The sequence below is a fragment of the Platichthys flesus genome, chromosome 5 (assembly GCF_949316205.1).
Source record: "Platichthys flesus chromosome 5, fPlaFle2.1, whole genome shotgun sequence".
In the NCBI taxonomy this organism is placed as follows: domain Eukaryota; kingdom Metazoa; phylum Chordata; class Actinopteri; order Pleuronectiformes; family Pleuronectidae; genus Platichthys; species Platichthys flesus.
In genome coordinates this window covers 24480757-24622932 of record NC_084949.1, presented here as the reverse complement: position 1 = coordinate 24622932, position 142176 = coordinate 24480757, and the positions used below count along the sequence as shown (strand labels likewise).

The 142176-nt window shown below is 42.8% G+C and overlaps 7 protein-coding genes, 2 non-coding genes and 1 pseudogene across 14 annotated transcripts; 6 read left to right on the top strand and 4 right to left on the bottom strand.

The window, feature by feature from the left end:
• The first annotated feature begins 2710 nt into the window (after positions 1-2710).
• Positions 2711-25294, top strand: slc5a10 (solute carrier family 5 member 10). The gene is made up of 15 exons (XM_062387708.1): positions 2711-3036; positions 3110-3181; positions 4309-4413; positions 4942-5001; positions 5302-5406; positions 5492-5597; positions 6169-6249; positions 6339-6544; positions 9558-9693; positions 18990-19097; positions 19200-19350; positions 19708-19876; positions 22538-22753; positions 23691-23784; positions 24059-25294. The coding sequence occupies exons 1-15, from the start codon at positions 2929-2931 to the stop codon at positions 24253-24255; spliced, it is 1914 nt and encodes a 637-aa protein (XP_062243692.1). The 5' UTR covers positions 2711-2928; the 3' UTR covers positions 24256-25294.
• fam83gb (family with sequence similarity 83 member Gb) lies at positions 4071-19088 on the bottom strand. Of its 5 annotated transcripts, XR_009920709.1 has the most exons (7): positions 16820-18504; positions 13738-13905; positions 12716-12840; positions 10126-11497; positions 7623-8742; positions 6452-6550; positions 4071-4400 (listed from the first exon to the last, which is right to left on the bottom strand). XR_009920709.1 is itself a non-coding variant. In XM_062387706.1 (5 exons), the coding sequence occupies exons 1-5, from the start codon at positions 17309-17311 to the stop codon at positions 8359-8361; spliced, it is 2541 nt and encodes an 846-aa protein (XP_062243690.1). In that variant the 5' UTR covers positions 17312-18504; the 3' UTR covers positions 7221-8358. The 5 variants fall into 5 exon arrangements, 2 of the variants coding, with proteins under 2 accessions (XP_062243690.1, XP_062243691.1); XR_009920710.1 differs by lacking the exon at positions 6452-6550 and having other exon boundaries at positions 4073-4400; XR_009920711.1 differs by lacking the exon at positions 4071-4400 and having other exon boundaries at positions 6412-6550.
• A 110-nt stretch (positions 25295-25404) lies between the features above and the next one.
• LOC133953378 (GRB2-related adapter protein-like) lies at positions 25405-30997 on the bottom strand. The gene is made up of 5 exons (XM_062387284.1): positions 30602-30997; positions 30399-30496; positions 29448-29567; positions 27247-27526; positions 25405-27147 (listed from the first exon to the last, which is right to left on the bottom strand). The coding sequence occupies exons 1-5, from the start codon at positions 30677-30679 to the stop codon at positions 26968-26970; spliced, it is 756 nt and encodes a 251-aa protein (XP_062243268.1). The 5' UTR covers positions 30680-30997; the 3' UTR covers positions 25405-26967.
• Positions 30998-32165: 1168 nt separating this feature from the next.
• brat1 (BRCA1-associated ATM activator 1) lies at positions 32166-38130 on the bottom strand. Of its 2 annotated transcripts, none has more exons than XM_062387283.1 (12): positions 37766-38130; positions 37291-37439; positions 37054-37198; positions 36544-36970; positions 36170-36298; positions 35988-36079; positions 35805-35908; positions 35513-35699; positions 35262-35335; positions 34693-34777; positions 34327-34592; positions 32166-33377 (listed from the first exon to the last, which is right to left on the bottom strand). In XM_062387283.1, the coding sequence occupies exons 1-12, from the start codon at positions 37890-37892 to the stop codon at positions 32490-32492; spliced, it is 2673 nt and encodes an 890-aa protein (XP_062243267.1). In that variant the 5' UTR covers positions 37893-38130; the 3' UTR covers positions 32166-32489. The 2 variants fall into 2 exon arrangements, with proteins under 2 accessions (XP_062243267.1, XP_062243266.1); XM_062387282.1 differs by having other exon boundaries at positions 36170-36301; positions 37766-38129.
• A 125-nt stretch (positions 38131-38255) lies between these two features.
• On the top strand, positions 38256-45160 carry eif3ba (eukaryotic translation initiation factor 3, subunit Ba). Its single transcript, XM_062387281.1, has 19 exons — positions 38256-38470; positions 39925-40117; positions 40229-40348; positions 40441-40498; positions 40619-40747; positions 40849-41006; positions 41524-41655; positions 41762-41828; positions 41933-41979; positions 42071-42281; positions 42368-42440; positions 42536-42658; positions 42770-42848; positions 43045-43183; positions 43415-43540; positions 43758-43835; positions 44152-44260; positions 44366-44478; positions 44607-45160. Exons 1-18 carry the CDS (start codon positions 38371-38373, stop codon positions 44464-44466), a joined length of 2043 nt encoding a protein of 680 aa, XP_062243265.1. The 5' UTR covers positions 38256-38370; the 3' UTR covers positions 44467-44478; positions 44607-45160.
• On the top strand, positions 42880-42958 carry LOC133954536 (small nucleolar RNA SNORD60). Its single transcript, XR_009920797.1, has one exon. It is a non-coding gene; the product is annotated as a small nucleolar RNA SNORD60 (small nucleolar RNA).
• Positions 43591-43675, top strand: LOC133954531 (small nucleolar RNA SNORD60). Its single transcript, XR_009920792.1, has one exon. It is a non-coding gene; the product is annotated as a small nucleolar RNA SNORD60 (small nucleolar RNA).
• A 52619-nt stretch (positions 45161-97779) lies between the features above and the next one.
• LOC133953469 (carbohydrate sulfotransferase 12-like) lies at positions 97780-99748 on the top strand (annotated as a pseudogene).
• Positions 99749-100936: 1188 nt separating this feature from the next.
• ern2 (endoplasmic reticulum to nucleus signaling 2) lies at positions 100937-113391 on the top strand. The gene is made up of 24 exons (XM_062388020.1): positions 100937-101267; positions 102744-102861; positions 102960-102993; positions 103678-103750; positions 103853-103925; positions 104126-104248; positions 104358-104459; positions 105049-105108; positions 105213-105426; positions 106377-106455; positions 106592-106742; positions 106948-107081; positions 107350-107556; positions 108079-108232; positions 108445-108549; positions 108646-108745; positions 109279-109468; positions 109547-109643; positions 109757-109956; positions 110471-110618; positions 110730-110857; positions 110952-111075; positions 111159-111226; positions 111591-113391. Exons 1-24 carry the CDS (start codon positions 101202-101204, stop codon positions 111783-111785), a joined length of 2943 nt encoding a protein of 980 aa, XP_062244004.1. The 5' UTR covers positions 100937-101201; the 3' UTR covers positions 111786-113391.
• A 3302-nt stretch (positions 113392-116693) lies between these two features.
• On the bottom strand, positions 116694-138492 carry gna12a (guanine nucleotide binding protein (G protein) alpha 12a). The gene is made up of 6 exons (XM_062387496.1): positions 137735-138492; positions 130700-130918; positions 121388-121438; positions 121023-121223; positions 120489-120695; positions 116694-119346 (listed from the first exon to the last, which is right to left on the bottom strand). Exons 1-6 carry the CDS (start codon positions 138050-138052, stop codon positions 119185-119187), a joined length of 1158 nt encoding a protein of 385 aa, XP_062243480.1. The 5' UTR covers positions 138053-138492; the 3' UTR covers positions 116694-119184.
• Between the last annotated feature and the right edge of the window lie 3684 nt (positions 138493-142176).

Sequence of the window (142176 nt, the reverse complement as noted above, 5' to 3'; positions counted from 1 at the left end):
CAAGCAAGTTAAACAAACAAGAAGCAGAACGAGAGGATGAGAGTCAGAGCAGGTTTGGAGCTCGTGACTGAAGAAATGAAAAGATTGGAAAAATAAATTTTAGTGAGAATCTCTGAACAGATTTTCAGCTCTGTCTCGGGTTCAAGTTCTGCTCATCAGAAGAGACAGAGATCAAATTCAGTGAAAACAATGAAAAACTAAAGAACCTGATTCATTTTACAAAGTAGCTTCTTTCAAATGTACCAGGTTTGTTTAATAGATAATAAAACTCCAAATATCAGCCAACCTTATGAAATTAGTTTCTGGACATTGTGTGATTTGGGTGTGATGCTGATATTAAATCATAAATACCCACAGTTTGCTGTATAGTCATTTAAATACTCTGTTCATGTCCAAGACTTTATTTTAAAGTTTTTATCTCACCTCTCAAGAATGTAATCATAACTTTTTACACCAGTAGGTGGCAGCGTTGATCAGGTCATTGACTTTCTGCCCTGGATCTTCGAAGTTATTGCTGATCTTCCACTTTACTTCCTCACACAAGACACTTTATTTAATATTTAAATGTGATCTTTCTTCTTATTCACAGCTCTGACTGTTGACACTTTCTCCTTGGTGAGGTTTGAATGTGTTTTCTTTGGAGCTCGGGGGGAAATCACCTGGGCACACTTCAGTGGTACTGGGGGGGGGGGGGTTCTCTTGCAACACAACACGTGTTAGAATAAATGTGGGGCTGTGCAGAATAAATAAAACTATTAATAACTTATTAACTGGTCGTTTATGTATTAACTTGTCTTGTGGCCCGGGACAAAATGAATCAGGGTCTAAAGTTCCCCTCTTGTAAAATAGAAAATTTGGCCCAAATATCCTTGGTGCTGGTACTGCTGTGGTTTGATCGTGGCCCAGATCTGGCAAACATGAGCGGTGCCATCATTCTGCCGGATGTGAATCTGGGCTGAAACACTTTAGCTATGTGGTTGTAGAGATTTTCCTCTGCTGTAAGGATTACTACCACATTTCTGTTTAATTTAAAGTTAAATCACAAAATCATAAACTTTTTCTGGGACCTGAACATGTAAGAGGAAGACGAGTCTGAGAGGGAGAGGAGATGGTGGAAGAGGAGGAGGAGGAGGAGGAGGAGGAGGAAGAGGAGGAGAAGCCTGAAAGTCGAGTACATTTGCTTTTCGTGCTCCCTGATGTGAAATCACACTAACTGCTGCTGGTCAGTGTTTGTCAGTGTTTGAGGAGCAGATGGTGGCGATGGAGACGCCCTGACGTCACACACATCATCATAAATCACTCTCTCTCTCACACACACACACACACACACACACACACACACACGTCCATGGACAGAGAACATAGTGTAAAAGCTGAAGATGAACCAAGGTTCTGGTGCAACAAACACTTTTACAGAACAAAGACAATGAATGAGAAATATTTTTAAAGCTTGAATTTGCTCGGCAACATCTCATATTTTCTGTGTTTTAAATCAAAATCGAAAATAACTTTCCTCATTCTGTGCAAAGGAAAAGCAAATGAGTTTTCAGCTGCTGAAGTCAGAGACAAATCAAGTGCAGACAAGAATAATAATAGTAATAATACGTTTTACTTATACAGAGGTTTTATTAAGGCTCAACGAGGCATCATTGGATTAAAAATACATAGAAAGCAGATAAAATATAAATATAAAATACACATCATAATCAAACATTACAAATAACGCTGCTGTGTTTCCCTGTTGAGCTGCATTGGAAGGATTTTAACACAAAAGGGATTTTTACACCCAAAATGTTTTAACTTTGGACAAAAATAAACTGACACTCTTCTAACTTGTACAGCTGAAGTATCTTGTATCATGAATTAAGATATGTCTTCATATTCATATGGACTTTTGATAATTTTTTGATTTTAGTTTAGTTTAGTTTTTAGCAAGATACAGCTAAATACATTTTTTGAAAAAAAAAACAAAATCACAAAATATGTATAAACAACAACAGTGATGGAAATAAACTAAAAACACAAGATTATAGATTAAAAGCATATTTCATTTCCCATCCATTTTAAAATAGACTTCAAAGTATTGTCTGTTAAATCTGCCCTTATCCCAGGCCCCTGCTTGAACGTGCCCCAAATGAATGGAGTATTTCTCTGCACCTACTGGGTCTATGTGAATGATCTTTGTATCATGTTGCTGTAACACAACCCTCCAGCTCCAGTTGTGTTATTTGATTCATTTATTTTGTGCAAACTTGGTAATTGCTTTCTAAAAGTTAGTGACTGAATCTGTTTATCCGTCACACTCTCACTGACCCTCCTCAGCACTTACCGGCAGATGTGTTGAGACACTAATGATTATAAACTTGTCATCGCCAATGATTGACCATCTGTGTGTGTGTGTGTGTCTGTCTGTGTGTGTGTTTGTGTGTGTGTGTCTTTGTGTTTGTGTGTTTGTGACTCTGGTCCACGCAAGCATCTGCTGGACTCCACTCACCTCCACCCGCAGCACACACTCCATTATCCCCCGGCACAGTGTGTGTGTCAGCGCTGCAGGTGTCACATTAAGGTGATGGGTTTAATCATCAGTTGAAGCCAAGGCCTGCCCTCCTCACACACTCACATGTGACTGTGTGTGTGTGTGTGTGTGTGTGTGTCAGGCTGCCGGTAACAGCCAGGTCAGTTTGTAGTTGAGCTTGGACTGGAGCTGGAGTGTGTGTGTGTGTCTGGTGTGTGTCAGTGCGACTCAAAGACTGTGTGGTGTAACTGCTTGGATTTCAAAGTGTTTCTACACAGTCGGATTGTGAGTCGGTCTGATGAGACTCTCATTGCTCAGGTGTTAGACTCAGCAGCTCTGTGTGTGTATGTGCGTGTCTGTGGTTGTGTTTCTAAGTGTGTGTGAGGTTGTGTGTATTTGTGTGAACACTGAGGATGTCTAACTCCACCATCAACTTCTACGCCCTGTCTCAGTCCTTCAGCTCCTCTGATATTATTGTGATAGCAACTTACTTTCTTCTCAACATCGCAGTCGGCATCTGGGTAAGAGTCAGAGCAGTGTGTGTGTGTGTGTTTGTGTGTGTGTGTGTGTGAGTGTAACACTGTTCTCTGTCAGTCGTCATGCAGGGTGAGCAGGAACACCCTGAGTGGATACTTTCTGGCTGGACGGGACATGGCCTGGTGGCCGGTGAGTGAGAGTTTGTCTCTGATGATCTCGTCTGTTGTTGTGTTTTGTGAATGAAGCAGAAACTGTTTGGACCCAAAAAAACTTTAATGCTAAAAAATATGAATCAACTTGTGTTGCTGCCAGTTTGTAGAAAGTCCTCGAATTACATTGACAAATGTAAGTCAACAACAATATCACACTGCTCATTCGCACAATGAGTTGAACCAGGTGTTGAGAAATGAAGCGAGAACAAGAGTGAACTTGTTTTAATGTTAATGGGATTCAAACCAAACCTTCATGAAAAGGATTCAAACAAATACTAAAATTCGTTTTTTATTCAATTCACTGCAATGGAAGTTAGTTGTTAAATTATTTTCTGTGAGAAAAACACCTATGAAGGCCACAAAATGCTGAGGAGGATATTTTTTTGAGAAACTGACAAAATACCAGCACCTGACTGCAAAAATCGTTAAGGAGATTAATGTACATTAATGATTCTGATATAAATATTTGGCAAAAGTTGAGCATAACAATAGACAGGCTACTGGAGTCCGACTCAGAGCAATACAAATATGTCCAATGAATCGTTCATACTGTTTACGTGTAGTTTTTGCGTTCTGCTACTTGGAAATATTGTAGTTTTTATACTCAGGTGTATTCACCTGAAGTACATTTGAGATCGAGATACAATAAAAACATATGATGAGTTGAAATATGAAATATGATATATCCTTTAAGATTAGATGAAAGGTTTTCCAGAACAAAACATTTATAAAATTATCTGTTTTAGATGTCTATGAGTTGTTCCACTAGAAATTAATTTCCCTTTAAAATTCTCGGACAATTTCACTTGAATTTCTGTTCCAAAGAGATTTAAACAAAAATCCAATAATTCACAAATGAAAACACAAAAAAAAACTCTGAATCTTTGGAGGGAAACAAACTACAGGTTGAGAACTACTGGACGAAACTATCTGTGGATGAAGTCATTGAAAGTAACTTTATTCAAAATAAGGCCTAAGATACTAATATTATTCTTCCCGAGGGTGTACTTTAATGTTTGCTTCTGATACTTAGACTTGTAGCAGAGTATCTATTTGAAGTCATGTTGGTTCTCGAGGTAAAGCTCATGTTTCCTGTTCCATCAGATCGGAGCGTCTCTGTTCGCCAGCTCCGAGGGATCAGGGCTCTTCATCGGTCTGGCCGGGACTGGAGCGGCTGGAGGCATCGCTGTCACTGGCTTTGAATGGAACGTGAGTTCAAACACACACACACACACACACACACACACACACACACACACACACACACACACACACGACGAGACGTTATGAAATCTATCTATTAATAGTAACTGAAGACATTTGAGTCAAATGGAATGACGCAGATCTGGTCTGATGATCCATCTAATCCCCCTTTTGTGCTGAGAAAACAACAACACGCAGCTTCAATGACTAATTTACTTTGATTTATACAAAGAATATAAATGATGAAAGCATTGCAGCAGATACTTTACCAAACTAGCAAAGAGAAAGAACTACTTAGAGTTTCTGCAGCTGTAACAGAGAACCAGCAGCAGGGGGCAGTAGCAGAACTCTAAAGAAGACATCCAGATGTTTGAGGTGATGAAGTGAAGAATGAGTCAGAACCAGTGTGAAGGTTCATTTCATTTCTTATAAAGAGTTCAATGTATTTTTACCTCATGTTGAACAGAGAGATTTATAATTGATTGATTGATTGATTGATTGATTGACGGGTCATTCTCCTTTTTTTTCTTTCAGGCGACCTATGTGCTGTTGGCGCTGGCCTGGGTGTTTGTGCCTGTCTACATCTCCTCAGGGGTTAGATTGCACACACACACACACACACACACACACACACACACAGACACACACATTGGTGCATGTCTGCTTGTTAAGGCTGGTTCAGCAGACAAGAATTCCCCGCCTTGAAAATTCCCCAACAGGGTGTTACTTACACACACACACACACAGTCCAGTCTTTTAATAATAAGGCCATATATCAAAGTTTGCTCTTTGTTGTATTAAGTGTGAACACATCAAACATCTCCACTGTCACCTTCCTTTGACTGCTGGATCATGTGATCAAGTCCCTGAGCTCTGGTTCTCATGCGTGTTCAGATCGTGACGATGCCCGAGTACCTGGGTCGTCGATTCGGGGGAGAGAGGATCCGAACCTACCTGGCTGTCCTCTCGCTGCTGCTGTCCGTCTTCACAAAGATATCAGTACGACAATCACACACACACACACACACACACAATGGAACAGCACAGCCCTGTCTGCCACTGACTGTTGTGTTTCCTCCACCAGACGGACCTGTACTCTGGAGCCTTGTTTGTTCAGGTGTGTCTGGGATGGAACCTCTATCTGTCCACTGTCCTCATGCTGGTGGTCACTGCACTCTACACTATAGCAGGTACACAAACCAACACGACATAGTGTTTGTGCGTCGGTTTTGATCACATCACAGAACCCTTTTTTGCATGTGCACAACTTATATTTTGTAGATAAATCACTACCAAGCAAATAAAAATACTACAAAAACAAATAAGAATCTGTTCTGTCCAGAATACACTGTACTATTAGTATTGGTTCTATCCCGCCATGCACTCAGTAACATCACTCACTCAGTTTGACTCTGTCGTTCTTTGTCGAATTCCCAGTTTTATGAATTTAAAACAATGGACACTTTGTTTCTTGTTCTTTTTTTTAAATATCTTTCCACACGCTTGCTCAACCTTTTCTCTCCAATCCTGTGATTAGCAGGATCAGTGTTCTCAGGGGAAACAATTAGTTTTTACTTTCTTATATAAATCTTATGTAATAATAATTTCTGCACAGATTCTCATTTGTGCGTTTTTCCTTTATCTATCCCGTCGCACACACAGTTTCACCAACACTAGCACGTGCTTTTGTGAAGCAGCCACATTGATTGTGCTTGCTCGTGTGTAAGTTTAGATGCATGATCAGTAAATGCTTCCTTTCAGGGGGTCTTGCTGCCGTCATCTACACAGACACCCTGCAGACGGTCATCATGATCATAGGAGCGATAATCCTGACAATCACTGGTAGGCAAACTTCAAACCTTCAAACATCTGCAGTTCTAGGTATCATACGGATATGTGTAGTTGGAAGTTGTGCTCTGATTGATCCGCAGCCTTCAACAAGATCGGGGGGTACAGCAACCTGGAGCGTGTGTACAGCATGGCGATACCCAGCAAGATCATTCCCAACAGCACGTGCCACCTGCCACGCGAGGACGCCATGCACCTGTTCAGGAACGCCGTCACCGGGGACCTGCCCTGGCCTGGCATGACGCTGGGCCTCACCATACTGGCCACCTGGTACTGGTGCACCGACCAGGTACATCTACGAAACACACATCAGAGACAATACAAGACTCTCTCTCTTAGAGCACATGAAACTAGAAGTACAGGCCCGAGGTTGTTTGTCTCCACCAATCAGAGTAATTTCAGTCTTCCATTTTCCTCCAGACTCACATGTGTTCACTGTGACCTTTGACCTTTATCCATTTCCATCTGTAGTCTTTTAGTTGTTTATTAGTTTTTGACTAAACTTCTAAAATCTAGGATTGCAGTAACACGTTTTACCCAATACGATTTACTTAAGTACTGCGTCTATGTACAGTAAATAGTCAAAATACCACAAGAATACTATAAAAATAACACGGAAGCTCTATTTAATTAGTATATTTGTAAAAAATTAGGCCATCAGGGTTTGCTGTCAACTGACTGTGGCCTCAGAAAAACTCTGAGTCTGCCCGACGACAATAAATATGAAAGTTGAACCAGATGTTCCAACCCATTGTTTATGAATTATCTTAGTTTGTGTCTTTGTTTGTCCTCAAAATAATTTCTGTCAAATCTGTGTCGAGATCATTTAAACTAAATTTTCCAATTTCAAGTAAAATCTTTCAATGTCAGAAATTAGGACTTTCCCAATGTGTCGAGACTGGTTCTGCTGCTGACTCATCTTTTACTGGTATTTAATCTGATCTGCTTGAGGCAACACCGGAGAAAACAGTCTGACTTTTTATTTACAACATTCACTTTTCGTCCCACATCAGTGTTAAACATCGAATACACCTGGTCTCTACAGCAACAGCTGGCTCACACGTAAAGCAAGCAACCCCACAGTAACCACAGTGGAACCAACACCCAGAGCCTGAAGCTCATATCAGCAGGAAAACATCAGCTGATTGTCACATCCATGTGTGTGTGTGTGTTCGACATGGAAAAATATTGCAGCGTGAAATTCTGAAAAGGGAAATAACCAGATTTAAACTAGAAGCGCTCGGTCAAAGGATTCCCTACAAGGCTGAAGTGCCGTGTTTGATAGAGAAGAAGCTGACCAGATCTAGAATGGTGCTGTTTATCATCTACAAAATATGCTTCTATTAAATCTTAGACTCTGTTCAGACCTGGTTGTTAACATCTGGCCTGAAAGATGGGATCTCCGTTCCAGCCTGGACTCCTCAGATCATATTGGGAGCTGCTCTGCGACGCATTACTTCCACAGCTTGAACGGAAATGTGTCACTTGTGAAGAAACACAGAATCAGCTGATGTCACAATATCAACTCTGATCCCCACATCACAATCTGGACTGTGTCGACACACAAACACACTGACATATGACACATCTTTAAACTCTGACTGGGCAAAAACAAGATCATTTGGTCTAAACAAATACAAATGACTGGTTATTTGCACATAGGGCAGGGCAGTGAGACCTGAACTCCGGGTCTGAACAGGGCCTTGGAAACAAGATAACTAAATTAATTGACTACAAAAGTGTTATGCATTTGTTTGGAAAGTTAATTTCATCTCAGATCGGCAACATCCTCTAAAACTTTATCAGCCGGACGCCACTGGTAGCATCCAGTCTGAAAACCTTTAACCAGGAAGAACATAGTTTGGAAGGACAAGTAATTAATTTACAGACAAAACCTCTTAACAACACATCATCGTATCAGATTCATAAATCTTAACAGTCAATATTCACTATTAAATAGTTGAGGCAAGCTGAGCCTCAGGGTTTAAGACAGGAAGGGACATGCAGGCCTGAGATAGGAAGGATTCCACAGTGAAGAGTCACCAGTTTCTTAGCAGGACGTCTTTGTACAACAAACGTCCGTGTGTCCACAGGTCCTCTGCTCTAAGAAGCAGCCTTGTTATTTTGAGTCGCCTTCTTCTGCGACCCTCCTCCTCCTCCTCCTCGTGCCCTCAAGTGTCTGAAGTTGGTCAGTTTTGAGAGAGAAACTCCTAGAAGCCCTGATGGGTTGAGCGGCGGCGGCTGAGCCGAGGATTGGTCCGTGTTCCTGTAACCCGGGCTGTGGCGTTGGGGCGACCGGCTGGACCGCGTCTGTGCGTGCTGCTGGGTGGAATTGGATTGCATCGCTTCACCGTCCCAGTAACGGTGTCCTCCGATCACCGGGCCAGTTGCTCGGGTCGGGCGGTTGTAACTCCCCGGTTTGGCGATGACGACTTTGTTTCCTTGCAGTCGTGCATCTCTCCCTGGAGATCTAGATGTCCTGAACAACTAGAAGATCAGAAAGGATACGGTCATGTTAATCACAGACTGTCTCTAAAGATGGACGACGGGACAGCTCTCAAAAGTGAAGCCAAAGCATCTGGATAGCCTCCTGTTGGCTGTAGATTATGGTACATGGACCAGACTAAGGTCTTCTACACGTTAATTTGGGTATCTGGCAAGTCTACCGTCCCAAAATCTCTGGAAAAAAACCACTCCCGCAATTTGTTGTGGTTCCTCTATGTCAGAAACGATAGGCTAGATGGCGTTGAATGGGATTACGACCGAAAAATATGTAATGTTCCGACCATGCACATGTAGGGAGTCTCGCTACATGGCCTTTGACCACCCCCCACCATTATCTCACCGGCTCCGGGGAGAGACGACTTGGCTCCCCGGCTAGTGTTAGCTTGCCGGGGCGGGGCACTCAAAACAGGTCAATCTGAGGAGGGCTGTTTTAAATGATCCTTGTGGTATTTTGACCAAATTTTTCTACAGACATTTCATTAAGACCCCAAGGAGCCATATCAACTGTGGTAAAATGGGCATATGATGGGTCCTTTAATTCATTATTTGATGCTATAAAAACAGAGTGAAAACACATGATTGACAGGTGAGACTGACTTTGATACCGCCACTCAACAATCACTTCTGCACACTGTGGCAGGATATGACATCACCAGCTCCAGACGGCCATCACCTGTATCCAGATTATTTTTGGCTTCATTTTTTGCACAACGGAACATTTGGTTCTGTAATTCTTTTGAAAGGTGCTACGTGGGTAAAGTTCATAGCTATGACTGTTTCTGTTTGTCTGTGTTCAGGTTATTGTCCAACGCTCCCTGTCTGCAAAGAGCATGAGTCACGTGAAGGGAGCATCGATCCTGGCCGCCTATCTGAAGATGCTGCCCTTCATCTTCATCATCCTCCCTGGCATGATCAGCCGAGCGCTCTATCCAGGTGCGTGCACCCACACACCTCAGTGGATAATCACTTCATTTTAATAATTTAGGAGAAAACACAGGACATGTTGAACATGTTGTGAGCAGGTGGTGGCTTAACGCACCCTTTTTCAGACGAGTTTGAATAAATGTGTGTGACCCATTTTCCCGTACAGGGAGTGTCACTGAACATGTTGTAACTGCAACTGACGATTAACTGTTAATCTGGTGATTATTAAGTCTCTTTCAGTTTATCCATTTATCATTTAGTTTATAAATGTGGGGAAAACAGTGGAAAATACACCTTTAACGCCTCATACTTTACAGTTCACTTGTTTTCTAGCTCATTTAACCAACTAAACATTTTGGCTCAACAATAAAAAAGTATTGATTTGGGAAAGAAGATCGAAAGAAGCAAATATAAACTTTCTGATTGTCGGCCATTGCTCACTTCTCCTATGTGCCTGTGTGGTGAGGGGTGACCTTGTCTGCGAAGCTGCTGTGATTGGCGGATGAGGGCGGTGCTGTCCTCCGGTTGGCTGGGCTCTCGCAGGTCCAGCATACTCTGGGAGAGGCGGGCCATCATGTTGACCCCGTCTCCGTGCCGGCCTCCGTGACCCGAACCCGTCGAGACTCCGTTCAGCGGCGGGTCGATCGGCTCCTGCGGGGAATCGTAGAACTCCTCCTCCGACACGGTGGAAGCACTTGAAGGATCATCGTTGGTCGCCCGGTCACAGATGACCTTGGTGCTGTCCTGGCTGCCGGACTCGTTGCTGCCGGAGTCCCCCTCCAAGTTCTTTGAGGTCATGCGTCCACGGCGTACCGTCAGCTCCGCCTGGCTTCTCCTTTTGCTCAAAGAGTCCTGTTGACCTTCCAGTTGGTCCATTTTAATGAGAGTCACCTGCGGTTGTCCCGGCTGCTCGGTAGGGGACGGGTCCAGGACCAGCTGCAGGGTGCGGCGTTTAGGAACAGGAGGAGCTGGGGCTTGTGTCTCTGCAGTTTGTTTAACGCCATCTGTTGGCTGTGAATCAGCAGGGGCGACTGATTTAGGAGTGTGTTCATTTGTTTTGTGTGTTTCCTGTGTGAGGGGCTGCTGAGGGGCCACACTGGAATCTGTTGTATCACTTTGGTCTTTGTTGGGGGGAGCGTTTGTTTTCTCTTGGACTTGCGTACTGGTTGTTGTCACAGGAGTAGAGGCTTCTGGACTTGTATTCCCAGAGGGCTTTTTGGTTATTTCTGCTGCGTCTGCCTCCTGAGCTGGAGCAGGCTCCTCAGGCTGGGGTTTCACAGTCAGCGGTGAGCTGAAGCGTATAGCCCTGCTTACATCAAACCTCTCCGACCTCTGTAGATGAACCTGATTGGCCCGTTTTTCATCCCTGATGTTGATGAAGCCTATCACGTCGCTCGGTGGGTCAGGATCTGGCCAGGTGGGCAGGTATGGGATCATGTATGCTTTCTCCAGATGGGCTAATCCTGGGTGTAATGGCGGTTCTTCGATAACCTGCTTGAGACGCCCTTTCTTTATTTTTAGCCCCGTTGGATTTGCAGAGTTCTTGTCCGAGGGGGCTGGACTGTTGGCTCCTGTGGTAACCAGGGAGTATTTGGGATTGATGAGTTTCCTTGCAATAGCAGCTGACACAGGAGCAGGAGCCACCTGGTACAGCGGGTCCGGGACGGGTTCATCCACCATGGGAACCTTGCTGAGAGACACGCCTCTGGACACGAGGTAAAGGTCCTGAAACTGTAGGTCCAACGTCTCCACCGCCTGTCCCGTGATCACAGTGATGAGGTTACGGTCCAAACGAGAGGACGACCAGGTGAAGCTGCAATAACACAGAGATGGAAACATAAGTTCACAGCAGTGATTCAACCATTAAGATGTCACAGTTCCTCAAAATAGGATTTAATCATTACACCACTGTGCACTGAAGTCATGCAGCATGTCGTGCCCTTTGGACACATCACAAGATTGTTTTCCTTTCATTTCCTGATAGAATAAGGCGTAAAGTCAATGAGAACAAGCAGAAATCTTGGTAAAGAGATGACAAAGTTTCACCTTTTAAGTAAACAATCATGCTCCTAGCTTGGTAAAGATCTAGTGGTGTCAATTTTCTTTGAAGCATTGTCCAAAACTAGTTAAATCAGATAAACTCACAAGTTATAATCAGTGTTTCTGGGCTTGTTGTGGTGCGGGGGAGGGGGGGCTATTGATGTGCATTTCTGTGAGATTTCATTCATTACTTTGGCCACTCAGGGCTATGGGGTTCCAAAAAGCTAGATCATCTTGTTAACATATCTCCTTGAAGCTCAGTGTTGGTCTCCACCAACTCCTGAGGGAAGTATCTGGGCCATAATCTGCTGGAATGCTCCACATTGATCCACAACCATTTGCTTTCTGATGTGTTGTGCTTGCTCAAGTTAAGTTAAAAGTTAAAGTTAAAAGTTAAAGTAGCTTTATTGTCAATTTCTTAACATGTTCAGAACATACAAGGAATCCATACGACGTTTCCCACTCTCCCACAGTGAGACATATAAAGTGCAAAGGCACAACAGCTAATACAAGACATTTCCTAATACTAAGTAAACATACAGAATTTTTTAAGTACAGCAGAATAAGGTTCTCTAACATTTAAACGTAGTGATTAAGTGATTGAGTGCAAACAGTACAAGAGACAGTTTGTTGCAGAGTCCTGAGTGTTTTTAGTTTTTTGGGGGGGGGGGATTTAAGCCTCCAGTCAGACGAGAGGATATGGCTGGGGGGAGTGAGTTTGCAATGCTGCAAAGTGAGTTTATCTGAGATTTCTCTCAGCTGCCTGCTGGTAGAAAAACTTGTTGATGAGACTGGACCTGAACTGTAACTCCGTGGGCCAGAGAAACAAAACAATGCAACTCGAGGCTTATCTCTCAAAGTGACCTCCCCACAGGCTACAAACACTCACCTTCATGCGTTGCCAATGATAAAATAGCGATAGTTGCAGCTTTAGATGCTCAAATAAACAATATGGAGACATTCAGCACATTCTGTTCAGCAGACTTCTCACCTGTATGAACCAGAGATGGCTCGGTCTACATCGACCAGGAGAAACTTCTGGCTCAGCGACCCACGCACCTTCTGTGCCGACCGGGTGAAGAACTCCACGCCTCCGCAGCAGCGCACACGCAGATTCTACACACACACACACACACACACACACACATTCATGTCGAGTTAATGCTGTGCACACAAAGGCCTACTTGGGGATTGGGTACCGACAAGAGGAGGTGTTGTACTGGACAAAAGGGAACTAAAGGCAGCAAGAAAATGGGGAGGCAGAAAAGAATTTGTTTTGTTGTTGCCCAAGAGCAGCTCATCTCTAACAACACCACTAGAACCTCAAATTGACTAACTCTACAGGTTAGAGCATGGCCTGTATCTGTGTATGTGCATGCTTGCATGACACACCCTGCAGTGTTTGTCTTCAGGCCTGTGATAAGGGTGTGGTGCCAGGCCGAGCGTCACCTCGCAAGTAAATGTTCTGTGCAAAATCTCCCAGGAGACACAACCTATTAAAGTCGTGAAATTCTCATAAAAAGGGAGATGCCAGATAAGAAAGGAGCTGAACGAGTGGGGGATCTCTGTGGGTAAAGAGGAAGGAGAAATGAAAGAGAAACAGAAGAAGTGAGCGGCTACATGGTTTGTTTGATCGGCTGCAGCACTGCCAGGGAACTTTTCAGTGTCTTACTGCCTCCAGTCCAATTCTTTTGGTTATTATTTTTAATTTTCTGTTACTGCCTCAACCAGTTCAGCTCAGTCGCTCAGCCAGTGGAAAGTAATTTATTGGTGTTCGCACCTTACCGAGGCCTGCAGGCGAAAACCTGTTACACCCCCGTCAACCGTGTGCCCGACTTCCAAATGTTTCCGTGTTATTCAAATACATTTATCAGGAAGGAAGACATTTTGGAGCTGGTGATTTATTTAAATAACAAGAGAAGCAGTAAAACCAGCTCCCCCCCCCCCGGCTTATGAAAACACCATCTGGGAGGGTGGGTGTGCGTGTGGGGGTGTGTGTGCATGTATATATACCTTTAGATGTCCACGGTGCATATCAGCTCTGCCACACATGGAAAGAAAGCAGGGGACTGCAGCCGTGTCAATGATGATGTATACAGGAACTTTGCGTTTATATGCAGCATCAAGCAGGTCGCGAAAGATATCCACGTCTGTAAACACATCCATTACCACGGCTATTACCTACACATACACACACACACACACAGACACACACACACAAAGGAAAGCACAAATGGTGTTACACTTTTCCTGCTCTGTGAGGGTGGGCTAGATTAATCAACAATATTATATCACTTTATATCCCCGACAGGAAGCTGGCCACTTGTGAGAACTGCATTTGAACAATAAGTCAAATCCTCGGGGACAGACGGTCCTGAAACTAAATGCCCCGTAAAGAGACTTCTGGAAACAAACCGTTGTTTCTCACAGGGCGGTGATAAATTGTTAGGCGTCTGGACGTTGCTTGTGCGACAGAATGGGATTCACACAGCGCTGCCTGTTCACTCCTCACATGACCCAGTTTGAAGATTAAAACTGCAGAAACTCAACTGAAGTTGAGGCCAAAGATAATAAAAAAATTGATAATTGGTTGAGCCTTGATGTTATTGTCCTCTACCGAGACTTTCCTCTGAACCCAACTATCAATAAACTCGTTCACATGGGCACCAATATCAGGATATTAACTAGATTATGAAAGCTTTTGCTAAATTAAAAAGGAGAACACTCAAAATTGAGCACGGCAGCATCAAGATTTTAACCATTTCAGTTTCGGATTTTAAAATCCTGCAGGGAACTTCAAACATATGACAAAGTGGAAGTAATGTTGACATGAAGACTTTGATCCTTAACTCATGTAAACGTCATAATCATGTCATGTTATCCTAATCCAAATAAGGTCAACAGTTGAAATATTGTTGTCATTGATCAGTGGCTTTGTAAATCACTATAAAGTTATGGAAGAAAACTAAAAGGTTACACAAGATAAGATGCAAACAATAAATAGTACATAATCTTTAAAGGGTGAGAGTCATGAACAGGCGGCTGGCAGGTAACGTGTTCGGTGACGCCGGAGAATTCCTACCCACTGGCGTGACAAGATCAGACTTGTGAGAACTTGGCACACGTAGGAGGAGTCGAGAAAGGGAAGTAGGTTGGTGAGACAGAGGCAGCGGCAAAGAGTGATATGCAAATGGTTCAGTGAAATGTAAATCTGACAGAGACACGGGATTAAATTCAGTCCAGGGAGGTTCATGTCAGGTTTTCTTGCTGTGATCCAAACAACCAATCTTGATTAGTCAGTGATTTGAAATAAGGGCATGTAAACAAAGAGAAGGAAATTAAATGTGTGTGTTGCAACTTGCCACTTAGGTCTGCAAGTAACGATTATCTTCATGCCAAAACTCTCACTAAAATCTTTTCATTTAGTAAAAGCTTCTAAAAACTGCTGATTCAAACTGATTATCTATTTGTAGCCTCTTATTTATTTGATCCCTCTACTTTCCTCCACTCCTGCTCCTTTGTCTTATTCTCACTTTATCTCTTCTTTATTCTCTGTTATTTATTTCTTTATTTATTCTTTATTCTTGTTACATTGTCAAGATAAAGTTATGCGGCTCATTGTTTACAGTTTTTACTATTATTTCATTATTTATGAGTTCCAGCAGTGAAATGTGCTCAGAGACGAATGTCACATTTTCACATCCCTTGTTTATGTATAACAGAGACATTGGCAAACCGGAGATCACGAAGTTGAGTTAAGTTCAGTTTTTACGACCATTTAAAATGACCATAAAACCACGAACTCATGATAAAATAGCTAATCCCTGTGTATATGTGTATTGCGCCACAAAAGCACAGCTCAGCATTTTTATGTTGTTAAGGTGTTGAACTGCAATATGAACTGAGCGCCCAGTGAAATAACAGAACCACGATGTAATGTTGTGCATTGAGCAGCAGCGCAATAACCTCACTTCCTTAATTCAGAGGAGATTTTTTACTGTGGTTTCTTTTGTGCTGACTCAGTGCAGTCGTAAAGTTTGGGTGAACACGATGGCGTGTTTCTGTATCGAACTATATCACGTTATAATGTGAAGTGTCCAACACTATTATATCAATAGAGAAGCCAAATAGAAAGATAATAATTTACAATGCAAAAGCCCAACACCTGAAACAATACAGAGAGGGTGAGCTCTGCAAAAATGTTGAACTGAATGACTCAACAGAGGATTACTGTTTCTGTGAGTGTGTGTGTGTAGGGGGGGGGGACTCACATGTAAAATACTCAATTTAAAGTAAAATTCCTGCATTCAGAATCATATTCAGGTAAAAGTACAGATGTATCATCAACTGAATCTATAAAAAAAAGTATCATTCGGAGTATTATGCGAGTAATATAACATTATTAGATGGGTAATGATATTTTATAGGATTATTGTATCTTTTTTTAACTAAAATCTAAATCTTTACCTCTTTAAATAAGCTTCTTTATCCAATAACTTAGTCATTAGATAAATAACTATAGATTTATTTGTTATAGTTATAGTTGCTAGATAAATGTAGTGGAGTAAACGCTATAATATCCAGTCTGGATTGTAATGCAATAATAAAAATGGTGTACAATTCAAGTACAAGGTACTCAAAGTTGTGATTTAAATGTCCAGTGTGTAAGACTTAGTTGAAAATGGTCTAATGGCAGAAATGCAATATAAACTGACCCTAGTGATGTTTTCACTAGTGTGTTACATGTACATTGTACAAATTGTTGTTTTCTTTACCCTTGAATGGGCCGTTTATATTTAAATTCTTTATATTTAAATACCTTATATTTACATCTGGAGTGGGGCCTCTCTACGGAGGATGCCATGTTTTTTTACAGTGGCCAAGACTGGACAAACTAAACACCTTTTGAGTTCTTATGCTAACGGAAGGTGACCACATGTTCCCTTGCTGCAACACGACACCGCACCACTAGATGTCTCTAAATCCTACACCCTGAACCTTTAAGTGCAGAACTTGAGGAACTTTAACTGGTTAACTTTCTATCAGGGACTTCAGTTTTCTCCACATCGCACCACCATCTTCCTCCGGTTCTCACCTTCTGAGCTCCCGCGATGCACTTCCTCACCACCTCCTTGATGTGCGTGTGTCCGTCGGTTGGAGGCTGTGTGTACACGGTGACCCGTGTCACCCCACGGTAGGAGATGGCCTCGGGCCAGCCCAGGTCCAGCTCCACCACGGAGCCCTCGGACCGGTCCGGCCAGTACTGGAGCGACACCTCCCCGTCCCCGGTTTCCTCCCCCGAGCCCGGGGTGATGTTCCCCAGGCCGGGGGTGTCTGGTTTCTGATGGTGCTCGTGCCCGGGCCGGTAAGCTTCCGTCGTGCGCTGGATCCGCTCCAGCTCCGGCTCCGAGAGGAAGTCCCGCACTCCCCTCGGGTGGAGGACCTCGATGTAGGCGTCCCGGCCCTTGGTGACCAGCGCCTCCACGGCCAGCCGCTGGTCCTCGCTGTAGAAGAACTCCGGCTTGCTCTCACTCACCCGCCAGTTGACGTGGTGGTCGTCCAGACACTGAACCTGAGAATGAGCCATGGCCCCCGGTTGTCCCCCCGCTGTCCGCCCTAGATCCTCTCTGACCCGGTCTCCACTTGTCCGTCCTCTCGGTCAAACCTCGAAAAGGCGCCGTGGGTCATTACCGTGTCCCCGGTGACCTGGGAACCGCTGTCCTCTGCTCCACGCCTGATCGCTCCCTCAGCCCGGGATCCCGCTCAGTGCTCCTCCGCTCGCACACTCCCTCGCCCAGGTGCTGCCGGAGCTGCTCCCGCCCAGAGCCACGCCTCTCACCTGACAGCCCGGGGTGCCTGAGGCCGCGGCCCGCTTCAGCTCAGCTTCTGCAGCCGCGGGGCCCGGCGGCCGTGGAGCGAGGCAGGGAGGGAGTCTGTCTGCCGGTGAGTCAGCACAACCGGGAACACGAGGTTAAAACGGGACATTAATCCCCGTTTTGAAGTGTTGGAGCTCCGCGTGAGCGACTCAAACGTCAGCGGCAGACGAGTCACGTTCCCGGTTCCTGTGTCGGTTGTCTCATCGGCTCCGACGTGGCCGAGTTTCCCCCCGGAAATAACGGAGTAAAAACAAAAAGAAGTAAAACTCCTCCAGCGGGGCGGACACGAGTCTCCGCTTCCTCCCGGTCCGGGTTCACAGCGGTTTAACTTCACTTTATCACCCGTTGAAAACGTCCCATCCCGCGGTCACCGTGCGATGGGAGCTACCGGTGTGTGTGTGTGCCCCTGGAATGCAGCAACGGAAGCTGATTCCCGGGAACAGACAGGCGGAGTGTCCGGTGGCCGGTCTGGAGAAAGGGAGGACTCAAACTCCACCCTCATGCCTGGACGCGTTATTCAGTCCAAACCATTAAAACCACACAGACGAGCTCCACTGGTTCCACGTGGGACTTTTTAATTCCATGTCCTGGGGCCGTGTACTCACTGTGGTTTTATATATAATAATAATGTAAAGTAGAGGAAATGTTTGCTAGTTGTGGAAACTCTGGAGAATGAATGTTTGGATCACTTTATTATGGCATGAGGATAAAATGAGGTCAGAGAAAAGTGATTCTTGTTTTAAGATTTCAATTTAAATGTCTAACTTTCTATATGGAATCAACTTTTCCATGTTATGAGTCTCGTGTCCCATGATGACATCACGTACTTTACACTGTTATATGAGCACTTATTACCTCAGAATAATAAAATTACAGCCTTATTATTTCATATTTACATTCACATAAGTAAAAAAACTAAAAGTATTGCACCAAAATATATACATAAAAAGTGATGGACTTACATAAAAACAACAAATGATACAATGAAAAGTGAAATAAAAAGGATTATTAGATAATATTTGTCTAATTACGAGTTCAATTCACTTGGTATGAAATCATGTAATGTCCTATATCGGAATTAATGTACAGGTAAACTGCCAAAGGAAGCAATTCTTTGTGGAATAGAATAATATACCAGAATCAAATATCTAGTTAAGATGCTTCTACTGCAAAATAACTCATTTGTTTATGAATTATCATTTTCTCCCGTTATATTTAAAACACTGAGAAAAATTTCACTGATAAAAATGTTCAAAAAAAGGTGGAATTCCACCCCAGTTCCTTCTGAAGCAGAAATAAGAGACGACATGAGTTCTGCATGAGTAAAATATTCAGTTTCTCCCTCCGCTCCTGTGTGTGAATGATATTTGATTCGTCTTCATGTTTCAGACACTGTGGGATGTGTCGACCCGGAGGAGTGTGTTCGAGTGTGTGGGGCGGAGGTGGGATGCTCCAACATCGCCTTTCCCAAACTGGTCATTGAACTCATGCCGAGTGGTGAGAACACAGCCTCCTGTTTTATTTCCGAGATGTGTCAGTGCTGTGGTGGTTTATTTTGCTTCCTGTGTGTGTATCTGTGCATCGTCGTGTGTATCACAGGCCTGCGGGGGCTCATGATAGCGGTGATGATGGCAGCTCTGATGAGTTCACTGACCTCCATCTTCAACAGCAGCTCCACCCTCTTCACCATGGACATCTGGAAGAAACACCGGCCCCGGGCCCCAGAGAAGGAGCTGCTACTGGTCGGCAGGTATATGACACGTGTGTGTGTGTGTGTGTGTGTGTGTGTGTGTGTGTGTGTGTGTGTGTGTGTGTGTGTGTGTGTGTGTGTGTGTGTGTGTGTGTGTGTGTGTGTGTGTGTGTGTGTGTGTGTGTGTGTGTGTGTGTGTGTGTGTGTGTGTGTGTGTGTGTGTGTGTGTGTGTGTGTGTGTGTGTGTGTGTGTGTGCATGGGCCCACTGATCTGAGAACATCTGTTGGGCTTTAGTGACCTTGAACTTTAAAACCTTCTCCGTGCTGTGGAGGGTGAACTGTGACCACTAGGCCAAATAAAGCAGATCCAGTGTGTTGAGACAGTGGACCAGAAGTTGTGTGTGTGTGTTGTTGCAGGATCGTGACGGTGATCCTGGTGGTGGTGAGTGTGGTGTGGATCCCCATCCTGCAGTCGGCCAACAGCGGCCAGCTGTATGTCTACATCCAGTCTGTGACCAGCTACCTGGCTCCGCCCGTCACCGCGGTGTTCACTCTGGCCATCTTCTGGAAAAGGACCAATGAGCAGGTCCGCAGCAGACACAAAAGCACATTGGGTTACTGCTTCTGATCTATTAATCTGATTTTTTACATAACTAATTCCTTGTTTGGGCTAAAAATGTTTTTTGTCAATAACAGTCTCACACTCAGATATATCAATCCTCTAAAAATAACTGATTTCTTTCATCAAAATCTATGAATTATTCCTGGTAAATAGGTGAAATGTAAAAGATAAATAAAAAGGCCTTACAACATCAAATAAAGATTCCCATATCCCATCTTTGAACCTAGTGTTTTCATAATCCTGCTGACAAACAAACAAACAAACAAACAGAACCTCCTTTGTGGTAAATGTCATCCATTTACACCAATAAGAGAGAAGGAAGCAGCAGAACCTCACATTTTTGAAGCTGCAGTAACTATGAATTATGCATTTTGATTTAATAAATAACTCAAAAAATGTCTGCACAGTTTGACAATCAATCATCACATTCTGTTGATTCACAAATCCATTAATCAGCTTATTTTCAATGCATTGATTACAGTCAGAAACAGACATGAGCACAAGTTTGTATTAAAGAAAACACACAGAACAAAATTGTTTTCAGAAGACAGGAAGTTTTACTTTTCAACACACAAAAGGTTTTGTCTCTAATGCATCTAAACTTGATTCAAAGTTTACTTGACAACTACTCAGCAGAAGATTCTAGGGTTTTGAGTTTCTCCTCTGCTCAGCGTTTTGTCTTTTCTCCCACACTGTACTGGTTTCCAGTTTTATTGGCCTCACATGGGATCCAGCTACGTGCAAACATCCCTCGCCGCTGGGTGTGAAGTCCAGATGCGGGTGGATGTGTGTCTGCACTTTTTAAGTCTGTGTGTTATGAAGTGCATTGTTTGGATTTCCTCGGCATGAATCTGCTGCACTTTCACTGCGAATGATGAAAGCGATTGTTTCTGTCTGGCAGCCGAGTGCAAGTGAGGGAAAGTGTGATCGGAGGGTAAAGATAACACACAACGGTTGAATAGATAACAATGTTGTCGTTCGAGAGTGTCGGAGCAAGTAAAGACCAGTCGGCTGCATTGTCAAGATTCATTCCCTGGTTTATTAGAAGGGTGTGCCTGCTGTGTGCTGGCCCGCTGCCCAACCTACTGAACTGAACAGCCTGAAATCAAGAGGCTTCTCGCAGGGTTTTCACAATGAAAGTCTTTCCTCTAATGTAAATATTACGTCTGGATGAGGCTACAGTGTCTGCTTACTTTGACTTTTACCTTTTATTCTTACTACAGTGGGTTTACAATGGACTTGGCTGAGAACGCACTGGGATTTTGCAATAGCCCAGAAAATACTGAATTGCTGTTAATGCTGGTCACATAAGAACGTCCCTGGAAATCTTTTCTAGCAAGTGGAAAGAACTGTTGGCCTTTCCACCACTTTGGTCTACAGGGAAATATTTCAACAACTTAGGAATGGATTGAGATAGAATTTGATGCGGAAATTCGTGGTCCCCAGAGGATAAATCCCCTGACTTTCCCTCTTGCACCAAAGCAGATTCACATTTTTAGTTTTTAGTTAACGTCTCAATTTCTGTTGAAAATAACATGAAACTTGCATTTTGTCCTCGTCAGGATTAATTTTGGTGACACCTTAACTTTATATTGGCGCGGCAGCCATCTTGGATTTAGGGTCGGTTCGGTTCCTCCGACCTTTCGAGTCCTAATTCTGACTTGCGCAGCATTAGCACAATGACGTTGAACCAAATCAGGCTTTTTCCTTTTCTCCTGCAAATACTGAACCTCTATTCACTGGAGAAGTTGTAAAAATGTTAGCGCTATCTGTTTCTCTTTAATGTTATCATTTCACTTTAACCCATAAAAATGTAATCGCGCAGTGTCAACTTTTACACAAAAGGCATGAGTGCTATCTTTGTGCAGATAAACAGGCTTTAAAGCAAAGAAGAATCTATCTGGTGTTGACTCGTGGGGTCAAAGGTCTCACGTTACTGCTCAGCATGTGTCACATGCAGAGAGCAAACAGCTCAGACGTATTTACACGGGAATACAGTCGCTCGCTTTGAACCAGAGCAGCAGGTGTAACTCGTAAGATCCTTTGTAAAACCAGCAATTAGAGTAATTATGAGTTTAGAGCACTTATCTAACATGTGTCTTATGATGATCTATTAATCCTAGAAACTACATTTGTGGGATTTAGTTCCAAACGCCATAAAAAATATTAAAATCTACATAGATTTGTGTTTATATTAAAAAAAAATCTTCAATAATTTACTTCATTTAAACAGTTTGTTCAGAGACATATGTCAAAGAGAGAAATGCTTTAGAGGAAAGTGTATAAAGGAAGTGGAACAGAGGAGGGAAAGTGAGAGGAGCAGGGAAGCAGGGCTGTTTGCTTTGAGCGCTCGACAGGCTGATTGTTTTCTTGCGTAAAACCGCACAGATCACATTCTTTGATAAAAGCTGGAAACAGAACCAGACAGAGAGTTAATTGTGACACGACACGTGTGCGCAAATATGCGACGTGACGAAGACGACAGGTTATCACGGTGGGAAAGTGAGAGTTTTACGACTTGAACACGCCCAACGCTCCTCAGACTGAAGCCAAAAATATCAGTATGCATGTAATGTAGTCTGTGTGCGTTAATGTTAATGTGTGAGTGTGTCTGTGTGTTTTCAGGGTGCATTCTGGGGCCTGATGGTGGGCCTGGTGGTGGGTGTGTGCAGGATGGTGCTGGAGTTTGGGTTCCCTCCTCCCAGATGTGGCGTCGTGGATTCAGCTCCTAACGTGCTGCGCAGCGTCCACTACCTCCACTTCGCCATCCTGCTCTGTGGCCTCACCGCCATCGTGGTGACCATAGTGTCGCTGCTCACGCCGCCGCCAACCCCGGAACAGGTGTGTACACACGGAGACGGCAAATAACAAGAACTGTGACGCAGGTGAGCTCAGCAGGTTTTTCTGTTGATACACCTCCAATGTTATCTACTAAAACATAAACCAGGAGCAGAACATGAGGTAAGGAAACAGGCAGCTGAACGTCTCAGCAGATCAACTGAAGGTCGGTGACTACGTTAGAAACCAGTGGCAGGCCGAGCCCCTGATAATCCAAAAGATCAACAGTGAACTACACAAACCAGACTCAGAGGATAGTAGATGTATTGTTGCGCACGATCGAATCACACGTGAAATGTTCCCGGCTCATTCCTTCAGGTGTTAATCCGTCACATCTGACATGAGTCTGGCCTGCGTTTGAACTCGGAACACAAACATCAAATACACATCTGATGGAAAACTGTGTTATATGAGATTTAAGCAAATCTAAAAAACACATACGACTCAGTTTTCATCAAATTAATCCTTAGACAACAAACAACAATGTCCGTCTGAAGGAAGTAAATCCACACTTTTCTATTTGCGGGTTTTCTCTGGTGAATTTCTGGTATTGATTATGAAATATGCACAAAACATCAAATATAAAATGGAATCACATGACCTCAACATTAAAATGCAATATACATACATGATGAATGATATGACACATCTAACTTGTAGAACCAGTGTAGCATTCATGGAACAGTTCAGCATTTTGGGAAACATTCGTATTTCGCTTTCTTGTGGAGAAGCAGGGGGTTAAAGCCCACGCCCCAGCCAGCCACCAGGGGGCAATCAAGGGGTTTTGGCTTTACTTTCGGGAGACGTCATGTCATCCATCTTTAAACACAACAGGACACATGATCAGCCTCTTTATATTTGACACAAGCTCTATTTAATGGCAAAATATAATAACTGTCAAATTAAATTGTGTTGCATTTTGCTCCCATTTCTGTCTCAGTTGTGTAACCTGACCTGGTGGACGATAACCGAGCCGCCACAGAGAGAAATTCCTCTTCAGAAAGTGTCCTCTGTCAGCCACCGTAGATCCCAGGGTAAGGATATGACCACCACTCAGGATAAAACCAGACATCATGTGATGAAGAGTCAGCTCTGAGTAACTTCCTGGATCTGCTCTGTGTGTGTGTGTGTGTGTGTGTGTGTGTGTGTGTGTGTGTGTGTGTGTGTGTGTGTGTGTGTGTGTGTGTGTGTGTGTGTGTGTGTGTGTGTGTGTGTGTGTGTGTGTGTGTGTGTGTGTGTGTGTGTGTGTGTGCGTGTTCGTGTGCGTGTGTGCGTGTTCGTGTGCGTGTGTGTGTGTTGCTGCTGCAGGCTCCGATCCAGCTCTGCCGGGGACGTGCGGGCAGCGGGTGCAGGGATTGTGCCTCTCAGCAGTGCGGCGGCCGGAGCCAGCTCCAGCTCCCAGAGTTCCCACTCTTAGAGAGAGTGTGTTCTGGTCGAGGTTCTGCTGTGCTAACGCGCTGCTGCTGATCTGCATCAACATCTTCCTCTATGCATACTTTGCCTGAGCGGAGAATTTAACATCTGACTTCCTGCTCGTCGGCCAAACAGCAACATGACATCTCCAGATCCGAGAAGGTGGAGAAACAAACAGATTTAATTGAAGAAGATTTAGTCTCAGGTACTGTAAAAACTTCCATATTTTAAAATAGTAAATATCCAGAGAGCTAAATCCTCACAAACCTCTTCACGTATTAGTTTCCTGATGTATGTTCAGACATTCTTTCATCTACATGTGGATCCACATCTGTGTCACATTACACATAGGGATTGGTAATAATGGAAGACACATGTTCTTTTAAGTTAGTGGAACAAGTCATGAGAAAAAGGTCAAAAATGCACCGTCCGTTCACAATGTTATAAATCGTGAGCAGCTCGAAAAACACCTTATAATATCTACTGTAGTTTTACATGTCATGTTTAATATTGACTTCTGTCCCACTATTAGTTATTTGTCCATACGACTTCACTCATGTTGTGAACTATAAATACTGTGAAGCTCTTGCCAAACTAACATCAATACACGTCGTATTAGAAAATATACAAATATTACATTTATGTGTTTTGGCTTGAAGGTGACTCTCATATTTCAATTTCCTTATATTTATATGAATATTGGTAGTTATACATTTATGTCGATGGCCTTATGTCTATCGTGTAAAGTTTTGTGAACGTTTAGCTATCGCACTAGTGATCTATCACAATATTTAACTTTTATATTAATATAAATCTGAAAGTGTCTCCCTTTTCTTTACCCTGTACCCAAATTGTCAACTGTCAATAATTTAAATGTCTGTTTTCAAAAGTGAAGCTTGAACTCCAGATGCATTCCAATTATATTAAATAATATTTTACATTTATTTGTTGGTATTTTAATAGTTTATCGATCCTGAAAAGTGCCTCCTGTCCTACTAAGCTCACGACTGAGAGACTCTACTATAGTGTTAATGTTAATTGGTTAAATCCTTGAAGAAGTGTTAATAAGTACAAACTGCTGGATTTTGAAAAACTTGTGTCAATTAAAAAGACAAGAACCTGTTCATCAAATGTTTCTTTCTCGTTATATCTGTATTAAATCTATAGATTTAATTTAATAGATTAATAGAGATATTAAATCTATAGCTGCACGTGTTTGTCCACAAATGCAAATGACAGTATTTGATAATATCACTTTTTATTTGAATTCTGTACAGTTTACTAACATTTACTGAAGAGGAGGTTAGCGGTTTGAGCAATAAGGTAAAGCAAACACCACGTTAAAGTCAAGAGGCTAAGATTCACTTCACGACTGCAACAGTCATTTTAAAGATAATTCACTTTAGTGATTAAAACTATAAATACTCTAAATACCTGGTTTTAGATCTAAAGCACTGATCCATAACGTGACACATAACAGAGTTTGAAACATGGAGAATTCACTGTGATCACCTGCTGCTGGTCGACAGGGTGAAGATGCAACAGCAGCAAAGTAACTTCCCCCTGTTGACCAGCAGCAGCCTGATCACAGCTGAGGAGGCTGTTGTTGCACCGGTGACTTTCAGTAAACTTCTCCTGTCTGAGGATAAACTGCTGTGCAAAGGAGGCAAAGTTAGCCAAGTTCAAAACCCACCATCTTAAACTGATTGTTGAACTTCAGATGACTCTTTAAATTAAGGAATAGTGTTTGATCCTGATAGCAATGTGTCAGGCGCAGTAAACAGTATCTTGCTAGCTGCTGCCATTTACTGCCCTGTGAATAGTGTCTAGTGACAGGACCTCGCTACAATGGCTCTATTCACCAGTCACAGCTGCTCCGACTCTGGCCTTCTGAAATCTGAGATAGGTTATCTTGAGTTCTGGATTGTGGGAGGAAGTGGAGACGTGTTGTTCATCTTCATAAACAGTCTGAGCTGCGGCGTGACAAAGCCTCTAGTGAGGTAACACTTTAAAATCCCTATATTGAGCATTTATAAGCACTTAAGAAGCATTTAATGCAGAGGTCTTCAACAGGGGGTCCGCGTCCCCTAGGTGGTCCGCGGAGGTACTGCAGGGGGGTCGCGACATTTTTGGTTGATTAGACAATTTTTTTTTGTTTTCAACCAATTCTTTCACCACAAATTTAAATGTCTCTAAATAGACATTAACATGAATTCAACATATTGTAGCGAATGGATAAATGGAGGCAAAAGACGTCAGCGTTCAGTCAGCAATGCACACACTGTAGCTCCTATACCATGCATGTTTAAAATAAAAACATGAATATATGAACCTGTGTATTATTTGAATAGCTTAGTATTGAATGCACAATAACAGGGTAGCTATGTTTATACATGGCACAAGGCCCAGTTTAATATAAAACATAATTTTATGCAATATATATAGTAGGGGGTCCCTGCTCCATCTCTCCACCAGTTTGGGGGTCCTTGGCCTGAAAAACGTTGAAGACCTCTGATTTAATAAATGATTTATACCACTATAATGTAGTTGTATATGCAGCCAGTCAGTAATCGTAGCTCCTGGGTGTCAATGGAACGAGTCATAGCTGCTGGCAAATACACAAACAAACAATTACAAAAACATTATAGTGTGTGATAAACCATTTACCACATGTTTGCACACTGCTTATAAAAGCTAATTGATTATTTGACTAATTGTGTCAGCTCTAGTTCAAATTCATTCTTGCATGAGTTAGATATGTGTCAGCGATGGCCGCCACTGGGCCGAGGGCGTCCGGCTCGGGGTCACTGGTACAGCAACTGGACGTATTGCGGTGGGAAGACGCCGACTCGGCCTCGGCAGCGTCCCGTCCAGGTCGCCGAGCCGGAGCACTCCAGCAGGTCGATGACGTCGCCACGCAGGAAGTTGAGGTGCCCGGTTTGACGGGGGGTGTAGTCGGAGAGGGCGTGAGCCACACAAGGTTTCTAGACAAAGACGGAGCAGAGCGATGACATCAGACAAACAGGTTTGTGTGCGACAGCAGTGGAAAGTGTTTATGGGGATAACTTAAAGATTTGTCATACCACCGGAGCCGCTTCTCTCTCGGGCTGCGAGTAGAGACGGGCCGAGGGGAGGGATTCCTGAGAGCTGCTTTTATAAGGGTTGGGGTAGGGGTTGTATCCGGGGTTGGACAAATGGCGAGGGGACGAGGGACGGTCTATGAGGCAGATGAGTTTCTCCACGGCGATGCTGTGAGTTCTGTAGAAATCCACCAAACGGTTCAGGGAGCTGAACGTCTCGTCCCAGATGCAGTACTGCCCGCCCCCCTCCAGGACGCGGAAATGCTCCACCCTGTCGCCGTAGCTGAGGCGGACGAAGAGAAGGAAGGAGGTTAGGCGGGTGTGCATGCTCCTTTAAGCTGCTTCATTCCTCGGCCTGTTTCTTTTATTGAGGAAATCTCCCAGCGTCCTTTGATAATCCCGGCGGTGATTAATCGCAGTTCCCTTGTCCACCGCGTCACATTATCGAGACATTTCAGTTTGGAACAACGTGAACTGACGGAACAACCTTTGGACCGTTTGTAGACTTAATAATTAACCGATTCATTAGAAGTAAGATCATTAAATGATGGCGGACTAATGATAAACTCGATTAAACAACTGTACCCATACAACGTGTCCACCAGGATCTGTCTCCTGACCGGTGTGATGAGTAATGGATTATTGACCGTGTCTCCTCCCTCACGCATTAATCCCCTTATTACCCTTAAGGGAGTTGAACAGCATAATACATCCTCTGCTGCTCCGACAAAGAGAAATGAATCAGCCTGAAGTGTTTTTGGTGAATTACTAGTGTAGTTCATATGTTGGGGGTGGAACAGCGGTTTCCTCACAGCAAGAACGTCCTGAGTTTGAACCCATCCATCTCTTTACAGTACTGTGTCTGTACTTTCTCCTCATGTCTGCATGTGTTTAAACCAGTTTCCTCCCACAGCCCCGAGACATGTGATTAGATTTACTGGGGAAGATAATAATTGTAGTTTGTAATCACATGTTTTTCTTTTCTAAATATACTGTTTATGTCATGAGTTTACAAGAAATCAATATACTTTACTGTTTTATCCTTAAAAAGTAAATACCAGTAGTTGCACAGAAAAGCACTAACGGTATCATTAAACAGAATCAATAGCTCTTTTCTATTCAAATATCATGAATATACCTGGGCCCTGAAACTGAAGCAGTGTTATATTCAGCTGTCTTCAATTCTATTTTCAAACATCTGAGTTTTTTCCTGCTGTGACATGTTCAAAATGTCTCCCATTAAAAAAACGAAATTGCCCAATTGCCGGAGAGTGGAGCAAATCCACAGCACGACTGTTGTGTGTGGTGGAAAATTACACTCTCACTGAGGGCATGCTGCAGGTGCATGTGGGCAAACTGCATGAATAGGTAACAACATCTAAATTGCTGCAACAACAACAAAACAACTCTTGAGCAGTGTCGCCCCCTATTGATCACTTTGAGGTAGTACATCTTGTGGTTGTACTGTACTGTGTGATGTCTGCTGATGTGTAGGTGAACATATATAAACTACACGTCTTACGTCCCAGCGCTCGCAGGCAGACAGATGTTTGTGTGTATGTGTTAATGTGTGCACATGAAGTGCATGCGTTTGTTGCATAATGTACCTGAGTGTAATTAAAGACTGTAGTATTACATAATGCCCCAGTTTCTATCGAACACATTTTAATCTCCCCTCAATCATTAAATGTGTCCCACGTCACTTCAATGAACCAAATTACACTTCCTCCTCTCTCTCACTCTCTCACACACACACAGACACACACACACACACACACACTGTGTTGGCACAGCTGTGATATTTTTAGTGTTTTTTTGTGGAACGTATTTAAATAGTCTGCCGCTCCCCTCCGCTGACCCTGACACATTCACAGACACGTGGTTGCTGTGACTTGCTAATGTGCTCAGCGTGATGGAAAACAAGCTGCTGCCTGCATGTTTCCTACAACACGCCTGGTTCCACAGTTTATTCCATCAGCGAGGTGGTAAACAGTGTTTTTGTTGTGAAGTGGAAGCCGGGGGGCAGATGTTAACCTCTGGGGTGAGAGAGACACACTTGGGTGAAGCTGAGGAACTTATTAGACCACAGTGCGATAGGGGGGGGTTTGCATCAGGCTGCAGAATGAAATTTGACTTTGACCCTTTGAGACTTCAAGACCTCACTCATCCTGGATGTGGACGATGCCCGCGGTGCGTTCACTGACCTGACAGAGACAGAGAACTCCCCCGGAGCTGATTCACTCTCCCTCACCAGGAACACTCCGACGTCCTGCCAGCGCAGACGCTGCTCAGCCTCAAGTCTCGACACCCGTCCCACGAACCACCTATTGGAACACACACACAAGAATTTAAATTGCACCCTCCTGGTGACCTCATTTTGAGAATGGCAGTAGCATTCATGTTACTATTTAAATCTGACACAGCAGTGAGTAATTTGTGATTCACAAATCAAGTCAGAAAGGAGCCTGAGTGGTTCTCAAGGATCAGGACCCCAAAAAGATGTGTCAGAATAACAGAGGGTCACAGAATTATTACTTTTTTTAAAAACTATTATGTTTAAATACAATTTTATTTATAAACCATATTCATTCACAGACTTGGATTCAAGGTGCTCTGACAATAAAAACAACACAGAGACAGAAACTAAAATAAATCAAATAAAAATTGTCTAAAACAATTTTCACGCAAAATAAAGAGTAGAATAAAAGAGGGGAAGTGACTAAAAGAGGTAAAATAAATAAAAAGTATAAATATTTGCAATTTAGAGTTGAAGGAGTAAAATAATACAAATAAAAACTGAATAAAATGTAATGTGCGACCCTGAGATTTTGTAAAATGGTTTATTTAAAGGCATTTGTTTATAAAACGGTTCACAAATGGTTAACAACCAACCAAATAACAACAACCACGATTATCTTTTCACATTGTTCATTGCGAAATATATATTATTTTAATAATTTAAGGCTTTAATTTATTTCAAAACTCTGAGGGAAAATATAAAATGTGGGGGTTTAACACTGAGACATAACCTTTGGTGCAGGGTCACCAGCCAATAGTGTTTTGGTCCAGTAGTTAAAAGGAACAACAATCAATAGTTTTGATGGGATGAGCACAGAAACTATAAGGAGTGGAACATATGATGAAACATTTTTTACCGATGAGGAAGGAGAGAAATGTAGTTTTCAGGGATGTAGCCACGTTTCCCCTGAATCTCGGCTGTGCACCAGCACGAATCATCCTCCATCTCTGTCACCTAGAGAAACACACACTTATATTTGAACTCATGCAGCCTTTGGTAAATATCCCCTTTTAAAACCACAACACAAACACACACAGACAGACAGACACACACACATACCTTGATGATGTCCCCTTTCTGGAAACTGATCTCGTCTTCTTCTGATGCTGTGAAAGAGAAAAGAGCCAGCGCCTCCATGATGCACAGAGCGAGCAGTCGGCCACAAGAATACTTTCACTTCATGAATGGAGAGAGGGAGAGAGAGAGAGAGGAGAGCTCAGTGGAATGATGACACCGTTACAGGATGAGATAATCAGAGTGAGTGTGTGTGTGTGTCCGGCTCATTAGTTAATGAGGAGAGTTTTCAGTGCCCGTGTGTCCCTCTGTTCTTCCATGTGACATGAGAGTGTGAACACGGGGAGGAGGTGTCTGTCCTCTATCCACCAACACTTTCCTCTCTGAGGGTCCGACAGAGCGTCTCCTCCGGGGAAATAAGTGACAGTGGACGGACGTAAAGAGGAAAGAAGAGAAGAGGGGGGGGGGGGGGGGACAAAAATAACCTGAGAATAAAGTGTGATGACCTGAGGTGTTTAAAACCTCTGATTAAGGTTATTATCACAAGTCTCTGCAAAAGGTTGAGCTGCAGCGGATTCAACCAGAGATTCAAAGAGTGAAGTGAAATAAAACAGCTGATTGTTAAATCAAAGAGAATAGATATTCACTGAAGGATATTAAATGTACTTTGTGTTTAATTGGCCTCACATCAGCCGTCTTTGAACCAACCAACAATCGTCTCATTCAAACTAGGGTGATACAGTAATTTAAGACAATGTTTAAATACAGTTGTCTGCCTGTGTGTTGTATTACACTCAAAACTACTGGTCGGATTATCACAGCACGTGGTGGACGGATGTGCTGTGGGTCAAGAGAGAACTCTTCACTTTCTTTGACACTGTGAGATGTAACGTTTGTGCTTGTTTCTCAGAGAATAGTTTATTAATTTGAATGGGAAAGAAACCAGGAAGGTTGAGGGCATTGATAGGTGTGGACCCAAGTGGATTTAAATGGGTCTCTTCACGTACCATTCTAATTCAAATATAATCATTCATTTCTCTTAATTCTAACTTTGATTTTATTTCAGATTTAATTATTTTCTTTGTGCACAGAACGTTCGGCGGACAGAGGAGCGGATCATAGCAGAGCAGAGTCATGTTTGGATTTGATTGTCAATTAATGTGTAAGAGTCATTATTGGTTCGAAAGAAATTATAATAAGTTTGGGGGGGGAAATCTAAACTGAAAGTATGAATGTGATATTTCTCTCTTTATCCTGATGGACGTGTCTTCACAGGACATGTTTCAGCTTAATGAGCCGTGTCATCTGCTCAACTTCAGCAGCACAGGAGCTGCTCGTGTGATGCCTCTGCTGCGTGGTCACCGCAGACAAGGTGCGACTGTGCCAAGCTGTCGCCCCCCCCCCCCCCCGCTGTGTGGATGTCCAGAGGGCGAGTGAGCGGAGGAGACGAAGGGTTGATTCCGCCTGGAGAGCCGACGGCGAGCAAGGGATGAAACGAAGCAAAGGAAATATCTATTTTTGGCTTCGGGTCAAGTAAAAGTGTTGGCCGGTGGAGTAAAGACAAATGTAACAGCAGTATATTAATGTTATATAGAGAAAAATACACATCTTACATTAGAAATCATCTTTATTTTCTTAATTAGAAGTCTACACATTTGGTCATCTTTGTGTTTTTCATTATTTATGTAAAAAGGTTTCTGATTAAACTGTAAATTACTAAACTTCAATTACATTTTTTTTTTCTCGATGGCGATAGTGGAAATATTTTATACCCCAAACATCTAGATAAGCATCTGTCCCCCCCAAAAAATCGATATCTGTCAGGTTCGATCTTAGCAGCATGAAGGCACATGTAGAGTTAAGAGTGTTGTTCCTCACTGATAACAAACCAACACTGTGTGTGTGTGTGTGTGTGTGTACGTGTGTATGTGTGTCAGTAACAGTCCACTATAACTTCCTGTCCTGGTTGTGCGTCTTGCTGGGTGTGTGCGGCGCTCGCGGTCAGAATGTCCTGCAGCAGAGACAGAGCAGAGTTGTGGACGTGGTCACTGCTTTGACTCAGTTCGTCCAGTTTCTCGTCCAAACCCAGAGAGCTCAACAGGTCACACACACCGACACACACACTGTCGCCTTCCATCCCAACCTCACCACAGAGAGTCCCAGGAGCGACGTCTGCCTGTTTGACCCGATCCAACCTCTTCATCCCCGGGATCTTTCTGATCTCCCGGCCCCAGCCGCATCCCGGCAGTTCACAGGACACCGTGGTGACAGCTGCCGTGGCAGGAGACGCATCCGGTGGCGGCCGAGGGCAGACAGTGTCCCTGAGTGCAATGAGGAGCTGACAGGCCTTCAGACCCACGGGCCTATCGCAGTCCACCAGACCACTCAGCAAAGCCCAGACGACTCCCTGCTCCACCAGATTCCTCAACACGCCGGCCACATCTGACTCCGCCCCCTCTCCAAGAGGCCGAGCAGAAATCACAGCGTATGGGTGACGCAGAGCAGGAGGCGTCTCGGAGCCCTTCCTGTAACCCCTGTGACCCGAACAGGCCTCGTCCATCAGCAGCTCGGCCAGTTCCAGAGTGTGAACTTTGACCTCCCAGTCCAGATCGGCGCTGCCTAGAGAGAGGACGGAGCTCACAGAGTTCGTCTGCAGAGAGGAGGAGGAGGAGGAGGAGGAGGAGGAGGAGGAGGACGACAGAGGAGATGTGTGGGAGGAACGAGAAGAAAACCAGGCGATGAAATATTGCACAACTGCTCTCCTGGCGAACGCCTCCGTGTCCTGCGAGAGAATTTCCAGCAGCCGGGTCACGACGTCAGTCTGCAGAGAAATAAACAGAAAGAGTCGAGAAGGGACGGGAATCGGCAAGAACCTCCCGATACGATCACGATACTGAGGTGCCGATACGATATTAAGATTTCTTGTGATTTTCTTTTGGTTATCAATTTTATTCTAAATGTTGTACCATGGAAAACAGTTGAAACATACCTTCAAATACAACACACTTTACAACCTTTATTTCAAGTTTTAATTCCTAAATATTAACATTAACTTAATAACTGCCGGGCAGCCAATAGAGAAAATAAATACAAATGGGCCCTATTATTGTATAGCCCCTGTCAACTGCACACAAACTGACAGATTAAGAAAGGTAAGTTAAATAGTATGAATAAAAGTTTACTTAAAATAGAAACTTTGAAATAAACAAAAAGTAGGCTATGCTTCACATGTTGTTTGCATGTAGGCCATGCAAAGGGTATGTTTAGATAACTGTGCAAAAATCAAGAGCTGGTCCACATGCTCTGGGGTGAGGTTGCTCCTCCCTCCCATTGGTTAAAAAAAAAATCGATTTGGGCGGCAGCTTGGCGATTTTAAAATCGTCATCCACAAGATTCGCGATTCCTAACTGAATCGATTCCCCCCCCCCCATCCCTTGAGTCGAGTGCATCTTAAATGAACTGGAGGAGACGGGCGTGGTGCAGTTGGCTATTTGAGATGATACAAGTTCATGAACGAGTGATGGCATTGAGGTGTTTCCCTCAAGTAAGAGGGGAACCAAGAATTTAAACTATGGCTGGGAATCAAACCACCGAGCCTGCTGAATAGTGGACGACCCGCTCAAGGCCTGAGCTGCAGCCTGAGACGCATCACAGTCGTTGCACGAGCTCATGATGTAAGACTTTATAATAAAAACCGATTAAAGCCACAATCAGCCTCATTCAGCGTAACACAGCTGCTCATCATTGTGTCCTGTTTGTGTTTGGCCTACCTGCCCCTGTGTGACCGCTGCCCCCTGGTGCCAGCTGGGCTCCAGTGTCTGCGCCAGTGCAGCGATGGCACTGGCCCGCACGTAGCTCTCTGGATCCTGCAGCGCCTCCCTGAGGAGAGGAGTGCTCCAGCAGCCGCCCAGCAGAGCGTCACTCGTCTCCTCGCCTTGTTTCAGGACACCTGCCAGTTTCCCCAGAAACTCCACCGTGGAGTCTCTCACCTCCCAGCGCATGTCGCACACACGTTTCTTCACCACGTCGATGAGACCTAACACGGATACACACAGAAGAATGTAACTAACACAACACACAGCCACAACAAGAGCAGTTTGAAGAGTACATGTGAGAAAGCTGCAGGGAAACTTTACCTTGTTTGAGTTTCTCTGTTAACGAGGAGACGTCTTCACACACACTCAATAACTTCAATAAGGCCTGGTACGACTTATGCATTACCTTAGACACACACACACAGCAATGTGGAATAACTTAATAAAGATTTTTAAATTTTCTAGGCTAGTTAACGGACAGAACTTAATCCCTGAGGCCCTAAAACGGAGGTAAATATAGGTAGTATAATACAATCAGTGAGTCATGGTGTCACCCGTGGGTCTGAATTAGTAAAAGTACAGAAAGTTCTCAGCCCTGGAGTGAACTTCTGCTCTGGAACTGTTTTTCTTGGTTTTAGACGAGACTCCTAACTTCTTATTAATGCAGAATATCAATGACAAAATAAAGTTTGAAAAAAAAAAAATAAAGTTTGAAAAAAAAAAAAAAATAGCAGACACACACACACACACACACACACACACACACACACACACACACACACACACACACACACACACACACACACACACACACACACACACACACACACACACACACACACACACACACACACACACACACACACACACACACACACACACACACTTACAGTAGGGTCAGAGTCAGGGTTGTTCAGATATTGTATCAGAACTGAAACGACCTCAGTCCGTTTGTCTTTCATTCCTGGAACAGACACAAGGAAAATTTCAATTATAATCTAATTTTTATTTAGACTAATTGTTAATTATTATATGTACTATTATTAATATGTTTAATCTTATTTTTAATTTACTTTAATGTCCACCTACACACGCTGTCCATTACAGTATCTATGAAGGTGAGTGAAGCAGGAGTTTCTACCTGGGCTGCTGCTGAGACCCGTCAGAACCTCTAGAGCACATTTCTGAACTTTTCCAGATCCAACCAGGTTCCTGAAAACCTCCGAGCAGCCCGAGGACAGGGAGGAAGAGTCTCCACTGACGATCCTCAACAAGGACAGAACCGCCGTGAGGATTGAAACCGGAGGACAGGGGAGGAAGTCATGAGGCTGAAGGGGACAGAACAGAACAGAGAGACGGTGATGTTAGGCTGCTACACATTATAAATTCTGTGTTTCCTCCTCCTGTGGAACCAGACGTCTTTGTGTTCTCACCATGAGCGTGATCGGTGGTGTGTGGGTCAGACACACACAGATCATTGAGACGCAGGAGTTTTTAATCTTCAGCTGCTCGGCAATTGAAAAGCGATGCTCCTCTACTGCGAGAACAGAAAATAAATCAGTCACATGGACTTTGAACCTGTTCACTTCTCCAATGTGTTCCTCCCAGTGTGTTACCTGTGGTGTCTGCGCCCAGCAGAGACTGACCAGTGACAATGTGGAGGGGCAGCAGGAGGATTCTCACAGCCCGAGCTGTGTGGACGGTGTCTCTGAGGAAGAGAAACACAGAGAATGACACTAAAACCAGTTCAAACTTAAGTTGTACTGGTGAACCTGTGGGAGTGTGAACAGATTCTTACTGGTTATGACGACCTGCTCGCAGAAAAGCAGCCGCTGCACCAATGAGGTCCGAGGGTTTGGTGATGTTCAGCATGGACGAGAGAAGACGAGTGACACGCTGGTCCGGGACACGGTCATCAGTGCTGGAGCTGCTGAAAACAAACACGGAGGAATTCAACCTAAATCTGAACTTTGTTATAAATATGTATTTCTTTTTACGTTGTGTTTAGGTTCCAACTGTGGTTTAAGCCGGCCACCAGGGGGCAATCAACCAATTGTGGCTTCACTTTAAGTGGAGCTGTCATGTTCTCCATCTTTACATATGATGCTTTGTTGCATTGTTCCCAAGACTAATATCTTCAAACCATCAAACCATATGGGCGAGCTGTTCTACCTGTATGCAGCCAGTATGATGTCCATCAGAGGGAGGGTGAGTTGACTGTATCCTGCCGCCACCAGCTCCTGCAGAGAGTCGGAGACTGTCCCGAGCAGCTCGTCCCGGAGAGGCTGCCGGGCCCGGGCCAGGAGCAGAGCCAGCAGCTTGAGAACCTGCTGACTCTGATGGAGCCCAGTGTTTTCTTTGGGAAGCAGCGACTCCTTGAGGAACTGTGCGATTGTCCCGAGCACAGCGAAGTAATCTTGGCTGTGGGGCTCCCCGACAGCGATGGAGGTTTGTGTCCTCTCGACTTTCCCGGGATCCTTAAATGTGCCGTTACATCCCGGCTGAAAGAAGATCAGGGTGTGGGCGAGCGTTTGATTCGCAGCTGAGGCCACAAACAGACTCGAGTCCGTCTGAAGTTGCAGGAGTGGCACAATGAAATCTGGGGAACAAAAAAAACTATTCAAATGGTAAAAATGTTCTGTCAGACCTAACATGATGTGAGGAGAAGGTTTCAAGACTCACCTGCTTTTACAAAGAAAGTAAAAGCCTTCGAATGCTGCAGCATGTTCCTCAAGCCCTGGATCCAACCAATCCGTATACAGGGATCCTCCCAGAGCCCGGCGTCACGCCAGTGCTGGGGGTTAAACGCCAGGTCCAGAACGGATCCCTATGACAGAGGAGGAGGAGGAGGGGGGGGTACAATCAGCTGGATTTACAACAGTGAGTGATAGTAGTTTAGTAAAAGAACACAAGTTCTACCTGAAGCATTTTGAAGCCGTGCTCCGTGGCGGCTATTAAACCAGAGAGCTTGAGGCTGAAGCAGATGACACCAGGGTCTGAGGAGGTTTTGAGAACCACAGCGGAGATGAACTCAAGCAGACATGGACACGTCTCCTGCACAGATCCACCTATAAACGTAAAAAATAAGAGATTTAATACACACAGTTATTTGGGAAATGAGCTCCGTTCATCATGTGTAAGTTACAGGAGCCGTCTAAGGGACATTTTTAAATAAAGATCACAATCAAAGCAATAAACTGATTAATCAATTAAGAAAAAAGAACTTAAACTGCAATTGATTTAAGGCTGTTTATTCAATATGTCAGTGGAAAATGTCCAACAACCATTGATGCCTGTTTTTAAAATGTGGACCTGAAAGTAACAACTTAAAACTTTTGTGTGTCTCTCTGTGTGTGTGTGTGTCTGTGTGTCGGGATTATTGAAGGGTACCGACCAGCCTCGGTCAGTCCCGTGAACCAGTCCAGCAGCTTCTCCAGGCTGGTGTCATCGGGCAGAGAGGACCCTGAGCCCCGCAGCACCTCACACACCCGGGGCAGCAGCGACACACACTCCCGGTCCATGGCTCCGGTCCCTTCACAACCAACACAGACAACACACGAGGAAGAAGCTGTGTTTTTAGCACGTGCTAGCTAAAAACATACAAAGCACACGCTGTAGTTTGTTTCCTTGTAGTTTCTCTAATCGAGCATCTCGCGGGAAACAGTGTGACGTTTCCCGGGTGTCTCTTTCTTTCTTCCGGGTGAAACATGAGCGTCACCGTGAAATAAACCCCACCAGCACTGTTCACAGATCTGTAAACAAACCGAGAGGGCTACGATCCGCACACGGCGCCATCTTTGTTAGTTCCATGTGTTTTATAGCTCGGCTTTTTCCGCGCAGCGCCGCTTCCCCTTGGATCCGGATCCGGCGCGACGTTTCCGCCGCATCGTCCATTTTCCCCGTAGCCGCACATGGTGCCACACCGGCCCGACACCGCCAGCCTCCCCTCGCTTCAGCTTTGTTTTTAAAGCTCGTGCATCCGTCTCCCAGGCCTATTAAATGCAAGACACGGTGGACATGGTGGACGACCCCGAGTACGACGAGGAGGAGCCCTCCTTCAGCGACCCGGAGGACTTCGTGGATGACATCGATGATGAGGGTGAGCGGCGGCAGGAAACACGCCGGCTTTACGGCCTGGTGCTAACAGTTAGCACTTAGCCTCAGCGGGCTCTGAGGCAGCGGTGCTACGGAGGCTACCGCGTCAGCTTGTCCGATGTATCTCCAGGGATTCCGGTTAAAGAAGTTAGCATAATGAATATATTTCATTTAAAGGGTTTCCTGGCTAGCGTTAGCCGACGATTAGCCGCCCACTGAAGGCGCTTGCAGGCTGTGGCCCAGTCGCTGTCACTGGATCATTAACCAGCCCCGCGGGGAGGCGGAAGCTACCGGGGAAGCATCGTGAACGTGTGTGAATGAAAAGCAGAGGCTCCATTGTGACCCTTCAAACTGTGGATCACACGAGTCCGGCTGCTTGTAACCGTCGCCTCGGTGCACACTGGAGATAAAGGGCTGATCCATGAGCCTGATCCCCGGCAGATAAAACGCGATCTAACCGTCCACCAGCTGTGGGCTCCAGTGCCCCCACACGTCCGAGGGGCTCCTGTCGGTGCTGTTCTTTTCTTTTTTAAACACTGACTCCGGGGATGTCTGTGAATCCATCAGTACAATGAGTGATACACCCAATGATACAGACACGGTCTGTGGGGGGTGCAGGGGTTCGGTTGAATCTACAGTCTTTGGTTGATGCAGTTGATTCATTAACAAAGGCTAAAGTGACCCCTTCACATTCTTGGCAAGAAAATCTCATTCATAATCATAAGCCAAAGAGAAGCAGCAAATACTCACTGGATTCTTGTAGTATTCCAGAATTCAATTAATTAATTATTGCAGCCCTAATTGTATGTGAGCTATTTGTGCTAAAGCGCTCTGTGTGGTTGTTATTTGTATCATTTATTGGTAGCACCTTTCAGTATATTACAATTAGAGCCTGACTGATATGAATCATTGGCCAGTGGTTATACCAATCTCTGGTAATAACGAAATCAGATATTGGGCAATGATGTTGCCATTGAAACCCACATGACATGGACATGTAATTGAGATTTGATACACAATACAATTCACAGATTCACCATAATCTTTATCACAGAGAATAATTAGTTTCAAGAAAACACAGTACAACCAAATGTGTAAAGTTTGAAGTAACATGTTGTAATCTTTACGACAGTAGGATTCATTGGAGCACTTCTGTATTCAACTGTATTTCGCTGTCACAAGCAAACAATGCAGGTTTTAATTCATTTATTTTTTAAAGTTGGCTGATTCAGATCATTGGACTTTCCAACAGTGTATCAACACTGGGTAAATTAACTACTGGGAAATCTTGACATTGACCCCTTGATACCTGCCATTGGTATTTAAAAGGGATATCGATAGTTTCAGAATTTGAGTTCTTTGGTCATCTGAGTGTTTTAAGAAGCACCGGGACACATCAGATAAAAGATCTGTTATTGCTGCTGCCCGCCCTGATCCCTCTCTCCTTCCCCTCCATAGAGCTCCTCGAGGACATCCTGAAGGACAAGCCCCAGGAGGCTGACGGCATAGACTCCGTGGTGGTGGTGGACAATGTTCCAGAGGTGGGCCCAGAACGTCTGGAGAAGCTCAAGAACGTCATACACAAGATCTTCTCCAAGTTTGGCAAGATCACCAATGAGTTCTACCCAGTGGTGGAGGGCACGACCAAAGGGTACGATCCTGTCGTCTCACACGTGTGATGTGAACTCCTCGTGTCCTTTGTTCTGCCTTAATGTTGAATTTAAGATTCATTTGATTCTCATGGCTTCATTTGTACACACAGTTACATCTTCCTGGAGTATGCTGCTCCCACTCAGGCCCTCGAGGCAGTGAAGAATGCAGATGGCTACAAGCTGGACAAACAGCACACGTTCAGGGTCAACCTCTTCACCGATTTTGACAAGTGAGTGTGCACTGTCGGACAAAACATGGCAGTAACATGCAAACAAGCGTGTAGGCCACAATAAGATGACGTTTCCCATTTCATCTTCCCAGGTACATGAACATCAGTGATGAGTGGGAGACTCCAGAAAAGCAGCCCTTCAAAGATTTCGTGAGTGTTTCCTTTAACAGATCCGACTCTTTACTAAATAAGTGGACACAGTGTAATGGCCATTTAATGACCAACATGCTTTACGTTCCATTAACTTTGCGTCTTTGTCTGTCGGTTCAGGGTAACATGCGCCACTGGATCGAGGATCAAGACTGTCGTGACCAGTACAGTGTCATCTACGAAGCCGGAGAGCGGACCGCCATTTTTGCAAATGATCCCAAGGAGCCGATCGTATCTGAAGAGAGGGCGGTAAGTGGTTCTTCACACCTGGCAAATGCACAACTTGTAGATTTGTGTGAAACGTGGTTCAGCAGCGGCTGGAATAATAATGTTTCTGTGTCTTCTTCCAGCGCTGGACAGAGACGTACGTGCGCTGGTCTCCCAAAGGCACCTATCTGGCCACATTCCACCAGCGTGGTATTGCATTGTGGGGCGGCGAGAAGTTCAAGCAGATTCAGAGGTTCAGCCATCAGGGCGTGTCCCTCATCGACTTCTCACCGTGTGAGAGGTAATCAACCTTCCTGTTTGGCAGCTGATAAAAGGCTTGTGACTGTACATATACTCATTAAGTGTTCTACGGGGATGTGAACTGTTAGAAATGATGAAGACGATTCACAGCTTGACATCTTAATGCTGCTCTTTTGAAATCAAATTTTAAATTACAGTGATGGAATATGGCTCGTTATTATTCTGCAGTCATCCAAAAGACAAACTCCCCTTCACCATTTCAAAAAGATTGATGTAGATATTGTAAAATGTGTTTTTTTGCAGGGTTAGTGTCTTCAGCCGCACACAGGCTCCATGTTAACATTTTATTGAGAAGGAAAAGCAGTAGAATGTCCTAAATAAGGATGATAGATTGAATTGACCATTGTCCATCATGTGGTCTTCTACATCCCATGGTTTATGACAATGAGATGCTTCTTAATGTGTAGTAAAAGCGCAGGCAGGATGTAAACAATGATGGACTTTGTTGGCTGAACTGAGCAGAGTCTGAGATTTCTGTGCGGTTGTGATGTCCTCAGGTACGTGGTGACCTTCAGTCCACTGATGGACACCAAGGAGGACCCACAGGCCATCATCATCTGGGACATCCTGACCGGACAGAAGAAGAGAGGCTTCCACTGTGAGAGCTCTGCACACTGGCCCATATTCAAGTGAGTTTGTTTTATACTTCTCCTCTTCTAAAATGGAATTTCTTAACCTCACTGTTTTTGCACTTGTTACTGTCGTGGTGTTTGAATGTCATTTACCTGTTTTCAGATGGAGCCATGATGGAAAGTTCTTTGCCAGGATGACGCCAGACACGCTGAGCATCTACGAAGCTCCTGTAAGTAAACCTACACAAACACAATCTAGATGTGTTTGTGTTTCTATTTATTTGTGTGTTAAATGTGCAAGTAGCATTTAACACCAAGTTTCTGCTCCTTCCAGTCTATGGGCTTGCTCGACAAGAAGAGTCTCAAGATTAGCGGGATCAAGTAAGACTCTCTGACAATGATTTTCTAATAATTTGCACGTTTCAGTCGTGAGAGCATTCAGTGTAGATATTTAACAAGTTTGTTTCTACAGGGACTTCTCATGGTCTCCTGGTGACAACATCCTAGCATTCTGGGTCCCTGAGGACAAAGACATCCCAGCCAGAGTGACTCTGATGCAGATGCCCACCCGTCAAGAGATCCGGGTCCGCAACCTTTTCAATGTTGTCGACTGCAAACTGCACTGGCAGAGAAATGGAGATTACCTGTGTGTCAAAGTGGACAGGACTCCTAAAGGAACACAGGTAAATAGCAGGAACCAGGAAGAGGGGAAACAGGAGGGAGACGACTGGTGGAAAACTTATTCTAAATGTTTTTTTTTGTCTGTTAGGGTGTGGTCACCAACTTTGAAATCTTCCGCATGAGAGAGAAGCAGGTTCCGGTCGATGTGGTGGAGATGAAGGGTAAGAACATAAACACACAAAGGAAACGTAACTCTGTGTTCTATTGTTGTTGAAGAAGAAGCCTGATCTATCGTCGGTTGTGTTCATCTTTCCAGAGGGCATCATAGCTTTTGCGTGGGAGCCCAACGGCAGCAAGTTCGCTGTTCTCCACGGAGAGTCTCCGAGGATCAACGTCTCCTTCTATCATGTCAAAAACAACGGCAAGATCGATCTCATAAGTGAGTAGATTGGACGCACACGTTAACCTTTCTCTTGACACTGTGCTGCACAGTGAAAGACACCTTACAAACATTCCACTGAATGTGCCACTGTGCTGTTTGTCTCCACAGAGATGTATGACAAGCAGCAGGCCAACAGCATTTTCTGGAGCCCCCAGGGACAGTTCCTGGTGCTGGCTGGACTCCGGAGGTACGTGTGTGTGTCTGTGAGAGACACAAGCAGCCACTGATGACAAACTAAACTTGTCTGACACCTCGTTTGAGAGCTCAGCTCCTGATTCTAACTCTAATCTGACGCTCTATTTTATATATTTGCACCTGTGTGTTTGTGCTGATGGATGCCTGTGTGTGTGTGTGTAACCTTTGTTATTTTCTCATGTGTATAGTATGAACGGAGCTCTCACCTTTGTGGACACGTCAGACTGCACCATGATGAACATAGCGGAGCACTACATGGCCTCGGACGTGGAGTGGGACCCAACCGGTCGCTACGTTGTCACCTCCGTGTCCTGGTGGAGCCACAAGGTACAGCAGTCCTCCGATATGAGCTTTGTCACAGACGTATCAGTATCACTCTTTGTTTGCTGATATGAAAACATATTCTACAGAATAAACAATGCAGAACGTATGTGCATCTACTTATATATTTGTAGAATTTCAATATATTTGTTTTATATTAAGAGTTCCAATAAAGTTAATGGTTAAACTGTCAAATACAACTAGTAAACCCTCTCACTGACCTGTTTGTGTGTCTAGGTGGACAATGCGTACTGGCTGTGGACGTTCCAGGGTCGTCTCCTTCAGAAGAACAACAAGGACCGCTTCTGTCAGCTGCTGTGGAGAGCCCGACCGCCGACCCTGCTCAGTGCAGATTCCATCAAGGTACCACTTTGTCGTGATGTTATATACACACTGTGTGTTTGTGTGTGTGGAGCCACTGATGACAAACCTAACTTTTCTGACACCTCGTATGAGAGCTGCTCTGTAGCTCCTGATTCTAACACTGATCTGAGGCTCAGCACCACAATGTTCTCTGTATTTTCTTGATGGCTCTGGATCGGTTGCTCTTCACACAGTCAACTCTCTCTCTCTCTTGCAGACGATCAAGAAGGATCTTAAGAAATACTCAAAGATCTTTGAGCAGAAGGATCGTCTGAGCCAGTCCAAGGCTTCCAAGGTTCGACTTACTCCATTTCTCAAACTATGTCTTACAATTTGCTTTCATGTTTCTGTACATGTTAAGTAAGTTATAAAGTAAAAAGCAGTTTACAGATAATGTGATTAAAAAAAACCATCACAGGCAGATTTCTTTCTTTCAGGAAGAGGATTAAAAATCAGCTTTGAAGCAAAACTGCAGTAACTCCAGTGATTTTAAATTAGAAAAGCTTCTTGTTTACAAGTGCTATCACGAGTCTATATGAAGCTGTCACAAATATAATCTATAGTTACACACACAAAGTCTTTTAACTCAATATGTCGGTCTGTGTGAGTAGGAGCTGGTGGACAAGCGCAAGACCATGATGGAGGAATACCATCAATACAGGGAGAAGGCGGTACAGACCTACCTGGAACAGAAGAGCCTGCGCCTCGAGCTCCGAGGAGGTGAGACCTCTCGCTTTAATGATCCTCACCGTCCACTTCCCTCTGCAGTCCTTCATTTATATCAGGAACAAATCTCTGACTGTTTGTATTTGTTGTCTTCACAAGGCGTGGACACTGATGAGCTGGACAGCAACGTGGACGACTGGGAAGAGGAGACTATCGAGTTTTTTATCAACGAAGAAATCATTCCTCTCGGAGATCTGTAGTCCCCTCCGCAGGTAACACTCCAACACACTGTCGTCCTTTGTGCTGTCGCTGCATTTCATGACCAATTGAAACACAATTATTAAACAATAGAGGTCAACATCAGCTCAGTGGATTGATTTAAGTTCTCTCTCCGTCCCAGTCGTTCCGTATTGTGTGGAAGGAGGAGAGAGGAACTGCGTCATTGATTGGAGAAGGACGACGACCACGCTGTGAATCTTGAGGTTTCTTCACAAGCCTCAACCTTCAACGTTAGCGACATCATCAAAGCCCGCCTCGCAGATCGGCAGCCACGTGGAGGGACAGGAGAGGATTCTTTTTACTGAATACTTTCTCTTTGTCTCTCAACATCTTCCACCCCCTTTCCCCCCCGTGGAACTATATTTAGTAAGACAGCGTCCTTTTTTCTATTCATTAATTGGAGTCACCCACCCGAATCTCATTGGACCTTCTTCATCCTCTGGGTTGTTTTCTGAACTAGCCTCACCATGCTAGTGTGTCATCACAGGGCAGCACAGGGGGCCGTCCCGGTGTGGGGCGGAGGTGTTGTGGCTAAACAAGAAGCCTTGTTAGTAAAAGTGTTGATGTGGCGCTATAGTGGCCTGTATCCTCCTCCTTTCAGACTGGGCTTTCACACAGGGAGAGGTTGTGCAGTGGGAATAACTTTAAATAAACATTCAAAGTCATTACTACCTGCTCCTGTCTGAGTGTTTGATTCTTTATTACATTACAGGATTACTATTAAACTGCTTCACCGATTTCCATGACATGTTTGTGAAGGGAAGAGGTAAGAGACCCAAGTGAAGAAGCCATAGATTTAGAGCAGGTCTTCTTTAACATGGGTGGAGGTTTGGACTAATTTAAGACTTAACATTTTCTCATGTTAGCAAATGGATGCAGCTTAATGATCAGAATGAATGAATGGTTTTTTTATTATGGAATTAAGTTTTCTATGTACATTTAAAGATTTTGAATTGGAAATAAATCTAGGTTTGATAAGGGGCTTTAGATTTTTTCCTTTTGGGTTTAAACAAGTTTGTGTGATGCATTCTGGTCTTCATGTTCATGTGTAGCTGGTAACCAAGGTACTTTATGATGCTGCTGTGATTTTAAGCACATGGCAACAATACAAACAAATCACATCTCATAAACACCTTGAAGTTCTCGCAACTGCGATAGTGGGGCAGAGAATCTGGATGACTGGGTGTTAAATCATCATCAGAGACTGTGGATGGAAGCTGATGCAGCAAGGGCAGTGATGCAAGATGCCTCCAAGCGGCGAAAAAGGCTGTATGATCGGCGGGCATGTGGGGCACTAATCCGGTCTGGAGACAGAGTTCTGCTGAGGAATCATAAACCACGTGGCAGGAATAAGATCCAAGACAAGTGGGAAGCAGACCCCTATCTTGTCATCGCACAGAACCACCCAGACATGCCTGTGTATACTGTCAAGCCTGAGGCTGGTGGACCTAGACTCATATGCCAGCTTACCCTAAACGAGTGCGTAGACCCACATCCCATGATTCAGAGTCTGGTGCCTATGACATAGTGTGTATTCCCCGTAGCCATCCCCACACACGAAACGCTTCCAATACATCCCCTCACCATAGCTCCCAAGACGACACTGCAGAGATTGATGGGGAGGAGGTTAGGAGTATGCAGAGCGAACAGGGTGGGATTCCAAACACTGGGGAGGGCAGGTCACATGGGGGCGTTCAGTCAGACGGGGCAGATATATCTGGGGATGATAGTGAGGATATTCAGAGGACCGCCAGACCCCACAGCAGCACCAGAGGTCAGCTTCCTAGCAGGTTCTTTGTTTATAGAGTTGTCTTGAGCAGGGGAAAGAGTTTCAACGTGAAACCATTGTTTTAATTTTCAATTAAATAATAAACTTTTATATATTTTTTATTTTAATTCCTAGGGTTTGTTCCAACTGTTACATAAAAAAAGTAGAAATCATAGATCCTTATTAAATTACTTTTGTGTGTTGTATTTGTTGTTTTTTAAATTCCATCAAAACTTTCTGATTCTTGTTCATTGAAATACAGGAAATGATTGAAAAGTTCAAAGAAACTCCTATGATCTTTGGAATCATTTCTTAGGAGTCCATTCTCCTTTGATGACATAATTAACTTGTCATGTGTACCCGATGTGGTGGTACTGCACTCTACTTACTTGCCAAAAGCCGACCATACAAGAAGAAGAGCTTATATTCTTAAGGATCATGGCAACAATGAACAGACTACCAAGAATCACCCAGGACCATTTGCTCCAAACTGAACAACTTTATTCAGGCAGATGTGAGGCGACCATTAAGAGGGGGAGTTCCATTTCTGCAGAGAGAAGCATTCTCATTAGGCATCTTCAGAAGGACCTTCACTGTATGGAGGAAAAATATGAAGAAGTAAAAGCAGAGAAGGAGATCCTGAAAACATTGCTTCATCATACGCTTATCACCAGCTCCCAAAATGTGCCCTGCATTCAAGAGAACTTAGAAGGATCACTCTATAAAAAGAAGGCAGAGCTTTTAAAGATTGTAGTATCTAAAAAGAAGGCCATTATTAACGAAAAGAACCAAACTATTCTGTGTCTCAACACAAAGATCACAGAGTTAGAGCATCGCAACAACAAGATGAAGCAATCAGCCTTCTTTCCTGCTCCGCCTGCCAAGAGCCATCCAGTTGACTTTGACCAGGAAAAGCTCCTCCACATACAAATCCAGGACCTCAAAGAGCAGATCATAATGGAGAGATCTGATAATGATGAAAAGATCTCACAGTATGAACAAAAGATCTCCAAGGATGAACAGAAGTTATCTGGGTATGAGCAGAAGATCTCAGAAGATAAACAAAAGATCTCTGAGTATCAAAAGAAGATCCAGGACCTCAAAGAGCAGCTTCGAATAGAGATATCTGATAATGATGAAAAGATGTCAGAGTATGAACAAAAGATCTCCAAGGACACACAAAAGTTATCTGGGTATGAGCAGAAGATCTCAGAAGATAAAAAAAAGATCTCTGAGTATCAAAAGAAGATCCAGGACGTCAAAGAGGAGCTTCAAATGGAGCTGAGGAAGTCTGCAGCTTCTGCGGATAAAATCAAAGACATGGAGATGGAGCACCAGAACTCTATTACTAATATAGAACAATTTATAAATTCTCGCAGATTTAATAACCGGAAGCTAATAGGATTAAAGGAAGTTCATCCATTCAATGAAAACCGGCCACAGAAGATCTTTGGATATGAACAGAAGATCTTGCAGGACAAAGACCATGGATTAAAATTCTCGGACCATAAGCCAAAGGTCTCAAATCATGAGAGGAAGAACTCAGAGAGGACTGATTCGTGGGATGATGACTATAAATCATGGGACCTTGAATCTGATGTCTCAGACGATGAGTTGCCAGAGACCCGAGATCGGTTGGACACAGAATTTAATATATCAGACCTTGAAACTGATGTGTCAGATGGTGAACCAGAGGTCAAAGTTGATGGACCAGAGGGCTCTGATTCATGGGACCTTAAATCTGAGGTCTCATACAATGACTTAGAGGTTTCAGACCATATTCTAAAGGTCTCAAATGTTGAGCCAAAGTTCCTAATCAATAAACCACCTATCCCACCCCAAAGGCCAAAGGTCTCAAATGATGAACTAGAGGTCTCAGGAGATGAATCCGAGGTCTCTGGAGATGAGTCAGAGGTCTCGGGAGATGAATCCGAGGTCTCAGGAGATGAATCCGAGATCTCTGGAGATGAATCAGATGTCTCAGGAGATGAATCAGGTAACTTTGGAGATGAATCAGAGGTCTCAGGAGATGAATCCGAGATCTCTGGAGATAAATCAGAGGTCTCAGGAGATGAATCAGAGTACTTCGGAGATGAATCCGAGGTCTCTGGAGATAATTCAGAGATCTCAGTTGAAGAACCAGAGGTCTCAGTTGTGGAAAAACCAGAGACAAAAAAGATCAAAAAATGGTGGAAAAGATTTCTACATTACCTCAAACCGTGGAAGTGGGCGAAAAGAAAAAGAATTTGATCAAAAGTCGGAAGAAGCCTTTGGGGGGGATGTGACGAGTTACACCTTTGAGCTTCTCCAGCTACTTTCACTGCCTCTCGGAGGACCTTGACCTGTCTTGTATGATGCTTGGTGCTCTGGGTTTGTACCCTCATGGTTGATGCACTTATTGTAAGTCGCATTGGATTGTGCTCTTACAAATGATTCTATATTTTTTCAATCAATAAAAAACAAAAAGTATATTATGTACATTCCTGTATTGACACTTATTGCTGAGACAAGTTCTACTTCTTCTTCTTTGTTTGGTTTATTGGAAGATGGCAACCAACATCAAGGTGAACTAGTGCCATCCACTGGATCTGCCTCTTCTTCCTCCGCTTCACTCATGTTGTGTAATTATAGGTAGACTTGATGTTGGATTATTATTAGTAATCATAAAATATGATTAAAATAACAAACTTATTTATAAAAATAATACAATTATTAATTAAAACGATAGTTATCAATTAAGAATAATGAAATTACTAATGAAAAAAACAGTACAATCATCAATTAAGAATAAGACAATTTGTAATTATAATTGATAAAAGATGGGCCTATCAAACTGTAAAGATCAGTCTCATTTAGATCCAGTTTAATTAGAAATCTCAATATTTACTATTAAAGATTATATAATAAACAGTGAAGGTTATGGAGTTCTTGGCAGTGTAGAGGTTGGCAAAATTCACCTATGCAACATTAATGGAAAAACTCTTGTGAAAAAAAAACCATTTATTATTTTTATTGAAACAGAGTCAATGGTTTTTGAGTTAGAATTAAAATCTATGAGAAAAGTGAAACATAACTATTACCTTTATTCATAAGAGAAAAGAGACTTTCAGAACTTAAACTTCTGAAACAACAACCTCTAGTGGCAGCTCAGTGTTCAGAGGTCAACATCAGCTCAGTGGATTGATTTAAGTTCTCTCTCCGTCCCAGTCGTTCCGTATTGTGTGGAAGGAGGAGAGAGGAACTGCGTCATTGATTGGAGAAGGACGACGACCACGCTGTGAATCTTGAGGTTTCTTCACAAGCCTCAACCTTCAACGTTAGCGTCATCATCAAAGCCCGCCTCGCAGATCGGCAGCCACGTGGAGGGACAGGAGAGGATTCTTTTTACTGAATACTTTCTCTTTGTCTCTCAACATCTTCCGCCCCCTTACCCCCCCGTGGAACTATATTTCGTAAGACAGCGTCCTTTTTTCTATTCATTAATTGGAGTCACCCACCCGAATCTCATTGGACCTTCTTCATCCTCTGGGTTGTTTTCTGAACTAGCCTCACCATGCTAGTGTGTCATCACAGGGCAGCACAGGGGGCCGTCCCGGTGTGGGGCGGAGGTGTTGTGGCTAAACAAGAAGCCTTGTTAATAAAAGTGTTGATGTGGCGCTATAGTGGCCTGTATCCTCCTCCTTTCAGACTGGGCTTTCACACAGGGAGAGGTTGTGCAGTGGGAATAACTTTAAATAAACATTCAAAGTCATTACTACCTGCTCCTGTCTGAGTGTTTGATTCTTTATTACATTACAGGATTACTATTAAACTGCTTCACCGATTTCCATGACATGTTTGTGAAGGGAAGAGGTAAGAGGCCCAAGTGAAGAAGCCATAGATTTAGAGCAGGTCTTCTTTAACATGGGTGGAGGTTTGGACTAATTTAAGACTTAACATTTTCTCATGTTAGCAAATGGATGCAGCTTAATGATCAGAATGAATGAATGGTTTATTATTATGGAATTAAGTTTTCTATCTACATTTAAAGATTTTGAATTGGAAATAAATCTAGGTTTGATAAGGGGCTTTAGATTTTTTCCTTTTGGGTTTAAACAAGTTTGTGTGATGCATTCTGGTCTTCATGTTCATGTGTAGCTGGTAACCAAGGTACTTTATGATTCTGCTGTGATTTTAAACACATGGCAAGAATACAAACAAATCAGATCTCATAAACACCTTGAAGTTCTCGCAACTGCGATAGTGGGGCAGAGAATCTGGATGACTGGGTGTTAAATCATCATCAGAGACTGCGGCTGGAAGCTGATGCAGCAAGGGCAGCGATGCAAGATGCCTCCAAGCGGCGAAAAAGGCTGTATGATCGGCGGGCATGTGGGGCACTTATCCGGTCTGGAGACAGAGTTCTGCTGAGGAATCATAAACCACGTGGCAGGAATAAGATCCAAGACAAGTGGAAAGCAGACCCCTATCTTGTCATCGCACAGAACCACCCAGACATGCCTGTGTATACTGTCAAGCCTGAGGCTGGTGGACCTAGACTCATATGCCAGCCAACCCAAAACGAGAGCGTAGACCCACGTCCCATGATTCAGAGTCTGATGCCTATGACATAGTGTGTATTCCCCGTAGCCATCCCCACACACGAAACGCTTCCAATACATCCCCTCACCATAGCTCCCAAGACGACACTGCAGAGATTGATGGGGAGGAGGTTAGGAGAGCGAACAGGGTGGGATTCCAAACACTGGGGAGGGCAGGTCACATGGGGGCGTACAGTCAGACGGGGCAGATATATCTGGGGATGATAGTGAGGATATTCAGAGGACCGCCAGACCCCACAGAAGCACCAGAGGTCAGCTTCCTAGCAGGTTCTTTGTTTATAGAGTTGTCTTGAGCAGGGGAAAGAGTTTCAACGTGAAACCATTGTTTTAATTTTCCATTAAATAATAAACTTTTATATATTTTTTATTTTAATTCCTAGGGTTTGTTCCAACTGTTACATATAAAAAGTAGAAATCATAGATTCTTATTAAATTACTTTTGTGTGTTGTATTTGTTTTTTTTTAAATTCCATCAAAACTTTCTGATTCTTGTTCATTGAAATACAGGAAATGATTGAAAAGTTCAAAGAAACTCCTATGATCTTTGGAATAATTTCTTAGGAGTCCACTATCCTTTGATGACATAATTAACTTGTCATGTGTACCCGATGTGGTGGTACTGCACTCTCCTTACTTGCCAAAAGCCGACCATACAAGAAGAAGAGCTTATATTCTTAAGGAAGATGGCAACAATGAACAGACTACCAAGAATCACCCAGGACCATCTGCTCCAAACTGAACAACTTTATTCAGGCAGATGTGAGGTGGCGACCATTAAGAGGGGGAGTTCCATTTCTGCAGAGAGAAGCATTCTTATTAGGAATCTTCAGAAGGACCTTCACTGTATGGAGGAAAAATATGAAGAAGTAAAAGCAGAGAAGGAGATCCTGAAAACATTGCTCCATCATACGCTTATCACCAGCTCCCAAAATGTGCCCTGCATTCAAGAGAACTTAGAGGGATCACTCTATAAAAGGAAGGCAGAGCTTTTAAAGATTGTAGTATCTAAAAAGAAGGCCATTATTCAAGAAAAGAACCAAACTATTCTGTGTCTCAACACAAAGATCACAGAGTTAGAGCATCGCAACAACAAGATGAAGCAATCAGCCTTCTTTCCTGCTCCGCCTGCCAAGAGCCATCCAGTTGACTTTGACCAGGAAAAGCTCCTTCACATACAAATCCAGGACCTCAAAGAGCAGATCACAATGGAGAGATCTGATAATGATGAAAAGATCTCAAAGTATGAACAAAGGATTTCCAAGGACGAACAGAAGTTATCTGGGTATGAGCAGAAGATCTCAGAAGATAAACGAAAGATCTCTGAGTATCAAAAGAAGATCCAGGACCTCAAAGAGCAGCTTCGAATAGAGATATCTGATAATGATGAAAAGATGTCAGAGTATGAACAAAAGATCTCCAAGGACACACAAAAGTTATCTGGGTATGAGCAGAAGATCTCAGAAGATAAAAAAAAGATCTCTGAGTATCAAAAGAAGATCCAGGACGTCAAAGAGGAGCTTCAAATGGAGCTGAGGAAGTCTGCAGCTTCTGCGGATAAAATCAAAGACATGGAGATGGAGCACCAGAACTCTATTACTAATATAGAACAATTTATAAATTCGTGCAGATTTAATAACCGGAAGCTAATAGGATTAAAGGAAGTTCATCCATTCAATGAAAACCGGCCACAGAAGATCTTTGGATATGAACAGAAGATCTTCCAGGACAAAGACCATGGATTAAAATTCTCGGACCATAAGCCAAAGGTCTCAAATCATGAGAGGAAGAACTCAGAGAGGACTGATTCGTGGGATGATGACTATAAATCATGGGACCTTGAATCTGATGTCTCAGACGATGAGTTGCCAGAGACCCGAGATCGGTTGGAAACAGAATTTGATATATCAGACCTTGAAACTGATGTGTCAGATGATGAACCAGAGGTCAAAGTTGATGGACCAGAGGGCTCTGATTCATGGGACCTTAAATCTGAGGTCTCATACAATGACTTAGAGGTTTCAGACCATATTCTAAAGGTCTCAAATGTTGAGCCAAAGTTCCTAATCAATAAACCACTCATCCCACCCCAAAGGCCAAATGTCTCAAATGATGAACTAGAGGTCTCTGGAGATGAACTAGAGGTCTCAGGAGATGAATCCGAGGTCTCTGGAGATGAGTCAGAGGTCTCGGGAGATGAATCCGAGGTCTCAGGAGATGAATCCGAGATCTCTGGAGATGAATCAGACGTCTCAGGAGATGAATCAGGTAACTTTGGAGATGAATCCGAGGTCTCAGGAGATGAATCCGAGATCTCTGGAGATAAATCAGAGGTCTCAGGAGATGAATCAGAGTACTTCGGAGATGAATCCGAGGTCTCTGGAGATAATTCAGAGATCTCAGTTGAAGAACCAGAGGTCTCAGTTGAGGAAAAACCAGAGACAAAAAAGATCAAAAAATGGTGGAAAAGATTTCTACATTACCTCAAACCGTGGAAGTGGGCGAAAAGAAAAAGAATTTGATCAAAAGTCGGAAGAAGCCTTTGGGGGGGATATGACGAGTTACACCTTTGAGCTTCTCCAGCTACTTTCACTGCCTCTCGGAGGACCTTGACCTGTCTTACATGATGCTTGGTGCTCTGGGTTTGTACCCTCATGGTTGATGCACTCATTGTAAGTCGCATTGGATTGTGCTCTTACAAATGATTCTATATTTTTTCAATCAATAAAAAACAAAAAGTATATTATGTACATTCCTGTATTGACACTTATTGCTGAGACAAGTTCTACTTCTTCTTCTTTGTTTGGTTTATTGGAAGATGGCAACCAACATCAAGGTGAACTAGTGCCATCCACTGGATCTGCCTCTTCTTCCTCCGCTTCACTCATGTTGTGTAATTATAGGTAGACTTGATGTTGGATTATTATTAGTAATCATAAAATATGACTAAAATAATAAACGTATTTATAAAAATAATACAATTATTAATTAAAACGATAGTTATCAATTAAGAATAATGAAATTACTAATGAAAAAAACAGTACAATCATCAATTAAGAATAAGACAATTTGTAATTATAATTGATAAAAGATGGGCCTATCAAACTGTAAAGATCAGTCTCATTTAGATCCAGTTTAATTAGAAATCTCAATATTTACTATTAAAGATTATATAATAAACAGTGAAGGTTATGGAGTTCTTGGCAGTGTAGAGGTTGGCAAAATTCACCTATGCAACATTAATGGAAAAACTCTTGTGAAAAAAAAAACATTTATTATTTTTATTGAAACAGAGTCAATGGTTTTTGAGTTAGAATTAAAATCTATAAGAAAAGTGAAACATAACTATTACCTTTATTCATAAGAGAAAAGAGACTTTCAGAACTTAAACTTCTGAAACAACAACCTCTAGTGGCAGCTCAGTGTTCAGAGGTCAACATCAGCTCAGTGGATTGATTTAAGTTCTCTCTCCGTCCCAGTCGTTCCGTATTGTGTGGAAGGAGGAGAGAGGAACTGCGTCATTGATTGGAGAAGGACGACGACCACGCTGTGAATCTTGAGGTTTCTTCACAAGCCTCAACCTTCAACGTTAGCGACATCATCAAAGCCCGCCTCGCAGATCGGCAGCCACGTGGAGGGACAGGAGAGGATTCTTTTTACTGAATACTTTCTCTTTGTCTCTCACCATCTTCCGCCCCCTTTCCCCCCCGTGGAACTATATTTCGTAAGACAGCGTCCTTTTTTCTATTCATTAATTGGAGTCACCCACCCGAATCTCATTGGACCTTCTTCATCCTCTGGGTTGTTTTCTGAACTAGCCTCACCATGCTAGTGTGTCATCACAGGGCAGCACAGGGGGCCGTCCCGGTGTGGGGCGGAGGTGTTGTGGCTAAACAAGAAGCCTTGTTAGTAAAAGTGTTGATGTGGCGCTATAGTGGCCTGTATCCTCCTCCTTTCAGACTGGGCTTTCACACAGGGAGAGGTTGTGCAGTGGGAATAACTTTAAATAAACATTCAAAGTCATTACTACCTGCTCCTGTCTGAGTGTTTGATTCTTTATTACATTACAGGATTACTATTAAACTGCTTCACCGATTTCCATGACATGTTTGTGAAGGGAAGAGGTAAGAGGCCCAAGTGAAGAAGCCATAGATTTAGAGCAGGTCTTCTTTAACATGGGTGGAGGTTTGGACTAATTTAAGACTTAACATTTTCTCATGTTAGCAAATGGATGCAGCTTAATGATCAGAATGAATGAATGGTTTATTATTATGGAATTAAGTTTTCTATGTACATTTAAAGATTTTGAATTGGAAATAAATCTAGGTTTGATAAGGGGCTTTAGATTTTTTCCTTTTGGGTTTAAACAAGTTTGTGTGATGCATTCTGGTCTTCATGTTCATGTGTAGCTGGTAACCAAGGTACTTTATGATGCTGCTGTGATTTTAAGCACATGGCAACAATACAAACAAATCACATCTCATAAACACCTTGAAGTTCTCGCAACTGCGATAGTGGGGCAGAGAATCTGGATGACTGGGTGTTAAATCATCATCAGAGACTGCGGATGGAAGCTGATGCAGCAAGGGCAGCGATGCAAGATGCCTCCAAGCGGCGAAAAAGGCTGTATGATCGGCGGGCATGTGGGGCACTTATCCGGTCTGGAGACAGAGTTCTGCTGAGGAATCATAAACCACGTGGCAGGAATAAGATCCAAGACAAGTGGGAAGCAGACCCCTATCTTGTCATCGCACAGAACCACCCAGACATGCCTGTGTATACTGTCAAGCCTGAGGCTGGTGGACCTAGACTCATATGCCAGCTTACCCTAAACGAGTGCGTAGACCCACATCCCATGATAGTTTGTCTTCCCCGTAGCCATCCCCACACACGAAACGCTTCCAATACATCCCCTCACCATAGCTCCCAAGACGACACTGCAGAGATTGATGGGGAGGAGGTTAGGAGTATGCAGAGCGAACAGGGTGGGATTCCAAACACTGGGGAGGGCAGTTCCTAGGGTTTGTTCCAACTGTTACATATAAAAAGTAGAAATCATAGATTCTTATTAAATTACTTTTGTGTGTTGTATTTGTTTTTTTTTTAATTCCATCAAAACTTTCTGATTCTTGTTCATTGAAATACAGGAAATGATTGAAAAGTTCAAAGAAACTCCTATGATCTTTGGAATCATTTCTTAGGAGTCCACTCTCCTTTGATGACATAATTAACTTGTCATGTGTACCCGATGTGGTGGTACTGCACTCTACTTACTTGCCAAAAGCCGACCATACAAGAAGAAGAGCTTATATTCTTAAGGATCATGGCAACAATGAACAGACTACCAACAATCACCCAGGACCATCTGCTCCAAACTGAACAACTTTATTCAGGCAGATGTGAGGTGGCGACCATTAAGAGGGGGAGTTCCATTTCTGCAGAGAGAAGCATTCTCATTAGGCATCTTCAGAAGGACCTTCACTGTATGGAGGAAAAATATGAAGAAGTAAAAGCAGAGAAGGAGATCCTGAAAACATTGCTTCATCATACGCTTATCACCAGCTCCCAAAATGTGCCCTGCATTCAAGAGAACTTAGAGGGATCACTCTATAAAAGGAAGGCAGAGCTTTTAAAGATTGTAGTATCTAAAAAGAAGGCCATTATTCAAGAAAAGAACCAAACTATTCTGTGTCTCAACACAAAGATCACAGAGTTAGAGCATCGCAACAACAAGATGAAGCAATCAGCCTTCTTTCCTGCTCCGCCTGCCAAGAGCCATCCAGTTGACTTTGACCAGGAAAAGCTCCTTCACATACAAATCCAGGACCTCAAAGAGCAGATCACAATGGAGAGATCTGATAATGATGAAAAGATCTCAAAGTATGAACAAAGGATTTCCAAGGACGAACAGAAGTTATCTGGGTATGAGCAGAAGATCTCAGAAGATAAACGAAAGATCTCTGAGTATCAAAAGAAGATCCAGGACCTCAAAGAGCAGCTTCGAATAGAGATATCTGATAATGATGAAAAGATGTCAGAGTATGAACAAAAGATCTCCAAGGACACACAAAAGTTATCTGGGTATGAGCAGAAGATCTCAGAAGATAAAAAAAAGATCTCTGAGTATCAAAAGAAGATCCAGGACGTCAAAGAGGAGCTTCAAATGGAGCTGAGGAAGTCTGCAGCTTCTGCGGATAAAATCAAAGACATGGAGATGGAGCACCAGAACTCTATTACTAATACAGAACAATTTATAAATTCGCGCAGATTTAATAACCGGAAGCTAATAGGATTAAAGGAAGTTCATCCATTCAATGAAAACCGGCCACAGAAGATCTTTGGATATGAACAGAAGATCTTGCAGGACAAAGTCCATGGATTAAAATTCTCGGACCATAAGCCAAAGGTCTCAAATCATGAGAGGAAGAACTCAGAGAGGACTGATTCGTGGGATGATGACTATAAATCATGGGACCTTGAATCTGATGTCTCAGACGATGAGTTGCCAGAGACCCGAGATCGGTTGGACACAGAATTTAATACATCAGACCTGGAAACTGATGTGTCAGATGATGAACCAGAGGTCAAAGTTGATGGACCAGAGGGCTCTGATTCATGGGACCTTAAATCTCAGGTCTCATACAATGACTTAGAGGATTCAGACCATATTCTAAAGGTCTCAAATGTTGAGCCAAAGTTATCAATAATCAATAAACCACCCATCCCACCCCAAAGGCCAAAGGTCTCAAATGATGAACTAGAGGTCTCTGGAGATGAACTAGAGGTCTCAGGAGATGAATCCGAGGTCTCTGGAGATGAGTCAGAGGTCTCGGGAGATGAATCCAAGGTCTCAGGAGATGAATCCGAGATCTCTGGAGATGAATCAGAGGTCTCAGGAGATGAATCAGGTAACTTTGGAGATGAATCAGAGGTCTCAGGAGATGAATCCGAGATCTCTGGAGATGAATCAGAGGTCTCAGGAGATGAATCAGAGTACTTCGGAGATGAATCCGAGGTCTCTGGAGATAATTCAGAGATCTCAGTTGAAGAACCAGAGGTCTCAGTTGAGGAAAAACCAGAGACAAAAAAGATCAAAAAATGGTGGAAAAGATTTCTACATTACCTCAAACCGTGGAAGTGGGCGAAAAGAAAAATAATTTGATCAAAAGTCGGAAGAAGCCTTTGGGGGGGATGTGACGAGTTACACCTTTGAGCTTCTCCAGCTACTTTCACTGCCTCTCGGAGGACCTTGACCTGTCTTACATGATGCTTGGTGCTCTGGGTTTGTACCCTCATGGTTGATGCACTTATTGTAAGTCGCATTGGATTGTGCTCTTACAAATGATTCTATATTTTTTCAATCAATAAAAAACAAAAAGTATATTATGTACATTCCTGTATTGACACTTATTGCTGAGACAAGTTCTACTTCTTCTTCTTTGTTTGGTTTATTGGAAGATGGCAACCAACATCAAGGTGAACTAGTGCCATCCACTGGATCTGCCTCTTCTTCCTCCGCTTCACTCATGTTGTGTAATTATAGGTAGACTTGATGTTGGATTATTATTAGTAATCATAAAATATGATTAAAATAATAAACTTATTTATAAAAATAATACAATTATTAATTAAAACGATAGTTATCAATTAAGAATAATGAAATTACTAATGAAAAAAACAGTACAATCATCAATTAAGAATAAGACAATTTGTAATTATAATTGATAAAAGATGGGCCTATCAAACTGTAAAGATCAGTCTCATTTAGATCCAGTTTAATTAGAAATCTCAATATTTACTATTAAAGATTATATAATAAACAGTGAAGGTTATGGAGTTCTTGGCAGTGTAGAGGTTGGCAAAATTCACCTATGCAACATTAATGGAAAAACTCTTGTGAAAAAAAAACCATTTATTATTTTTATTGAAACAGAGTCAATGGTTTTTGAGTTAGAATTAAAATCTATGAGAAAAGTGAAACATAACTATTACCTTTATTCATAAGAGAAAAGAGACTTTCAGAACTTAAACTTCTGAAACAACAACCTCTAGTGGCAGCTCAGTGTTCAGAGGTCAACATCAGCTCAGTGGATTGATTTAAGTTCTCTCTCCGTCCCAGTCGTTCCGTATTGTGTGGAAGGAGGAGAGAGGAACTGCGTCATTGATTGGAGAAGGACGACGACCACGCTGTGAATCTTGAGGTTTCTTCACAAGCCTCAACCTTCAACGTTAGCGACATCATCAAAGCCCGCCTCGCAGATCGGCAGCCACGTGGAGGGACAGGAGAGGATTCTTTTTACTGAATACTTTCTCTTTGTCTCTCACCATCTTCCGCCCCCTTTTCCCCCCGTGGAACTATATTTAGTAAGACAGCGTCCTTTTTTCTATTCATTAATTGGAGTCACCCACCCGAATCTCATTGGACCTTCTTCATCCTCTGGGTTGTTTTCTGAACTAGCCTCACCATGCTAGTGTGTCATCACAGGGCAGCACAGGGGGCCGTCCCGGTGTGGGGCGGAGGTGTTGTGGCTAAACAAGAAGCCTTGTTAGTAAAAGTGTTGATGTGGCGCTATAGTGGCCTGTATCCTCCTCCTTTCAGACTGGGCTTTCACACAGGGAGAGGTTGTGCAGCGGGAATAACTTTAAATAAACATTCAAAGTCATTACTACCTGCTCCTGTCTGAGTGTTTGATTCTTTATTACATTACAGGATTACTATTAAACTGCTTCACCGATTTCCATGACATGTTTGTGAAGGGAAGAGGTAAGAGGCCCAAGTGAAGAAGCCATAGATTTAGAGCAGGCATTCTTTAACATGGGTGGAGGTTTGGACTAATTTAAGACTTAACATTTTCTCATGTTAGCAAATGGATGCAGCTTAATGATCAGAATGAATCAATGGTTTATTATTAGAAAATTAAGTTTTCTATCTATATTTAAAGATTTTGAATTGATATTAAATCTAGGTTTGATAAGGGGCTTTAGATGTTTTCCTTTTGGGTTTAAACAAGTTTGTGTGATGCATTCTGGTCTTCATGTTCATGTGTAGCTGGTAACCAAGGTACTTTATGATTCTGCTGTGATTTTAAGCACATGGCAAGAATACAAACAAATCACATCTCATAAACACCTTGAAGTTCTCGCAACTGCGATAGTGGGCCAGAGAATCTGGATGACTGGGTGTTAAATCATCATCAGAGACTGCGGATGGAAGCTGATGCAGCAAGGGCAGCGATGCAAGATGCCTCCAAGCGGCGAAAAAGGCTGTATGATTGGCGGGCAAGTGGGGCACTAATCCGGTCTGGAGACAGAGTTCTGCTGAGGAATCATAAACCACGTGGCAGGAATAAGATCCAAGACAAGTGGGAAGCAGACCCCTATCTTGTCATCGCACAGAACCACCCAGACATGCCTGTGTATACTGTCAAGCCTGAGGCTGGTGGACCTAGACTCATATGCCAGCCAACCCAAAACGAGAGCGTAGACCCACGTCCCATGATTCAGAGTCTGATGCCTATGACATAGTGTGTATTCCCCGTAGCCATCCCCACACACGAAACGCTTCCAATACATCCCCTCACCATAGCTCCCAAGACGACACTGCAGAGATTGATGGGGAGGAGGTAATGAGTATGCAGAGCAAACAGGGTGGGATTCCAAACACTGGGGAGGGCAGGTCACATGGGGGCGTACAGTCAGACGGGGCAGATATATCTGGGGATGATAGTGAGGATATTCAGAGGACCGCCAGACCCCACAGAAGCACCAGAGGTCAGCTTCCTAGCAGGTTCTTTGTTTATAGAGTTCTCTTGAGCAGGGGAAAGAGTTTCAACGTGAAACCATTGTTTTAATTTTCAATTAAATAATAAACTTTTATATATTTTTTATTTTAATTCCTAGGGTTTGTTCCAACTGTTACATAAAAAAAGTAGAAATCATAGATTCTTATTAAATTACTTTTGTGTGTTGTATTTGTTTTTTTTTAAATTCCATCAAAACTTTCTGATTCTTGTTCATTGAAATACAGGAAATGATTGAAAAGTTCAAAGAAACTCCTATGATCTTTGGAATCATTTCTTAGGAGTCCACTCTCCTTAGATGACATAATTAACTTGTCATGTGTACCCGATGTGGTGGTACTGCACTCTACTTACTTGCCAATAGCCGACCATACAAGAAGAAGAGCTTATATTCTTAAGGATCATGGCAACAATGAACAGACTACCAAGAATCACCCAGGACCATTTGCTCCAAACTGAACAACTTTATTCAAGCAGATGTGAGGTGGCGACCATTAAGAGGGGGAGTTCCATTTCTGCAGAGAGAAGCATTCTTATTAGGAATCTTCAGAAGGACCTTCACTGTATGGAGGAAAAATATGAAGAAGTAAAAGCAGAGAAGGAGATCCTGAAAACATTGCTTCATCATACGCTTATCACCAGCTCCCAAAATGTGCCCTGCATTCAAGAGAACTTAGAGGGATCACTCTATAAAAAGAAGGCAGAGCTTTTAAAGATTGTAGTATCTAAAAAGAAGGCCATTATTCTAGAAAAGAACCAAACTATTCTGTGTCTCAACACAAAGATCACAGAGTTAGAGCATCGCAACAACAAGATGAAGCAATCAGCCTTCTTTCCTGCTCCGCCTGCCAAGAGCCATCCAGTTGACTTTGACCAGGAAAAGCTCCTCCACATACAAATCCAGGACCTCAAAGAGCAGATCACAATGGAGAGATCTGATAATGATGAAAAGATCTCAAAGTATGAACAAAGGATTTCCAAGGACGAACAGAAGTTATCTGGGTATGAGCAGAAGATCTCAGAAGATAAACGAAAGATCTCTGAGTATCAAAAGAAGATCCAGGACCTCAAAGAGCAGCTTCGAATAGAGATATCTGATAATGATGAAAAGATGTCAGAGTATGAACAAAAGATCTCCAAGGACACACAAAAGTTATCTGGGTATGAGCAGAAGATCTCGGAGGATAAAAAAAAGATCTCTGAATATCAAAAGAAGATCCAGGACGTCAAAGAGGAGCTTCAAATGGAGCTGAGGAAGTCTGCAGCTTCTGCGGATAAAATCAAAGACATGGAGATGGAGCACCAGAACTCTATTACTAATATAGAACAATTTATAAATTCGCGCAGATTTAATAACCGGAAGCTAATAGGATTAAAGGAAGTTCATCCATTCAATGAAAACCGGCCACAGAAGATCTTTGGATATGAACAGAAGATCTTCCAGGACAAAGACCATGGATTAAAATTCTCGGACCATAAGCCAAAGGTCTCAAATCATGAGAGGAAGAACTCAGAAAGGACTGATTTGTGGGATGATGACTATAAATCATGGGACCTTGAATCTGTTGTCTCAGGCGATGAGTTGCCAGAGACCCGAGATCGGTTGGACACAGAATTTAATATATCAGACCTGGAAACTGATGTGTCAGATGGTGAACCAGAGGTCAAAGTTGATGGACCAGAGGGCTCTGATTCATGGGACCTTAAATCTCAGGTCTCATACAATGACTTAGAGGATTCAGACCATATTCTAAAGGTCTCAAATGTTGAGCCAAAGTTATCAATAATCAATAAACCACCCATCCCACCCCAAAGGCCAAAGGTCTCAAATGATGAACTAGAGGTCTCTGGAGATGAACTAGAGGTCTCAGGAGATGAATCCGAGGTCTCTGGAGATGAGTCAGAGGTCTCGGGAGATGAATCCGAGGTCTCAGGAGATGAATCCGAGATCTCTGGAGATGAATCAGAGGTCTCAGGAGATGAATCAGGTAACTTTGGAGATGAATCCGAGGTCTCAGGAGATGAATCCGAGATCTCTGGAGATGAATCAGAGGTCTCAGGAGATGAATCAGAGTACTTCGGAGATGAATCCGAGGTCTCTGGAGATAATTCAGAGATCTCAGTTGAAGAACCAGAGGTCTCAGTTGAGGAAAAACCAGAGACAAAAAAGATCAAAAAATGGTGGAAAAGATTTCTACATTACCTCAAACCGTGGAAGTGGGCGAAAAGAAAAAGAATTTGATCAAAAGTCGGAAGAAGCCTTTGGGGGGGATGTTACACCTTTGAGCTTCTCCAGCTACTTTCACTGCCTCTCGGAGGACCTTGACCTGTCTTACATGATGCTTGGTGCTCTGGGTTTGTACCCTCATGGTTGATGCACTTATTGTAAGTCGCATTGGATTGTGCTCTTACAAATGATTCTATATTTTTTCAATCAATAAAAAACAAAAAGTATATTATGTACATTTCTGTATTGACACTTATTTGCTGAGACAAGTTCTACTTCTTCTTCTTTGTTTGGTTTATTGGAAGATGGCAACCAACATCAAGGTGAACTAGTGCCATCCACTGGATCTGCCTCTTCTTCCTCCGCTTCACTCATGTTGTGTAATTATAGGTAGACTTGATGTTGGATTATTATTAGTAATCATAAAATATGATTAAAATAATAAACGTATTTATAAAAACAATACAATTATTAATTAAAACGATAGTTATCAATTAAGAATAATGAAATTACTAATGAAAAAAACAGTACAATCATCAATTAAGAATAAGACAATTTGTAATTATAATTGATAAAAGATGGGCCTATCAAACTGTAAAGATCAGTCTCAATTTAGATCCAGTTTAATTAGAAATCTCAATATTTACTATTAAAGATTATATAATAAACAGTGAAGGTTATGGAGTTCTTGGCAGTGTAGAGGTTGGCAAAATTCACCTATGCAACATTAATGGAAAAACTCTTGTGAAAAAAAAAACATTTATTATTTTTATTGAAACAGAGTCAATGGTTTTTGAGTTAGAATTAAAATCTATAAGAAAAGTGAAACATAACTATTACCTTTATTCAGAAGAGAAAAGAGACTTTCAGAACTTAAACTTCTGAAACAAACACCTCTAGTGGAAGCTCAGTGTTCAGAGGTCAACATCAGCTCAGTGGATTGATTTAAGTTCTCTCTCCGTCCCAGTCGTTCCGTATTGTGTGGAAGGAGGAGAGAGGAACTGCGTCATTGATTGGAGAAGGACGACGACCACGCTGTGAATCTTGAGGTTTCTTCACAAGCCTCAACCTTCAACGTTAGCGTCATCATCAAAGCCCGCCTCGCAGATCGGCAGCCACGTGGAGGGACAGGAGAGGATTCTTTTTACTGAATACTTTCTCTTTGTCTCTCAACATCTTCCACCCCCTTTCCCCCCCGTGGAACTATATTTAGTAAGACAGCGTCCTTTTTTCTATTCATTAATTGGAGTCACCCACCCGAATCTCATTGGACCTTCTTCATCCTCTGGGTTGTTTTCTGAACTAGCCTCACCATGCTAGTGTGTCATCACAGGGCAGCACAGGGGGCCGTCCCGGTGTGGGGCGGAGGTGTTGTGGCTAAACAAGAAGCCTTGTTAGTAAAAGTGTTGATGTGGCGCTATAGTGGCCTGTATCCTCCTCCTTTCAGACTGGGCTTTCACACAGGGAGAGGTTGTGCAGTGGGAATAACTTTAAATAAACATTCAAAGTCATTGCTACCTGCTCCTGTCTGAGTGTTTGATTCTTTATTACATTACAGGATTACTATTAAACTGCTTCACCGATTTCCATGACATGTTTGTGAAGGGAAGAGGTAAGAGGCCCAAGTGAAGAAGCCATAGATTTAGAGCAGGTCTTCTTTAACATGGGTGGAGGTTTGGACTAATTTAAGACTTAACATTTTCTCATGTTAGCAAATGGATGCAGCTTAATGATCAGAATGAATGAATGGTTTTTTATTATGGAATTAAGTTTTCTATGTACATTTAAAGATTTTGAATTGGAAATAAATCTAGGTTTGATAAGGGGCTTTAGATTTTTTCCTTTTGGGTTTAAACAAGTTTGTGTGATGCATTCTGGTCTTCATGTTCATGTGTAGCTGGTAACCAAGGTACTTTATGATGCTGCTGTGATTTTAAGCACATGGCAAGAATACAAACAAATCACATCTCATAAACACATTGAAGTTCTCGCAACTGCGATAGTGGGGCAGAGAATCTGGATGACTGGGTGTTAAATCATCATCAGAGACTGCGGATGGAAGCTGATGCAGCAAGGGCAGCGATGCAAGATGCCTCCAAGCGGCGAAAAAGGCTGTATGATTGGCGGGCATGTGGGGCACTTGACAGAGTTCTGCTGAGGAATCATAAACCACGTGGCAGGAATAAGATCCAAGACAAGTGGGAAGCAGACCCCTATCTTGTCATCGCACAGAACCACCCAGACATGCCTGTGTATACTGTCAAGCCTGAGGCTGGTGGACCTAGACTCATATGCCAGCCAACCCAAAACGAGAGCGTAGACCCACGTCCCATGATTCAGAGTCTGATGCCTATGACATAGTGTGTCTTCCCCGTAGCCATCCCCACACACGAAACGCTTCCAATACATCCCCTCACCATAGCTCCCAAGACGACACTGCAGAGATTGATGGGGAGGAGGTTAGGAGAGCGAACAGGGTGGGATTCCAAACACTGGGGAGGGCAGGTCACATGGGGGCGTTCAGTCAGACGGGGCAGATATATCTGGGGATGATAGTGAGGATATTCAGAGGACCGCCAGACCCCACAGAAGCACCAGAGGTCAGCTTCCTAGCAGGTTCTTTGTTTATAGAGTTGTCTTGAGCAGGGGAAAGAGTTTCAACGTGAAACCATTGTTTTAATTTTCAATTAAATAATAAACTTTTATATATTTTTTATTTTAATTCCTAGGGTTTGTTCCAACTGTTACATAAAAAAAGTAGAAATCATAGATTCTTATTAATTTACTTTTGTGTGTTGTATTTGTTTTTTTTTAAATTCCATCAAAACTTTCTGATTCTTGTTCATTGAAATACAGGAAATGATTGAAAAGTTCAAAGAAACTCCTATGATCTTTGGAATAATTTCTTAGGAGTCCACTCTCCTTTGATGACATAATTAACTTGTCATGTGTACCCGATGTGGTGGTACTGCACTCTCCTTACTTGCCAATAGCCGACCATACAAGAAGAAGAGCTTATATTCTTAAGGATCATGGCAACAATGAACAGACTACCAAGAATCACCCAGGACCATTTGCTCCAAACTGAACAACTTTATTCAGGCAGATGTGAGGTGGCGACCATTAAGAGGGGGAGTTCCATTTCTGCAGAGAGAAGCATTCTTATTAGGCATCTTCAGAAGGACCTTCACTGTATGGAGGAAAAATATGAAGAAGTAAAAGCAGAGAAGGAGATCCTGAAAACATTGCTTCATCATACGCTTATCACCAGCTCCCAAAATGTGCCCTGCATTCAAGAGAACTTAGAGGGATCACTCTATAAAAGGAAGGCAGAGCTTTTAAAGATTGTAGTATCTAAAAAGAAGGCCATTATTCAAGAAAAGAACCAAACTATTCTGTGTCTCAACACAAAGATCACAGAGTTAGAGCATCGCAACAACAAGATGAAGCAATCAGCCTTCTTTCCTGCTCCGCCTGCCAAGAGCCATCCAGTTGACTTTGACCAGGAAAAGCTCCTTCACATACAAATCCAGGACCTCAAAGAGCAGATCACAATGGAGAGATCTGATAATGATGAAAAGATCTCAAAGTATGAACAAAGGATTTCCAAGGACGAACAGAAGTTATCTGGGTATGAGCAGAAGATCTCAGAAGATAAACGAAAGATCTCTGAGTATCAAAAGAAGATCCAGGACCTCAAAGAGCAGCTTCGAATAGAGATATCTGATAATGATGAAAAGATGTCAGAGTATGAACAAAAGATCTCCAAGGACACACAAAAGTTATCTGGATATGAGCAGAAGATCTCAGAAGATAAAAAAAAGATCTCTGAGTATCAAAAGAAGATCCAGGACGTCAAAGAGGAGCTTCAAATGGAGCTGAGGAAGTCTGCAGCTTCTGCGGATAAAATCAAAGACATGGAGATGGAGCACCAGAACTCTATTACTAATATAGAACAATTTATAAATTCGTGCAGATTTAATAACCGGAAGCTAATAGGATTAAAGGAAGTTCATCCATTCAATGAAAACCGGCCACAGAAGATCTTTGGATATGAACAGAAGATCTTCCAGGACAAAGACCATGGATTAAAATTCTCGGACCATAAGACAAAGGTCTCAAATCATGAAAGGAAGAACTCAGAGAGGACTGATTCGTGGGATGATGACTATAAATCATGGGACCTTGAATCTGATGTCTCAGACGATGAGTTGCCAGAGACCCGAGATCGGTTGGACACAGAATTTAATATATCAGACCTGGAAACTGATGTGTCAGATGATGAACCAGAGGTCAAAGTTGATGGACCAGAGGGCTCTGATTCATGGGACCTTAAATCTGAGGTCTCATACAATGACTTAGAGGATTCAGACCATATTCTAAAGGTCTCAAATGTTGAGCCAAAGTTATCAATAATCAATAAACCACCCATCCCACCCCAAAGGCCAAAGGTCTCAAATGATGAACTAGAGGTCTCTGGAGATGAACTAGAGATCTCAGGAGATGAATCTGAGGTCTCTGGAGATGAGTCAGAGGTCTCGGGAGATGAATCCGAGGTCTCAGGAGATGAATCCGAGATCTCTGGAGATGAATCAGAGGTCTCAGGAGATGAATCAGGTAACTTTGGAGATGAATCCGAGGTCTCAGGAGATGAATCCGAGATCTCTGGAGATAAATCAGAGGTCTCAGGAGATGAATCAGAGTACTTCGGAGATGAATCCGAGGTCTCTGGAGATAATTCAGAGATCTCAGTTGAAGAACCAGAGGTCTCAGTTGAGGAAAAACCAGAGACAAAAAAGATCAAAAAATGGTGGAAAAGATTTCTACATTACCTCAAACCGTGGAAGTGGGCGAAAAGAAAAAGAATTTGATCAAAAGTCGGAAGAAGCCTTTGGGGGGGATATGACGAGTTACACCTTTGAGCTTCTCCAGCTACTTTCACTGCCTCTCGGAGGACCTTGACCTGTCTTACATGATGCTTGGTGCTCTGGGTTTGTACCCTCATGGTTGATGCAGTTATTGTAAGTCGCATTGGATTGTGCTCTTACAAATGATTCTATATTTTTTCAATCAATAAAAAACAAAAAGTATATTATGTACATTTCTGTATTGACACTTATTTGCTGAGACAAGTTCTACTTCTTCTTCTTTGTTTGGTTTATTGGAAGATGGCAACCAACATCAAGGTGAACTAGTGCCATCCACTGGATCTGCCTCTTCTTCCTCCGCTTCACTCATGTTGTGTAATTATAGGTAGACTTGATGTTGGATTATTATTAGTAATCATAAAATATGATTAAAATAATAAATGTATTTATAAAAATAATACAATTATTAATTAAAACGATAGTTATCAATTAAGAATAATGAAATTACTAATGAAAAAAACAGTACAATCATCAATTAAGAATAAGACAATTTGTAATTATAATTGATAAAAGATGGGCCTATCAAACTGTAAAGATCAGTCTCATTTAGATCCAGTTTAATTAGAAATCTCAATATTTACTATTAAAGATTATATAATAAACAGTGAAGGTTATGGAGTTCTTGGCAGTGTAGAGGTTGGCAAAATTCACCTATGCAACATTAATGGAAAAACTCTTGTGAAAAAAAAAACATTTATTATTTTTATTGAAACAGAGTCAATGGTTTTTGAGTTAGAATTAAAATCTATAAGAAAAGTGAAACATAACTATTACCTTTATTCAGAAGAGAAAAGAGACTTTCAGAACTTAAACTTCTGAAACAACAACCTCTAGTGGCAGCTCAGTGTTCAGAGGTCAACATCAGCTCAGTGGATTGATTTAAGTTCTCTCTCCGTCCCAGTCGTTCCGTATTGTGTGGAAGGAGGAGAGAGGAACTGCGTCATTGATTGGAGAAGGACGACGACCACGCTGTGAATCTTGAGGTTTCTTCACAAGCCTCAACCTTCAACGTTAGCGACATCATCAAAGCCCGCCTCGCAGATCGGCAGCCACGTGGAGGGACAGGAGAGGATTCTTTTTACTGAATACTTTCTCTCTGTCTCTCAACATCTTCCACCCCCTTTCCCCCCCGTGGAACTATATTTAGTAAGACAGCGTCCTTTTTTCTATTCATTAATTGGAGTCACCCACCCGAATCTCATTGGACCTTCTTCATCCTCTGGGTTGTTTTCTGAACTAGCCTCACCATGCTAGTGTGTCATCACAGGGCAGCACAGGGGGCCGTCCCGGTGTGGGGCGGAGGTGTTGTGGCTAAACAAGAAGCCTTGTTAGTAAAAGTGTTGATGTGGCGCTATAGTGGCCTGTATCCTCCTCCTTTCAGACTGGGCTTTCACACAGGGAGAGGTTGTGCAGTGGGAATAACTTTAAATAAACATTCAAAGTCATTACTACCTGCTCCTGTCTGAGTGTTTGATTCTTTATTACATTACAGGATTACTATTAAACTGCTTCACCGATTTCCATGACATGTTTGTGAAGGGAAGAGGTAAGAGGCCCAAGTGAAGAAGCCATAGATTTAGAGCAGGTCTTCTTTAACATGGGTGGAGGTTTGGACTAATTTAAGACTTAACATTTTCTCATGTTAGCAAATGGATGCAGCTTAATGATCAGAATGAATGAATGGTTTATTATTATGGAATTAAGTTTTCTATGTACATTTAAAGATTTTGAATTGGAAATAAATCTAGGTTTGATAAGGGGCTTTAGATTTTTTCCTTTTGGGTTTAAACAAGTTTGTGTGATGCATTCTGGTCTTCATGTTCATGTGTAGCTGGTAACCAAGGTACTTTATGATGCTGCTGTGATTTTAAGCACATGGCAAGAATACAAACAAATCACATCTCATAAACACCTTGAAGTTCTCGCAACTGCGATAGTGGGGCAGAGAATCTGGATGACTGGGTGTTAAATCATCATCAGAGACTGCGGATGGAAGCTGATGCAGCAAGGGCAGCGATGCAAGATGCCTCCAAGCGCCAAAAAGGCTGTATGATCGGTGGGCATGTGGGGCACTTATCCGGTCTGGAGACAGAGTTCTGCTGAGGAATCATAAACCACGTGGCAGGAATAAGATCCAAGACAAGTGGGAAGCAGACCCCTATCTTGTCATCGCACATAACCACCCAGACATGCCTGTGTATACTGTCAAGCCTGAGGCTGGTGGACCTACCAAGGTTGTACACAGGGATCAAATGAAACCTTGCGTCTTTGAGACTCCAATGCCAGCTTACCCTAAACGAGAGCGTAGACCCACATCCCATGATTCAGAGTCTGATGCCTGACATAGTGTGTATTCCCAGTAGCCATCCCCACACACGAAACGCTTCCAATACATCCCCTCACCATAGCTCCCAAGACGACACTGCAGAGATTGATGGGGAGGAGGTTAGGAGTATGCAGAGCGAACAGGGTGGGATTCCAAACACTGGGGAGGGCAGGTCACATGGGGGCGTACAGTCAGACGGGGCAGATATATCTGGGGATGATAGTGAGGATATTCAGAGGACCGCCAGACCCCACAGCAGCACCAGAGGTCAGCTTCCTAGCAGGTTCTTTGTTTATAGAGTTGTCTTGTGCAGGGGAAAGAGTTTCAACGTGAAACCATTGTTTTAATTTTCAATTAAATAATAAACTTTTATGTATTTTTTATTTTAATTCCTAGGGTTTGTTCCAACTGTTACATATAAAAAGTAGAAATCATAGATTCTTATTAAATTACTTTTGTGTGTTGTATTTGTTTTTTTTTAAATTCCATCAAAACTTTCTGATTCTTGTTCATTGAAATACAGGAAATGATTGAAAAGTTCAAAGAAACTCCTATGATCTTTGGAATAATTTCTTAGGAGTCCACTCTCCTTTGATGACATAATTAACTTGTCATGTGTACCCGATGTGGTGGTACTGCACTCTACTTACTTGCCAATAGCCGACCATACAAGAAGAAGAGCTTATATTCTTAAGGATCATGGCAACAATGAACAGACTACCAACAATCACCCAGGACCATCTGCTCCAAACTGAACAACTTTATTCAGGCAGATGTGAGGTGGCGACCATTAAGAGGGGGAGTTCCATTTCTGCAGAGAGAAGCATTCTTATTAGGCATCTTCAGAAGGACCTTCACTGTATGGAGGAAAAATATGAAGAAGTAAAAGCAGAGAAGGAGATCCTGAAAACATTGCTTCATCATACGCTTATCACCAGCTCCCAAAATGTGCCCTGCATTCAAGAGAACTTAGAGGGATCACTCTATAAAAAGAAGGCAGAGCTTTTAAAGATTGTAGTATCTAAAAAGAAGGCCATTATTCAAGAAAAGAACCAAACTATTCTGTGTCTCAACACAAAGATCACAGAGTTAGAGCATCGCAACAACAAGATGAAGCAATCAGCCTTCTTTCCTGCTCCGCCTGCCAAGAGCCATCCAGTTGACTTTGACCAGGAAAAGCTCCTCCACATACAAATCCAGGACCTCAAAGAGCAGATCACAATGGAGAGATCTGATAATGATGAAAAGATCTCAAAGTATGAACAAAGGATTTCCAAGGACGAACAGAAGTTATCTGGGTATGAGCAGAAGATCTCAGAAGATAAACGAAAGATCTCTGAGTATCAAAAGAAGATCCAGGACCTCAAAGAGCAGCTTCGAATAGAGATATCTGATAATGATGAAAAGATGTCAGAGTATGAACAAAAGATCTCCAAGGACACACAAAAGTTATCTGGGTATGAGCAGAAGATCTCGGAGGATAAAAAAAAGATCTCTGAATATCAAAAGAAGATCCAGGACGTCAAAGAGGAGCTTCAAATGGAGCTGAGGAAGTCTGCAGCTTCTGCGGATAAAATCAAAGACATGGAGATGGAGCACCAGAACTCTATTACTAATATAGAACAATTTATAAATTCGCGCAGATTTAATAACCGGAAGCTAATAGGATTAAAGGAAGTTCATCCATTCAATGAAAACCGGCCACAGAAGATCTTTGGATATGAACAGAAGATCTTCCAGGACAAAGACCATGGATTAAAATTCTCGGACCATAAGCCAAAGGTCTCAAATCATGAGAGGAAGAACTCAGAGAGGACTGATTCGTGGGATGATGACTATAAATCATGGGACCTTGAATCTGATGTCTCAGACGATGAGTTGCCAGAGACCCGAGATCGGTTGGACACAGAATTTAATATATCAGACCTGGAAACTGATGTGTCAGATGGTGAACCAGAGGTCAAAGTTGATGGACCAGAGGGCTCTGATTCATGGGACCTTAAATCTCAGGTCTCATACAATGACTTAGAGGATTCAGACCATATTCTAAAGGTCTCAAATGTTGAGCCAAAGTTATCAATAATCAATAAACCACCCATCCCACCCCAAAGGCCAAAGGTCTCAAATGATGAACTAGAGGTCTCTGGAGATGAACTAGAGGTCTCAGGAGATGAATCCGAGGTCTCTGGAGATGAGTCAGAGGTCTCGGGAGATGAATCCGAGGTCTCAGGAGATGAATCCGAGATCTCTGGAGATGAATCAGAGGTCTCAGGAGATGAATCAGGTAACTTTGGAGATGAACTAGAGGTCTCTGGAGATGAACTAGAGGTCTCAGGAGATGAATCCGAGGTCTCTGGAGATGAGTCAGAGGTCTCGGGAGATGAATCCAAGGTCTCAGGAGATGAATCCGAGATCTCTGGAGATGAATCAGAGGTCTCAGGAGATGAATCCGGTAACTTTGGAGATGAATCAGAGGTCTCAGGAGATGAATCCGAGATCTCTGGAGATGAATCAGAGGTCTCAGGAGATGAATCAGAGTACTTCGGAGATGAATCCGAGGTCTCTGGAGATAATTCAGAGATCTCAGTTGAAGAACCAGAGGTCTCAGTTGAGGAAAAACCAGAGACAAAAAAGATCAAAAAATGGTGGAAAAGATTTCTACATTACCTCAAACCGTGGAAGTGGGCGAAAAGAAAAAGAATTTGATCAAAAGTCGGAAGAAGCCTTTGGGGGAGATGTGACGAGTTACACCTTTGAGCTTCTCCAGCTACTTTCACTGCCTCTCGGAGGACCTTGACCTGTCTTACATGATGCTTGGGGCTCTGGGTTTGTACCCTCATGGTTGATGCACTTATTATAAGTCGCATTGGATTGTGCTCTTACAAATGATTCTATATTTTTTCAATCAATAAAAAACAAAAAGTATATTATGTACATTCCTGTATTGACACTTATTGCTGAGACAAGTTCTACTTCTTCTTCTTTGTTTGGTTTATTGGAAGATGGCAACCAACATCAAGGTGAACTAGTGCCATCCACTGGATCTGCCTCTTCTTCCTCCGCTTCACTCATGTTGTGTAATTATAGGTAGACTTGATGTTGGATTATTATTAGTAATCATAAAATATGATTAAAATAATAAACGTATTTATAAAAATAATACAATTATTAATTAAAACGATAGTTATCAATTAAGAATAATGAAATTACTAATGAAAAAAACAGTACAATCATCAATTAAGAATAAGACAATTTGTAATTATAATTGATAAAAGATGGGCCTATCAAACTGTAAAGATCAGTCTCATTTAGATCCAGTTTAATTAGAAATCTCAATATTTACTATTAAAGATTATATAATAAACAGTGAAGGTTATGGAGTTCTTGGCAGTGTAGAGGTCGGCAAAATTCACCTATGCAACATTAATGGAAAAACTCTTGTGAAAAAAAAAACATTTATTATTTTTATTGAAACAGAGTCAATGGTTTTTGAGTTAGAATTAAAATCTATAAGAAAAGTGAAACATAACTATTACCTTTATTCAGAAGAGAAAAGAGACTTTCAGAACTTAAACTTCTGAAACAACAACCTCTAGTGGCAGCTCAGTGTTCAGAGGTCAACATCAGCTCAGTGGATTGATTTAAGTTCTCTCTCCGTCCCAGTCGTTCCGTATTGTGTGGAAGGAGGAGAGAGGAACTGCGTCATTGATTGGAGAAGGACGACGACCACGCTGTGAATCTTGAGGTTTCTTCACAAGCCTCAACCTTCAACGTTAGCGACATCATCAAAGCCCGCCTCGCAGATCGGCAGCCACGTGGAGGGACAGGAGAGGATTCTTTTTACTGAATACTTTCTCTCTGTCTCTCAACATCTTCCACCCCCTTTCCCCCCCGTGGAACTATATTTAGTAAGACAGCGTCCTTTTTTCTATTCATTAATTGGAGTCACCCACCCGAATCTCATTGGACCTTCTTCATCCTCTGGGTTGTTTTCTGAACTAGCCTCACCATGCTAGTGTGTCATCACAGGGCAGCACAGGGGGCCGTCCCGGTGTGGGGCGGAGGTGTTGTGGCTAAACAAGAAGCCTTGTTAGTAAAAGTGTTGATGTGGCGCTATAGTGGCCTGTATCCTCCTCCTTTCAGACTGGGCTTTCACACAGGGAGAGGTTGTGCAGTGGGAATAACTTTAAATAAACATTCAAAGTCATTACTACCTGCTCCTGTCTGAGTGTTTGATTCTTTATTACATTACAGGATTACTATTAAACTGCTTCACCGATTTCCATGACATGTTTGTGAAGGGAAGAGGTAAGAGGCCCAAGTGAAGAAGCCATAGATTTAGAGCAGGTCTTCTTTAACATGGGTGGAGGTTTGGACTAATTTAAGACTTAACATTTTCTCATGTTAGCAAATGGATGCAGCTTAATGATCAGAATGAATGAATGGTTTATTATTATGGAATTAAGTTTTCTATGTACATTTAAAGATTTTGAATTGGAAATAAATCTAGGTTTGATAAGGGGCTTTAGATTTTTTCCTTTTGGGTTTAAACAAGTTTGTGTGATGCATTCTGGTCTTCATGTTCATGTGTAGCTGGTAACCAAGGTACTTTATGATGCTGCTGTGATTTTAAGCACATGGCAAGAATACAAACAAATCACATCTCATAAACACCTTGAAGTTCTCGCAACTGCGATAGTGGGGCAGAGAATCTGGATGACTGGGTGTTAAATCATCATCAGAGACTGCGGATGGAAGCTGATGCAGCAAGGGCAGCGATGCAAGATGCCTCCAAGCGCCAAAAAGGCTGTATGATCGGTGGGCATGTGGGGCACTTATCCGGTCTGGAGACAGAGTTCTGCTGAGGAATCATAAACCACGTGGCAGGAATAAGATCCAAGACAAGTGGGAAGCAGACCCCTATCTTGTCATCGCACATAACCACCCAGACATGCCTGTGTATACTGTCAAGCCTGAGGCTGGTGGACCTACCAAGGTTGTACACAGGGATCAAATGAAACCTTGCGTCTTTGAGACTCCAATGCCAGCTTACCCTAAACGAGAGCGTAGACCCACATCCCATGATTCAGAGTCTGATGCCTGACATAGTGTGTATTCCCAGTAGCCATCCCCACACACGAAACGCTTCCAATACATCCCCTCACCATAGCTCCCAAGACGACACTGCAGAGATTGATGGGGAGGAGGTTAGGAGTATGCAGAGCGAACAGGGTGGGATTCCAAACACTGGGGAGGGCAGGTCACATGGGGGCGTACAGTCAGACGGGGCAGATATATCTGGGGATGATAGTGAGGATATTCAGAGGACCGCCAGACCCCACAGCAGCACCAGAGGTCAGCTTCCTAGCAGGTTCTTTGTTTATAGAGTTGTCTTGTGCAGGGGAAAGAGTTTCAACGTGAAACCATTGTTTTAATTTTCAATTAAATAATAAACTTTTATGTATTTTTTATTTTAATTCCTAGGGTTTGTTCCAACTGTTACATATAAAAAGTAGAAATCATAGATTCTTATTAAATTACTTTTGTGTGTTGTATTTGTTTTTTTTTAAATTCCATCAAAACTTTCTGATTCTTGTTCATTGAAATACAGGAAATGATTGAAAAGTTCAAAGAAACTCCTATGATCTTTGGAATAATTTCTTAGGAGTCCACTCTCCTTTGATGACATAATTAACTTGTCATGTGTACCCGATGTGGTGGTACTGCACTCTACTTACTTGCCAATAGCCGACCATACAAGAAGAAGAGCTTATATTCTTAAGGATCATGGCAACAATGAACAGACTACCAACAATCACCCAGGACCATCTGCTCCAAACTGAACAACTTTATTCAGGCAGATGTGAGGTGGCGACCATTAAGAGGGGGAGTTCCATTTCTGCAGAGAGAAGCATTCTTATTAGGCATCTTCAGAAGGACCTTCACTGTATGGAGGAAAAATATGAAGAAGTAAAAGCAGAGAAGGAGATCCTGAAAACATTGCTTCATCATACGCTTATCACCAGCTCCCAAAATGTGCCCTGCATTCAAGAGAACTTAGAGGGATCACTCTATAAAAAGAAGGCAGAGCTTTTAAAGATTGTAGTATCTAAAAAGAAGGCCATTATTCTAGAAAAGAACCAAACTATTCTGTGTCTCAACACAAAGATCACAGAGTTAGAGCATCGCAACAACAAGATGAAGCAATCAGCCTTCTTTCCTGCTCCGCCTGCCAAGAGCCATCCAGTTGACTTTGACCAGGAAAAGCTCCTCCACATACAAATCCAGGACCTCAAAGAGCAGATCACAATGGAGAGATCTGATAATGATGAAAAGATCTCAAAGTATGAACAAAGGATTTCCAAGGACGAACAGAAGTTATCTGGGTATGAGCAGAAGATCTCAGAAGATAAACGAAAGATCTCTGAGTATCAAAAGAAGATCCAGGACCTCAAAGAGCAGCTTCGAATAGAGATATCTGATAATGATGAAAAGATGTCAGAGTATGAACAAAAGATCTCCAAGGACACACAAAAGTTATCTGGGTATGAGCAGAAGATCTCGGAGGATAAAAAAAAGATCTCTGAATATCAAAAGAAGATCCAGGACGTCAAAGAGGAGCTTCAAATGGAGCTGAGGAAGTCTGCAGCTTCTGCGGATAAAATCAAAGACATGGAGATGGAGCACCAGAACTCTATTACTAATATAGAACAATTTATAAATTCGCGCAGATTTAATAACCGGAAGCTAATAGGATTAAAGGAAGTTCATCCATTCAATGAAAACCGGCCACAGAAGATCTTTGGATATGAACAGAAGATCTTCCAGGACAAAGACCATGGATTAAAATTCTCGGACCATAAGCCAAAGGTCTCAAATCATGAGAGGAAGAACTCAGAGAGGACTGATTCGTGGGATGATGACTATAAATCATGGGACCTTGAATCTGATGTCTCAGACGATGAGTTGCCAGAGACCCGAGATCGGTTGGACACAGAATTTAATATATCAGACCTGGAAACTGATGTGTCAGATGGTGAACCAGAGGTCAAAGTTGATGGACCAGAGGGCTCTGATTCATGGGACCTTAAATCTCAGGTCTCATACAATGACTTAGAGGATTCAGACCATATTCTAAAGGTCTCAAATGTTGAGCCAAAGTTATCAATAATCAATAAACCACCCATCCCACCCCAAAGGCCAAAGGTCTCAAATGATGAACTAGAGGTCTCTGGAGATGAACTAGAGGTCTCAGGAGATGAATCCGAGGTCTCTGGAGATGAGTCAGAGGTCTCGGGAGATGAATCCGAGGTCTCAGGAGATGAATCCGAGATCTCTGGAGATGAATCAGAGGTCTCAGGAGATGAATCAGGTAACTTTGGAGATGAACTAGAGGTCTCTGGAGATGAACTAGAGGTCTCAGGAGATGAATCCGAGGTCTCTGGAGATGAGTCAGAGGTCTCGGGAGATGAATCCAAGGTCTCAGGAGATGAATCCGAGATCTCTGGAGATGAATCAGAGGTCTCAGGAGATGAATCCGGTAACTTTGGAGATGAATCAGAGGTCTCAGGAGATGAATCCGAGATCTCTGGAGATTAATCAGAGGTCTCAGGAGATGAATCAGAGTACTTCGGAGATGAATCCGAGGTCTCTGGAGATAATTCAGAGATCTCAGTTGAAGAACCAGAGGTCTCAGTTGAGGAAAAACCAGAGACAAAAAAGATCAAAAAATGGTGGAAAAGATTTCTACATTACCTCAAACCGTGGAAGTGGGCGAAAAGAAAAAGAATTTGATCAAAAGTCGGAAGAAGCCTTTGGGGGAGATGTGACGAGTTACACCTTTGAGCTTCTCCAGCTACTTTCACTGCCTCTCGGAGGACCTTGACCTGTCTTACATGATGCTTGGGGCTCTGGGTTTGTACCCTCATGGTTGATGCACTTATTATAAGTCGCATTGGATTGTGCTCTTACAAATGATTCTATATTTTTTCAATCAATAAAAAACAAAAAGTATATTATGTACATTCCTGTATTGACACTTATTGCTGAGACAAGTTCTACTTCTTCTTCTTTGTTTGGTTTATTGGAAGATGGCAACCAACATCAAGGTGAACTAGTGCCATCCACTGGATCTGCCTCTTCTTCCTCCGCTTCACTCATGTTGTGTAATTATAGGTAGACTTGATGTTGGATTATTATTAGTAATCATAAAATATGATTAAAATAATAAACGTATTTATAAAAATAATACAATTATTAATTAAAACGATAGTTATCAATTAAGAATAATGAAATTACTAATGAAAAAAACAGTACAATCATCAATTAAGAATAAGACAATTTGTAATTATAATTGATAAAAGATGGGCCTATCAAACTGTAAAGATCAGTCTCATTTAGATCCAGTTTAATTAGAAATCTCAATATTTACTATTAAAGATTATATAATAAACAGTGAAGGTTATGGAGTTCTTGGCAGTGTAGAGGTCGGCAAAATTCACCTATGCAACATTAATGGAAAAACTCTTGTGAAAAAAAAAACATTTATTATTTTTATTGAAACAGAGTCAATGGTTTTTGAGTTAGAATTAAAATCTATAAGAAAAGTGAAACATAACTATTACCTTTATTCAGAAGAGAAAAGAGACTTTCAGAACTTAAACTTCTGAAACAACAACCTCTAGTGGCAGCTCAGTGTTCAGAGGTCAACATCAGCTCAGTGGATTGATTTAAGTTCTCTCTCCGTCCCAGTCGTTCCGTATTGTGTGGAAGGAGGAGAGAGGAACTGCGTCATTGATTGGAGAAGGACGACGACCACGCTGTGTATCTTGAGGTTTCTTCACAAGCCCTCAACCTTCAACGTTAGCGACATCATCAAAGCCCGCCTCGCAGATCGGCAGCCACGTGGAGGGACAGGAGATGATTCTTTTTACTGAATACTTTCTCTCTGTCTCTCAACATCTTCCACCCCCTTTCCCCCCCGTGGAACTATATTTAGTAAGACAGCGTCCTTTTTTCTATTCATTAATTGGAGTCACCCACCCGAATCTCATTGGACCTTCTTCATCCTCTGGGTTGTTTTCTGAACTAGCCTCACCATGCTAGTGTGTCATCACAGGGCAGCACAGGGGGCCGTCCCGGTGTGGGGCGGAGGTGTTGTGGCTAAACAAGAAGCCTTGTTAGTAAAAGTGTTGATGTGGCGCTATAGTGGCCTGTATCCTCCTCCTTTCAGACTGGGCTTTCACACAGGGAGAGGTTGTGCAGTGGGAATAACTTTAAATAAACATTCAAAGTCATTACTACCTGCTCCTGTCTGAGTGTTTGATTCTTTATTACATTACAGGATTACTATTAAACTGCTTCACCGATTTCCATGACATGTTTGTGAAGGGAAGAGGTAAGAGGCCCAAGTGAAGAAGCCATAGATTTAGAGCAGGTCTTCTTTAACATGGGTGGAGGTTTGGACTAATTTAAGACTTAACATTTTCTCATGTTAGCAAATGGATGCAGCTTAATGATCAGAATGAATGAATGGTTTTTTATTATGGAATTAAGTTTTCTATGTACATTTAAAGATTTTGAATTGGAAATAAATCTAGGTTTGATAAGGGGCTTTAGATTTTTTCCTTTTGGGTTTAAACAAGTTTGTGTGATGCATTCTGGTCTTCATGTTCATGTGTAGCTGGTAACCAAGGTACTTTATGATGCTGCTGTGATTTTAAGCACATGGCAAGAATACAAACAAATCACATCTCATAAACACCTTGAAGTTCTCGCAACTGCGATAGTGGGGCAGAGAATCTGGATGACTGGGTGTTAAATCATCATCAGAGACTGCGGATGGAAGCTGATGCAGCAAGGGCAGCGATGCAAGATGCCTCCAAGCGCCAAAAAGGCTGTATGATCGGTGGGCATGTGGGGCACTTATCCGGTCTGGAGACAGAGTTCTGCTGAGGAATCATAAACCACGTGGCAGGAATAAGATCCAAGACAAGTGGGAAGCAGACCCCTATCTTGTCATCGCACATAACCACCCAGACATGCCTGTGTATACTGTCAAGCCTGAGGCTGGTGGACCTACCAAGGTTGTACACAGGGATCAAATGAAACCTTGCGTCTTTGAGACTCCAATGCCAGCTTACCCTAAACGAGAGCGTAGACCCACATCCCATGATTCAGAGTCTGATGCCTGACATAGTGTGTATTCCCAGTAGCCATCCCCACACACGAAACGCTTCCAATACATCCCCTCACCATAGCTCCCAAGACGACACTGCAGAGATTGATGGGGAGGAGGTTAGGAGTATGCAGAGCGAACAGGGTGGGATTCCAAACACTGGGGAGGGCAGGTCACATGGGGGCGTACAGTCAGACGGGGCAGATATATCTGGGGATGATAGTGAGGATATTCAGAGGACCGCCAGACCCCACAGCAGCACCAGAGGTCAGCTTCCTAGCAGGTTCTTTGTTTATAGAGTTGTCTTGTGCAGGGGAAAGAGTTTCAACGTGAAACCATTGTTTTAATTTTCAATTAAATAATAAACTTTTATGTATTTTTTATTTTAATTCCTAGGGTTTGTTCCAACTGTTACATATAAAAAGTAGAAATCATAGATTCTTATTAAATTACTTTTGTGTGTTGTATTTGTTTTTTTTTAAATTCCATCAAAACTTTCTGATTCTTGTTCATTGAAATACAGGAAATGATTGAAAAGTTCAAAGAAACTCCTATGATCTTTGGAATAATTTCTTAGGAGTCCACTCTCCTTTGATGACATAATTAACTTGTCATGTGTACCCGATGTGGTGGTACTGCACTCTACTTACTTGCCAATAGCCGACCATACAAGAAGAAGAGCTTATATTCTTAAGGATCATGGCAACAATGAACAGACTACCAACAATCACCCAGGACCATCTGCTCCAAACTGAACAACTTTATTCAGGCAGATGTGAGGTGGCGACCGTTAAGAGGGGGAGTTCCATTTCTGCAGAGAGAAGCATTCTTATTAGGCATCTTCAGAAGGACCTTCACTGTATGGAGGAAAAATATGAAGAAGTAAAAGCAGAGAAGGAGATCCTGAAAACATTGCTTCATCATACGCTTATCACCAGCTCCCAAAATGTGCCCTGCATTCAAGAGAACTTAGAGGGATCACTCTATAAAAAGAAGGCAGAGCTTTTAAAGATTGTAGTATCTAAAAAGAAGGCCATTATTCTAGAAAAGAACCAAACTATTCTGTGTCTCAACACAAAGATCACAGAGTTAGAGCATCGCAACAACAAGATGAAGCAATCAGCCTTCTTTCCTGCTCCGCCTGCCAAGAGCCATCCAGTTGACTTTGACCAGGAAAAGCTCCTCCACATACAAATCCAGGACCTCAAAGAGCAGATCACAATGGAGAGATCTGATAATGATGAAAAGATCTCAAAGTATGAACAAAGGATTTCCAAGGACGAACAGAAGTTATCTGGGTATGAGCAGAAGATCTCAGAAGATAAACGAAAGATCTCTGAGTATCAAAAGAAGATCCAGGACCTCAAAGAGCAGCTTCGAATAGAGATATCTGATAATGATGAAAAGATGTCAGAGTATGAACAAAAGATCTCCAAGGACACACAAAAGTTATCTGGGTATGAGCAGAAGATCTCGGAGGATAAAAAAAAGATCTCTGAATATCAAAAGAAGATCCAGGACGTCAAAGAGGAGCTTCAAATGGAGCTGAGGAAGTCTGCAGCTTCTGCGGATAAAATCAAAGACATGGAGATGGAGCACCAGAACTCTATTACTAATATAGAACAATTTATAAATTCGCGCAGATTTAATAACCGGAAGCTAATAGGATTAAAGGAAGTTCATCCATTCAATGAAAACCGGCCACAGAAGATCTTTGGATATGAACAGAAGATCTTCCAGGACAAAGACCATGGATTAAAATTCTCGGACCATAAGCCAAAGGTCTCAAATCATGAGAGGAAGAACTCAGAGAGGACTGATTCGTGGGATGATGACTATAAATCATGGGACCTTGAATCTGATGTCTCAGACGATGAGTTGCCAGAGACCCGAGATCGGTTGGACACAGAATTTAATATATCAGACCTGGAAACTGATGTGTCAGATGGTGAACCAGAGGTCAAAGTTGATGGACCAGAGGGCTCTGATTCATGGGACCTTAAATCTCAGGTCTCATACAATGACTTAGAGGATTCAGACCATATTCTAAAGGTCTCAAATGTTGAGCCAAAGTTATCAATAATCAATAAACCACCCATCCCACCCCAAAGGCCAAAGGTCTCAAATGATGAACTAGAGGTCTCTGGAGATGAACTAGAGGTCTCAGGAGATGAATCCGAGGTCTCTGGAGATGAGTCAGAGGTCTCGGGAGATGAATCCGAGGTCTCAGGAGATGAATCCGAGATCTCTGGAGATGAATCAGAGGTCTCAGGAGATGAATCAGGTAACTTTGGAGATGAACTAGAGGTCTCTGGAGATGAACTAGAGGTCTCAGGAGATGAATCCGAGGTCTCTGGAGATGAGTCAGAGGTCTCGGGAGATGAATCCAAGGTCTCAGGAGATGAATCCGAGATCTCTGGAGATGAATCAGAGGTCTCAGGAGATGAATCCGGTAACTTTGGAGATGAATCAGAGGTCTCAGGAGATGAATCCGAGATCTCTGGAGATGAATCAGAGGTCTCAGGAGATGAATCAGAGTACTTCGGAGATGAATCCGAGGTCTCTGGAGATAATTCAGAGATCTCAGTTGAAGAACCAGAGGTCTCAGTTGAGGAAAAACCAGAGACAAAAAAGATCAAAAAATGGTGGAAAAGATTTCTACATTACCTCAAACCGTGGAAGTGGGCGAAAAGAAAAAGAATTTGATCAAAAGTCGGAAGAAGCCTTTGGGGGAGATGTGACGAGTTACACCTTTGAGCTTCTCCAGCTACTTTCACTGCCTCTCGGAGGACCTTGACCTGTCTTACATGATGCTTGGGGCTCTGGGTTTGTACCCTCATGGTTGATGCACTTATTGTAAGTCGCATTGGATTGTGCTCTTACAAATGATTCTATATTTTTTCAATCAATAAAAAACAAAAAGTATATTATGTACATTCCTGTATTGACACTTATTGCTGAGACAAGTTCTACTTCTTCTTCTTTGTTTGGTTTATTGGAAGATGGCAACCAACATCAAGGTGAACTAGTGCCATCCACTGGATCTGCCTCTTCTTCCTCCGCTTCACTCATGTTGTGTAATTATAGGTAGACTTGATGTTGGATTATTATTAGTAATCATAAAATATGATTAAAATAATAAACGTATTTATAAAAATAATACAATTATTAATTAAAACGATAGTTATCAATTAAGAATAATGAAATTACTAATGAAAAAAACAGTACAATCATCAATTAAGAATAAGACAATTTGTAATTATAATTGATAAAAGATGGGCCTATCAAACTGTAAAGATCAGTCTCATTTAGATCCAGTTTAATTAGAAATCTCAATATTTACTATTAAAGATTATATAATAAACAGTGAAGGTTATGGAGTTCTTGGCAGTGTAGAGGTTGGCAAAATTCACCTATGCAACATTAATGGAAAAACTCTTGTGAAAAAAAAAACATTTATTATTTTTATTGAAACAGAGTCAATGGTTTTTGAGTTAGAATTAAAATCTATAAGAAAAGTGAAACATAACTATTACCTTTATTCAGAAGAGAAAAGAGACTTTCAGAACTTAAACTTCTGAAACAACAACCTCTAGTGGCAGCTCAGTGTTCAGAGGTCAACATCAGCTCAGTGGATTGATTTAAGTTCTCTCTCCGTCCCAGTCGTTCCGTATTGTGTGGAAGGAGGAGAGAGGAACTGCGTCATTGATTGGAGAAGGACGACGACCACGCTGTGTATCTTGAGGTTTCTTCACAAGCCCTCAACCTTCAACGTTAGCGACATCATCAAAGCCCGCCTCGCAGATCGGCAGCCACGTGGAGGGACAGGAGAGGATTCTTTTTACTGAATACTTTCTCTCTGTCTCTCAACATCTTCCACCCCCTTTCCCCCCCGTGGAACTATATTTAGTAAGACAGCGTCCTTTTTTCTATTCATTAATTGGAGTCACCCACCCGAATCTCATTGGACCTTCTTCATCCTCTGGGTTGTTTTCTGAACTAGCCTCACCATGCTAGTGTGTCATCACAGGGCAGCACAGGGGGCCGTCCCGGTGTGGGGCGGAGGTGTTGTGGCTAAACAAGAAGCCTTGTTAGTAAAAGTGTTGATGTGGCGCTATAGTGGCCTGTATCCTCCTCCTTTCAGACTGGGCTTTCACACAGGGAGAGGTTGTGCAGTGGGAATAACTTTAAATAAACATTCAAAGTCATTACTACCTGCTCCTGTCTGAGTGTTTGATTCTTTATTACATTACAGGATTACTATTAAACTGCTTCACCGATTTCCATGACATGTTTGTGAAGGGAAGAGGTAAGAGGCCCAAGTGAAGAAGCCATAGATTTAGAGCAGGTCTTCTTTAACATGGGTGGAGGTTTGGACTAATTTAAGACTTAACATTTTCTCATGTTAGCAAATGGATGCAGCTTAATGATCAGAATGAATGAATGGTTTATTATTATGGAATTAAGTTTTCTATGTACATTTAAAGATTTTGAATTGGAAATAAATCTAGGTTTGATAAGGGGCTTTAGATTTTTTCCTTTTGGGTTTAAACAAGTTTGTGTGATGCATTCTGGTCTTCATGTTCATGTGTAGCTGGTAACCAAGGTACTTTATGATGCTGCTGTGATTTTAAGCACATGGCAAGAATACAAACAAATCACATCTCATAAACACCTTGAAGTTCTCGCAACTGCGATAGTGGGGCAGAGAATCTGGATGACTGGGTGTTAAATCATCATCAGAGACTGCGGATGGAAGCTGATGCAGCAAGGGCAGCGATGCAAGATGCCTCCAAGCGCCAAAAAGGCTGTATGATCGGTGGGCATGTGGGGCACTTATCCGGTCTGGAGACAGAGTTCTGCTGAGGAATCATAAACCACGTGGCAGGAATAAGATCCAAGACAAGTGGGAAGCAGACCCCTATCTTGTCATCGCACATAACCACCCAGACATGCCTGTGTATACTGTCAAGCCTGAGGCTGGTGGACCTACCAAGGTTGTACACAGGGATCAAATGAAACCTTGCGTCTTTGAGACTCCAATGCCAGCTTACCCTAAACGAGAGCGTAGACCCACATCCCATGATTCAGAGTCTGATGCCTGACATAGTGTGTATTCCCAGTAGCCATCCCCACACACGAAACGCTTCCAATACATCCCCTCACCATAGCTCCCAAGACGACACTGCAGAGATTGATGGGGAGGAGGTTAGGAGTATGCAGAGCGAACAGGGTGGGATTCCAAACACTGGGGAGGGCAGGTCACATGGGGGCGTACAGTCAGACGGGGCAGATATATCTGGGGATGATAGTGAGGATATTCAGAGGACCGCCAGACCCCACAGCAGCACCAGAGGTCAGCTTCCTAGCAGGTTCTTTGTTTATAGAGTTGTCTTGTGCAGGGGAAAGAGTTTCAACGTGAAACCATTGTTTTAATTTTCAATTAAATAATAAACTTTTATGTATTTTTTATTTTAATTCCTAGGGTTTGTTCCAACTGTTACATATAAAAAGTAGAAATCATAGATTCTTATTAAATTACTTTTGTGTGTTGTATTTGTTTTTTTTTAAATTCCATCAAAACTTTCTGATTCTTGTTCATTGAAATACAGGAAATGATTGAAAAGTTCAAAGAAACTCCTATGATCTTTGGAATAATTTCTTAGGAGTCCACTCTCCTTTGATGACATAATTAACTTGTCATGTGTACCCGATGTGGTGGTACTGCACTCTACTTACTTGCCAATAGCCGACCATACAAGAAGAAGAGCTTATATTCTTAAGGATCATGGCAACAATGAACAGACTACCAACAATCACCCAGGACCATCTGCTCCAAACTGAACAACTTTATTCAGGCAGATGTGAGGTGGCGACCATTAAGAGGGGGAGTTCCATTTCTGCAGAGAGAAGCATTCTTATTAGGCATCTTCAGAAGGACCTTCACTGTATGGAGGAAAAATATGAAGAAGTAAAAGCAGAGAAGGAGATCCTGAAAACATTGCTTCATCATACGCTTATCACCAGCTCCCAAAATGTGCCCTGCATTCAAGAGAACTTAGAGGGATCACTCTATAAAAAGAAGGCAGAGCTTTTAAAGATTGTAGTATCTAAAAAGAAGGCCATTATTCTAGAAAAGAACCAAACTATTCTGTGTCTCAACACAAAGATCACAGAGTTAGAGCATCGCAACAACAAGATGAAGCAATCAGCCTTCTTTCCTGCTCCGCCTGCCAAGAGCCATCCAGTTGACTTTGACCAGGAAAAGCTCCTCCACATACAAATCCAGGACCTCAAAGAGCAGATCACAATGGAGAGATCTGATAATGATGAAAAGATCTCAAAGTATGAACAAAGGATTTCCAAGGACGAACAGAAGTTATCTGGGTATGAGCAGAAGATCTCAGAAGATAAACGAAAGATCTCTGAGTATCAAAAGAAGATCCAGGACCTCAAAGAGCAGCTTCGAATAGAGATATCTGATAATGATGAAAAGATGTCAGAGTATGAACAAAAGATCTCCAAGGACACACAAAAGTTATCTGGGTATGAGCAGAAGATCTCGGAGGATAAAAAAAAGATCTCTGAATATCAAAAGAAGATCCAGGACGTCAAAGAGGAGCTTCAAATGGAGCTGAGGAAGTCTGCAGCTTCTGCGGATAAAATCAAAGACATGGAGATGGAGCACCAGAACTCTATTACTAATATAGAACAATTTATAAATTCGCGCAGATTTAATAACCGGAAGCTAATAGGATTAAAGGAAGTTCATCCATTCAATGAAAACCGGCCACAGAAGATCTTTGGATATGAACAGAAGATCTTCCAGGACAAAGACCATGGATTAAAATTCTCGGACCATAAGCCAAAGGTCTCAAATCATGAGAGGAAGAACTCAGAGAGGACTGATTCGTGGGATGATGACTATAAATCATGGGACCTTGAATCTGATGTCTCAGACGATGAGTTGCCAGAGACCCGAGATCGGTTGGACACAGAATTTAATATATCAGACCTGGAAACTGATGTGTCAGATGGTGAACCAGAGGTCAAAGTTGATGGACCAGAGGGCTCTGATTCATGGGACCTTAAATCTCAGGTCTCATACAATGACTTAGAGGATTCAGACCATATTCTAAAGGTCTCAAATGTTGAGCCAAAGTTATCAATAATCAATAAACCACCCATCCCACCCCAAAGGCCAAAGGTCTCAAATGATGAACTAGAGGTCTCTGGAGATGAACTAGAGGTCTCAGGAGATGAATCCGAGGTCTCTGGAGATGAGTCAGAGGTCTCGGGAGATGAATCCGAGGTCTCAGGAGATGAATCCGAGATCTCTGGAGATGAATCAGAGGTCTCAGGAGATGAATCAGGTAACTTTGGAGATGAACTAGAGGTCTCTGGAGATGAACTAGAGGTCTCAGGAGATGAATCCGAGGTCTCTGGAGATGAGTCAGAGGTCTCGGGAGATGAATCCAAGGTCTCAGGAGATGAATCCGAGATCTCTGGAGATGAATCAGAGGTCTCAGGAGATGAATCCGGTAACTTTGGAGATGAATCAGAGGTCTCAGGAGATGAATCCGAGATCTCTGGAGATGAATCAGAGGTCTCAGGAGATGAATCAGAGTACTTCGGAGATGAATCCGAGGTCTCTGGAGATAATTCAGAGATCTCAGTTGAAGAACCAGAGGTCTCAGTTGAGGAAAAACCAGAGACAAAAAAGATCAAAAAATGGTGGAAAAGATTTCTACATTACCTCAAACCGTGGAAGTGGGCGAAAAGAAAAAGAATTTGATCAAAAGTCGGAAGAAGCCTTTGGGGGAGATGTGACGAGTTACACCTTTGAGCTTCTCCAGCTACTTTCACTGCCTCTCGGAGGACCTTGACCTGTCTTACATGATGCCTGGGGCTCTGGGTTTGTACCCTCATGGTTGATGCACTTATTGTAAGTCGCATTGGATTGTGCTCTTACAAATGATTCTATATTTTTTCAATCAATAAAAAACAAAAAGTATATTATGTACATTCCTGTATTGACACTTATTGCTGAGACAAGTTCTACTTCTTCTTCTTTGTTTGGTTTATTGGAAGATGGCAACCAACATCAAGGTGAACTAGTGCCATCCACTGGATCTGCCTCTTCTTCCTCCGCTTCACTCATGTTGTGTAATTATAGGTAGACTTGATGTTGGATTATTATTAGTAATCATAAAATATGATTAAAATAATAAACGTATTTATAAAAATAATACAATTATTAATTAAAACGATAGTTATCAATTAAAAAACAGTACAATCATCAATTAAGAATAAGACAATTTGTAATTATAATTGATAAAAGATGGGCCTATCAAACTGTAAAGATCAGTCTCATTTAGATCCAGTTTAATTAGAAATCTCAATATTAACTATTAAAGATTATATAATAAACAGTGAAGGTTATGGAGTTCTTGGCAGTGAAGAGGTTGGCAAAATTCACCTATGCAACATTAACGGTTAACGCACACGTTAACCGTTTTTGACACTGTGTTGAACAGTGAAAGACAAACATTCCACTGAATGTGCCACTGTTCTGTTTGTTTCAAAAGAGATGTATGACAAGCAGCAGGCCAAGAGCATTTTCTGGAGCCCCCAGGGACAGTTCCTGGTGCTGGCTGGACCGCGGAGGTACGTGTGTGTGCAGTCTGATCTCATCACAATTTCGTAGGAAATGCTCCTAAAAGTAATGCACTAAAATTCGTATGAATTCCACAAAATTGTGAGTCAGGAGGCTGGGGACACGTGACCTATGCACTTCTCTCTCGTTGTGAAAATAAAAACATGGTGGACATTCATCTAACCCTAGCCCTAATATGAAAAATACATATGAAGACTGCACCACAGTGATTCAGCAGAGTGACAGCCGCAAGAAGAAGATGGCCCTGAACCTGCTGGTCTGGGAACGAAGGACCCTCCCAGAGGGGAGGAGGGTCGGACAGTCGTAGACATGCTTGTGAGAAATTGGGTTATTAATGAACAAAGGTGTCTCTAACTTGGTCCAAAGTGAAAGATATGATTGTGTATAAAGCAAACATACACATTTTGACCATATCTGGCCATTAAATACCACTTTCAGTGGTATTTGACAGATTTGACAGATTTGATCCAGCTTGGACCTTAAAGGGCTCTGAGAGGGAGAAACGGTGGACTAGTGGCAGAAAGTTGGACTATGGGCAGAGAATCCAACGTTGGTCTCTGGTTCGACTCCAAGGAGTGACAAAACAAAAACATACCTGGACGGACAACACCTGGATCTGTTCCCCACTGTTGAAGTGCCTACCCCACCCCACTGTCTAAGTGCTCCTGAGCAAGGTCTTGAACTCCACTACCATAGCCCAATGCAAAACTATGGGGGGGCGCCACTGAGTAGGGTCAAAACATTGAATAAACTAGATTTGACCGTTTTATTAATAAGAAAAACTTAATCTGACTAAACAAATGTTTTTCTCACACCAAAAAAACATAAAGGAGCATGCAAGGTTCCCTGTCGCAATCTCACATAATAGTGAAAACTCATTGGAACTACAAAAGATGGGAACAACACTCACACATACAGAAACACCATAGTTCTCTGTATGGCTCTTCCTGGTTTAGATTAGGGTTGTTAAAATAGGGTTTAAAAAACATATTAGCGGTTTGTTATTTTAACCATGAATGAAAATATTGAAACTTAAAAACACATATCTCGACATAGATATCATCAAAATACATTTTTATTAAGAAATATTGCTAAAATATAGCGTTTTCCACAAGGTATATGCAAACTCCGCCATCTTGCTTTATCAGAGTGTTGGGGAGGTCCGAAAATGTAGCGCTAAAAATTCGTATGATTCTTTTACGAAAATTTGGACATAACTTTTAGCACGATATCTTACGAACCGTTTCATGAGACCACGTTGCCAGAGTAGGATTTAAACCTGGTGGATCCTGTGTCTAGCTGGCTGATAGTGATATTAATGGTGGATCCTGTATAGTGTTGGCATCTGATAGTGGTGGTGGACCACGAACGAGGTGGCAGCTGACAGTGGACTATGATTACAACAAGACTGCTTGAAATATAATATTTCTCCTCAGATACTCAACCATTACTGACAATAATCCATCAATTAATTGACTTTCCATTAAGCTACAAAGTGTTTACTGTAATCACTCTTATCTTCCTGATGTTCTCCTTCACACGAGAAATCATTTGCTCTTCTGTCCTGGAGAGGAATCCCTCTCATGTGGCTCTCTGAGGTTTCTACCTGCTTTTTAACCTGTTAAAGTGTCTTTTTAGTACTTTTTCCTTACTCCTGTTGAGGGTTGAGAACAGAGGATGTCTCACCATGTTAAAACCCTATGAGACTAAATGTATTTGTGAATATGGGCTATACAAATAAAATGATGAGCATCACCACAGGGCGAAGCAAGCAGCCCATAACAAACAGGTTTTAGAACGGGCACTGCACCACTTTGCAGATAAACCAGGTAGGATGAACACAAACCTCCCTCTGCACCATAGACAACATCCAGCACACAAAAGAATAAAAATGTATATATGTCGTAGACGTGTTTGACGACGTCACCGGACAAGAGAACAAATGAGTGGATGAGTGAAGTTAAAAAAGTAAAAATTGTCAGATAGGAAGAACAGGCCTGTATGAAGTGATTGTTGATATTCATAATTTGAAATATACAAAACTATTTTAATGAACAACATGACACCACCGATATGCACAACAAATACAACTAAACCTTACAGACACACAATACATCTGCAAAGAGAAGGAAAATGCCCTTTTCATGACCTGAAAAATACAAAACAAACAAAGATGCAAAACATTACCACAGAAGGACTCAAAGTGACTACACAACAGGTACAGCACGGCCATAGCGACAAACAATACATCCACTAAAAGAAGAAACATGGCTTCGTCAAGAAATAACATGAAATGACAGATAAATAACTGCTACAAAGATTTGAAAAATTATCACAAAGAGACACAAAAGATGCAAAACTATTGTCAATAGCTGCAGCGTGGCCACACAACGATGCATAGTAGGTGCAGGAGTCGTTACACAATTCCTCCACAAAGAGATGAAAAGTGGCCTCATAGAGACACAAACAGAGCAAAAGACCCTCAAAGGTTCTACAAAGATGAGAACAATTACCACAAAATAGGCCACAAAGATGCAAAGCAATTGTGAAGACGTGATGTATGGAAGAAAATAAATATTCCTGTAAGATCAAATAATATGAAATTACTTAATATTTCATTGTTATGATTATAGTATCTCATAATAAGTATCAGTATCGTGTCAAGAATATGTTTAAGCTTTGGTTCAAGTATTTTGCTTGCAAGAGATTCTCTGTGAATAATACAGTGTGTGGAATGTACGTGCAGAGCCACTTGTAAGACTCTCGCTCTCTCTCCCCCAGCATTCCTCCAGCCCTGTCCCGACACACACCAGTACAGTTTTTTCGAAGACAGTTGTCCCTCTTCTTTTAGTTTTTGTAAAAATGTCCTCACCTGTTCACGTCCGCTCCGGAGCGCGGAGCAAAACAGCATTCCGTTTTCTGTCAAAAAAAAGCATCTGATGAAAACAAGCAGCTGGGCAGAGTTTAATATATCTGTGGATTCATCTAACTGTAAAGCATATTTCCCTTTCTTAACTCTGTCCACCAGCTGGCACTGTATGTCATGGGCCATGGCGGTGATGTGCCGGGAAAAAGTCCTGTTAGACAGCGGCCCTGATTCCAGCTCACTGTGCCGCAAGCTGGGGACTGGGAGGAGTGTCAGTAGAATACAGTGAATAAAACCACAGAGCATTTAGTCTAAACAATAGAAAGTAAAAGTATAAAGTGTATAATAGAACCAGCGCCTGTTAAAAATTAGAATAAAATGATAATAAATAATAAACCATTCAAAACACAGTTACAGGGGGCTTTGGGAGCTAAATATTGTGTTTGTGCGTGTGTCGGTGTGTGTGTGTATTGTTCAGTCCAGTCAACGTGGAGCTTACAAGGAAAAAACATAGTGGAAAGAACACCACCCCACAAACACACCATAAGTTTGCTCACATCTCTGTGACAGCTGCCGGGGGTCCCGTTACAGGTTCCCCCGGTCCCGGGACCGACACTGTCCCCGGCCCCGGGACAAACCCTGCTCCAAAATACACCCAGACATATATAGTACAGAGGAGAGGCCCCTGAGCAAGGCACCTTACTCCCCCAACATCTGCTCCCGAGCGCTGTACATGGTCGCTCACTGCTCTGTGTGTCCTGCACCAGATGGGTCAAAAGCAGAGATTAAATTTCCCTACCTGCATGAGTGTGCCTTTGCATGTCTGTGCATGTGTTTGGAACTAATAAATGAATCTTAATCTTACATATGTAGTACACAAGAGATATGTATATATATATATATATACCTGTGAATTTAATCTAATAGAATTTAAGAAATAGGGAGACTACTTAAAAAAGGTTTCAGTGCTTATGAAAAGGCTTTGATGTCACAACTTACGTCAGATTTAATTCGTTCAATCGTCACTTATAAAAAAAGATTTCCACTGCATGGTGATTATTCATAATGTGTTTGATTCTTTATTACATTACAGGATTACTATTAAACTGCTTCACCGATTTTACATGACATGTTGATTGAAAAAATATAGAATCATTTGTAAGAGCACAATCCAATGCGACTTACAATAAGTGCATCAACCATGAGGGTATAAACCCAGAGCACCAAGCATCATGTAAGACAGGTCAAGGTCCTCCGAGAGGCAGTGAAAGTAGCTGGAGAAGCTCAAAGGTGTAACATCCCCCCCAAAGGCTTCTTTCGACTTTTGCTCAAATTCTTTTTCTTTTCGCCCACTTCCACGGTTTGAGGTAATGTAGAAATCTTTTCCACCCTTTTTTGATCTTTTTTGTCTCTGGTTTTTCATCAACTGAGACCTCTGGTTCTTCAACTGAGATCTCTGAATTATCTCCAGAGACCTCGGATTCATCTCCGAAGTACTCTGATTCATCTCCTGAGACCTCTGATTTATCTCCAGAGATCTCGGATTCATCTCCTGAGACCTCTGATTCATCTCCAAAGTTCTCTGATTCACCTCCTGAGACCTCTGATTCATCTCCAGAGATCTCGGATTCATCTCCTGAGACCTCGGATTCATCTCCCGAGACCTCTGACTCATCTCCAGAGACCTCTGATACATCTCCTGAGACCTCTAGTTCATCATTTGAGACCTTTGGCCTTTGGGGTGGGATGGGTGGTTTATTGATTAGGAACTTTGGCTCAACATTTGAGACCTTTAGAATATGGTCTGAATCCTCTAAGTCATTGTATGAGACCTCAGATTTAAGGTCCCATGAATCAGAGCCCTCTGGTCCATCAACTTTGACCTCTGGTTCATCATCTGACACATCAGTTTCAAGGTCTGATATATTAAATTCTGTGTCCAACCGATCTCGGGTCTCTGGCAACTCATCGTCTGAGACATCAGATTCAAGGTCCCATGATTTATAGTCATCATCCCACGAATCAGTCCTCTCTGAGTTCTTCCTCTCATGATTTGAGACCTTTGGCTTATGGTCCGAAAATTTTAATCCATGGTCTTTGTCCTGCAAGATCTTCTGTTCATATCCAAAGATCTTCTGTGGCCGGTTTTCATTGAATGGATGAACTTCCTTTAATCCTATTAGCTTCCGGTTATTAAATCTGCGAGAATTTATAAATTGTTCTATATTAGTAATAGAGTTCTGGTGCTCCATCTCCATGTCTTTGATTTTATCCGCAGAAGCCCGAGACTTCCTCAGCTCCATTTGAAGCTGCTCTTTGAGGTCCTGGATCTTCTTTTGATACTCAGAGATCTTTTGTTTATCTTCTGAGATCTTCTGCTCATACCCAGATAACCTCTGTTCGTCCTTGGAGATCTTTTGTTCATACTCTGACATCTTTTCATCATTATCAGATATCTCTATTCGAAGCTGCTCTTTGAGGTCCTGGATCTTCTTTTGATACTCAGAGATCTTTCGTTTATCTTCTGAGATCTTCTGCTCATACCCAGATAACTTCTGTTCATCCTTGGAGATCTTTTGTTCATACTGTGAGATCTTTTCATCATTATCAGATCTCTCCATTATGATCTGCTCTTTGAGGTCCTGGATTTGTATGTGGAGGAGCTTTTCCTGGTCAAAGTCAACTGGATGTCTCTTGGCAGGCGGAGCAGGAAAGAAGGCTGATTGCTTCATCTTGTTGTTGCGATGCTCTAACTCTGTGATCTTTGTGTTGAGACACAGAATAGTTTGGTTCTTTTCGTTAATAATGGCCTTCTTTTTAGATACTACAATCTTTAAAAGCTCTGCCTTCTTTTTATAGAGTGATCCTTCTAAGTTCTCTTGAATGCAGGGCACATTTTGGGAGCTGGAGATAAGCGTATGATGAAGCAATGTTTTCAGGATCTCCTTCTCTGCTTTTTCTTCTTCGTATTTTTCCTTCATACAGTGAAGGTCCTTCTGAAGATGCCTAATAAGAATGCTTCTCTCTGCAGAAATGGAACTCCCCCTCTTAATGGTCGCCACCTCACATCTGCCTGGATAAAGTTGTTCAGTTTGGAGCAGATGGTCCTGGGTGATTCTTGGTAGTCTGTTCATTGTTGCCATCTTCCTTAAGAATATAAGCTCTTCTTCTTGTATGGTCGGCTTTTGGCAAGTAAGGAGAGTGCAGTACCACCACATCGGGTACACATGACAAGTTAATTTTGTCATCAAAGGATAGTGGACTCCTAAGAAATTATTCCAAAGATCATAGGAGTTAACACTTCTTTGAACTTTTCAATCATTTCCTGTATTTCCATGAACAAGAATCAGAAAGTTTTATACACATCTTTTTATTGTTTTTTTCGTTCTCTTACAACAATAATTCACACATACAGTGTATACAAAAATTGTTATAGGTAGAATATAGCAGTAGGATGTCCTACACGATATATGATATTAACAAAGAGCTTTAACTGAGCCAGAACGGACTCTATGAACCACAATTAACCCTTGACCCTTCCCACCCACTGACAAGAAAAAAGCAAAATAAATGCACAATTAAACCAAAACATACTTTACATTAAGAATCAGAAAGTTTTGATGGAATTTAAAAAAAAACAAATACATGACACAAAAGTAATTTAATAAGAATCTATGATTTCCACTTTTTTCCATATTCAACAATTTCGACATTTTCTTGAATAAACTTAGTCATTAAAGACCTAGCTGCTAGTTAGTGAAGCGGAGGATGAAGAGGCAGATCCAGTGGATGGCACTAGTTCACCTTGACGGTGGATGAGACTTTTATTCTGGGTTCCTTTGTGAGCCTGCCAGAGAGGTGGCATCATGCACTGGATTTTCATATGGTCTCTTTTTCAATATTGATCGATGATTTACTGATCAGTAAATAAGAATAAATACGCAGTTTATCAAGGGGTTTTATGACAAGCAGCAGGCCAACAGCACACACACTCACTCGCCCGCTCCTGATACTTTATGACGGCCTGATACGATGATGTCTTAAAAAATGATTGTGACTTAGTCAACCACCAACATTTTCGTCATGTCTCGTCAACGAAAGTTAAAATAGATTTAGTCATAGTTTTCGTCAACGAAATTAACACTGCACACTACATGACTTTCAAAGTCTTAAGATCACTGTACTGTTCACACTACATGACTGTCTTGTACTCAGGGGTGTTGTGAGCAGAGGAGCAGAGGGCAACCATAGCACAGTGCCCGGGAACCAAATCCAGGTGTTTTAACCTACTTCTTCTTTGACGCGGTGGACTTTCTTTCAGTCTGTCAATTTCATTCCCTTGACTGATGAGCTCACTTTCACTTGTGGAAGGTGACACTGTACTAAAACTAAATTACATGATGTTATGGACAAAAGAGGGGAAAATATATATCAGTAGTTGGAGACAAAGTACTTAACATTTCTAATTACCCATATCTGAATTTTGGGATGAGCAGAATTAGAACAGATACATTTTTTTTTATAAATAAATGATAAAGTCATTGAAGTGAGAAAAGCATGACATATCAGTCAAAGTGCTCCCCCTTGTAGCTGGCTATAGTGGCTACAGGTCATAAGTTTTGCATCCTTCATAAAAGTGACACTTAAAACTCAAAGTACTCTTCAAATAAAGTTTCTCCAAACGTGTTTGTTATTTTATGTAGTTAATATCACGATAATCCATGTCCAAGAGTCCATTACCCCGGATAAGATTTATTCGTTATTTGCCACTATAAACACACTCTGACCTCCTCAAGCTTTTATTTTGTTACTTCCTGTTACCGGCATTTGAATTTGCATATTAGTTAAATATTTAGTTTCACCCGAAACATTTAGATTTAACATTTAGATTTAGATTTAACATTTAGATTTAGATTTAACATTTAGCTTTAAATTTAACATTTAGATTTAACATTTAGATTTAGATTTAGATTAAACATTTAGATTTCACATTTAGATTTAGATTTAGATTTAAATTTAACATTTAGATTTAGATTTAGATTTAACATTTAACATTTAAGTGTAACATTAAACATTTTGATTTAAATATTTAAAACATCTCTGAGTTGACAAATATTGTTGTAAATGTGCAAAAAAGTGACTCTCAAAAATTCACACCAGTTGATTAAACATGGTTTGAAGCTAAATGTGATAAAATGTTGCCGTTATTTTCAGCGTGAGCTGTTTTACAAACGGCACCCCATATGTCCGCTCCGGAGCCCGGAGCAAAACAGCATTCCGTTTTCCGTCAAAACTGCATCTGATGAAAACAAGCAGCTGGGCAGAGTTTAATATATCTGTGGATTCATCTAACTGTAAAGCATATTTCCCTTTCTTACCTCTGTCCACCAGCTGGCACTTTATTTCCTGGGCCATGTCGGTGATGTGCCGGGAAATAGTCCCGTCAGACATCGGCACTGATTCCATCTCACTGGGCAGCAAGCTGGGGACTGGGAGGAGTGTCAGTAGAATACAGTGAATAAAACCACAGAGCATTTAGTCTTAACAATAGAAAATAATAGTATAAAGTGTATAATAGAACCAGCGCCTGTTAAAAATTGTGGTTGTGCGTGTGTGTGTGTGTCGCTGTGTGTTTGTTGTTCAGTCCAAGTGGAGCTTACGTTGACTAAGCTCCACGTTGCAATATCCAGGTCGGGTATTTTAGCACGAGTCATTTTTCAATCCTATGTCTTTATTTGGGCTTTGAGAGATCACATCCGCAGCTGAGAGAAACAGGAAATATCACATTTGTACATTTTACCTGGGTGATATTTCCAGTTTTTATCATTTGCAGCCGATACGTATAAGACCTCCTTCCGTGACAAATGTCCTCTGCGGAGCTGAGATAACTTCTTCTTCTTTTCTTCAGCGCTTGATTCGATATAACCATGTGCTCATGGTGGGGTCTACGAGTGGCGTTCATTCTGGGGTCGTTTTTTATGACCCTGCTCCTCCTCGTGTACTGGGAGGAGGTCAGGGGCCTCACCCTCAAGCCGCTGCAGGACCCCAAAAACGGGTCGCATCAGGCGGCATCTTGGCCTCGGATGACGGCCGATCCTTCCCTCTGTCCCTCCATCGCCCAAGCCGAGGCCAGTGTTATAGAGCAGGAGGCAAGGAAGCAGAGGATGAAGGATGTGTGTTCAGGACAGGGCTCTGTGGAATTCCCTGGAAGGACTCGAGCATTTGAGCAGATCCCCAACAGTGAGCTGGATCACCTGATAGTGGACAACAAACACCAGATCATCTACTGCTTCGTTCCCAAGGTACAGCTGAGAAACACACACACACGCACGCACACACACACACACACACACACACACTCACACACACACACACACACACACACACACACACACACACACTCGTTCATGGTGTCTCTTTGTCTTTCTGAACCTTCTTGTCTCTTCTCCTCCGTTCAGGAGGTTTTTGTTATCCCTCCGGGAAACTTTAAATAGAAATTGATTGTTTGATTCAAAGCATATAAAAATAGACTGTGACACTAACAGAGTATCCTCCTCTGTGTTTGGTTCTCCCTTTGACCAGGTTTGCGCAGAGTTACGGTTCTCTGTCCAGCCACCTGATGGCGCTCAAACTCCAGCACTACACCAAGTTCCTGTTTGTTCGAGATCCTTTTGTACATCTCATCTCTGCCTTCAGGGACAAGTTTGGACGGTGTGTTTCACAGTAGAGAGAGTGTGTGTGTGTGTGTGTGTGTGTGTGTGTTTGTTCACAGAGGTACGTGCTTTGATTAAACTGCATATATTTATCAAAGTGTGTGTATTTGTTTGTGTTTTTAAGCCCCAACCAGGAGTTCTACGAAATGTATGGTTCATTCATGCTGCAGCGTTATGGTAACATCTCCGGGGCTCTGCCGCAGGAATCAAACTGACATTTCTGCAGTTTGTCAAGTTCCTCCTGGATCCAGAGACTGAGCAGAGGAAGATCCTCGACGAACACTGGCGACAGATATTTGTCTCACACAGCTCACTTTATCACACTTCTCTTGAAACTACAAACTACACTTTCAAACACTACTGGATTTTTGTGATAATTAGATTTTATTAGATTACAATATGCAGAGAAAAACATGTTACTGTTACCTTCTCTGTCATTTCCACTTTGTTTGTTTCTTTCCACCATTGTTTTCTTGTGTGTTTTATAGTATAGTAGTACAATATCATTATTATTTTAAGAGAGGGCACATACAAACAGTGAGGGGCAGCGATACCAAAACAAATTTGATTTGTGTCACCTATATATATGAATCACAAACTTCTTCATGGGGTTTAATAACCTGTACAATAACAACAAAAGTGTGTGAACATGAAAATCTGACTGGTGCAGGCTGAGGAGCCAAAACCCTCCAGGGCAGTAAAAGAAGAACAGCAGTAGAGTTTCATTTCTTCTTTTTCATGACTTCCAATAAATGTACAAACATGGCAGATCAGTCAAACTCAAAATTAAAGCCATTTAAAAAGGGTGTGTGTCTTTGTGTGTTTCAGGTCTATCGTCTGTGTCATCCGTGCCAGGTCGGGTACGACTTCATCGGGCGAGTGGAAACCCAGGAAAGCGACGCCGATCACCTTCTGAAGCTCCTGAAAGTGGATCATCTGGTCCGCTTCCCCTCAGGGAACCGTAACCTAACCAAAGCCAGCTGAGAACAAGACTGGTTTGCACAGATTCCCATACCGATTAGAAAAGAGCTGTACAAAATGTACGAAGCAGACTTTGAGCTGTTTGGTTATCCCAAACCTGAAAGCATCCTCCCTGAGTGACCCGCACCACAGAGCCAAAGGCTACTTGGTTCATAGTGGGTAGAGCACTGGGACCGTGAGCTGACATCTCTGAAGGGAAATGTGCTGCAAAAAATAAAGTGTTTGTTGTCAAACTTTGATTTTTCTTTTTCTGATTGTACTTTGAGTGTCTGAGGTTGCAGTGGAAAAAGATATCCAGACATGTTGTGCATAAAATAAAATAAAAATGGTCAGATATGAAGAACAGGCCTTTATGAGAGTGAGTGTTGATAATCATTGTTTGAAAATATACAAAATTATTTTAAAGAACAACATGACACCACCGATATGCACAACAAATACAACCCCACCTTACAAGCACACAATACATCTGCAGATAGTAAAAACACGGTCTTGTCAAGAAAAACATGAAATGAAAGATACACAATTGCTACAAAGATTTGAAAAAATGTCACAAAGAGACACAAAAGATGGAAAACTATTATCAATAGCTGCAGCGTGGCTACACAAAGATGCACAACGGGTGCAGCTGTTGTAACACAATTCATCCACAAAGAGATGAAAAGTGGCCTCATAGAGACACAAACAGAACAAAAGACCCTCAAAGGTTCAACAAAGATGAGAACAATTACCACAAAGAGACACAAAACAGCCACAAAGATGCAAAGCAATTCTGAAGACGTGATGTATGGAAGAAAATAAAGATTCCTGATAGATATAATAATAAGAAATGACTTAATATCTCATTATTTTGACTTTTATCATTGTTATGACTTAGTTTCTCATTATGATGACTTAGTATCACATTGTTATGACTAAGTATCTCTTTGTTTTGACTTTTCTCATTCTGATGACTAAGTATCTCTTTGTTTTGACTTAGTATCTCATTGTTATGACTAAGTATCTCTTTGTTTTGACTTTTCTCATTCTGATGACTTAGTATCTCATTGTTATGACTTGGTATCTCATAATAATGACTCAGTATCGTACTCAGATGCTAAGTCATTGTTTTGAGAAAGTTTCTCAAGACTTCAGGATCTTTATTTCCTTCGCTCCACAGTAAAGTGACAGTGAGTGGATGAGTAAAGTTAACATGTCAGAACAGGCACTGAGGTTCCACCAGTGAACTCACAATGACAACATCCACCACTTTCTATGACACAAAGACATTGTCCTCTGTCCTCGTGTCTCTGTCCACGTGTTCCAGCCCTTTCCACAGATCCCCGCCCCTTTTCCACGCAACCTCCGCGCTCATTGGACGAGCCGGGCTGCCACTCGGCCGGTCCCGCCCTCACCTCTGCTCTGACAGTCGAACGTCGACGTCAATGATCGAACACGGAAACAGAGTTGTTGTGATGGAAGTTCAGCGGCTCCTCCGGCTGTGCGGTGACCGGGTTTAGTGGCTGTCAGCGCGGGGCTGGACGACGTGAGAGCGGGCCGCTGCGGAGCGTGTGGCCGATGGACCGCGGCGCTGGAAACGTCGCGGGGCTTCGACCTCTGTTGTCGGTTTAATAGCGTCAGGCGCTCGGACCCTGAGACGCGGAGAGCTGGGGGTCATGGAGGCGGTGGGACGACTTCTGCTGCCGCTGCTGCTCCTGTCCTGGGGAGGACAGCAACTACAGGTGGCTGTGTGTGTGTGTGTGTGTGTCTGTTTGTGTCGCTCACTCTGTGTGTCTCTCGTTATTTACGTGGAACTTTGGCCACCACTGCTCTGCGTCTATTTCAGGATCGAGGGAAGTTGCCATGATACGATGATATGACGTTTAGTGTTTAGCAGAAAGAAAGTTAATACTGTGTGTGTGAGTGTGTGAGTGTGAGTGTCAGTGTGTGTGTCTGTTTGAAGTGATTGTTGATATTCATTGTTTGAAATACACAAAACTATTTTAAAGAACAACATGACACCAAGGATATGCACAACAAATACAACCCAACCTTAGAGACACACAATACATCCACAAAGAGAAGGAAAATGCCCTTTTCATGACCTGAAAAATACAAAACTATAACAAAGATGTGAAAAGGTACCACAAAGACACACAAAACAACCATAAAGATGCAAAAAAAGACCACAGAAGTGACTACACAACTGCTACAAGATTTTAAAAATTGCCACAAAAGATGCAAAACTATTATCAATAGCACAAAGATACACAACAGGTGCAGCAGTCGTAACACAATTCATCCACAAAGAGATGAAAAGTGGCCTCATAGAGACACAAATAGACCAAAAGACACTCAAAGGTTCAACAAAGATGAGAACAATTACCACAAATAGTCACAAAGCAGCCACAAAGATGCAAAGCAATTATGAAGATGGGCAACTTGATGACACACAGATGCACAACAGGTAAAAGACGCCAAATCTATGCACAGACACACAAAACATGAACAAAGACATTTTTAAAAAGCAATGAAGCGATGACAAACTGCCTCTTTGGGACACAAAATGACCAAAAACACACACAAAACTTTTTAAACAAAATAAGCGACACCTCTCACAACAAGCAAATATGTTATTACCACAATGATCCACATAGAGACACACAAAACCATATCAACTCATGTTGTGTGTCTTGGGAGAGTTTTAGGGTCCGGGGCATCTTATCAGTTTGTGCACTTTTTCTATTAACCACCTGTGTGTATGTGTGTCCGTGTGCGTCATAATTCTGTTTGTAATAGTGTGTCTGTATCACTTAGTGCTACTCTACTCTGTGTTGCCAGTGGCCACCCCTTTGTGGGCAAATATGGGAGCGTTACACACACACACCCAATGTAGGGTGCAGTGTTGGCAATAAGGATATCCTGTTCAATCAGGAACACATCATGATTATTGGAGCAGAGACTTACTGCAGGGCCGAATGTCAACCCCTGGCAGACCTGACACACACACGCACACACACACACACACACACACACACATACATACACGCACCCAAACACACACACACACACACAGTGCTATGCTAAAATCTTGGATACATGACACGGTGACTGAACTCTCTGTCAGACAGCTGGCCTAAAGTTTTTCTCCCTCTCTCTCTCTCTCTCTCTCTCTCTCTCTCTCTCCCTCTCTCTCTCTCTCTCTGGCGACCCCTCAGGTCGGGGGGGTCCGGTCGGTCACCCTCCCAGAGTCCCTCTTGTTCGTCTCGACACTGGACGGTAGTCTGCACGCTGTCTCCAAACAATCGGGGGAGATCAAGTGGACCCTGAGAGAAGGTTCATACACAGATGTCGATGTGATTTCCCTAATGGTTATTTACATTTTTAAATTTCTTTTACATTTCTGATCAAATTGTTTCCTTGAATTCCTCCAGACCCCATCATCCAAGTGCCTGTCTACCTCTCAGAGTGAGTAGCACACACATAGACATTCACATATGCATACACACACACACACACACACAGGTCTGGACATCAATCTTCAATACCTTTTTAATGGTTAAAGAAATAAAGATATACATTGCGCACAAGGCAGTGAGTTTTTAAAACGATCAAACTGTCAGATTTGTTGTTTTGTGAACTAACATTTAACACAATAACTAACAAGTCCCCTTGAAAATACACATGTTTTAACTCACAACGTTCTCTGGGAAGTAGGGGAAAATGTCAGAGTTAAAGAAAGTGAAAAAACAATTCCCTTGTCCAGAATCCTTTTGTTTGTAGTAGAGGTGAAAACATAACCTCGGGTGGAGGTAAAGTAAACTATAGGAACAACTCAGTGTCGTCTCTCTATTGTCCCTTGCAGTCTCACACATCTCTATAAAAATGCTTTTATCATATGATGTCTACAGGTTTGATTTGTATTTTTTATTATTATTATAATTATTGTTTCATTTTATTCTGATTGTGAGTTTTATATCGTTTGTTGTGAAGCGCTTTGTTAATTGTATTGAAAACAAATGAATATTATATTGATCTCTAATACATGAATACAATGCTCTAAAGTGTATATTAACATTGTAGTGATGGAAGATCTCCAGTCATATCCCTCCTGATCATCTGATCATCATGTGAATGTTGATTTCTTTGCAGACCAGGTTTCCTCCCAGACCCCAATGATGGTAGTTTGTACATCCTGGGCGGAAAGCACAAGGAAGGCCTGATGGTGAGGAATAAAGTGTGTGTGCGTGTGTGTGTGTGTGTGCGTGTATATGTTTGTGTGCCTGTTTTCATCAATTGTTTTCCGGTTGTTTTCATGTATTTGCAGAAACTACCTTTCACAATCCCAGAGCTGGTTCAGTCAGCTCCCTGCCGGAGCTCTGATGGTGTCCTCTATACAGGTAAAGAGAGAGAGAGAGTGTGTCTCTGTGTGTGTGTGTGTGTGTGTGTGTGTGTGTGGAGGGGGGGGGGGGGGGGGTTGTGCAAATATGCTGAGAAAAGTGTGACCTGTTTCATGTACTTCATAGTGGGGCCCATTGTTTGTCAGACAGTTCAATATTTGAGAATCCTGGTCCGTCAGTAGTTGTCTGTGCGCGTGCAGGTAGAAAACAGGATGTGTGGTTCGTGGTGGATCCTGAGACCGGTGAGAAGCAAACCAGTCTGACCACCTCCTCCTCTGAGTCCATCTGCCCCAACTCTCCTCTGCTCTACATAGGACGCACAGGTAGGTTGCACCAGCAGTCCTGTGTACACACACACACACACACACACACCCACACGGCTGGAGTATTCCCATTAATCACAACTTCACTTCTTGTCTGTTCGTTTCCTAGAATATGTTGTGACCATGTTCGACACGAAGACGCAGGAGCTGCGATGGAACGCCACATACAACGATTACTCAGCTCCTCCTTATGATGAGAAGCAGGACTACAGTATGTTGTCTTTTATTGTGCCACCATTTGTAAGACCAATACGTTGCTTTTACTGTCAGACCTCTGGTATTTAACTCATTATCTATAACGACCTGTTTTAGCCCCACTGTTTCCTATGTATGTTAATTGCTTGCTTACACATGTTGGATATGAAGTCAATGAACATATAGTCTGATATTTTAATTTAAAACATTGAATATATATATATAGTCTGATATTTGAAGGAGGTTTTATGCCCTTTTAGTGCTTTTTACTTTATTGTTTGCAAAAAGAATCAGATAAATCTGTCACAGAATTAAGCCTGTGAAGAACAAGAGATTCCCTAAGTTATAAATAATTGAGAGAGGTACACAAATGAAATAGAAGTGAATTAGAAGCAACAAAGGACCGTCAAAAGACTGAGAAAACATGTGAGTCTTCAGTTTAACCTTAAATATGGGACTGTAAAAAGGTAAACACAGCTTCAACCAGGGGACAGCCGGGAGCAGCTGTCTCTTCCTGGTTCCAGTTAGAAGAACCACGAACATCAAACCTCCCAGAACGTGTTACACATGTTGAAAGTGATGTTTGATTCTGTGCTCTCCCTCAGAAATGGCTCATCTTGTGTCGAGTGGGGACGGCCTCGTCGTGACAGTGGACAGAGAGTCAGGTAGGCAGAGGTGTGTGGTTTCTACTATGTGAACCTATTATTACCCCGAGATGACAATTCGTCGAACACGTGTCTTTTTCAAATGTCTTCTTTCTGTCTTCTAGGTGACGTCCTGTGGACTCAGAACTACGGCTCACCCGTCGTGGGCGTGTACCTGTATTCCGGCGACTCGCTGAGACACGCCCCCCACCTGTCCCTGGCCATGGAGACGCTGCGCTTCCTCACCTTCTCTGCCGGCGACCGCACGGACGCACACTCCACGCTGAAGTGGAGCTATCAGTTTGTGAAGGAGCAGGCAAGCGCAAAAACACAACTCGTGTAAGAGAATTAGAATTTACACACACTCACACATGCAAATACGAAATAATAGACACTTGTTTAATTCCGGACTGAAGTGATATTTGATTTCCAGAACGATACTTATACATAATAACTGTTATTAAAGGGTAGAAAGCACAAAACCTGCTGAACAGTCTCCCTACAGATGAGGCAGATGCACTGAGACTCTGTTGGTTCCTCTCTCATGATAGTTTGACAATCAAGCTAAACTCTGTTGTAGTGCGTCCACCCTGTGGTTTGGACTGGTGGACTGGTAATGACAGTGTGAACTCCCAGTTCTGCAGTTTGATTTCCTGTATCTGGGGCAATGAGTCAAAGTTCTGTTCTTGGCTGGATCTCTTGTGGAGGTGTCTGTTTATTCTGTGTATTCTAAGAATAGACTAGAGATGGACGACATGACAGCTCCCGAAAAAGTGAAGTCAAATCATCTTGATTGCCCCCTGGTGGCTGGCTGCACTTTAGGTCTTAAACCCCGCCTCCTCCGTGTTAGTGAATGGGCATGGAACAAACAAAAAGTCCAAATATGAGTCAAATAGATTTTTCTCAAACTTGATTTCCGTCAGTTTAGGGCGTTCACACAGATTTTAGTTCAAATTGTTAATTTTCCAGTGATTGACAGCTCTCTGTGATTTTAGGAAAACAAGAAGCAAGAACTTCTGCAGCAATACAATAATATTTAAATATAAAAAGTATGTGTAAATGTTCTTATTTGATTCCAAAGCAGTTTCTTTCATTGTTTAGTTATCAGTGTGAGCTGATCGTTGCTTTACTCTGGAAAACCCCAAATCTGATGAATTATAATTAGGTATAATTATGATTTATATTTCTGTACCTGTTTGAGTTTTGCTCTCGACAGAAACACAAACAACATAACTTGATAACTGGACTTTCTTTAGCTGAGGAGATAAACCGGCTTCTGTTTCCTTCAGACCAACTCTCTATGTTGGAAAGCTGGACACTCACCTCTACGCCTCGACCTCCCTCGTCCACCACGGAATCTCATTAGTGGTGAGTTCAAACGCACAATCAATTTGTATCCTGTATATCTGTAATCAGCTGTAACACTAATTTAATAGAACCTTAAACTAATAATAATAGATAATATTATAATGAGGATATAATGGCTCTGGTTGGTCCATTGCAGCCTCGGGGTCTGACCCTGGCTCGGATCGAAGGTCCTGTGACGGCCGGAGTGACGGTGAGTGAGCGAGGGGAGTGTGAGATCATACCGTCCACTGACATACGCTACCCTCCGGGGACCACCAACAGCCGGAAGAACCACTGGCTGCTAATAGGTAAACACACACACACCCAGACACACACACACACTATGAACTATTAACGTATTGGAGTGGACCTAGATACCTGGAAAAGCATTTAAAAACTAAAACTCTAGCATTCACAGAAAAGGTTACAAAGTCCGGTCATAATCGTATAGATTTATCAACACAAACACAGACACTCATAAATTCGTTATATGTGTGTATTTGTGTGTTTCAGGTCATCACGAGCTGCCTCCAGTCGCCCACACCACCATGCTGAGGGATTTCCCCGTCAGCCTGCAGCATTCTGGCGAGGCTGTCATCCCCCCTCGCCCCCCCGGCTCCCCTGCCTCCTACTACCACCAGCGCTATGTGAGTCACATCCCCGACTTTACACCTGAGAGGCGGTAAATCACCAGAATCACCAGAATCAGGCAGTTACCCTCATTGGGCCGTTACTCTCCATTACGGCCGACTGCAGGCTGTTCCAGAGAGCAAAGAATTGATGTGATAAACTTCTAAATGTCCCTTTAACAGCCAGTTAGATGGACAAACTGCTTTACATACAAATAAAGCAGACACACACAGATGATAAAGCGCTCATCCCGTTTCAGCTGCTTGTCCTCCCTGTGTCCTTCAGTTCCAGTCGGTCGGTGGGGGCCACAGAGACACCAGCGGGGACAGAGGAGGGGAGGACGTGGACGGGGACGGGGACGCTCCGGGGCCGACGCAGCCTCGGAGGCCGGTCGCCGCGCTGCCGGTCTACATGAGTCCGGACCGCCTGACGCTGGCTGTCCTGACGCTGCTGCTGGGAGGATGGGTGGCCTTCGCGCTCACGTACCCTGGTGTGAGTTTGTGTTACTTATACACAGATCATGAAAACAGACCCAGCCTGTGCAGTGGAATGGAAAGATGTCGGTTAAGAAGGAGGCAAACGCCAAAGCTCACTAAAAGAGACAGGAGCTGAATTTGAAATACCTCCTACCAGTTTTTCTTTCAGCCGCAGTGAGCATGAAATTAATTCATAAAGTTGAACAAACAGAAGTTATCCTTATTATCTCTGCCAAGGAAGTTATGTTTTGGAAATTGATTAAAGAAGAACCGAGTTTGAGTGTTTTTCAACGTTTTCCTTGATTTCTCAAAGATAAATACAATAATCTGGCTAATTAAGGTACCGATACTTATGAGATCAAAATAAAAATCTGGATCTAGTGAATTTAAATATGATATCATATTTGGGCCTATGCGGGGGGGGGGGGTGCTCTCTGTGTGCCCCTAGTTCAACCCTCTAGATTTCAGAGGGTTGAAACGAGGCTACGTTTCTAAACATGTAATCCATATCTGGGAACTGTGTTTTTTTTCTTTCCAGCGAGCAGCCCAGCAGCTGAAAGCTCAGCGGCAGCTGGAGGAGGCGTTTGAGTCTCGTCTCCAGTGCTTACAGACCAACATGCAGACCAGCACCCAGACGGGGACCTTGGTCTCCACAGACACGACTCTCTCCACCGACACAAACCTCTCTGGTGGTGAGCAGCTGATAGAACAAGTTGTTTTCTCTTTAGTTAAGGTCCTGGCGGGGGAGTTCAATTATTAAAATGTGTCTCTCCGTTTCACCAAGGACATGAAAGATTATTAAAATTCAAATTTCTTGATTAAATCGGTTACAGTGGGAAAGTTAGCTTCATTTAAAACTCGTTTGTACACACATAATAAATATCAACGCCTTCTCTACATCCAGACTCTGCACCTGCATCGGCCCCCCCTCCACCGAGCCCTCACACTCGGAGCAGCAGCACCTCGGACGCTGGTAAAAATCATACAACGGGTCACAGTCCCACAGCAGGTAACACAAACTAAACACAACTGTTAGTGTTAAATCATGTCCTCCTGTCCTTCACCATTCAGATGAATTTCTCTCTGCTTCTCTCGTCTTCCTCAGACCTCTCAGAAGGAAACACTGAGGGGGTGCAGGTCGGGAAAATCTCCTTCACGCCGTCGGACGTCCTCGGACACGGCACAGCAGGAACCTTTGTGTTCAGGTAAACAACGGCATTGTGTACTCGCGTGTTTACCACTGGGCTGTTACCGTAGCTGATTGTGTCTGATGGAGAGATGGAGCAGGGACCCCCTAATATATATATTGCATAAAATGGTGTTTTATATTAAACTGGGCCTAGTGCCATGTATAAACATAGCTACCCTGTTATTGTGCATTCAATACTAAGCTATTCAAATAATACACAGGTTCATATATTCATGTACTATTTTAAACAGACATGGTATAGGAGCTGAAGTGTGTGCATTGCTGACTGAACGGTAACGTCTTCTGGCTCCATTTATCCATTCGCTACAATATGTTGGATTCATGTTAATGTCTATTTACAGACATTTATATTAGTTGTGAAAAAATTTGTTGAAGAAAAAAAAAAAAGTTGAAAAATTAGTTTAATCAACGAAAAATGTTGCGACCCCCCTGCAGTACCTCCGCGGACCCCCTAGGGGTCGCGGACCCCATGTTGAAGACCTCTGGTATAGACGATGAAAATGTGTTGTTCTGTGTTCGGAACGCCAGGGGTCAGTTCGACGAGCGCCACGTGGCGGTGAAGCGAATCCTGCCAGAGTGTTTCGAGGTGGCAGAGAGAGAAGTGCAGCTCCTCCGAGAGTCGGACACTCACCCGAACGTGATCCGCTACTTCTGCACGGAGAGAGACCACCTCTTCACGTACATCGCCATCGAGCTGTGCGCCGCCACGCTGCAGCAGGTCGGTGTCTCCGAGAGAGCAAAGTGATGTGAGGCCCCGAAATCCAGGAGTAACATGTCTTTACATGTGTCTCCGCAGTACGTGGAGGATCCATCCGGCTTCCCTGAGTTGAATCCTATAACTCTACTGGAGCAGACCATGTGTGGCCTTTCACACCTGCACTCACTCAACATAGGTCTGACAAACACACAAGCTGTTTAGAGATCTTTATACACACAACAACACACAAGTGTCCCCCCTGGAATCCCTTCTTATTTCTTGTTGACGCTCCATCATCTGTCCCTTTAGTCCATCGAGACCTGAAGCCCAGGAACATCCTGCTGTCGGTTCCCAGTGCGCTGGGTCAGGTCCGAGCGCTCATCTCGGACTTCGGACTCTGTAAGAAGATCCCGGACGGTCGCTGCAGCTTTTCCATGCGGTCGGGGATTCCGGGAACTGAAGGGTGGATAGCTCCTGAAGTACTGGGGGATACGCCTGGAAATAAACCAGTAAGATGCATATTACTGGGTCAAGTGGTTTGTCTTTGAGTCTCAGAACTGATTCGGGCAAATTGCATAACTGGCCACAGTCAGACAGAAATCCTGCAGATAAACAAATTGACGTTTGAAACTTTATTCTACTTGTTAACAAATATTACCTAAATATCTTGTTTTTTTTTCACATCAAGATCCGCACTCTGTTCCCTGAGCAATTGATGAAAGTGCTCTGTCTTTAAAATTATAAATACTCGCCCCTTAAGCCAGATCCACAGTTACACTTGACAGGTTCTTCTGTGGCCCATAATTCATCCCTCCATCAAGTTAGACACAAATTTGTCAAGAAATTTGCAAAGAAATTAAAACCACTTGTTGCCAACTACTATTCTTTTTAAATGTAATATTAAAAAGCATGTCAAGGAATACCTACTTTTCTGTCTTGGAAATCTCCTGTGACTTTGGTGAAAAGGTTTTACTTGCTGTTGTGTCCATTTGTCGGCCTGACACAGTTTTGGTTTCTCTTCAGACGGCAGCGGTGGACGTGTTCTCAGCCGGTTGTGTGTTCTACTACGTGATCAGCAGGGGGCAGCACCCGTTCGGCGACGCACTGAGACGACAGGTCAACATCCTGGCAGGAGAATACTCCCTCTCATGTTTTATGGAGGATATACACGGTGAGGGCGGCGTGGGACTTCCTCTGTTTGTCCTTAAGATTGCAATGTAACCCACGTACAAGTATACTTGACTAACTTGAAAACAATCTTTATATATCTCCGTCCAATCAGATAACGTCATAGCCCAGGATCTGATCGAGCAGATGATCGGGGCCGAGGCCGAGTCCCGTCCGTCCACCGCCTGCGTGCTGAAGCATCCCTTCTTCTGGAGTCTGGGGAAGCAGCTGCTCTTCTTCCAGGTGTGTTCCCCCGCTCCTTCCAGGCCCTTTTAAGAAAAGTTCTTGTTTCTTTTATTGCTGTTAAAGAGACATTTTATTTTGTGTGTGTGTGAAGGATGTGAGCGATCGCATCGAGAAGGAGGCGGCGGACAGTCCCATCGTGGTCCGACTGGAGACTGCCGGCCGAGCCGTGGTCCGGGCCAACTGGAGGATGCACATCTCAGGGCCTCTTCAGACAGGTGCACGACACAAACACCACCACACGTCCTCAGGTCCCTGTGAAGGATTAACCAAATCATAAATGTTCTCTCGCTCGTTTCAGATTTGAGGCGATTCAGGACGTATAAAGGAAACTTGGTGCGGGACCTGCTGAGAGCCATGAGGAATAAGGTCAGTCACACACTTAGTGTTTTTTTAGTTTTTAAACAAGCTCTGGACCTTTTCTGTGGTTTGCCTCTCGAATATGAAGAAAACGCAGCAGGAGTTCACATCAACAGGAAGATGTCCAGGCGATAGGCGGAGCCTGGGTGGAGCAGCAGGAGGCGGGACTTGATGTATAAACATAAACATATAAACATCAACTCCTCCGTCAGCACTAATCTGCAAACGCTCTTGAATCTCGTTGTCTTCCTGATTTTCCTCCAATGATATTTGTATTCTTCGTGCATCTGTGTTAGAAACGTCATCAACACGCCACAGATCTTCTCATATACGCCCCCCCCGCTCCTGATCTTCCACCTTGTGCTTCTTCCAGAAACATCACTACCACGAGTTGCCTCCGGAGGTGCAGGAGACGCTGGGCGAGCTGCCCGAAGGCTTCATCAGCTACTTCACCTCGCGGTTTCCCCGGCTGCTGATGCACACGCACGCCGCCCTGAGCATCTGCGCACACGAGAGGCCGTTCCACCCTTACTACCTGCCCCCCCCGCGCCCAGCCACGCTAAAATGACTCTGCTCTCCTGGACTCCACACGAGCACACGCGTCCATGGACCTTTTGGTGAGCAAAGGAAATCGCTGACAGTGCCATGTTATTGCTTTTGTAAAGCCCACACTGTTTACGGGACGGTTACAGTGTTGTTGTTGTTGTTTTTTCTATAAACCTTGATTTGTTTCACAGATCCATTTAATCTTTTTTCCTGCAGTTGTTGTTCAAGGACTATTTGTTTTTCAGATTAAAGTTAGAAACCACTCAGAATGCAGATCTTTCTGCACACGGTTGTTATATCAATAATATCAATATGAAATCTTTCAAATGCAGTTGCCACATATTTGTTTTCAGTTAAGTGCAATAGTTAAGCTTTTTCTTTTTTTAATCACTACAGATCCGGGAGCGCAGTAGTTCTTTGAATTCACTTGGGGGGGGGGGGGGGGTAGCCCTGAAGCCGACATGTTCCACCTGTGAAGTTTGATCCAGTTTGGTGTTGAGGTGTTTTGCCTTTTAAGTGATGGAGATGAAAGCTTCTCCCGTGAGTTGAAACTTTCTCGTTAATTTTGGAAAAGCACAGTCGGCTTTTTTTCCTCCTCCAGTGAACACAACAGACTTCTGTGCTGGATGAGAGACTTTGGCCTGTGTGCAGAGATTCCTTCATCTTTACTCTTTGATGCAATTCTGTCTTTTTCTTTTTAATTCACAGTTGAATTTTGCAATATTTGTATTGGAATGAGGACGAGAAGGGGGATCCACAGTTTCCCAGAATAAGACACTTGTTTTATCCCAAATCACCAAATGTCCCTGAAATATCATCGTCTCCCTTTCCTTTCCTGTCCGTCTCTGTTACTGTGTCTGATGTCCTACATACAAACAAAACTCATCAACTACTTTATTTTATAGATTTCTTACCTTTAGAGGATAATTCAGATGAGAGAGGGGGGGGGGGGGGCAGTGTTGCTCAGGTCTCAGATTGTAGCTTCAGGCTTTAGTTACAAAGAAAAAACGGTTACTGAAATATGATTATTGTGGAAGGCGAAAAACAAACACAACTATTTTGTCACAACACTGGACGACAACAGGCGGCTGGAGAGCTTGTGTCGGCTGACAGATGTTCAGTTCCCCGTCCTGCTGCTCGTACGTCCACTTTGCCCCAAATCACTGCAATGTCTGATGTTATGTATTTTATGTAATTTATGTATTTTGTGTATTTTATGTATGTGTCTGTTACTGCACTGCTGGAGGATAATACTCACATATCAATGGCACCGTGTAAATAAAAACAACAGATGGGGAAATGTGTGTTTTGGGCAATGAAGCAGAAATGGCAGCTTTTCGTTTGAAGTCACGGACATGTATGTTCCAGGTTGTGCTGTTTACACGCGTGTAACCGAGCTGTAGTTTGTTTCATCGATGGATCCCCCCCCCCCCTTCCCCCCCCAAATGTCTCTGCACTGCTTCATCTTTTTTTCAAACCTTCACAGTTTCACACGATGCTGCCGAGTCGTGTGAGATCTCCGGATCAGGGTTTTGTTTCGAGTTCTGCGGTGGAATGAATGATGAAGAATTCATCTTTTGTACTTTGAATTAAATTGATGCTTTGGGTGTGCCAAAGAATGAAGTCAACCAGGTGTGGTGTGGTTTTTATATTACAGCCCAGTAATTGGCTTTAGACCATGTTGAGACAGTGGGAAATGTAAAACTTAGCGTAATGGTCCTTTAAATAATAATGCTAATACATATATATATCACATTTCATAGATAAAATGTAGCTTACGGTCAAGTAAATGCATAAAACACGTTAAAGCATATAAGTACACAAAACAATATAACATAGATATATATAGCTTCTGACTGAACAATGTGTTTTTAGATGAATGCATCATTCTCCGCTTCACGCTGTGGATTGTACAGCCTTGTGAAATGAAAGAGCTAATTAACAAACTGTTGCAGGTGAATCTCAGTGAAGATCATTTGTGAAATCACGCAGTTGTAGCTTCAGCACCTCCGATGATTGTGTGCAGTTTGTGTGTCAAGTTGTCAACCAGCCGATTCAGTTGTTTAAATTGTATCTGGTTCAAGTGAAAAGTTTTTTTTTTTGTCTAGCACGAGGTTGTGTCCGTTCTAACGAGGTGTAGTGACTTCACAATAACCTCTTGTCATTAGTGAGTCCTCCTCAAACTCACACTTTGTATTGTGTGTGTGCTGAGCTTCATATCAGCAGTCTCATGTTTCTCACTTTCATCCTGCCTGGTTTATCTGCAATGAAGAATTAATAGTCAATGTTTTTCATCTACTAATCCCACACGGTCTTCAGCTCACAAGTTTTCAAAATAAAAACTCTGTTATTTAGCTCATTTCTAAATCATCACCGACTAAAAAACAACAACTCTATGCTTTTACTTTGAAGACAACTCGCTCAAGAGGCCTGAGGACTCGTGTTTGAAATATCAGCCTGTTTTTATTTTTCATCATAAAAAAGCAGCTTTAACACAACTCTGCCAGTTTAACAGGACTCGTTAAAAATAACAGTTATTTATTTATTTGTGTGTTTTTGCCAAAAAAACATCAATTTACTATGCCAGAGAGATTTGAAAGCTCAGTATCTGACACGCTGAGCGACTTCTGACCTTTTTTATTATTTACAAGACATGAGACATTAGTCAATTAGTGCTGCAGTACTCCCTGTGTGCCAGCAGAGGGAGACATCTCCTAAGTGGTTCAAAAAAATAAATATGGAGAAGTGATTAATTTCCATATGTTCACTTGAATCGAGGCCTGGAGAAGCTTCTGTCACGTCTGCATCGGTGGCCTCGTTGTGTTTCTCACTTTCTCTCCATGTGTGTTTGTGTATCTGTTGTGTTCATAAACACACAAGCTGCCTCTGAAAATAACACACACGTCCAGCGGAGCAGATAAGACACAACAGAAGAGGTCTAATGATGTGACGGCCCAGGGCCCGGAGATGTGTCACTGCCAGATCGTCGGCTAATGAGCCACCAGTTGTTTATACTGGGCTGCATGATGCATTGGTTTGGTCAGTTCCTGTGTGTGTGTGTGAGTGCGTGTGTGTGTGGACACAGGGAGTACTTGGCTCATTACTAAATATCAGAGTTCAGCTGTAGGCCCAATCAAAACAGCCTTAGGGAAACATCAGCTTAACCACAGTCATGAGGCCGAATTTTCTCCTTCTCCCACTGACACACACGAACACACACACACAAACACACACGCACACACACACGTATACACACACACACTCTGAAGTACTGATGAATGTGCTTGATAGTCAGTGCCTGTGTTCTCTATTATATCATTTAAAGCAAATTGACTTAAAAACACTATTTTGTAAGTGTGCGTTTAGTGTTGAGTGTAAATGAATTGTGTTGCTCTGGGGTTACTGAGGTGCTGCCAGGATCTTTATTTGACCAGGTGGAGGTTTGTGGTTTGGTGACTGAATCACCATGAAACTTGGCAGAAAGGTGTGATGGAGGAAGAGTGTTAAACTTTGTCGAGAGACTTTTGGCTTTAACTTTTATGTGTAAGGTTTTTGAGCCAAACTGCGACAATAGAGACTTTTATTCTCTTAACCAGGGACAGGGAAGGATCCATTAAACTCTGCAGGGATCAGAATCAGCTTCTGAATCTACCTGACATCTGACTGAGAATCTTAATCTGATCTTGATTTAAAAAAAAGAAAAGGTCACATTAAGAGAACTGATTTCAAGTAGTTTAACACAGACGTGCACACACTCACAGTGCACGTGACCCACTTGTTCAGAGTGCAACACGGGGACAAAATGTCCTGCTCCTCTGTAAACCAACACTTCCTCATGTCTCACGCGCCACTGGGGATACATGTTTTCTGCTGCCTGCGTTTTCCCTCTCATCTCTTTTGTAGGACGCCACTGGTTTGGGTTTCTCTGATGTGTGTGTGTGTGTGTGTGTGTGTGTGTGTGTGGGAGGGAGGGGGGGGGTGGCGAAACAGGCAAAGGGATGTCGTTCTTACAGTCTCTCCATTTTGGGATCAGGACAGGAAGTGGACTCAACAGAGGAAACATGACACCCCCCCCTCCCTCCTCCTTCCTTGTACTTTTTCTTGTATTCCCTCTTCCTCCCTTTGTGCCCCCCCCCCCCCATTCACAGGATAATTTCTGTCTCTTTTTGGTAACAGGGATCCAGCCGGCTGCCACGTGTTTGTGCCGTGTGTGTGTGTGTGTGTGTGTGTGTGTGTGTTCAGACCTTAAATTACCTTCTCCTCACTTCCTGTGTAAATAGATCCATGCTGAATCAGTGATTTGTGAAACACCCCCCCCCCCCCCGTTACATAGCGGAGGCTCGTCAGATGAAAAGTCAAAGCAGAGGTCAGACTCCGCTGGGTGACGGGGATCTGACCCGACTCCAGCGCCTCTCTGGTGCCCGGCGGCCTGATGAGCTTCATATTTCACGATGTGGAATCAAAGCCCCGGGTTTCGCCTGCAGGCTGAACGGCAGGATGACATCACTGATCAGGAGCCTTGACTCCTCCCCTTCCTGGCTGATCCTTGTGTTCATAAATACTGATTAAACCCCCCCGGGACATATTTAAATTCCTTTTTGTTCTCACACCACATCTTCAACTCCAAACAGTATTTAAACTCCTCTGTCCCCCCCCACCGCCCCATCCTCCTCCTCCTCCTCTCTCGCTCTTCCACCCCCCCCTCTCCAGCTCCAAAGGGTCCCGACCTCTTGCTTTACCACACGCACAATCAAACACACACAGACGCCAAACACTGAGAAAATAAAGAAACAGCATGTCAGCAAAAGGCAGTGTATTTCACCACAGAGCACAGAGCCAAGGCCGAAGACACCCCCCCCCCCCCCCCCCCCCTCCCTTCATCCTGCTCCACTTTCAAAGTCCGTTTATTTGTTTCTCGGCCTCCTTCTTGTTTTCTTTCCTTCTTGCTCTCCGGTCCGTTTCTTTTTTCTTTCTTTCTTCTCTTGGATACATCCAGTGCAATGACGACACTTACGAAGAACATAAGTTGCGCGTGAGTGGAAAAAAGGTAAAGTTAGTTGACGACACACGTTTTTACAGCAACGTTTTACAGTGACAGTGATGCTGTTCGACCGAGTGGTGTTTGTATTGTAAGGTTAACACACAGTGTCAGGCAAATACTCACAGAATACTATGTACAGGAAGTGAAAACGTGCTCCGACGGGGCCACAAGTCCCCGTGAACACACACACACACACACACACAAAACCGACACATGACACAGTTTGATACAGTTTGATAAGAATAAGGCTCGTGGAAGTGCTCATGAGTCTGGAACTTATTTCGAGGATCCAAAGAATCGGGGTTCGACCAGTTTTACCATGGTCTGGAAAACACTGGCTTCTGATTGGCTGAGGGGTTCGTTAATATCGCGTAAAAAAAAAAAAAAAAAAAACCAACACATCCAACATGGCAACAACCAACAGTTTAACCACCGGTAAAAATCAGTGCACAAGGTTCGTAAAACTGCAAGTAACCATAGCATAGCATTACCAGCGAATGCTAACTTTTCAACAGGCATAACTAAGGCTGCAAATAGTGATTATTATCAATAGTGGTTAATCTGATGGCTTTTTCGATGACTTGCTTTTAAAGTTTTTGTCGCTCGGAGGGGGAGGGGGGGGGGAATCGCAACAAGCTGTGAACACACACCACTGAACGTTTGAAGTCGATAAACTTGCTAACATATCGTGTACAGCCGTGTTCTCGGTCATGTGACTCTCGCTCTCTTTTTCCTCTGTTTGGGTCTCCACCGACTCCTGAAGGAAACATCAGGCTCTAACTCCTCCCCTCCGTCCACCGGCGAGTTTGTGTTGTACCGTGAGTTTGTGGTAGTTTTTTAAATCAGGGGCCTTCTGATGCTGGAAACTCACATCAAACCAAAACAAAGAGCTGGAAGGAGCTGAAATCGTCGGATCAACACTGTGTGCTTCATACTAAGTCATTTGGTCATTGGTCAAATTCATATATTCACTAGTGCAGCTTTAAAATGTGGAAAAACAGTGAAAGAGCCAAAAGGGACGAATCTAAATGAATGCCTGAGAGTCTTGGGCCTGCAAACGTTCACTGAGTAATGACTTATGATTCATTGATGATCAAAATGAGAGTTATTGATATTTCAGTTTGATTAATCAACTTTAGATATAAAGAACCACTTTTTGGGGGCTCACACGTTATGACTCACGTGTCCCTGATACAGAAACCATCAGATAATAGAGAAAAGGATCTGACTGTGTGTCATCATCATCAGTGTGGCTCGCTGTGGACTTCTCACCCCCGACAGTCACAGTCAGGGGAGAATCCAAAAGCCCCAAACTGTGCCAGAAACATGGGGATAAAGTCGTGGACAGTTCAATCCTCTCGTTGTGTGTTGTTCCCTTTGTCTTTACCGGACAAAAGACTCACAACATGCTGTTTTTTTCTCCGTAAAATGGGGATGCTAACGATCTCCCAGGGGTCAGGTCTCGGCTGTGGTGGTACATATATAATGGGATGATGGTGGGAAACAGGAGAAAGACATCAGGAAAGAGATTAACCGTAATTTGTGTGTGTGTGTGTGTTTGTGTGTGTTTCTTTAAACCAAGACGAGTCTCTAATTTGACCGTCTACTGTTTCAGCTGGAGAGGGAGGAGACGAACAATCTGACCATTGTGCCAGAGAGACGAGGAGAGGCACAGGAAAGAAAAAAAAAAGAGCGGTGCAACTCGTTATCTGCAGCTGTTCATCTCTTGTGTGACGGAGGGATGAGGAGAGAGGAGAGAAGCGGAGTGGGGAGACGAGGAGAGAACCGAGAGCACAAGACACATTCACTTCTTTCCCTCGGTTAAAGATCATTGACCGGAACACGTGTGCAACCTGATCAGATAACGCAGCATATGACTGGGAGGAGCACGAACCCTCTTCCCCTCCGTCACATGTACATCGGGTCTTTCTTTCTTTCCTCCTCGTGAGGTTCATGAACTCCGGCTCGTTGCTTCCACAGCTCGGTCTCTCCATCGGTCGGACTTGGTTTAGTGACAGCGTTTGTCATTATTTACATCCGAGAAAACCCACTTTCAGTGCTCATGTCATGTAGTCGGGGCTTTTCTCTGGTTTCTCGCTTCTTTTCTATACATTTCTCAACACGTACATTAAGAACACTTGAGTGCTACGAGTAGGAGAAGGTGACTGTCTTTCCAGCGATACACAAATTTGTACAGGTTACACAAAAGGGTCTCACAGTTTCTCCACAGGGGGCCGACGTCGGCCAGGAGCCACAGGTTCAGAGTTCAGTTGGATCCTCAGCGAGGGTTCAACTCCACGGGTTCATCCGTGTCAGACTCAGGCCTGGTTCACGTCTTCACAGTTCACAGTCAGAGAAGCCGTCGTCCACAGCGTGAAGGTCACTGCAGCATGATGTCTTTGAGGTTTTCTTGCAGGATGGTGTCTTTGACGGCGTGGAAGACAAAGCGAATGTTTTCCGTGTCCACCGCCGTGGTGAAGTGGTGGAACAGCGGCTTCCCCCGGTTCCTCCTTTTACGGCTGAATGACTGCACCAGAAACGCCTGGAAGGAGCAGAGCGGGGGGGCGGTTAAGTGACTGAGTTAAAGTTTGCTTTCCTCAGGGAAATGGCACAAAGACACTAGAGGCCCTGTTTCTGTAATCAGGGAATTCTCTCCTGGAGAAAGCACACATGGATAACAGGGTTTCTAATACGATGTCTACATGGACACATTACAGCTTTCTTATTCAGAGTATTTACTTCCACACAGCAGTGGTGATAATATGCAAGTTTCCCAACACCCCCAACAATTACCACATTTACAGGTGACAGTTTACAACAGTGAATGTAAAAGTGTTGATGAAAAAACAGCCTTCATAAAGAAAAGCAAGCTCAGCGTCAGAAGTCACCTCACGTGCACCGGCCACGTGTGAAAAGAGGAAGCCGCTTCGCAGTCGGTTGCTTAATCGCAGAAAAGACTATAAATAAGGAACAGCTACGGTTTTATTAAAATGACTTTCCTTCAACACACTTCAGCTTTTTGTCTGTGAACAGTTTCAACAGCGAGTCGCTCATACACATCATCCAATCAACGAGGTAGGCACAGCTGACCTTTGAATTTGATTTTAATAAACTCGCTTAGCCACAACGGGCAAGTAAGATAAGATATGAAGCTCTACAGGATTGTGATTTCTTTGAGTGCCACCTTTTCTACTTTTGACATTTGACCCATTTGAGGTTAAAATATTTTTTAATAAATATTAAATTGTTTTTTTAAAACAATAATATAGACACCCCCCCAACCCCAATTCCCTGCTCTGAACCCAAACCCTAATAAGCTGGAAGGTTCTATCAAGTGAGAGCCTATAATACAAAGAACCATGCAGTTGTCCCTTTTGACGAGTTCCAAGAATAACCGATTTCACCATGAGCAAATACAGAACTGGGGAAAGTTTTCAAGTTCCTGTTGTGTGCTACAGAAAAATGGGGAACACAAGACTTTGGGAACAAAGAGGATCGTAAAGATATGATTTTAGGAATGCAGGAACGTTGGGCAAATAGGATCTTAGAGATATGAGACGTTATTTGACGATATATAGGAACTCAAGACCGTAGGAGCGTGGGAACATTAGAAATGAGGGAATATAGGACAATGGGAACACAACATGTAGTGACCATGGGAGTCACCCGGCTGTGTGGACGTACCTGAACGTCCTCTAGCCTGCGATGGTCTCCTCTGAACTCGGGAAAGTTCTTGCGGATGTCCACTGTGCGAATCTTCTCCACCAGCAGGTCGGTTTTGTTCAGGAAGAGGATGATGGACACGTTGAGGAAGAGCTTGTTGTTGACGATCGTCTCGAAGATGTTCATGCTCTCCACCAGACGGTTTGTCCTTCGATCCTCCATCAAGACCTGGAATCACACACACACACACAGTCTTGTGTTATTTTTGTGGTTTTCTCTGCACAAATTAAGGATTTAGTCGTCATCATATGACTTGTTGATGTGAACTAGAACCACAGTCAAGTTCCCTCAGCCGACCACAAAGAGAGCTTTGTGTAAATCTCAAATCTAGCATCTCTCTGATGTTTCTTGTCCATTTTGTAATTGAAAAACTCAGGAGAATAATGATCGGACTGTCTGACTAACCCCTTAAACCTCCACGTCAATGTTACATGACCAGAAGTGTGTGTCTGTGTGTGTGTGTGTGTGTTTGTTTGTGTGTGCTGGAAGGGGTACCTGGTCGTACTCGGAGGACGAAACCATGAAGAGTATGGATGTGATCCCGTCAAAACACTGAAACCACTTCTGCCTCTGAGACCTCTGCCCTCCGACGTCCACCATCTTGAAGGGAATCTTCTTGATGATGAAGTCGTGCTCGACGATTCCTTTAGTCGCCTTCCTCGCAAACAGAATGTCCTGCTTGCTCGGGCTATAGTTCTGAGAATGGGGGATAAACATTGGATATTTGAAGGAGACATTCTGTTTTTCCTTTTTGTTTTCCTTACCTCTGGGGTGTTTTTATAGGTTTTTGTGGATGTCAAAGTTCTGGAAGGTTTCAAAATATTGTTTCCTTCAAGATATGACAAGTCACTTTGACTCACCGGTTGTCCAATCCGGTCCAAGTTATCCAGGAAGTATTTCACCGACTCACTCTGCAGACAGGAAGAGAAAGAAATCCCAGCTGAGTCGTCCTGATTCACATGAACACAGCTTTAAAAGATTAAAGAGCAGCACCTAACGATCACTACAGTTTAATTTTTGTGTGTTTTCTCCTCATTTCCTCCTCAAGTCGGAGAAGCTGTTAGACTGCGGTCAGTGATTCAATAAGACATCAATCAGTGCAACAGAAAACATGTGACAGAGCATAATCATACCAATCGCATCATGTTATTTCTAACGCACTGCGACGCTGCCTCTAATGGGCAGGCCTGATCCGTATCAGTGATCTGAATGTAAAACCACCAACCGGAGAGAGACTCGGGTTATGGAACTGAATCATAACAGTCTCTCTGTTTACATGAGCCACGTTCTTATCGGTGTTGTCGCTAATCACATTAAGTTACACTGACGTGGGTCTGTGACTCCATGCACAGGCATTAAAGCTGCATTTATCAACGTCTTCATCGATATCATATCCCTGGTCCAGCTTGGTTCCAACAGCAGCAGTTGTTATCACCAGCGGGGAGGCTGTGTGTGTTTGTATGTCAGCAGGAGTGATGTACTTTATTGATCCTTAATTTGGAAATACAGGATTGTGTAACAGCAGCACAGAGAGCGAAGAACAACACACTGAATACAAAAGACGCCAAAATAGACAAGTGTGCAAATGATTTTTACATAATCACCTAATTCCCAGGCAACAATTCATAGATCTTGATGAAATTAATCAGGCATATTGAAGGGACTTAAATCTAAGAGTGTGTGTGATTTCGTTTAGTTTAAATAAAGGAGACTAGTGTTGACACAGTATTTTTTCTACTGTGTAACATTCTAGTTATTCAATAGAACAAAAAGCTGTGATTAACCCAAATCAGTAGCAGACACACAAAGAAACGCATATTTCTCTCAGGACTGGTGGAGACCGAAACAAAGCAATGGGCACATTCGATATCATACAGGGAATTATTACCAGTTACTACCTCTTCCTGTGTGTTAAAGTTTTCACTGGTGTGTGTTTGTTGGATTAAGAAAAAAAAAAAAACACTTGTATGATTTTCTGCAGACTTGATGGAGGAACTGGTCTTGAGTCTGGTAACAAACCACAACACTTAGGAACAGATTCAGGACTTTTTTTCAATTGTGTTTTATCACAAATACACAATTAACAAGACAATGACTTCTTTCTTAAGAAGAAGTAGACAAGATTGTTCGGCCTTGCTGGAGGTTTGAGCTGTTCTAGTTTGGATTTGTGTTTTGTGTGAATAGTCTAAACCCGATGTTCACTCTCTTGTACGCTCTGTGTTTGGTCTCCACCGACTCCTGAGGGAAGAATCAGCCTCTACCAGCTCCTCTATGTTCCCTGTGTAGTTGCTGCCTGTGTCTGTCTGCGGTTTGGTGATCACCACGTAGCTTACAGAGGGTTTGCACCGATTTTTTCATGGCTGTCTCCCTGAGGGAAGCAGTGAGAACGAACCATCCCAGTAAACCTTCCGACAGGCAGACGAACAACGAGCCGAAAGTCTCTTTAAAGCTGTGCACGAGCCGAGCGGCGATAATTCTCCGTGGCTTCTCTGCCATAAACAACCGGCTCACCATGTCGCTTTGAGTTCTGCAGCCGCGTTTTTAATGAAAATATCAATTACAGCCACTTACAGACATCAACCGAGTTCATTTCATTTTCCTACAGCAGGAAAATAAATTGTCCGACTCTTGAAACTTGAGCTGTCGTCCATCACAGTGAACATAAAGTCTGCCTTCATTCATGTCAATGCCACACTGTTGTCGAGTGGTAATGTGGTTTAAGTGCAGGCTGATCGTCGCTGTAATGGATTACACAGCCCAAGGGAAGTTTTGAGAGGCTGCTAATTGATTCTGTGGAAGTAGCGGGCGCCTGGAACCGAGGAAGAACTTGGGAGGGTTCAGTTTTCTAAAGCGTAAAGTAGTTTGATGTGGTGTCAGGTTTACATCATTCATATTAAGGGGGGGGCAAACAGTGGTAGCAACTTCCGAAACTAAACCTTCAGTCCGTGTTGATACAGAACAAAAAACTGAAATATTGGAAAATGGTTACTATTGAACCTCGTTCTTCCCTCTCACCCTCCAACCCCCCCCCCCCCCACACACACACACACACACACACACACTCAACAGGAAACAGCTGTGTGTGTGAAAATGGAGGGGATAGGCCTGGGGGAGGGAGGGAGGGATTAGCGAGTCAGACAGAACCGAGTTACAAAGTCATTTTAGCAGCACCATTACTCACACACACACACAAACACACACACACACACTCACACACTCACACTCACACACATAGGCCTCACCACAATACAGCATTGTCCATCTTCAAACTTTTTCCCGGCGGCAGATTTTCACTTTCTGTCACTTTGACCAAACCTTTTTGATGTGGCTGTTAAATTAATCACTGTCGTCGCCGACACGGTGTGTTGTGTAACGAGCAGGAAACGTGACCCCCCCCGTGCGGGTGAAACACGACCCCGTGACCCCGCCGCTGACCCACTGTGTCACTGCAGTAGGGAAACAAAGCCAGACGCCGGGATTGGTTCAGCGGGACGAGAACAGGACAAGGGGCGGATCGGAGGGAAGAGCAGGGAGAGGGGAATTCCCAGAGATGAGGGGGCACGCAGACACAGACGTTTGTGAGCGGACACACACAAACAGACACACACAGACACACAAACACACACGCAGATATTTTCCACTGACACAGAAACTATCCATCAGCAGAAATGAAACAGCCGGATCATTCATTCAGTGGAAGCATTAAACCAAATATCAAAATAAATTATTTTTATTCAGCCAAGGATGAGTTTTAGTGCCTTGTAATGCAAATCCACAAGTAGTAAAACTCAAAAATACAGCTTGTGTGTGTGTTAGTGTGTGTGAGAGTTTGTGTGTGTGTGTGAGTGTGTGTGCGCTGAATAAGGCAGGAGGAATGTCTCCATTCATGGCTTGAATGGGCAGATTAGGGGCTTTATTACGGCACAGACCTGAATAAACTCACATTCTGCGTTGTATGTTTGTGTGCATGGGTGCATGCATGTGTATGTGTAGCCACAGGTATATGCGTCACTTGTATGTGTGTGTGTGTGTGTGTGTGACTGGGTGTGCCACTAAAGTTTCGTCCATTGAAGTCTTTCACTGTGGACCACAATGAAATATCAACTCGAGGCGGGATGAGTAATAATCCAGGGTGATATCTAATCCTTCTTTCATTTATCCATTGATTATTGTTTTATTTATGACCATCACAGTTTCCCAGAGTCAAAGGTGGCGTCTTCAACTTGCTTCAAATTTTCACTCATTAATACAGTATTCAAATATATTAAATAAATAGACAGCGGCTGGATTTCAATGGTTTAATATTTAAATCTAACATATCCCTCACAGAATCCTTTATTTCCTGTTGTATGGTAGTATCTGATTCATTTCTAAGTTGTTTTTTTAATTGCATTAGAATTTTTAACTTTTGTTTAATTTATGTTAAAACAAATTAGAAAAAACATTTTATGTGGAGAAACCAGCACTTAGTTGTATTATTGTTGTTTCTAGATCTCAGAAGTTTCTTTGGTGACAACACTGTTTTTCACAGCTGATATGAAAATGAGACTCAGTTTGGAGGAAACCAAAATTATCTTTTAATTCCCTCAGAAAATTGTTAAAATATTGAAAAGCTCCATCTCACAATGGTAAAGAAAGTGAAAGAAGATTCCCGTCCATGTCAAACCTTAATGGGATCCTCCCTGAATCATCCTTCCTCTTCCACGGAAATCTGTGCAGTTGTTTTTTGTGTAATCTTTTGTAATCTCACAAACAAACAAACGGGCAGAGGGTGAGTGTTGAGATAAAAAAGTACATCATGAACTCCTTGTTGATTTTATTCTGTATAATTATTCACAATCTGCTGAGAGCTTTAAAATGCTTCTGAAATGTGGAGCAAGCGTTTGCACTACAATAAAATAAAACGGAAGTGAAAGTAGAAAATCTGCACAGTGCTGGAGTTGCTCTCTACCCCCCCGCGTCCACGAGGAGGCTGCCACACCCGAACCCAGAGACAGAGAAGGGTTTTCATGTGTAAACACTCACAGACACAATAAGATTAAGGTTAAAACCAGGGAAGTGCAGCTTCTGTCTGACAGACTCACAGGTTGAAATCTCATCTCCTCAGACATATGGACTGAGAGCATGTGTCCGTGTGTGTGTTCACGTCCTTCAGTCTGAACTTGTGTCTCATTTGCTCAGGATGTCTGTGCCGCTGAAAACAACAGCCACAGTCGAGCATCACAGCTTTGATATACAGCCTTGTTTTCTCAAGCACAGAGGAGGGTTTGGCGTTTGTGTCCTTTATCCACCCATGTGTTATCTGGGGTGTGGTGCTGGGAACACAGCGATGCCTGGCAAGTAAACAAAATGCTCACATGTGCTCGCTGTTGGTTTTTATTTGTCTGTCTCCGCTTGTGCTTGGCTCAGTTTTCTCTCTGCCTCTCGGCCTCAGTCTGCTTTCAGACACGAAGTGCTTGAGACGGCAAAGTTCCGGGAAACATTCGGAGCAGCTGACGGCGGGACATCTGCGTTCTCACATCCAGCCCCCTCCGGAAATCTCTTTGGACTTCAGTGCACGTCTGAAGACAGCCTCCCTCTCCCTCTGTCTGCCCGTGGCTCCGCTCCAGCTGTGCCTGGGAGAAGCTGACTGTGGTATCCCCCGAAAACCTCTCCCAGAGTAAAAAAGGGGGAAGAAGGAGAGAGAGAGAGAGAGAGAGTATCTAACTCAGCATAATTCTATCCGCAGGAGACTTTGTTTTTCTTACTTGGAGAGAATGAGGCTGGTGATTCTCTATATTTCTACTTATTGTGAACGAGTCCCCATGTAGATCTGAAGGGGGTCCCCGAGGTAGAAGTGTTGACGTAATGTCCGAGAACAGCTGGACGCTGTCGTTTTGTCGAAAATAGAAACCAAACAGGAACATATTGTGCTTTTTTTCCCCACTGCTATTTTCAGTCACGGAGCCACAAGGGAATTTCTGTTGTTTTCTCAAGTCTTATTCTCATAATCGTGTGAATTCGGACTCTGGGTCACGCTGATGTTGCTCAAGGCGCCTTTCAGGACAACGTATACTGGGGCTTCCTTATTTTTATTTCCAAATGAAGTCAAACATTTTAACATAACCCTGAACAAAAGGCAAACAGAGATGCTATAACCCCTGGGTTCACATTACTCTCCTCATTAACTGCACAGAGATCTACAACCTGGGAAACTGGCCAGCCCGCTGAGCAGCTGCCCGTTAATCTGGGCTCATCTACACATGGCTTGTTTACATATTTGTGGCCGTCGGATTTTTACGCACAAGGTGTCGAAGCAATCAACCAAAGATTTGTTTGTGTTTTTGTTAAACCAGTGGATGGTTAGGAGAGAGATCATTACAAACAGCCTTTAAACCTCTTCAGGACAATCTTTCTAATTGGTTTACCTCTGCAGACACAGAGTCGTGCTCTGGACGAGACCACATGTAGAAATAAAGATTTGAAACCATAGACGACCCAGTTCCACTGTCTCCTACAGTGTCACAGCCGTCTTGCCCAGGAGACGACATTAGGAGTCTGCACAGTAACGATCAACGGATTGAGACGAGGTATCGAGTTCCCGCCGATACACACAGGACACCCCCCCCCCTTTTTATAGCATCACGTAACAAGATATCGCTCTCAACAGCCCCCTTATGAAACCCGATAGAAAAAATATCGGTCCCCTAAATGTGCCTGCTTGTTTTTGTCAAGATCCATGAATCATTATAAAAAAAAATGCCTTTATCTCACAAAGTTAAAGGATGTAAAGCAGAAATCTTCCTCCTCCCTGAGCCTATCCTCCGTCCTTCTCCCCTGCTTCTTGTTAATTCATCCTGTGGTTTTCTGCGTCATCTGACTTACAAACAAACCACAACTAACAAACAGACAGACGGGGTGAAGACATAGCCTCCCGTCATGAAATCCAAACTCTATTTATTTTGCGTGTGTTTTAATTCCTCAGCTCGGTCCACGTCCTGTCTGGTGACGTGGAGGGTCGGGGGTTTATCACCTCACCTGCAGCTGTCAGGGGGCGGTCGTAACATTTTGGTTTCACTTTCTGGGAGCTTCCATGTTGTCCATCTACATTTACAGTCGTTAAATGGAACCCTGGACCATCGTGGATTACCTGGAGCTGCTTTATGTCTCTATGATCATTTCAACTTAATCTAAAAAGTTTGTAAAGCTCCAGGAAGCTTCTCCCTCTACATGTTTCCTGAGCAACGTGGACGAAGAGCAAAATCAGTTAGACCCGCAACACGTTCCTCTGCTCCAGAGTGTTTACAGATGGCGTGTGTGTCCGTGTGTGTGTGTGTGTGTGTGTGTGCGTGTGTGCGGCTGAATTAAAATAAACTGTCACCCAGTGCAACTCTGTGACTCACTGATGTGGTTTTGATATTTTTCTTGTTCAACAGTGGAGCTCAGAGCAATAAATTTAGACACACAGGCACACACACACACACACACACACACACACACACACACACACACACACACATACTTGTTTGATTCATTGTTGGTTTTGTTCTTTTCCTGGGATTTAGAATAAGTACAGAATAGTGAACGTGATCCTTCAGAGGCAGAGTGATGTGTGCAGGCCTGTGCCGCTGTCGCATGCTAGGTTTATCACACACTGACTCCAGATAAGACAAGGCAGTCTGACCCAGAGCTGTGCACTGACATCTCTCACACAGACACACACACACACACACACACAGTATGTTAAGTGAGAGGGAGGCGGAAGTGGCTCCCGTCGGACGCCAGATAGTGTCGTCACTGATAAATGTGCAACAAGGTCAAAGGTCAGACTTACAGCTCGGAGAGGACAGAATAGCTGCTGTGTCGCTTACAACAAACAAACAACAGACAGAAGGGGCAGCCTGAGCCCTCACACACACACACACACACACACACACACACACACACACACACACAGACAGACACGCACAGACAACAAGAACAGCTGCTGTGAGACATTCACCATGTTGACAATATGGTGGTTAAGTGATTATTCATGGCATTCTGTGTCGTTAACAGTCTGTCCGGCCCCTTCACAGCACATTTGTACACACTTGTAGAAGTGGTTCTCCAGCCGCTCAGGGATTTAGACGAGTGAATGTGAGTGAAGACCTCAGAGGTTCTACTTTGTGTGAGAGGCGCTAAACAAATAAGTTCTGACCTGATTTAGATTTTTAAAAACCCCCACAGGTCAGTGGCTGTGCACTTTTCTAAAGAACAAACAGGACATCTCTATACTTGGATGTTAACTCGTCCTCCATCATGAGTCCTGCGTGTTTCTCTAAATGTTTGTTTGTTAGTTAGCAGGATTACGCAAAAGCTGCATAATGTATTTTCATCTTTATCCTTCATGTTGTGTTGTGTTTGTTATCATGGATTGTGGGTATTTAAGATGGAGAAGTTTGTCAGAAGTTTGTCAATGTGGCAAATCAAATCCTTGTGTGTGCAGGTCAGGTCTCCTCTCTTCAAACTAACTAAAATACATTTTCAATAACAAGAAATACTGCAGTGTTTTCAGTCTTATCAACAAGACTATTTATAAAAAACAGACGGACAGAAATCCAAGCGGAAGCCCCCCCGGTATGGATCACAACATTAGGGTTAAAAGGAAAGAAGAATTAGACTGAAATCTACGAGGCGTTTCAAATGGTCTCTGCAGGGCTCCACTTCAGCGGCTCCACTTCCAGTCGAGGGAGAAATAATAATGACAGCTTTGGAAAGTTGCCCGACAGTAAAGGGAGAGAGATAAGATACTAAGAAGAACAATAAATACTTCCTCAGGCTTCACTCAGGTACAACATTTCTCCCTTTTATCCAGTTAGCTCTTCTGAAGTTTACAGCGGGCTGGAGATTATTAGCCCTGGGAAAAGCGGCTGTGGTAAATCAGTTACCATGAAGATAGCTGCTGCCCTCGACCTCCGGAGGGACGAGGAATTGTTTCGGGAATCTGTGGCAAGAACTTTTATTCCTCACTACCAAAATAGACAGAGTGCAGGGTGTTTTGTTAAGGGTTCATTTTTTGGCATGAGTCAGCGTTTAGATTGAGAGGAATGACGGAGGAACAGCCACTTCTGAGTTCCAGGACATGTTTGGTTTGTGTTTTAAAGAGAAAAAAGAACAAACTTTCATGAGAAATTCCCATTTTCCATCACAGTTACACGGAAAAAAAGTCATCATTAGATTTTCAAACTGATAAGTTGGTGAAGTCCTGCCTGTTCACGGCTCGCTCGTTGGCTTCGTGACGGGTTCAATGAGACGGATCATGTCGGTGACTAATCTCTGAGCAAACGTGACTCCTGGTGCAGACGTCCATGGGAGGATTACTGGGAAATGTTTTTTTGTCTCCGACTCCTCGAGGTCACGAAGGCCAAAGAGAAGTTGATTTTCTGTGTTCATTTTTCTCCTCTAGTGTTTGCTTGTTTTTTTTCTGCTGATAACTAGATAATTCTTCATCTGCAAATATAAAAATACATAATTTAGGTGTAGAAACAATGCTGATAATGAAATTAGGTAGTAAAAAAAAGTCGATACTGATTTTTCTACCAAAATATGTATTAAAAAGATATTTGGCAATGATTCCTTAATTATGTTATCAAACACAAATGTAACTGAGGCCTGATATTAAACAGTTTTACTCTAAACTTTATTGGAAATGTCTAAAATAATATGTCAGCGCCTGTCCACAAACATAAAGAATAATAACAATATGTCTGTGAAAGGCTCCTATTGGTTGATTTGATTGAACAAATGATAAATTGTTCAGTGGTTTTAGAATCGATGTTGGAAGTTTTGATACAGAACGATTCCGGGTTATGACATAAATAAGTTTTTGTTTTTCCACATTATTATGAATTCATGTAAGAACAATGATTTCTCAGTGTCACAGCACTCAGTAGATCCCCAGTTCCAAAAGCTCATCCACCACGACCACCATCATATTACATCCCTAAAACCACCTGTTGCAACTGGGAGTGCACGGTCAACAACACACAAGCAGAGAAGTCACTAGAGACCTCATCAAAACTTCTGAATCACTTTACAGTTCCTCATTTTGTTAAATAGCTGGTGGAGTCAATCATGGATGAATACTTCAGCTCATCTTACACGGGGACCATGGGAGAATGAACTGGGAGCCGCCCCTCCGATCTACTCACCAGTTGGAACTCGGCCCGCCGTGTGTAGGCCTCCTCGATGCCAGCGTCGGCCCACAGCGCGCTCAGGGCCATCACGTACAGCTGGAACTCGCCGGGCTCCACCCCCGAGGCGCCCACACGCCCCTCCCACGACATCACCAGCATGCCCTGCTTCTCGTTCTCGCAGCTCTGCCAGCTGATGCCCAGTTTGTCGCGGGCGTCCACCAGCACGCGCATTCCCTGCAGAGACACACAAAGTCGCACATCACACGTCTGGACGCAGTGAAGTGGTGAGACGGCTTCAAACCACACTGATTAAAAAATATAAAACTCACACGGCATGTGTTGCTTTCTGAGGAAAAACATCAACACTGTGTCTCGGAGCTTCACTAGTAAACATGGAGGAGCTTTTATAGGGAAGCATATGTCCACACACACACACACACACACACACACACACACACACACACACACACACACACACACACACACACACACACACACACACACACACACACACACACACACACACACACACACACACACACACACACACACACACACACACACACACACACACACACACACACACACACACACACACACACACACACACACACACATGCATGAGTGGCTGCTGGTGGTGGTTTTCTGAAGAAAAGCTGGAGGATTTATCTGTGTGGGGGGTCTCCTGCTGACTGATCAAAGTTGCCAAGACACAAACACACAGACACACACACACAGACAGACATACAGATATATCCAGTGATTTGTGTCTGTGTCTCCTTTGTGGAGCTCTACTAATTTGTTAGACTTTTAGCAACAGTTCTTATCTGTACTTGCTCTTTGATACCGTTTTCTCTCCGTGTTGACTTTTATGACTTTAAAAAAACTCATATGCTCATATTCAGCTGCACAGTTGAAATCTGGTGGTAGAACTGGAAAAGGTTTTCCATGCTCCAATGTTCAGAAAACAGGTCGCTCTCCTCAGACTGTCGCTTGCTGCAGCTCCTCTGTTCAGCCTCTGTCTCAAGTTCATATCATGTGAAAGTCCAAAATGAATTGGGTCAATAAAGTTGTTTTTTGTCTATTATTTGATGCCACAGAGGACACGGCTGTAAACATTATCTCTCATGTGTTTTCTAGGTCAGTGTGGGTGAGGAGATGTGCGTACGTACGTGTGCGTCTATCAGTGACTCATGACCACCTGACCGATCTCTTGTGCAATAGTCAAGTCAGGTCAAGTTTATGTTTATAGTTTAATGTGTCATCCATGAAGTTTTTCACAACATCAACAGGTGTACTTCACGTTGTAACTTTAGAGAAATAATGAAAAAACCCGAAAGCAAAAAAAACGTCTGGTCCTTTCCTCTTCAAAAGAGTAAATACAAAAAAGAAGAAAAAAGAAAATGTGAGTAAATTTCTCACCACTGCAATTAGTTTGTGGCACGCAATTGTGTGTGTGTGTGTCTGTGTGGCCTGCCTGCCATGCCCCTTTGTGACGAAGTGCTGCGGCAGGTTTTCTTTAAGTGCGATCCCTCATTTTTACGACTTTATTTTCTTGGAGAGAAAAGACGACAGACGACCTAAACAACCGAGGAAATCCCAGACTGTGACGAGCGTTACACACATGCAGCCATAATCTGACACACATGCACATCCAGCAGCGGCAGCATGTTGGTGGTGAAAATCACAAACAGAGAGTCACTGTGCGGGGAGCCTTGAGTCACATCCAGTCACGACTCATCTACACATCTGCAAGTTCTCCCAGTCTGAAAACCAACACAAGTCCTGTCAACACACTAATGTGTGGGTTTGTTGCATAATCCACTTTGCCCTGGTCTGTGTCTCTTCCTGCCTGTGTCTCCTCTGCCGGTAATAAGGCCGCAGATAGTGAGCATTCCCCTGGAGTTTTCATCTCCTCACCAAATAATACTGCGGCGCCATATCAAGCAGACCAGGTCGGCCCCGTTTCAAATCCTCCTCCACACTCTGCCGAGAAATGCTGCCTTTTATCTTTTGCCCAAATTTGGAATATAGCGAATCAGAGTATCCTTCACGTTATCAAATAGGTGATATTGCTTTATTTATATACTCTGGAGATGGCAGATGCATTGGATATATATGATGCCACTTTCTGAAACTTAAAAAACGCCTTTGAAAGGTTTGAAAGCTTCAAAATCTTTTGAAAAAGCTTTTTAAGGCCTGCCGCCAAGATCCCAACTTGTCTTCAGGCTACAACCACACGTCTACATTTCTTTTAAACTAAAACAAAATCTGTCCACATGAGTGTTCTGGCTCCGTATCAGTTTGAATCCCTGTCAACACTCACAGGCATAATAGCACGTATCACATACCACGTGTAAAATACAGAGTTTAACTGCACAACAGCTGTTAGCATAGACAACAGAGTCAGCAACACTTGTAATTGATTCTCCGTGTTGTGTTCTACACTGGGAGCCACGGCTGATGCTGGTTGTTTTCTTCTGGGGTCATGTGACGAATACTGAAGGCTACATCCAGACGGAAAAGACCCAGTCAGCTAAAACCTCCAGAGTTTCAAACTAAAACAGAACAAGCAGCATCTCAGGGCGTATCCGTGTTTGAGTTTTCAAAGGAAAACATAGTAATGTGAAAGTAGATCCGGACGATGAGCTTCTGGAGTTTCAGATCAGGGTTGAAGGACAACACTGCCAAACATCACCTGATTGGCCAGCTTGAAAATCACGTGATCAAATCTCAAAAAGGTGAAAACACAAATCTTAAATAGCAGACGACAACAGGAGCGCAGGTGTAGGTCCCCAAAGTGTCAAAATAAAAATTCGCTCTTTCAACTTTCAATGCTATAGAACTTTCTTTTCCAGTTAAACTGCAGCAGTATTCAGACCATTTTAAACTTTTAAAACACCTGTAAAGAGAGAGCGGCTGTTTTTAAGAAGATAACAAAATAAAGTTTGCAGAACTAAAACACGATGCACCGTTTAATTTCTTAGTTTCAATCATTTAAACTAGATTTCAATCTTTTAAACAGTTTCCACCTTTCAAAGCCTTGTTTCATAAACATTTTTTGTTTGTGATTATAGGTAATTGCATTCATATTGTTATCAGTCAATAGGAAATGACAGATAAACAAAATAAGCAGGAAATGATGGAATTCGTGCATAAACTGTCCTTTTTGATGTTGTTATTCTGGATCTGTTGCTTTGGATAAATAGTTTCTATACAGACGTTTTATAGAATGACCTTTATTCTGCTTGATAATTATCTATTTGTATAATGAAATTTCACAACTCGTAATGTTTATCCTGCTATTTCAGCTCTTTATTCTCTGACTGAAGGTTTAATGTTTGGCTTCCCCCTTAATTCTGTGTCATGTTGAGGTCGTAGCTTTGGCCTGGTTCTCCATTTTGTGTCCTGCGTCCGCTCACAGGATGCAGCCTCTGAAAAGAAACACCGTCTCTGTCTGGGAAACGTCTCCTGGACCTGTCGCTGTGTTTGACGTGTGCAGCAGGTGGAGCTCTGAGAAAACAACCAGACACACTGGTGCACTGGGAATATTTCATGAAGCTAAATGGCTTCAATTGAACCCGACCGCCGCCCTAAACTCTACCATCAGCTTTTCAAGGAAACAACATTTGGAGGAACACATCTCGGTATTTGTCTTGTGGGTCATTGACCGCACATGAAAACCTGACGTCTGCGCTGACCACTTGAATTCTCATCCATGAAGTGGTCAGTGGTGTCCTGTCCTACAGAAGCTGGTTCAGAGAGTCTGTCTGATTCATCACTTTTTTGTAAGAACCCAGCAGCTGCCTTCCTGCAGTGATGCTGCTCTGCTCTTCTCCCAGTAATACGAGACATTAAATCAGATCAGTGATCAAACGGATCAGTGTTTCTTTTGTGCCGTAACAGACAAATGTTACGTGAGTAGATAAACTTTTTCAATATGTACAGAACTTTTTCATTTCCCGTGGATATCCCCAAAGTTCACAAAGAAGCCAAATACTCTGAGTTCTGGCTTTTCGACAGAGTAACTGAGGAGCTTTGCTTTACTGATAAGAATGTATGAAATGTATGAAACAGATTTATCTTAGACTTGTGTGAACATGTATATCTCGATAGATCCTTTTCTAAATCGTAGAGGTTGTTGACCCAAGTGTCAATCACAGGAGAGGTTGTCTGTATATCATTTCCAGTAATTTTACATAACCTTCAAACATTTCTACTTAGTCATGTGAAAGAACAACACGAGGGAAATGTCTAACTAATGTTAAACATGTATTGTTTTGAATACAAATGGATTAATTTTTAAATTTCTCACGTTCCCCCTGGAAGTGTCCCAATGACCTTCGTTTTAGAACCACTGAATAAAAGAATACAATTAAATGCTGAGTTGTGTAGTCAACAAGAAGAATAAGAGAAGACTTACAAAGTTTGTGAACTGACGCAGTTATTTCTATGTAAAGTTTGTTGATGTATCATTTACCATCAAGCAGAGCGTATTGATCTGAGCGATGCTGTGTTAGTCACATTTGAATTGAACTTTTTAGTTGCACTTAACAGAAGGAATAGGAGCTGACACAGTCTTGGTTTTAAAGGGAAAGTTAAAAGAATTTCGTTGAAACGCAAAAAAATCAAACAAACTGAACCAATTGCGTGAGAAACGGACAAATTTCTGTGAACGGCTGTGAACTTGTGACTTCACCCATGATTGATGGGGTCTGGCCAAGAAGCTCGGCCGAGCAGGAAAACAGTTATAACAGATAAATAAAGACAATCAGAGAAGGACAGAGAAGGAAAAACCAGCCTGATGGAACAAGTCAAATCCAATAAGCTCTTCAAAGTTGAACACATTGGTCCCTTCTTGAGTGTAAAGTTGTTTCCTATAGTAGCTCACGACCTAAACACTGGATGTTGGGTGGAGCCTGAGCGACCGCTCTGCCGCTGGCTGTGATTTCTCCTCCAACATTAGAACCGGCGGGTGTTTGGTTTTACTTTGATTCGTGGGAAGTGAACGCTTCCACTCGGACGAGGATTAGAGCAGAGCTATAATTACTGAGGCTGGAGGAACAGGGCCACACCTGAACTCAGCCTCCTTCATTCATCTTCCTGAGCGGAGCCACACCCACACACCTGTGTGTTCTCTTTCAGCCTCATCCCTCCTTCCCCCCTGCTCGTCCTTCTCTGTCATTACAGGCTCCCGGGAAGGAAGGGGGGGAGGATGTTGGGGGAGGGAGGGGGAGTGCTCGCTGCACCAGGCAGGTGAAGCTGATCCTCCATCAGTGAGCTGAACTAAACCAGTCAATTTCACCCAGTCAATTTAACTCAGGTAAACTTATTTAAACTAACTCTTTCAAACTAACTTTTTCAAACTAACTTATTCAAACTAACCCCGTCAGACTTATCCAGATAAATTTATTTAGTCAAACTAACCAGCTCAATCAAACCCAGCATTTTTTTTAATAGAACCACGCTCAGTTTATGAGGTGAAATAGTGAGAAGTCAATTTTTATGTGTTATTCATTATCACTAATCTGTGGGTCTTCAGCTCAAGGCGTAACGTTGCCAAAAAATAGTTTAAATTTGATGATACACATAATATTTTATATTATAGTTCATTAGCAGTGAATCGATAGGACGACTCACAGTCTGCTGGTGGGTCTAAAGCTGCAGAACCCAAACACTGCTCTAAGCCACTTAGGGTCGAACTAGAGGGGAAACTATCAGTCAATTGACAGAAAACTAATTGGCAGTAATTGGAGAGTGGATTGATCTTAATTATTCATCAAGCACAGAGGCCAGTCACCGGTTCCAAGATTTGAAGATTTGCTGCATTTCTTTATCGTCTCTGTGTGAGATGTTGTTTATGAGATAGAAGTTTCTCAGGAGGCTAAATGGTGACTGGGTGGGTGAAGGAAATAGAGGCCTTTACTATCAAGTTCATATTTGATATCATACCACAAATACACACACTTCTTTCTCTCATGTGTCAAAACAAGTACATTTACTTGTGCACACACTGCTTCAGCAGTGCAGAGGTCCAGCCTCTTATCATCCTAGTCTGGGCTGTGTGGTACTAAGGGCGGATGTGCTCATCCCTTAGGAATAGTCTGGTATTGTTAGCTGGTGAAGGAGGCCCGGCCATGACAGCAAACAAAGGGGGAGCTCACACACTCACACACATGCTCATACACACACATACACACACACAAACACTTGTCTCTCTATAGTTGTGAGGACACTCATTGACATAATTGCATTCCCTAGCCCTTCAGGCCCACTGTTTGCATCTGCGTCGAAGCTACGCCGTAGGTACGAACATGGGGCTATGCCATTGTGAGCATCCATAGTTGTGTGTAGGTATGTGTGCATTGCTCTGTCATTACATGCATAGTAGCTAGCAGCCGTAGAGTTTCTATGCTACTGCATGTTTCCAGTTTCCCGGTTCTTTTTATTAACAAACTCTCTGGTGTCTCCGTTTACCTCAGAAATCTCTCTTCCTCTTGGTTCACCTTTCTTCCATGTTCATTTCTTCAAGTCAATTCCAAAATGGTGGTGGCGAAGAAGGAGATTTCTGGAAATACTGTCTGCCAGAAATGCGATGCCACCAAGCGGACCAATCACAGCTCTTGCAGTCTGGGTTGGGGAGGCGTACGGTAGGGTACCACGTAGGGTTGTGTGTAGGGTACACATCTACACATTGGCTATGCCAGAGCTACAGAGTTAATACAATGGCTGTAACTATATATTCACGCTATAACCTTAACCATCACAACTAAAGGTCTAAACCTGATTCTAACCCTAGAACCAGGTCTTAACTCTCAAATAACCCTGTGAACTTGTGAGGACCAGACCAAATGTCCTACATGGAAACACACACTCACACTTCAGGACACAAACATGTCAACAAACCTCAGAGTGTGTTTCGAGGACGTTTCTCAAAGAAGTCAAATGAAACCACTTGTTGACAGATTATAATGAAACTAAACTTTGAGTTGTAAAGTTTGCTGTCAGGCCTCTGCCACTCTTTTACTTCCCAGGGAGCCTTGCTCTTACCTTCAGGATATTCTCATAGATGGTGTCCCGGAAGTCCAGCAGCGCTTTCTGGTCGAACTCTTGCCCGTTGATGATGCGCATCTGCTTGAGGAATGTGGACTTTCCGCTCTCCCCGGCCCCGAGCAGCAGGATCTTCACCAGCCGCCGCACGGCTCTCCTCTCCCGGGCGAGCATCGCGTCGATCTCCCGGCTCCTGCGGCGCGCCTCCCGCTCCTGCGCCGCGTCCCGCTCCCGGCTCCTCTCCTTGCTGCCGCCCGGCTCCCGGCTGGCGTCGGCCGGCAGCAGGCAGCGGCTCAGGCTGCGGACCACTCCCGACATGGCGGGTCGTGGGAAAAAAGTGTTTTCTTTCAAACTGGGAAAAAGTTGACGGAAGAAAGCTCCGCGGGGTGAGTGTTCATTCTAGGATGTGTTGTCCCGGGTGGAAAGGACCCAGAGCGGCTACATCCAGCTGGCGGAGCAGCGAAGAAGCATCCAGAAGTTATCTAGTCCCCGACGAGACGAACCGTGTCCATCTTGGATCAGAGCCGCCGGATCCAGAGGAGCCAACAAACCACAGCGGCGGGGAGAAGCTCCACTGGTTCCAGTTTGTTGTCCAGAAAACCAGATGAGAAGTAGAAGTGAAGTGAGTCCGTCCATCCACACAACGTCTACACAACCGCTACAACTGTACCACACACACTCACTGTGGGACAAACACTCACTGTGGGACACACACCCACTGTGAATCCCTAGTACTACACACTGACAGAGGGTTGTGAACTTGGCCACAGAGAGGGTGGAGAGAGAGAGTTGGAGAGAGAGAGAGGGGGAGGAGGGAGAGAGAGAGAGGGGAGGGAGAGGGAGAGAGAGACATAGAGGGAGGGGGAGAGAGAGAGATAGAGGGAGAGAGAGTAAGGAGAGAGAGAGAGGGAGAGGAGGGGGAGAGAGAGACATAGAGGGAGGGGAAGAGAGAGAGAGATAGAGGGAGAGAGAGAGAGGAGGGAGAGAGAGAGAGAGGGAGAGAGAGAGAGGAGGGGGAGAGAGGAGGACATAGAGGGAGGGCGAGAGAGGGAGACAGATAGGGGTGAGAGAGGAGGAGAAGAAGGACAGAGGGAGGAGAGAGGAAGGAGGAGGGAGAGGTCAAAGAGAGAGAGAGAGAGAGCGAGAGAGAGAGGAGGGGGCGATGGGACGGTCAGACTGATAAGGGTGGATGTGGGGGGGTCCCACTACCGGATGTCACCGTCAGGGGGTGCTATAGAATCGACAGACTGAAAGTATAAATAGAAACAAAACTAGTTTATTAGCGTGTAAATTATATATTTCTTTGTTTCACACTTTACAGAACATGAACCATATCACTGGGTTCTGAATGGACAGAGAATCAGACTCTAGTTTACTGGGTTCTATGTGTTATGTTCTATGTTTTACATTTACCTGTGTTCTAGGTTTTTCTATGTTCCCTCTAGAACACTGAGATCATCTGAATCTATTAGGTTCCAATATAGTTATAATGGTATTAACTCAATTTTAAACTGTCTGTTAAATATGTAGTAAAGTATTTATTTGAAGTATTAGTACTCATTTGTAAATGTGTTTGTTTAATTTAATATGAATGAATATCTTAAGTATTCTCTCTTTTACCCATAAATGCACAAAAGTTCTAACATTTTAACAAGATAATTACTTTAAATTTGAATAAAAAAAGCAATTTATTTCATTTTTTTAATGATTTTTTTTTATGATTTTTGTCTGGTTTTTGATTTAATTTTTTATGTACAATAATAACAATTATAATAGTTGTATTAATTAATTAAATACTAAAGTGGACGGTTTTTCTATAGTAAAAGTTAAGGGGTTCAGATCTCAGCTAAAATAACACAACTCAATACTGGTAAATTAAATGATTTGTGTTTTACCTAATTATCAAGAGTCTGAGTTATAAACATATCATTTTGTGTCTGTATAATAAACTCACTCAGTTTAGATGAAGAAGTAACGAGGTCCTGCAGTTCTGCCTCCTCGTGGACAGAGGGCGCTGCTACATTAGATTTGAAAACAAGGAGGAAGAAAACATGTCTCCTCCTCCTCCTCCTCCTCCTCCTCCTCCTCTTCTCCTCCCTTTTTCGTCCATCAATTAAAACAGAGCAGGAAGTGAGAGGCTGAATGAACTGCAGTGTCAGCACGTGAGGTACGAGTCACACTCACAACATCATGTTCTTTATTGACTCTCAAGTTCGGAGTTGAAGGAAGACGTGATAACACAAACACACACACACACACACACACACACACACACACACACAAGAACAAGTTATTCTGTTAAAGAGACTAATTAAAAAATCCAGCGACGGCAGCAACAGCCAGTCGAGCTGGTGCAGTGTGAGTCTGCATATATTGTTTCTGTGTGTGTGTGTGTCTTTGTGTGTGTGTGTGTCTGTGTGTGTGGAGGGGAATGACGTAAGAACGAGATTAAAACTAATCTAGATAGCAACATGCTCTTTTCATGTAATTAGCCTAAAAGCCTTTTCATCAGCCTGGAACAACAGTCACAGACACACACACACACACACAGACACACACACACAAACCACACAGACAGACTCACTAATGGGCATCACTGGAGTCTGCTCCACTAATATTCAACATTCACTGCTTTACATGACTGGAGGATGCACGTGTGTGAAGGCCCTCCAGTGTGTAACAGTATGATTACACCCCAGAGTGTGTGTCTGTGTATGTGCGTGTGTGTACTTAATTCTGTTTCCTCTTTAGGACCTTTTCAGCTCCTGTAGCAGGGGCGGATCAATGGGTGGGGGGGGGGTCCCTGCTGTTTTTTAAATTGTGTTATCTGAACTTTTTTTGACGTGCACATTGAGTTTGAACAAGGAAACATTTTCAAATATATATTCAATGGCGTGTGTGTGTGTGTGTGTGTACTCGAACGGAGGAGGCGGAGGAAGATCTTTTAAGACCTCAGTGATAAACGACACCTTTGTGTTTAAAGTCCTCACAGTCGCCCTGAACCCCGCCTCCTCCTCTCATCCTCCTCCATGTTGTTCCCCCTCTCCTCTGATGGAGTCTTCTTAATCAGGGCAGCCGGTCCGACTCCGGCTGCTCTGGCAACAAACACACTTTCCTGCACCTGACTCAAATGCCAAAACGTGGCTGTTCCCGGAGATTGACAGCCCCCCCCCCCCCCCCCCTTCAGTCAGAGCATCACGCCCCTTCTCTCCCGTCTCTAATGGCAGAGCCGGCTCTCACTGGCTGGTGCCAGGAGGACGAGACCCAGTGAGCTGTGAACAGGATGTGCCACTTTGTGTTACTGTTTAAATCAGACTTCTTTTGCCTCGTTAACGTCCAGTCCACTTCGTTACAACGCGGATCTTAATTTCACAGTTTTCACCAAGTTAAAATAGCTGAAATTAATATCTTTTCATAATGAGATCTAATGTGAAAGGGCGATGAACCCGGAGATAATTAACTCGCCGCTCTGCGGTTTCCCTTCGGCTCCGAGAGAGTTTTAATAAAGTCTCAGCTCATTGTTTCAGTTTCACAGCCTCCAAAGATCGGCTGCTCGTCAGCGCCCAGCGGAGAGACGACCCAGTGAACATAATGGAGCCTTCAGAGAGGAGGAATATTAGATGTTTCACCAGGTGGCCAGAAACATGGATCCACATGAATATTTTTGTCTTATTTTGTGTGTATGTTGTGTGTGTTTCTGTTTATACAGCATCACTAAGGTTCCACTCATACAAACCTGATCCCACATTCTATTCCGGTAAAGAAACAATGAATTTGCTGTAATTGATCGGATTGTCTAAAAACTCAGATTCTTCCTCTTCCTCTTCCTCTTCCTCTTCCTCTTCCTCTTCCTCTTCCTCTTGCTCTTCGTTGGGTGGAATCTAACGTCAAGCTGCATCAGATCCTTCATCTTGCTCCAGTGGACTTTGATGTGGAAATCCTGATAGAATTATTTTGTGAGTTGAGTTTGATCATATCGGATTGAAAAATGTTTTTGCAAGAGCATGGGAATATTAACTATAATGAAAATGTGTGAAATGCCTCGTAAGTCCAAAAGTATTTTATTGACAGTGGAGAAAAATTCTTCTTTAATGACAAACTTATCAACGTTCTGTGTTAAATTCATTATCAAGCAAAAATCCATTTAATAATTAGCTTGTTCCAAGTTGGTCCAAAATGAGAATTGGCATCTTTCTCTTGTTTTATTTCACTTGAAGCTGCTGGTGGCACATATCAAACCATTTAAAGGGCTGGGCTCTGAGACAGTGTGGTGACATCTTCCACAATATTCTGACATTAACACGAATTAATTACTCTGAATATTAAAAATAACGATAACGAACACACTCAGTAATTACAATCTCTCAATCGTGCCCCGCTGTTGATGACTGTAACGATTCCGTCAATTCGTTGATGTTATAACTAACGATATAATTCTGCAA

Excerpts from the sequence above, each read along its gene's own strand:
- slc5a10 (XM_062387708.1), top strand. The coding sequence starts at position 2,929 with ATGTCTAACTCCACCATCAACTTCTACGCCCTGTCTCAGTCCTTCAGC. Across the intron at positions 19,351-19,707 it reads GAGCTGCTACTGGTCGGCAG|GATCGTGACGGTGATCCTGG; the intron begins GTATATGACACG and ends GTGTTGTTGCAG. Across the intron at positions 22,754-23,690 it reads CGCCGCCAACCCCGGAACAG|TTGTGTAACCTGACCTGGTG; the intron begins GTGTGTACACAC and ends TTTCTGTCTCAG.
- fam83gb (XM_062387706.1), bottom strand. The coding sequence starts at position 17,311 with ATGGCTCATTCTCAGGTTCAGTGTCTGGACGACCACCACGTCAACTGG. Across the intron at positions 13,906-16,819 it reads GCATCGCGGGAGCTCAGAAG|GTAATAGCCGTGGTAATGGA; the intron begins GTGAGAACCGGA and ends GTGTATGTGTAG. Across the intron at positions 12,841-13,737 it reads TGCACCGTGGACATCTAAAG|AATCTGCGTGTGCGCTGCTG; the intron begins GTATATATACAT and ends GTGTGTGTGTAG.
- LOC133953378 (XM_062387284.1), bottom strand. The coding sequence starts at position 30,679 with ATGGAGGCGCTGGCTCTTTTCTCTTTCACAGCATCAGAAGAAGACGAG. Across the intron at positions 30,497-30,601 it reads AGAAAGGGGACATCATCAAG|GTGACAGAGATGGAGGATGA; the intron begins GTATGTGTGTGT and ends GTGTTTCTCTAG. Across the intron at positions 27,527-29,447 it reads GAGTTCTCTGTCTCTGTCAG|CTACGGCGACAGGGTGGAGC; the intron begins GTCAGTGAACGC and ends CGTCCGCCTCAG.
- brat1 (XM_062387282.1), bottom strand. The coding sequence starts at position 37,892 with ATGGACCGGGAGTGTGTGTCGCTGCTGCCCCGGGTGTGTGAGGTGCTG. Across the intron at positions 37,199-37,290 it reads ACGGCTTCAAAATGCTTCAG|GGATCCGTTCTGGACCTGGC; the intron begins GTAGAACTTGTG and ends CCTCTGTCATAG. Across the intron at positions 35,336-35,512 it reads GGGTCTCAGCAGCAGCCCAG|GAATGAAAGACAAACGGACT; the intron begins GTAGAAACTCCT and ends TGTCTGTTCCAG.
- eif3ba (XM_062387281.1), top strand. The coding sequence starts at position 38,371 with ATGCAAGACACGGTGGACATGGTGGACGACCCCGAGTACGACGAGGAG. Across the intron at positions 42,441-42,535 it reads CGATGTGGTGGAGATGAAGG|AGGGCATCATAGCTTTTGCG; the intron begins GTAAGAACATAA and ends TCATCTTTCCAG. Across the intron at positions 43,836-44,151 it reads GCCAGTCCAAGGCTTCCAAG|GAGCTGGTGGACAAGCGCAA; the intron begins GTTCGACTTACT and ends CTGTGTGAGTAG.
- ern2 (XM_062388020.1), top strand. The coding sequence starts at position 101,202 with ATGGAGGCGGTGGGACGACTTCTGCTGCCGCTGCTGCTCCTGTCCTGG. Across the intron at positions 102,862-102,959 it reads CAAGTGGACCCTGAGAGAAG|ACCCCATCATCCAAGTGCCT; the intron begins GTTCATACACAG and ends GAATTCCTCCAG. Across the intron at positions 109,644-109,756 it reads CCTGCACTCACTCAACATAG|TCCATCGAGACCTGAAGCCC; the intron begins GTCTGACAAACA and ends CTGTCCCTTTAG.
- gna12a (XM_062387496.1), bottom strand. The coding sequence starts at position 138,052 with ATGTCGGGAGTGGTCCGCAGCCTGAGCCGCTGCCTGCTGCCGGCCGAC. Across the intron at positions 130,919-137,734 it reads TCTATGAGAATATCCTGAAG|GGAATGCGCGTGCTGGTGGA; the intron begins GTAAGAGCAAGG and ends GTGTCTCTGCAG. Across the intron at positions 121,224-121,387 it reads TGGACCGGATTGGACAACCG|AACTATAGCCCGAGCAAGCA; the intron begins GTGAGTCAAAGT and ends CCCCATTCTCAG.